Source organism: Brachyhypopomus gauderio, chromosome 13 (assembly GCF_052324685.1).
Source record: "Brachyhypopomus gauderio isolate BG-103 chromosome 13, BGAUD_0.2, whole genome shotgun sequence".
Classification (NCBI taxonomy): domain Eukaryota; kingdom Metazoa; phylum Chordata; class Actinopteri; order Gymnotiformes; family Hypopomidae; genus Brachyhypopomus; species Brachyhypopomus gauderio.
Window position 1 is genome coordinate 22,635,612 of NC_135223.1, and position 120,822 is coordinate 22,756,433.

The 120,822-nt window shown below is 40.0% G+C and overlaps 12 protein-coding genes, 2 long non-coding RNA genes and 1 other non-coding gene across 26 annotated transcripts; 9 read left to right on the forward strand and 6 right to left on the reverse strand.

Annotated features, from left to right (window-relative positions):
* The first annotated feature begins 4,196 nt into the window (after positions 1-4,196).
* Positions 4,197-10,206, forward strand: zc3h12aa (zinc finger CCCH-type containing 12Aa). 2 transcript variants are annotated; one of them, XM_076971791.1, is made up of 6 exons: positions 4,197-4,333; positions 4,937-5,356; positions 6,372-6,511; positions 8,205-8,439; positions 8,557-8,663; positions 8,847-10,206. In XM_076971791.1, the coding sequence occupies exons 2-6, from the start codon at positions 5,022-5,024 to the stop codon at positions 9,659-9,661; spliced, it is 1,632 nt and encodes a 543-aa protein (XP_076827906.1). In that variant the 5' UTR covers positions 4,197-4,333; positions 4,937-5,021; the 3' UTR covers positions 9,662-10,206. The 2 variants fall into 2 exon arrangements, with proteins under 2 accessions (XP_076827906.1, XP_076827907.1); XM_076971792.1 differs by having other exon boundaries at positions 4,942-5,356.
* Positions 10,207-11,427: 1,221 nt separating this feature from the next.
* Positions 11,428-15,095, reverse strand: LOC143474341 (uncharacterized). 3 transcript variants are annotated; one of them, XR_013120742.1, is made up of 4 exons: positions 15,007-15,094; positions 14,350-14,580; positions 12,693-12,832; positions 11,428-12,376 (listed from the first exon to the last, which is right to left on the reverse strand). It is a non-coding gene; the product is annotated as an uncharacterized LOC143474341 (long non-coding RNA). The 3 variants fall into 3 exon arrangements; XR_013120743.1 differs by having other exon boundaries at positions 11,428-12,832; positions 14,350-14,524; positions 15,007-15,095; XR_013120741.1 differs by having other exon boundaries at positions 11,428-12,832.
* A 10,197-nt stretch (positions 15,096-25,292) lies between these two features.
* Positions 25,293-39,792, forward strand: inpp5b (inositol polyphosphate-5-phosphatase B). Of its 4 annotated transcripts, XM_076971794.1 has the most exons (23): positions 25,293-25,581; positions 26,073-26,152; positions 26,682-26,779; positions 27,281-27,310; positions 27,418-27,528; positions 29,007-29,129; positions 31,487-31,571; positions 32,066-32,239; positions 32,967-33,068; positions 33,716-33,830; positions 34,107-34,223; positions 34,757-34,944; positions 35,251-35,362; positions 35,466-35,575; positions 35,725-35,860; positions 35,948-36,058; positions 36,258-36,423; positions 36,963-37,198; positions 37,687-37,797; positions 38,163-38,247; positions 38,361-38,488; positions 38,903-39,014; positions 39,417-39,792. In XM_076971794.1, exons 1-23 carry the CDS (start codon positions 25,525-25,527, stop codon positions 39,524-39,526), a joined length of 2,697 nt encoding a protein of 898 aa, XP_076827909.1. In that variant the 5' UTR covers positions 25,293-25,524; the 3' UTR covers positions 39,527-39,792. The 4 variants fall into 4 exon arrangements, with proteins under 4 accessions (XP_076827909.1, XP_076827910.1, XP_076827911.1 ...); XM_076971795.1 differs by lacking the exons at positions 25,293-25,581; positions 26,073-26,152 and having other exon boundaries at positions 27,418-27,523; positions 39,417-39,791; XM_076971796.1 differs by lacking the exons at positions 25,293-25,581; positions 26,073-26,152; positions 26,682-26,779; positions 27,281-27,310; positions 27,418-27,528 and adding an exon at positions 27,700-28,281 and having other exon boundaries at positions 39,417-39,791.
* Positions 39,793-39,990: 198 nt separating this feature from the next.
* On the forward strand, positions 39,991-56,843 carry mtf1 (metal-regulatory transcription factor 1). 3 transcript variants are annotated; one of them, XM_076971798.1, is made up of 11 exons: positions 39,991-40,142; positions 41,692-42,203; positions 45,548-45,786; positions 46,193-46,324; positions 50,127-50,200; positions 51,801-51,934; positions 52,530-52,607; positions 53,249-53,345; positions 53,436-54,004; positions 54,512-54,569; positions 54,730-56,843. In XM_076971798.1, the coding sequence occupies exons 2-11, from the start codon at positions 41,742-41,744 to the stop codon at positions 55,209-55,211; spliced, it is 2,325 nt and encodes a 774-aa protein (XP_076827913.1). In that variant the 5' UTR covers positions 39,991-40,142; positions 41,692-41,741; the 3' UTR covers positions 55,212-56,843. The 3 variants fall into 3 exon arrangements, with proteins under 3 accessions (XP_076827913.1, XP_076827915.1, XP_076827914.1); XM_076971800.1 differs by lacking the exon at positions 39,991-40,142 and adding an exon at positions 40,171-40,272; XM_076971799.1 differs by lacking the exon at positions 39,991-40,142 and adding an exon at positions 40,281-41,373.
* Positions 56,844-58,573: 1,730 nt separating this feature from the next.
* Positions 58,574-59,345, reverse strand: LOC143474348 (uncharacterized). 2 transcript variants are annotated; one of them, XR_013120744.1, is made up of 4 exons: positions 59,114-59,345; positions 58,994-59,049; positions 58,798-58,923; positions 58,574-58,717 (listed from the first exon to the last, which is right to left on the reverse strand). It is a non-coding gene; the product is annotated as an uncharacterized LOC143474348 (long non-coding RNA). The 2 variants fall into 2 exon arrangements; XR_013120745.1 differs by having other exon boundaries at positions 58,798-58,908; positions 59,114-59,159.
* Positions 59,227-61,825, forward strand: yrdc (yrdC N(6)-threonylcarbamoyltransferase domain containing). Its single transcript, XM_076971802.1, has 6 exons — positions 59,227-59,693; positions 60,071-60,266; positions 60,355-60,469; positions 60,563-60,682; positions 60,788-60,918; positions 61,096-61,825. Exons 1-6 carry the CDS (start codon positions 59,534-59,536, stop codon positions 61,160-61,162), a joined length of 789 nt encoding a protein of 262 aa, XP_076827917.1. The 5' UTR covers positions 59,227-59,533; the 3' UTR covers positions 61,163-61,825.
* A 599-nt stretch (positions 61,826-62,424) lies between these two features.
* On the reverse strand, positions 62,425-68,767 carry LOC143474346 (glycoprotein endo-alpha-1,2-mannosidase-like protein). Its single transcript, XM_076971801.1, has 4 exons — positions 67,603-68,767; positions 66,647-66,756; positions 63,482-63,558; positions 62,425-63,198 (listed from the first exon to the last, which is right to left on the reverse strand). The coding sequence occupies exons 1-4, from the start codon at positions 68,111-68,113 to the stop codon at positions 62,562-62,564; spliced, it is 1,335 nt and encodes a 444-aa protein (XP_076827916.1). The 5' UTR covers positions 68,114-68,767; the 3' UTR covers positions 62,425-62,561.
* Positions 68,768-75,003: 6,236 nt separating this feature from the next.
* lin28aa (lin-28 homolog Aa) lies at positions 75,004-85,183 on the forward strand. The gene is made up of 4 exons (XM_076970744.1): positions 75,004-75,177; positions 76,196-76,371; positions 81,019-81,203; positions 83,447-85,183. The coding sequence occupies exons 1-4, from the start codon at positions 75,168-75,170 to the stop codon at positions 83,664-83,666; spliced, it is 591 nt and encodes a 196-aa protein (XP_076826859.1). The 5' UTR covers positions 75,004-75,167; the 3' UTR covers positions 83,667-85,183.
* A 1,768-nt stretch (positions 85,184-86,951) lies between these two features.
* Positions 86,952-90,263, forward strand: mecr (mitochondrial trans-2-enoyl-CoA reductase). Of its 2 annotated transcripts, none has more exons than XM_076971805.1 (10): positions 86,952-87,256; positions 87,342-87,439; positions 88,218-88,349; positions 88,421-88,564; positions 88,683-88,785; positions 88,988-89,090; positions 89,288-89,361; positions 89,508-89,568; positions 89,660-89,732; positions 89,880-90,263. In XM_076971805.1, exons 1-10 carry the CDS (start codon positions 87,063-87,065, stop codon positions 90,041-90,043), a joined length of 1,146 nt encoding a protein of 381 aa, XP_076827920.1. In that variant the 5' UTR covers positions 86,952-87,062; the 3' UTR covers positions 90,044-90,263. The 2 variants fall into 2 exon arrangements, with proteins under 2 accessions (XP_076827920.1, XP_076827921.1); XM_076971806.1 differs by having other exon boundaries at positions 87,113-87,251.
* On the reverse strand, positions 90,202-94,341 carry smpdl3b (sphingomyelin phosphodiesterase acid like 3B). Its single transcript, XM_076971804.1, has 8 exons — positions 94,134-94,341; positions 93,338-93,554; positions 92,263-92,360; positions 92,021-92,164; positions 91,723-91,892; positions 91,405-91,585; positions 91,144-91,277; positions 90,202-90,998 (listed from the first exon to the last, which is right to left on the reverse strand). Exons 1-8 carry the CDS (start codon positions 94,201-94,203, stop codon positions 90,627-90,629), a joined length of 1,386 nt encoding a protein of 461 aa, XP_076827919.1. The 5' UTR covers positions 94,204-94,341; the 3' UTR covers positions 90,202-90,626.
* Positions 94,342-95,571: 1,230 nt separating this feature from the next.
* Positions 95,572-100,788, forward strand: rpa2 (replication protein A2). Its single transcript, XM_076971807.1, has 9 exons — positions 95,572-95,879; positions 96,718-96,812; positions 96,940-97,041; positions 97,269-97,382; positions 97,511-97,585; positions 98,698-98,814; positions 99,088-99,225; positions 99,417-99,511; positions 100,225-100,788. Exons 1-9 carry the CDS (start codon positions 95,867-95,869, stop codon positions 100,310-100,312), a joined length of 837 nt encoding a protein of 278 aa, XP_076827922.1. The 5' UTR covers positions 95,572-95,866; the 3' UTR covers positions 100,313-100,788.
* themis2 (thymocyte selection associated family member 2) lies at positions 100,222-104,329 on the reverse strand. The gene is made up of 6 exons (XM_076971803.1): positions 104,120-104,329; positions 103,278-103,418; positions 102,535-102,960; positions 101,237-102,429; positions 100,986-101,091; positions 100,222-100,854 (listed from the first exon to the last, which is right to left on the reverse strand). The coding sequence occupies exons 1-6, from the start codon at positions 104,223-104,225 to the stop codon at positions 100,769-100,771; spliced, it is 2,058 nt and encodes a 685-aa protein (XP_076827918.1). The 5' UTR covers positions 104,226-104,329; the 3' UTR covers positions 100,222-100,768.
* Positions 104,330-104,928: 599 nt separating this feature from the next.
* ppp1r8b (protein phosphatase 1, regulatory subunit 8b) lies at positions 104,929-108,221 on the forward strand. Its single transcript, XM_076971814.1, has 7 exons — positions 104,929-105,063; positions 105,483-105,543; positions 106,303-106,456; positions 106,568-106,782; positions 106,911-107,055; positions 107,167-107,231; positions 107,322-108,221. The coding sequence occupies exons 1-7, from the start codon at positions 104,981-104,983 to the stop codon at positions 107,667-107,669; spliced, it is 1,071 nt and encodes a 356-aa protein (XP_076827929.1). The 5' UTR covers positions 104,929-104,980; the 3' UTR covers positions 107,670-108,221.
* Positions 105,941-106,103, forward strand: LOC143474438 (small Cajal body-specific RNA 1). Its single transcript, XR_013120774.1, has one exon.
* Positions 108,212-115,988, reverse strand: LOC143474356 (cytochrome P450 4B1-like). 2 transcript variants are annotated; one of them, XM_076971812.1, is made up of 12 exons: positions 115,657-115,988; positions 114,254-114,398; positions 114,120-114,164; positions 113,913-114,040; positions 113,685-113,758; positions 113,453-113,607; positions 112,971-113,077; positions 110,404-110,594; positions 110,038-110,171; positions 109,399-109,463; positions 109,151-109,233; positions 108,212-108,766 (listed from the first exon to the last, which is right to left on the reverse strand). In XM_076971812.1, the coding sequence occupies exons 1-12, from the start codon at positions 115,855-115,857 to the stop codon at positions 108,589-108,591; spliced, it is 1,506 nt and encodes a 501-aa protein (XP_076827927.1). In that variant the 5' UTR covers positions 115,858-115,988; the 3' UTR covers positions 108,212-108,588. The 2 variants fall into 2 exon arrangements, with proteins under 2 accessions (XP_076827927.1, XP_076827926.1); XM_076971811.1 differs by having other exon boundaries at positions 113,685-113,809; positions 115,657-115,987.
* Between the last annotated feature and the right edge of the window lie 4,834 nt (positions 115,989-120,822).

Genomic DNA, 120,822 nt, shown 5'->3' on the forward strand with positions numbered 1-120,822 from the left:
GCAGTGCTCCCTGCCCCGTGCACATGCCGTGCCACATGCCAGCTGTGTCTTAGACAACAACTGTAAGGTATACACTTGGCCCAGGATACACACACAGAGTGAAGGCAACGCAGGGGCAGAGTGATGGCAATGTGTGTATCAGTGTTTGTGTGGATGCATGTGTATACAGTTTCTTTTCCATTTAATCTAGTTTGAATTTCACTTGTTATTTATATTTTTATTGACTGCATGCTTTTTCCCCTGCTTATGAATTACCTTGGAATATAAAATGTGTAAAATGTATAAAATGTGGTACCATCACAGGTGAGGAACATGCAGGAATAGAAAGAAACGTGTGGCTAGAAGTGAAGTCTATAATGACACAAACAAAAATTTAACTGAGCATAAAAGTGAACTAATTTTAACAAGAGGACGGCGGTGTAGCAACAAAGACCAGCAATGGTGATGGAAATTTAAAGGGCTTTAAAAGGATGATAATAACATAGCTCACGCCATTCATTACACGTCTCATTACTGAAGTGCTCTGTCTTTGCCCTTGATCTCTCCTTTGTACTGTACTCACTATTTGAAAGATAAGGTGGCATAATTGTGATGTGTTTTCTGTGCCTACTGTTTCTAAGATAAGATGGCATAATAATAGGCAATGAAGAGTTACAGTATAGGTGTGGAATGTCCAGTATCTCCTTTCGTGCTATAAAGTAAATATGCCGCACTGTAACAACATGAAATGAATAATTAATCTGAAAACATTAAAAACACAATACATGTTATGTAGGGGAATCCATCTGTTCTAAATATAGCCTCAGTCTCAACACGGTCAAACTTGAAATGTCACATTGATTTTCTTCCCGTTCAAATGTGGACTATTTTATTTTTTATCCACCCAAGTCAAAAAATCATTTTTAAAATTCACCAAACACAATATGTTGCTAAACACATGTTATCACAGATTAAAGTGCAAAAGAGCTGAGAAGATAACTGTACATTTAAAAACAGACTCATTTTGGTGGAATGATGGCATTCACCAACAGGTGGTGTCAGAAATGTCAGAATTCATTACTGTCACGTCCTTTTAGTGCAGTGCCAGTGATATTGTACTTTACCCACAAAACTAGTCAAAAGGGCAAGTGCAATATCTAAGTCTATATTTATTCTTTTTGAAATGGAGAGAGGAACTATTCTGTAAAATGGCTGAGCAGTAGAAGAATGGCTGTGGATTGTGAGGAAATAAATGGGAAATGACCAAGATTAATGTAGGCAACGTTTTCATTGAAAGTTATGTCAACATTTATTTGAATCATGTTGTAGTACAAAGAACAGACCTGATCTCTTCTAAATTTAAACTGCAGCTAAATTGGAAATCATGAATCACTCTGACAGTGGCAGCCAAAGACCAATAGCTTCAGCTAAATGGCTTTCATTCTTTCTTGCTTCCAGTGTTTTTTTTTATCACATGAAAATTAATTTTTGTGATACTTATGCAACCTTGACTACAAACAACATTTTATTAATGTGTCAAGCAAGGACATTACTGATCAAAAATTGTCTTTTATAAAACATATATCATATTCAGCAGTTGAGGTTCAATAGATTTATGGCAAGACAAGTCACAAAGAACGTGTGCTAAGGAAGTAATGGTTTCTACATGTCCTGTTGACCTTTAGATGGGTTACCATGGTAGCTTAACAGGGGAGGGGGATTTTGGGGAGTGGATTTTACTGAACGAACTCATCTCTGTTTGCTTTAGCTCATTGCCCAGCCATGATATGAGTTCAGGAGACACCTGAGACCACCAACACTAGACCTCAGAGGAGGTAGTGGGTTGACAACCTCCATTGATTAGTTTCTCCAGCATCCGGAACTTCTCAGTACACGCCATTAACCTGGGACCTCGAGAGCAGTGTACATTAGTAACCTCACACATATTCACATCTGCACAACACAACTCACACAACTACAGCAATTACTGAGTACACGCTGATCCCAGTGGACCCACTCAATAGCAACAAATGGACACATTGATTAGTCTAACCTACCAAACAGCTTCAGGTTTTAATAGGTTGGATACATGCCATATTCATATAGTGTTAAACCTTTAAATTCAACATAACTGTCGCTGAGTGTATTTTGTGAGACATAGAACGAATTAAAAAACGAATTAATTTAGAATTAATGCTTACAAAGACCATTTGTAATGTCTCAGACAAGAATTGCTGAATGTCATGTCTTCCACCACAGAGGACTACACCACCCACACTGGTACTAGGAGGCTCAATCGATCATCATCACCTGAATTCTTACACCTGACTCTAATTTCAGTGTGTGTATTTATACGCTGCGATGCTTCACTGACTTGTCGAAGTATTGCCAGCTTTCCTAAATCTGCATCCCGAGCGTTTATTCTTGTCTTGTTACACCATGAACTTACCTGGATTGTTTTTTTGGATATTGGCTGAATCCGAAATGCCATACTCAATGCGGTGTGTTCTGCTCGGCCGTTAAAGCAGTGTGTTCTTTCAGTAAGTGACTGGGCACTTTTCATAACCTCGGATATACTACCTGTTATCTCATACTGCTTTGGAGGTCTGAATAGGACGGAAGTGTGGCATTTGGGACGGAGCCATTATCTCTGACCCTCTGGTTTGTCTGCCTTGTCTTGCCTCCTCTCGTGTGCTCTAATCTTGGACTGCCTCTATGTTGTGGATTCTGGATTATCCTCTTACTTTTTTCATTACCATTATCTGCAAGTGTCTGCGACTCTCACACAATGTCACACTCAAATGCATCAGTGCAACTGGAATTTTTAACATTACAGAAATTGTACGATAAGCAAACATATTGGAATATATCAACATATATAGTTTATATATATCGGAATGTCGTTCGTACTTCATGTGGTCAGATGGTTACAAGGAGACAGAAAGGTAGTTAGGACTGAGGGGCCCTACCAGAAGGTGAAATAATTTATGTTGAGGGCAGCCACAAGCACCTTGGAATCCCACAGGCAAATGGGAATCATGACTACAGTCAAGTACCTACAAAACATGAGGCAAATCCAGAGAAGTCAGCTGAACACCTATCCTCTACCAGCCATCACCTTACCTGCTGTCATTTTTACCTGGCCAAACACTGAGATGGAAGCCACTGACATCAGGACAAGGGAACTCCTCACGATGCATGGTGGGTTTCATCCCAAATCCAGCACTCCGAGACTGTACACTAAGCAGAAGGCAGGGAGCCATGCATTAGTGAACATCAGAGCCACTATGCAGGAAGAAACATTAAAGATTTAGGAGTGTGCCAGGAAGATGGCCCCAAGATAGCATAGTATATAAAAACATCTGGGCTGAGTACAGGCTAGAGGTTTGTGAAAGTTTGTGAACCACCCATACATGGTCATTGTTTTCTAAAAGAATTTTAAATAATCTTATGAAATGAACATCCAAATCTCAATTTGTAAAGCAAACCTTCCATATATGGGGAACACAGAAAAAAAGACATATATTTATTATTTATTCAACAAAAGTTATTTCTCTTTCTAAAAACTGAAACTATGCTAAGTGCTAGCTGTGGGTTAGGGTCAGCCACTTCCTTTTGCAGCCATTACTTTTTTCCCCCAGATTAAAGTGGCATCTACAAGCAAAACTCAGTATTTAGTCTGCCCTCCCTTAGCACTACATACATCTTGTACTCTTTTTGGTTTTTGGGGACAGTGCTGAAGTTTTCTGAAGCGATCATTTGGTAACATTCAGTTTCCATTCCATTTAGGTTTAAGAGAGGCAAGTTCCTGCTATTGCTCAAGTGTAAGGAAAGGTCACACTATACCTGCCGCAGTAGCTTTTTATTATACTGCATTCATATGACCTGTATTTTCTGGTTGTATTCTAATAAAGAGAATGAATGGATAATAAAATGTATAAAAAAGTTGAAATAATTATATATGATCATTATACCAGATCATTATGCACTGTATATATAGAGAGTGCATATGCCGTCGTGTCAATGTCAATGCACTCAGATAAATAAAACAAAACCTCAGAAGAGGAAGCATGCGCTATGTTTGACTTTTAACTTCACAATGAGGTGTCAGGTAACGCAGGTAAATCCCAGCCTACACCTGCGTGCAGGCGAACAGGTTGGGCATGAAACATTTCTTAACCAGGAAGCGGATAAGAAGGAATTACAAACGGAGGAATAGTGTCCTCCCATTCTTTTTTTTTTTTTCTTTTTTTTTACATAAAGCCGACTTTGTTCGGGATTGTGATTGCATATGTTTTATGCGATCCACCAAGAAACAGACTGAAAATGGTGGGTCCGTCTGTTAAACGGCAAGGTAGGGTTTATGTTTTTATTCTTACTTTCGGACTCTGTAATGCCCGTATCTCTAGCGCAAAGCGTTTTTAGCTGCACTTGTATGTGTTTGGACATGTTACTTTACTGTATTCATACTTGGTCAGTTTACTAGTCAGCCTTATATTACGCTAACCCACAGGGGATTAGTCAGCTACTATTTTAGTTTTGGGTTTTTATTTTGTTTTTTAGTAATAGTACGTGGTTGTTATCTACATCCGCCTTTAGTCACAGGCCACTAAAGCAGCGGTTGGTGAACCTACAGTCAGTAAACCTGCTTACCTACAGTAGTTTTGGACTTACAATTTGGGCGAATATTCATTGTCATTTTCTATTAAACAATATGCCATGACGTTTTTTTTTTACTGGTTTAACGCATTACTTGACTTGCTGTGGCTAAGACATATAATCTAATTACCTTTAATTTAAAAAGAAAAACATACACTCACAATCCAGACTTCATTTTAGAGTGTTGCTTGCACAGTATAATTATCATGAAAAATATGTTTAGTTTTCCTAGTGTTGGCTTTTCTCTATTATAATGACATTATGGTGTTCATCTTATGTCCTACATTTTCTTGACCAGCACAGACGTTGATGAGATGTGGCAGTATACAGTATTGCTGAAGTCTTGATGTACCAGTGCACCCAACACGCCATCACACTACAGAATGCAGCCGGCTTGCCAACATCACACCTCTGAGCTCCAGCTGAGGGTGGACTTTTTCCGAAAGCTAGGCTACTCTCCACAACAGGTGCAGGCAGCCCTGCTGAAGCTGGGATTGGGAACGGACACAAACACAGTGTTGGGAGAGTTGGTTCGCACTGGGGCCAGGGCGTCTCCCACAGCCAGTCAGGAGGCCGACGAAGGTAGTTCTCTTGAGAACTGGGTGGGAAAATCTACCAGGAGCAAGGATGTTCACCGGCACTCTGCCCAGGAGGACATGGCTGAAACAGACACCGAACTAAAACCCATTGTGATTGATGGAAGCAACGTTGCCATGAGGTAATCACATAGTGAAAAATAGTTGATTAATGCAGTTGTTTATGAATCAGTCACGTCTCTGAAAATAACACCTCAAACTCAGCAATAATCATTCATCTTTGTGCAGAACTTTCAGACAGGTATCTACCTTAATCAGGGGCTAGACCAAGACTCCATCCCTTACATTGCTGTCCACTGTTCCTTCTTAGAAATGCGAGGGACCAGAGTGTCTGAACCTTAATATAGCAGAAACAGTTCTTCATACCATCAGTCTTACACTTTCAAAAGGGCAACTTTTCTCATTTTTTGACTGTCTGCATTGAAATCAAGGGTCAACGATGCACACAATCTACACACGATCTGTTCAGGTGTGGGCGTGTCCTGTGAGCAAGTGTCACAGGCATAAGCAGATGGCACACTACTGTCCATGATATCACAAAATTAATGGAGATTTGTCATTTTATCTTAAAATACTTCAGTGTAAAGGTTTCCAATAGTTACTTAAAATATGAAAAAACATAATTGAAAGTGGTGTTTGAATTATATTAATGAAAGTCTTTATTTATTTGTTGCTTATTTTTTTACTCATTTTCATTTGTGGCCAGGTCGAATTGCCCAGTCCAATACAAACAATACATTGTCTTTATTAGATACTAATAATGTGGTATTATAATTAATCATTCCTTTGTGGTAGACAATAGATAGCTTCATATCCCTTGTTCATGTTTCATTATGACGCCTTTATGTGTTCTTTGTTTAACATAAATCTCTGATAAGTTCTTTAATGCTGAATTTCCCATATTGTGTGTTTTGTAATATTTAGAAGTTATACAAATCGGGTCATGTATCAGATTGCTTTCCAAAAAAAAAGTCCTGTCTGAGAATTACATGGACAGGTGTTTGGCAATGCACTGAAATACTTAAATTAGCTTCATGCAAATGCTTATTTGAACATGTTTCCCCTCTTAAACCCTAACCCTCATCCATCTCTCCCTCTCTATCGCTTTCTCATTCTCTTTCTCTCTCTTTCATGAAGTCATGGGAACAAGGAAGTTTTCTCATGCCGAGGAATTGAGTTGGCAGTCAACTACTTCCTTGAGAGAGGACACAGGAAGATCACCGTGTTTGTGCCCTCGTGGCGAAAAGAACAGCCGCGGCCCGATGTCCCCATTTCAGGTAATGACACTCCCATATACCGTTAAGAAAAAACACAGGCAATAATCATCTACACATGCGGCAGAATAAGCACACATCAGATTTTACATTTCAAACTATATATCATGTTTTATTAAGCCAAATGATTATGTGATTAGTGATTAGCGTATTTTGTTGCTGGAACATATTTTGACACACTTGTTTACAATGACTTAGATTTCATGCAGCTCCTTATATAGTGTTAGATATATATTTTTTTGTTTTTCTTTCAAGAACATCCGCCAAAGACATAAATACTGACGTGAATACTTTGTGAGACCAAAGAATGTTTCTAGGTATATTTGGTCCTAAAGCAGTTGCTTTTATAATAGTCTTGTGAACATGCTCATTTAAATTCAAAATCAATCTGATTTATCAGGAAGAAACACTTCACTTGAGGCCACTGTGGGAATTCCCCACCAGGAAGTTCAAATGTATTTTTTTTCCCCTCCTCCCCAGCCAGTTTCATTGTGAATCTTTAATCTGCTTCCAGTCAAGACATAGGTGTGGCTGCTTCCAGTTGTAGAGAATGTACCACATGACCTACTGCTGTTTTCTTTTTTGCTTTGAGCATCTGTTTGTCAAGTAAACTGATTAGAAACGTATTGTTTTGTATTCTTGTGTAAGACTGAAAAAAGAGAACTGGCCCTTTCCATCATTTTCCAGATAAATGAAACAGAAACCTTGTTTTCAGTTTTTAGTCAATCTCTGACATGGGAGCCCTCAGAAATGCTTTATCTGTAATGTGTATGGATAGATCTTAGATCTTTCCATAACTGGTTTGCTTGTGTTCGTGTTGAATGTTTGTCTCAGCCTGCATTTGGGCAGACGGTCAAGTCAGATTTTTTTTCACATAACAGATCCCAATCTCATCTGTTCCTGCAAACCTAACATATGGAGTTCTTTCACTTTTTGTGTGTACTTCTCAAGAATAGCCACAACAAGGCGACTTGTGTAATTGGCCTGGCTTCTTCAAAGGAATTGTAAAATAGAGATAAAAAAAACAACATTTTTGACTGAAAGCATATAAATTCTAAACAGTAAAAAAAAAAAATGAAATGACAATGAAAATCTGACTGATCTGAAGTGATTATTATTAGTGATTATTCTGTGATATGTTATTAATAGTTCAGTTGAAATCCTTGCACGCTGCTACATTCATCTCCGACTAACCCACATGGCATTTGTCTGAAGATGCAGACTGCTTATATGAGCTTTCATTTTAACAAGAAGTAAAAGCAACAGACCTTGAGTGCTAATTTGGAATGACAGTGAAGCATGACCGTGCACATGAACCCAACCTGAGAAAGCCTTTCATGGCCACGTTGCATGACAAGCTGGGATGTCACAACCTTGTCTTTCATACCTGTTGTGTTTTTTTGGGATTTTTTTTCCCCCATAGGCATTTTTCCCCCCATGGCTATTGTATTAGCATTGCACACATCTGTTTTGAGTTTGTGTGTGGAACCCTTCTGTTTCTTCCCTATTGTGATTTTCTTGGGGTTCATGTCATATTAAAATGATTTCTGCGTTCATCCAACACACAGAGAAGAGATAAATATGAGGAGAACAGCTATATGTTGCCCCCTATTGTGAATGTGGAATATTGACGTGAACTTTGAACGTCGTATATAGCTTATTCAGAGTAGCTGACCGTGGCCACGTCTAATTCCAGATCAGCACATTCTTGGTGAGCTGGAGAGGAGGAAGATCGTCGTGTTCACGCCCTCGCGGCGGGTGGCAGGCAAGCGTGTGGTGTGCTATGACGATCGCTTCATCGTCAAACTCGCTCACGACCTGGACGGCATTATCGTGTCCAACGACACGTACCGCGATCTTCAGGGAGAGCGGCCCGAGTGGAAGCGCTTCATCGAAGAGGCACTGCTCATGTACTCCTTCGTCAATGACAAGTATGTTGTTATTAATGTTTTTGTTCATTTAAACATCATTTGTTGATGCTTGAAAACATTTCTAACACTAATCATGAAACATTTTCTGATTTCTCAATTTCTCATCTCCTTCCACAGGTTCATGCCACCAGAGGACCCTCTCGGACGCCATGGCCCGAACTTAGATAATTTCCTTAGAAAGAAACCTCTGCTACCAGACCAGAAACGCCAACTGTGTCCTTATGGTACATATTTTTCTTGGACATTTCAGATCTCCTGTTTTCTCCGTAATTATTTTGTTTACTGTGTCACAAATATTTGTACTGTAATTGTCAGAGAAGGTAATATTTGAACATTTATAGTTTAATTGTAAGGCATACTGTTAACTTCCAAATATGATCCTCAACAAGACATATTTCTCTCTTTAGGAAAAAAGTGTACATATGGAATCAAATGTAAGTACTATCACCCAGAGCGCACCAACCAGTCCCAACGCTCTCTAGCTGATCAGCTGAGAGACAACGCCCGGCTATCCAGCCCTGTTCACGTCTGTTCGGAGAACGGCCGAGGGGCAGGGGGGTCTCACAGAGGGCCCCGCTTCTATGAGCCTGGCTCCGCCCCTGGCTCCACCCCTACTTCCCTGGAGCTGGAGCTGGAGTATAAGCTGTCCTTGGATTCCGACAGCTCTCTCCCAAGGAGCCAGGTCAACGATGGCATGCTCAACCCCTGGGATGACCTTTACTCAAACCTTGCTACCCATAATGCCCCTGTGGATTGGCACAGTGTGTCCTCTTTGGTCTCCTCTAACTCTCGGGATAGCTCAGATTCTGGCTTGTTCTCCGTTGACAGTCAGTTGTCAGACGTACAAGCTGGCCTCCATCAGCCCAACAGCCCTCTCGCCCAGAGCAACTACTTTGGCTATAACATGCTACCTTATCCTAGGCCTGGTCCCATCCAGCATTACAGCCTGCCAACATTTGTCCATCCAGATAGGTTCCACCGGGGCCAGCCAAAGACATGGCCTGACCCGCTGTGGGTTCCACAATCTCGGACAGCTTATAGCTTACCAGAGCCTCTTCATGGTCCTGCCGTCTCCTTTGAGACGGAGCGAGAAGAAACCAGGAAGAAACTGTATGCCATTTTTAACCCATATCATGTGGACAAAGTCATGGAAATGTTCCCAAAGGTAAACAATGCCCAACAGCTTGCTGCAGAGATTGTCCATTTTAAAACTAATGGCTAATTGTGGTAAATGGTATTTAGTTGAGACAATACATTACTCCATGTACTATGGAGGCTAAAAGGATACTTTGATATGGACACAGCAGCCGTTTACTGCTGTAAGAATTAGCTCAAATGCAAATGTTCTCTGACTCTTAATCCTGGCAAATTATTGTTTTTATGCTGATGTTGTTTTTATTTGAAATCAGAAGCCCCTCTCTGGCTCAGTGTCACATCACATAGTAAATGTGAAAACTTTGTATGACAATGAAGTCAAGTTGAATAGTCTTGTATAGTCTCTTTAACAACCTGGTTTAGCAGTTGTAATATTGTTAAAAGCTTTTTGTTGATGCATATTGCATCTTTTAATATTTCTTATTTTGTTAGACTGAGTGTGCCTAACAATGTTCGATATATGTGTTACTACTGATGATTATATCAATGACGAAATTGAGCCCAATTCTGTTAGCATGCCTTTACAATGTTGCATCAAATTATATATTTATTTGTATGTACCAGTATTTGATTGGCCCCCTAATATAAACTTATTATGCTCTCAGGAGTCAATCTAGATTCCCTTTTACACCTGTGGTCAGCGACACCTCGGCTCATTACGATTTGGTGTACTTAATAATAATACTACATTTTATTTAGAATGCATTTTTCTATTATGAGGTTAATGATGACTTATGATTATTATATTAGTACATGGCTCCAAAAGTCTAAAAATGAATACGCTCAAATAATATTCTTATAACCCAGTGTATAAAAGCACTTTATTGGATCTTTGATTGTAAACTACGAAAATTTGTCCTTATGTTGGCTCTAGATTTTTCTTAAAATGGTAACTTTGGGAAATCATTTACATTGCACCTTACGTGTGTGTGTGTGTGTGTGTGTGTGTGTGTGTGTGTGTGTGTGTGTGTGTGTGTGTGTTCTGTGGTTTTAGCATCATGATTGAGATTAATGTGATCAATGGAGAAGAGTTCTCAGTTATGCAGTCCCAATTTGTTTTCTTTATTCATAAAAAAAAAACTTTAAAAGGAAATGCTGAATATGCTGAGTTTCTAATGACAAATTATACAATATACAAATGAATGATAACATGTCTTTCAGAAAGAAAAACAGCAGTATCACGCGCATGTTTAGTGCCCTTGGCCCGCTTGGTCAGAACCTGTTGGGCTATTACGCTATGATGTTTCTAAAAGCCTGTGATGCAGATGTCTAAATCTCCGCTTACTAATGTCACCTCACCCTACATGCACAAAATTATAGTTGCCGATTCATGTTTGCATGCGTGAGCACATGCAGAAAAAAATTTATTACATATCACAATATAGTAAACCAGTTTTGTGTTCTAACAACGCAGACGATGTAAATCATGTGTGACTGGGTCAAGACAGATGTGCTATTCTCTGTACTGTATGCAAATGCTGTACTTTACCCTTCAGGGTGGATGAGCTCATGCACAGACTTGCGCAGAATACTTTTTCCAGTGAGAGACATTTTTGTCAAAGTGCTTCACTTCTTAGCATAGAGAAGAAATTCTGACCGTTTTGTGGTTGTCACGAAGGCTGAGGGCAGAGTCCATTACACGGTCTCCAGCCCAGGTGATCAAACACGTGCCCCAACCAACAGACCAAACAGCCAACTTTCTGACCTAGCAGCCAGAGCACCATTTTCACCTTCCTGAGTGACAGTGTCCATCATACCCAATAGCTTCACAGTACCATCCCACTTCTGACACCGTTGGTGATCAAACCGTACCCCGGTCTTGTTCCCAGGTCCTCCAGGTGGTAAAGCCATGCCCGGCCATCAGACCAAAGACACACCATCACACCACACTCTCCTTCATGAGGTGGTCGTCTCAGTCATGGTGGCAACATCAAGAAAAGAAAAGGGTTCAGAACTCAAATCAAACTTGAAAGCACCTGCAGTTTGAAGATGGTTTAGATGTTTGAGATGCATTGTTTAGAGGCACCTAATTATATTCATCCTCCTTCATTCTGAAATGACACAGGAGGCAGTTAAAAGGAAATTTGCTGGTGGGGGGGAAATTGTGTGTCCAAGGAGGAAGTTTACATAGGTTTAAGTTGTCTGCTTCCAGTGAAAGGCATGCTCAGATAAATGTAAAAGCATCTGTATGTAAATCACCCTCCCACAATTTGTTTGCCTCATACTTCCTCACAGTAGCCCTTCTTTCCCAGGGCAGGTGGTACGATTACACGCACACGCACACGCACACGTACACGCACACGAGCACATGCTTAACAACAGTTCTCATGGCCACACCACAGAAAGTGAACGCTGACATGAACCACTTGTCATGTCAGATTTTGTTGTTGTTTGTTTGTTTGTTTGTGGTGTTGTTTACATTGTAGTAAATATTTTCTGGTTTTAAATAAGTATTTGGGTTAAGAATGTGTCTGACATAACTGAAATAATTCCCATATTTATAATGCTCCTGACCATGAATCAGATAATGGTGAAGGATATGACGTCAGTCAAAACTAACTTGGTAGTAGAATCTTCATTTTGGAATTAAATATACTTTAAATGTGAAAAAGAAGCTGTTGTTAACACTACACGGTTGTCTTCTGCTCAGTAGCAGGACACTGTTTTGTAACAAGTAGTGCTTGTGCACAGCAGGTTTTCAAGCACAAGTGAAGCTGTATTATGCTGTCAGTGGGGACTGTACTCAAAGTGATTTTTACTTTACAGCTTGGCTGAACTGCATCTGAAAAAAACAGAAACATGCTAGAACAAGTCTAAATGTTCTCATGTAGCTTTGTATAATTCACTCCAAAAAATACAATACACCAATGCAAATAAAAACCAAAAATAAGATGTCTAGGAGTTTCACATGAAATTGCTAAAAAGTTTTATTGTTCTTCATCAAACAAAGTCCTATTTTTGTAGGCCATGGTAAACCTTTACAGACTATGCTATACAGCTCACATTTCTGCAAACCCTAGCATTTCAACACCGGACAGATAAACACCCCCTGGAGGACTGAGAATTCAAAATATTTCTTGGTGCATTTTTCAACTTACCAACCAAAGGCAGTTCCAGTAAGTTAGGGCCAGTGTCTGCAGGTTGCATAGTAACACCCTTGTGCCTCCATGAGTCATAAAGCCAGTTCCCAGACCAGCACAGCTTGCTGAAGGCTGCAAATACACTGTATCCAGGCATGCTAAGGAGAGAGAGAGTAATTGAGACAGAGGTATATTTCCTTATAACCTTTGAATTTTATGTCATAATAAACTACACTGAGAGAAATCTTGTTATTGTCATTCTCTGTCTGAGGTTTCGTGCTCAGAACTATTAAAGTAGCTCCAAAGTTCAGCCTGGTTGCTGTTCATTCTTAGCCAGCTCCAACTCCAGCTCCAGCTCCATGATCCAGTTCCATGATCCGGCTCCATGATCCGGCTCCATGATCCAGCTCCATGATCCACCTCCATGATCCACCTCCATGATCCAGGTCTGTGTTCCACCTCCATGATCCGGCTCCGTGTTCCACCTCCATGATCCAACTCCATGATCCGGCTCCATGATCCAGGTCCATGATCCAGCTCCATGATCCAGCTCCATGATCCAGCTCCATGTTCCACCTCCATGATCCAACTCCATGATCCAGCTCCGTGTTCCACCTCCATGATCCAGCTCCATGATCCAGCTCTAGTTCTGAGTTTCAGCTCCAGCTCTGAGCTCCAGCTTCAGCTCCTGGTCCATGATCCAGCTCAGGTGGACATCAGGGAAGCCCTGCAGCTGGCCCTGACAACATCTCTTCCTCATGCTGCCTCAGCCTGAGGGCAGGAGGCCCTGCGGCCTTTGGCCAATCCACAGGTCCACTAGAGAATGTGGCACAAAGACCCTGTGGGGACCAGTCCATTTCTCCATGACACACACCCATAAGTGAACACATCACAGTAGAGAGAAAGAGAAAAGTATGAGAAAAAATCTGCTGTAACAGAAGATGAACTCTAAGATATGTCTGTTAGTTTGGGGAAGACAGACATAAGTGTTCATGTATGTAATGCTGACAGACATGACACAGGTGTATCTGGAGTCAGCAGCAGGAAGGGAGACATGTTTGAGTAAACATCATTTTTTTAGTAATCTCATATCCTGCATCTGGGTTGGAGAATTTGGCTCAGGCCACCTGATAGACACCAGGAAACAAATATAAGTCAAGTGCTTCCTTCTAAGCTTATAGGGACAAGTAGCTGTTATATAAAACCTACCAGGCAAATGCAATGGAAAAACCGGATGGTGGTTGATATACTGGAACCATCAGGTTCCTTTTCACCTTTTCCGTGTCTTTGCAGAAATCCCCTGACCTAACCGCAATCTCAGAGTGCAGCTATAAAGGACATTTATATGATAATATCTCATAGTTTTGCAAGTCTATTATGACTGCATAATCAGTAATGTTGGCTCTGTAAAAAAAAGGCATAGCAGTTGTATGACATCATCAGACAGCTTGTCCAGAACATGATCTCTTAGAACATGTCTCTGCAATTACATGAACCATATTTCCCATGATGCACTCTGACTGGTGATCTGAACCTTGTCTATCTATGCCAGGGGTGTCCAAAGTCCGGCTCCTGGGCCAATTGCGGTCTAAATAAATGAGTCTATTTGGATTTAATGATAATGTTTCACAAGACCAGGCTGAATGGTCCAGGCCCCGACGCATTTTCACCTCACCTGCAAAAAGTTTGGACAGTCCTGATTCTGCTTTCAGAAGTCTCCTCTGTGGGCTGTTGCTGTGCTCATGGTGATTAGTTTTCTCCTGCTGCTGCTGCTTCTCTGATTCTACATTCATTATTCTTTTGTAGCAGAAACAGTAAGAGGCCCAAGATACATTGCAGCGTCATGAGATCTGTTTGACAAGAGCATTTGAAGTAAAAGTAGTCTGAGGTGAGGCTGTCCTGCCACCTGTTGGACAGGTACAACACTGTTATGGCTCATGCTATTCTAACTATAAAATGCTGCATTTTTTTTTACAAAAGACATCAGTCCAGAAGTACAGGATAATCACACATTCACAGCATTGACTTCTATTATGTTAAATACTGCATGGAACAACAATGTTTAACTCTGAAAGTAAAACAACACTTTTACCAACAACAGTCACTAAGAATGCCATTTATAGTCACAAATATATATGTTGGATTCATGAGATATCCATGGTGTTGGTTTTATGGTATAGTATGAGCTCTTGTCCATGAGATAGTAAGTCACAAGACTTTGTGTGGTTCATTTCACACAAGTAATAAATGCCAATTAATAAAATAACAGAAAGACAAAATGACAATTAGAATTATTGGATAAATAATAAACAACAAAATAGGCTCTACTTACCTAGAAACCTCAAAGTGCACAGCAACCCAAAGAGCTCCTGACACAGGACACGCAACCATTTTGAACCATTTTACTTGCTCATAGTTGCCAGTTGGCTGTACTGTGTACAAAAACAGAGGTGTTATGGTTACCACATTAACAACTAAACTTGCAACAGCTTGTTTAATATTACTGTAAAGGAATCATTTCAGTGAGGAGAAAATGATACGTGAATTTACAATTATCCCCACAAGCATGCACGCCTTCTATTTGCAACATTTCTGAGTATCTCTTCGTTCAAGCATGCAAATACCATGACACACTGAATGAGGATTCACTGTGATGTATGTAGTGTTGTAAGCTGTTTAGTATTGCTACAGATAATAACATTCTTCAGAACAAATAACATTCTTCATTAGGCCTATAACCACTCACTGGTGTATGTGAGCTAACCTGTTACTATAAAGGAGGTTGCTACTAATGAGGCAAGCATGACAGTAACAGTAAAGCCTGTGTAGTCTGTAAAGTCATATATGAAACCCTGCTTCTCTGGAAACTGTGTGTATATTTATAAATGTGTGTGTGTGTGTGTGTGTGTGTGTGTGTGTGTGTGTGTGTGTGTGTGTGTGTGTGTGTGTGTGTGTGTGTGTGTTTTGCTTCGTTAGACGCAAAATACAGTAATGTCACTGAGCTTTTGGACTGAAAGTGTTCTTACCGTTAAGAAAGTTTTGCAGTTCTGCAAGATTGCCACAAGATGGCGAAAGAACACCATTCTGTATTTTCTAACTGAAGAAAGAACAGTATGGTTACGTCTGTCACCTAATCTTCCACTAGTGCACTCATGGGGTTACCACCTTGGTATCTGTTGCTACTTATGAAAGATCCCCTGCTAGGTTTGATTGATTTATTTATTTTTTCCACAGAATTGCACTCTCTGTTTCTCTGTGTACACCCACCCCTGCTCCCACATTATGTTAAATTTACATAATATCTTTATTGCATCTTTAATCCTTTTTGGAGGGACAGACTTGTGTAATTGCAACAATTACACAATTAATTCGTGTATTTCCAGTCACCCAGTACTGTAATACATATTGCAGAGAAGTCGATCGAAGAATGGGGACTCTTTGTCTGTGCTATGTCAATGTCAGTTTTAAATATTAATGCATTGGTTATTACCATGGTGTTTATCAGATATATGAGATGTAAGTCTACTATTTGGATGTATGAAACTTAGTTTAAAACTTTTGAATCCAAAATGTCAGGAATTTCAATACAAAAAGATTTTTACTCTTTTTGGCATGTTCAAACGTAACATGAGTCCTCAGGGAATATCACTGCGTTTAAATGACATTGTGCTGTTTGCCATCTAAATAATAATAATAATCATAATAATCTTTATTTGTATAGCACCTTTCATACATACATGCAGCTCAAAGTGCTTTACAGTATAAATAAATAGAAACATAAAAAGGAGATAAGACAAAAGAAAAATGTAAAAATAAATAAAAGATAAAATATTAAAATAACAAAAAATGGAAAAAGTAAAGTAAACAATATAATAAAAGTAAAGTAAATAAGATAATAATCGGGACCAAAAACCCATATGTAAAATCCCAAATCAATTAAACACGTCAAAAATGTCATGTAAATGTCATCCACAAGTTCATTGCAATTTTGCTATGATCTTGTAACAGCATTTCTCTTCTAATAATTACTTCTGTTATTGTTTCTTCTTGTATTACTGAGGTGTTCAGAATGGGCCCAATCTAACGTCATCTCCCAAGCAGGAGGGTAAACACACCGAGCTGAGGGCTCTTTCTCTGGGGCTTCATTAGCCTCTATGAGTCTTGCATAGCTAGACGCTGTCATCTTGTTGCCCAAGGCCTTCCAGTAGAAACCCCAGAGAACCCAAGAGCAGGTGCTTTTCCACCCATTCTGTAATGCTCGCCTACAGGGACAAAGAAAGTCATACACCAGTCAATGTATTAAAGTAACAGGATCATAGCAAACCAGTCATCAAACGCTGGCACATAGCTCACCCTGAAGTACTAGTCCTGCTTGATGATGTAGACCTGAAGACACATATTCGGTTTCCTGATCTTACCATATAAGCAGTAAACGACCAGTATTTTACATTTAAAAAAATTACATGTTGCAATAAGTTGGTAAGTCGCAAAAGTAAAAATATGCCAATTTTGCATTTTAATGGTAATGGTTTGATGGTAATGGTAATGATGGTTTGGACATGTCTTCAAAGTTTAAATATGATATAAAGACTTTTATTTACTCTTTTAATGACACTATATTCCAAAAACAAAGCAGTTCATATTTTAAAATGTGTTTCAGTATACTATTGAGATGTGTTCCTATATAACATTTTTTTTCCTGATTTTTAAGTGGCAGCAATTCCCAAGCCATTTCTTTCAGTTGTATTTTTGTATTTTGATGATTCTTATACAAAAATTATATTTAATGAGAGGAACTGGTCCTAATTGCACTGTTTTCACTGACTACTGGGCCCTTTTTAATTTGAGAATTTTGGAACCTTTGACTTGGCTTTATCAAATTGATTGTTTTTGTTGGTGGTGTCTAACTAAGCATAAGTATATGGAAAGGAGAGTCCTGCAGGCAGCACTGAGATTCTATTGCTAACAGCAAGGCCAAGCGTGTCCATACTGTGGGTAAGATCATAGCATGGCCTCATGTTCATCAGGGGGAAGCCCCTAATCATCAGTCACATGCATCTCATAGAACATCTGTAAAGAGCCTTCAGAAATTATTCTGATAATGAAGAGTGTTTGACCCTCCTCTTCTTCAACAACCTTACAGTCAGGGTGACAGGCCAGTGTTTCCATTAATTAACTACCTCTCCAGAGAGAGAGTGAGTGAGACAGAGAGACAGAGAAAGAGTGTGTGTCGTGTGTGTGTGTGTGTGAGAGAGAGAGAGAGAGAGAGAGAAAGAAAGAGAGAGAGAGAGAGAGAGAGACGGGAGGGAAAGCAATTGCAGTAGACACTCTTCACTTCATCCACTGCTGTCATCCTCAGGCAAAACATCACTTTCCTTCATCCTGTAAGTACAAATGTACTATATATATTTCACTCATAAGTCTTAAAACATTATAACTATACTGGGCTGGATGTGCGTCAGTACTTTGAGATTCCCTAAAGGGGGATGTTATTATAGTTCAAAACATGTGCTACAGTAGAGGCAAGAATATTGAATGTATTTTTCCCAAAACCTAGTTAGAAATATGTATATATATATATATATATATATATATATATATATATATATATATATATATATATATATATATATATATATATATGAAATTATTGCTTTTCTATGTTCCTTGACCTTTGTAAATACAATACAACTATTACTTATTGTTATTCGTAAAATTGATAGTTACATTATTACAATATCTTTCAAATAGACAATCCTCTTAAAGTCTGTGGTGCTTACAGGATAGTTTTGATTTGTTTCTATTATAAATCATCACAAATCTTGCCATAGGTACTAAAATGGTGTAATTGCATTACTGATTAAATATTACATGTTTTGACACTGTACTTTCTGTTTCTCATCTCAACAATGAGGCCAGATTATTATAAAATATATGTTCTAATAAACTGCTCCTATTAAGAGTTAGAGACAGGATCCTTTTTGGAGGACCTGTTGACAAAGCAAATGGTTTCCAGGGCAGTTTCCTGAAGGGGTTCATACTTCGTCCTCTAGGGACCTGTGGTAACAGGGCATGCTTTGCACTTACACTCATGGGATTCGCTGAGAACAAACAAGTTGTTAATTGTGCATGAGCAACGGATCCCACAGAAATTAAACGTGGTAGATGGACACGTGATTTGCTTTTTAGAATTTGTATTTTCTATATTAGTGTATTAGTATTAGTATTTTTTGCATTTTATGAGAAGTAATAATTATCTGCTGAAATTAGCATAGATTGGCAACTGATGTTACAAACAAATGTGTGTGCAGACTAAAAAGCGTTGATTATTCATGTTTACCCAGAACACCCTGTAGCTGCTCATTATTGCTTGACCAGCAAAAGATCTGTTCACTGGAACAAAGCACAATAAGCTATGTAATAAAATCCCTCTGTGCAGACTGAGGGGACCGACCAACATGTCTGCATAAATGGGTCTAGTATCAATATCAATACAATACCTGCTATAAAAATATTTATCTTACATGAAGATTGTATGATTAAACAAAAAGAAAAGTGAAGGAACTTTTCTGTTTTATGTAAAAACTGACAAATGTGTGTGTAGTCTGTGACAGTATATTTGGGAGTGAACATGAGTAGGTTATGAATGACTAGCTATGTGGTTTTGTGTTAACAGGTAGTGACAGAAGACAATTCAATCTGCTGACCCAGTGAAGAATGGGTTCAAGTCCCTGTTTAAAAGGTAACCTTTTATAATACTATTGATTTATACAAAACAGGCCATATATATATTTTTAATAGTAGGATACCTATATATATTTTTAATAGTAGGATACCTAAATCATACATGGCAATACAATTACAATTGTTTAATACAATTGTCTGAATATGAGAATGGTGGAGCTGTGAAATGCTAATAATGATCCATGTTCACCAGGGCTGTATTTGGTACTGTATTCTGTATTTTAATGGTTGTCATAGTTTTGATTCTGAAAATAAAGTATGTGCTAAAGGTCCATGGCAGCTCCACAGTAAAGATATAGGAAGTTAATACGTATATAATAGGTAATAGGCCTATGAAACATTGTCATTCTTCATTGCAAAAAAAACACTGTTGATTTACCTTTAAAAAAGTTATTTGAAGTTAATAAAACACAAAAATTGTGATAAACTCACAATTTTAGGACAACAAGGCTAAATAGTTATTATAATGATGTTGTTACAGAGATCGTACTGACAGAGAGCACATAGCAGCTTAATCTGAATGAGCTGGCGCAAAAATCAATATTCCCCTGTTGTTGTCTGACTGTGTCTTCCCTTCCAACAGGACTCTTTCTTTTTTTATTACTGCAAATAAGTTGGCTGATGTATGTCCAGGGGGGAAATTCTACCTCCACTTCAATGGATAATGCAATGAATGAAACCCTGTTTAACGACACTCTGAACATGCCAGACAATTCATCTCTAGAATATAACAGTACAGCAGGTAATCTGGTTATTTACCAGATCGTAACATGTTGTTTCAAATAATGGTAAAGATAGAATTACTGTATATAAAATGTTTTCACATTTTAATTAATAATGCATAACACAATTTCAATTATAGCTTTGGCCTGATAAAATAATGAATTGAAAAATTAAACATGAAGCATTATTATAAATTATAGGAGACAAAGTACTACTTTGTAGTACTAAATGTACTACTATGTATGTGTTACTAATTTACTATTTATTACAGTATCCATAGATTCAAACAGCACAAGCAGCCCAAAAAACACTACAATAGTGAGTAACATCAGTATACTGGCTTCAGACTCAATATATACATACATGTATTGTCAGACATGGATTTTCATATGGTTCTAATTTGATTTTTCCATAGTTATCCTGTCCAATTTTCACGTGTAACTCCTCATCGTGCTACAGTAGGTTCCTGAGTACAAATGACACCCTCTGCTCATCTACTGGTAGATACTGCGAGGTACGAATGCTCATCCCATTTTTTAAATACATGTTCAATTTTGCAATCTCATGATGATGGTCATGGCAGTTCGGTCCCACGTACCCAAGTCCACCCCATGCGTAGATAAATAACACACACTTTGTGCTTATCGAAGTGGATTATTTCACATGAAGCTGAATGAGATTTGAAATCTTGCTTGGTGTGTAAGTTAAGGAAGGAGGATGACGGGAGATACTCGGTGGGCTGCACCTCCAACTGCTCCGCCCCCTGCACCAACGTCACGCAGGCCAACTGCTCCGCCCTGTGCTGTAGCTCGGGGACCTGTCTCAACTCCACCCTCTACACCCTGGCCAACTCCTCCATCATGTCAAGTACTTCTCTCTCTTTATCCTTTCACTCCTTGAACATCTCCCAAATGTATGTGAAGCTCCAATGGTGTACTTTACACACTGTTTTGATGTGTGGGACAAGGGGGGGGGGGGGTGTACATGTTGTACCTATTTTTAATCCACCTTTTATTTTTAATCCCCTTTCTAATCAGTGACTCCTACAACAGTGTACACCCCTCCAACCACCAGACCCGCCACCGCAACAACCGTCACTGCTGCCAACAATGTAAGAACGAGCTTTAATACAAGGTTTAATAATACTTTAATACTGTGTAAGATCGGTTTTATAAAGAAAAAAGTGTTATCCTCAAGGAGTTAAGCTAAGCAGATTTAATAAAGAGAGAATAACAACCAAAATGCCCTCATCTCCGGATCTAATGATGCTTTTGTCTTCACTGTCAACAGGGAAAGAAGTGTCACAGAATTAGTTGTAACGGGGACACCTGTTACCAGGGCAATACAAACCTGATGCTGTGTGCACCTGCTCAACACTACTGTATGGTAAATGTATCTATATACTGTATATACAAGATATTATATATATAATATACATGGGAATATACATATGGTGATAAAGAGCGATAGTGCAGTATTGTCCCATGGTCTTACGTGTACAAGTACAATAACGTGTTTCACAGCTCATCGCTCACTGAATTCTCCTTCATCTCAGCTGAGGAAGACCACCACGGGGACAGTGGTGTCGTGGACGGGGGGCTGTATAGAAGACTGCAGCAAGGACACGGTCTGCACGGCGTCAGCGGCTAACTGCTGCTTAGAGTGTTGTAACGCTACCACCACCGCGTCCTGCTTAAAGCTGACGGGACAGGTGAACATGCCCAACTCCGCCAGCAGGGGGCCATCCTCCCCCATCATACTCCTGCTCTCTTCGCTTCTCCTCTGGTTACTAAGCACAGCTGCACTAGTATAATAGACTTTGGCATTTGGTAAATTCAGCTCAGCATCAGCGGTAGATCACTGCAGGAAGACACGCTCGGCTGTTCCTGGGAATATGGCTGCATCAGTGTGTGTGTGTAAGTGTGTGTGTGTGTGTGTGTGTGTGTGTGTGTGTGTGTGTGTGTGTGTGTGTGTGTGTGTGTGTGTGTGTGTGTGTGCTTGAGCAGATGTATGAAAGAACGTATGTTAGCTTTTTAACTACATGTCAAGATGGCGCTTGTTCATCTATGCATAGAATGCTATATATATAAAGAAATTCATTAAAAAAAAAACGTTTTGCACAGTTTGACACATAGAAGCAATAAGATATAACCAGCACAACATGAGTCCTGGCATAGTGTTGATAAATATCTTCTTGTTACATACTAATATATTTGCATGTTTTCAGTTAAAGCTTGGCATGTGACACAAAGACTTATTTGTGCAGCAAACTGTTTGGTTTCATTTCAACCTCTTTAATTGATTGCATTTGTATACAGATGTTTGGGTAATATGGACACATAGCTCAGCAAAATCAAGTCTATCCATGTATGTTAAACCATTCAAACCTAACACTGAGAATCCAAGTATAATCATAGAACTGTTTGTGAATCAGGTGCACCAGACAAGCTTTTATAATGTATATTTAACATGTCGTTGATTTCCAGAACTGACTTCAAAAGAAGTGAAACATGTATTCACTTTATACATATGATAGAACATATCAGACATTTGAAATCTGCACAAAATTTTAAATATGTAATGGCTGTGTCATAACAAAAATAGCCTTGAACCTAAATAGATATCAAAATAATAATATTTTTGCATACACATTTATGGCACTGTAAAACTGCACAAATATGTTTATAGTTTATGATAAAAATTAAATAATAAATGAGATTGGCATGTGTATGTTTTTCTTTCAGTGGAAATGTATCTGTTGCCTGAGGATTATGTTTGCCTATAGCCTATGGTGTTATCACACTTCTGTAAATGAAAGAGATTTTAAATGGATCATTTACACACTCTTAAATATACTTTCTTTCCGACATACATATAGTATATATGTATAGTATAGGTCTTTAGTCTACCATCACCTGTATACTATAACCAAAGGAAAAATTTCTAGAGACATTTCTTCAAATCGCAGATTTTGTATTGACCACTTTGCAAATATTTTTATAACAGACACCCCTGCAAACTGTCTTTAAAAACAGTACTAACAACATGCAGAAAAGTGTATTTGCGTAACCACTAATATATCATGTGCCCAATGGTTTTCTTTGCACTTCTGTGAAAAAGCCCAAAACATCTACTCAAAACATACAAGAGCCTGTGAAAAACTGTCCAGATAGATGAGTGTTAATGGTGTTGGGCTGATTAGGAGAGAACCGTGTGGGCTGACTGGGAGCGTGTGCAGGGGTGCGGTGGAGGCCCAGACAGGCTTCCACTCTCTTTAATGCCCTGAACATGCCAGCCTGAAATCAGCTGATGTAACCGGACTTAACTTCAGTGAAATACCGACAAACAGAGGAGCTTCACAAGCCCTGTGAAGAGGTTCTTAGTGAGTAGGTTAGAGTATATGGTGAGGTGGACTGGGTCTTATGTGAAACCCTAATGGACTGGTGCAGGATATTTAACATCTTATCCTGTGTACAAGGACATCTTATTGTTCAGAAACAATAAGACACACAGGTATTTCCATCTCCCATATTAATGTTTCTTCCTTCTAGCTTTTACTTATTTCTGTGCCTTTTCAATAATATGATACTAAGTCATATCTTTGCAAGTCTCAAGGTGGCAGTATAATGTATTCCACTAGGTGGCATAGTTTAGTTTATTCAATTGCCTACTGTTACACTGATAATGGTTCATATTTACAAGTATTGAACAGCAGAACTAATTCTCATGCTGGGCATATCAGAAAATGTCGTTAACAATATGTGACATCTCATAGAAAGAGCAAAGCATGAGTGCAGTTGGCAAAGAAGGCATTTATTAACTCCAGCGAGCGGATGAAGAAAAGGACAGCTTCAAATAAATGTGTCTCGCCTCAAGCTGGGCTCTCTGGTTCTAAAACAAATGGGAAGCTATCAGGCATATTCCTGCGGGTTTAAGTGATTACCAAGGGACAGTTATGTGTAGTTCAGTAAAGAAACAGGGGGACTGAGAGAGGGTGTGGCTGTGTGTGACTGAAGTGTGTTTGAGAAAGTGGGCGTGTTCTTCTGGTTGCATGCCAGCAAGACCAAGACACTATATTAAGACACTCACCATGTTGTAATGAATATCCAACACTAATCCAGGAAGGTATAATGTTAAGCTAAGATATCCCCATTAATGCCACCAGTGAACATATAATAGTCCATGTGTGAATGCACTCCACCCATAAAACTCACTTATCCTATCATTTATAGGAACACCTGTCATAGGTAACAAGGAGTTTAGTTTGCTGGTGTCATCACTGCTAACTACTTTGTGTGTATGTAGCTGGCTAATGTACTGATGAGAGCCCTTCTGTGTGCAGACCTTGAGTGAGTGAGAAAGGCTCTTCAAGTCTGACCCTCTAGGACATCAACAAAATGTCGTGGCCACTAAAATGGTTGATTTTTATGTTTTATTAGGGAAGGGGATTTCACATCTACTGAAGGAGGGGATCACATTTCACCTTTATTCACACAGCTGCTCTAGATTTTTGTGCTTTTGGGGATTGATTTTATGTTACATTTTAATAACCTTTCATGGTCCCATTGTACCTTAATGAATTGACTTTCTGCGAGAGCTCTTACATCAGCCAACGGTATTATGCTGGTCATAGCTACTACCCGAGTAAGAGTGGCTGGACATATTTAAGCTTTAAAGCTTTTTAAGGCTTTAAGCTTTGAAATCCCCTTTCTAGTGACCAGAGAGGTGTTGATAATAGACATTTAAGATGAGGGTAAATACCTATCAGTTCTGATTTAGTGTTTTATTAGCCTGTAATTAACCATTTATGTCACTGTTGCAGTTTTTGTAAGGCTCGTGTATTTTATTCTTTCTTTTTTATCTTTAAGTCTTTATCCAACTGTATTGCATTTCATACTATTTTCTAGTATACCGTTTTCTAAACCTTGCTTTACAATATATTATATATCTTCTATGTCAGTATGACACCACAAAACGTATAATGTGTTCGCAACATTCCGCAGCAGTTTTGTCTTATTGCAAATTAATGAATGAGTTAACGTTGAATACGGTCAATGGCAATTAAAAGAAACGCGTTTAGATGACATTAATAATGGCACATTTGGCGTTCCGTAGTTCCAGCTCTGAGCGCCTAGGGGGGCGTTCCGTGTGCGTGACGTCATCACAAACTTCTGAAGTCTCTGCGTGGCAATGAAATGAAGTGAAGTTAGTGAGCGGGATAAGGGGATTAATGGTGAGCCATCGGATGAAACCACATTAGCACGCTTTAAACGAGTCGTGCATGGTTGAAACAGCCGCATGTTTCGTGTCGTACCGTTAAGTGGGTTCCTTAGACTGTTTTGAGAAGCTGCTTTGCGACATCGGTGGTTGCCGGCTGCAGGAAATGGATCAGTCTGCAGCGATCCAAGAGACTCTGGATGACGGAGAAAACTGTATAATAGTATCCTACTTTAATTGTGGAAAAATAAGCATTTTATCCACTGTTTTCGCTTGACTGTGGTTAGCTGGTTAGCTAGATGCAACATTCATCAGTAAGGATATTACATTCGACCACATCATCAAAATGCAGGCCGAGGTTTTGACCTCAAGAATTTTAAATAAGAGTCCACACACGCGTAGACTTTAGCAGTGTAATGCATTAAATGCTGCGCACAATTTGTCGTTGAAATCTTTCTGTTTTCGTCCGAATAAGGTGCTCAACTTTCTTTAGGTTTCTGTATTCGGAGCACGCCCACGAGGATGCACTTAAGTTTAGTGTCAATCGTGAGCTGTGTTGCAGGACTCGTCCACAAGGGGTCGCTGTTGTACACCATTTCACGCCTTCCGTTAATTCCATTAACTATGTTACTAGAAGACATCAAGTAATAATCTTTTGTTGCGGGGGAGGGGGTTGTGAACGTAAATATATCCTTAACAAAGTACTGTAAACAGGCTGTCCAATGTCTTCTCCTGCTGGACAATATGACGGAAAGCAGGATTCTGGGTCTGGTGAAACATCTCAAGGAGCATGCGTAAGACTAGTCTTCTGAAATGAATGCACGTTCTGTTAAGTTAGGGAAAACTGATAATAACTGGTATGGTTGAACGCTAATACCAAGTAAAAATATTTAATTTTAGAAGTGTAGTATGATGTAATATTACTTAATACCAGAGACATTTGCAAATACACATAGTGAAAGGGTTTTGTGACTCTTCTGTGCAACATGTTTGATTTACTTCTTTACTTTTAGTGGGCTTTTTGCATGAGATTGCAGTTTCTGAGTACATTAGTACAACTACCAGCCCAGTAGTTTGACTGATATTGGTAATAGTTGTCTCTTCTTTAGGGTAGTTACTTGGTTTAATCCAAATGTTGAAATTTTAAATCAATATCCAAAGACTTTACAGCTTAAAAATTATCTTTAAAATTGTTGAAATGTAGGTGATGTCCGTGTTTTAATGGCTACTGTAGGAAGCTGCTTACCAGAGCTCACAAACACAGAGGACTTATTTATTTTTGTACTTGTGTAGAGTACATCACCTATTTCCTTTCTCCTTCAGGTTATTCTTATTTACTCACAGAAGAATGGCAATCACTGGTAATGATGTGACACTGCAGGAAATAATTCCCATTTCCTATGACTTTGCTGTTGTTGAAGGTAAGCCTGAACAGTTCTGTTTATATGACATGAACGTTCTGTTTAGCAAAAATCCAGAGTAAGGAAAGTACATTTATCATAACTAGCTGACTTGATAGTTCAAACTCTTTTTTTTTATATATATTCTGGCATGTTCTGGCACAACTTTGTGTTATGAAGACACACACACACTAGTGATTACTAGGGGGCTGTGGATCACACGTGCCCAGAGCGGTGGGCAGCCCTAGCCCGGCGCCCGGGGAGCAGATGGGGTTAGGTGCCTTGCTCAAGGGCACCTCAGTCATGGCCTGTCTGGGAATCGAACCCACGACCCTCCGGTCACAAGACCAGTTCCCTAACCGCCAGGCCATGACTGCCCCGACAGACAATAATACATGGGAAAAGTATAAAAAATTTGTTTTGGCATAACCATAAATAACTGAAATGCCCTGGATTTTCAGTCTGAACATTTTGGTCTAAAAGGATCACTCACTCTTATTTTGTCTCTCTCTTCCTTTCCAGTATCCTCTCCAGATGAGCTTGCTGTTGTTGGTGAGTGTGCCTTCCTTCCACCATTTGAAATCTGAATAAACCCCAAACTTGTTGGATTACCTTTAAAGAATATAATGAGACGTCTGTATGTCCATGTGCTATATTAGGTGCAGATACTCGAGTGCGGTTAACAATCCTTAATGAGGAGATGGAGTTCAAGTTACCGTTCGGCTCCCACACACGTCTCTTCCTTGGTGAAGTTAACAAAGCCTGGTGTGGTAAAAGTTCCCTCTCTTCTATTTCTCAAAGATCTTTATTGTTGTCCTTTATCTGTGTATGTATGTCCTTAAAACATTTTCAGAATGTTAAGAATGGAACTATGAGGTCAGTTCAACATTTACTAGATGATGGGATATATATTTTAAAGTTCTTTATATAAAAACATACCCAACCTAAAAGCCAACGATACAGCTGACTTGTATAGTATGATGGGTTGTTTGATTCATTGTTCTTTTATTATAAAAGTTGTTCTTTTCTTCTTTTAGCGAATAATGACTGAGTCTATTCAACTGAAACAAACAGTTGTAAAATCAAAAGGCTACTCTCGCTCTCAGTCAAATGGCCTCTCAGACAGAAGCCAAATGTGTCATTGACTTGCTAAGACCAAAATGAAGACCAAAAGAGTCAGACAGTGGGGGAAGGGTGAGAATATAGGGAGGGCGGAGTTTGTTTGTTTTGTTTTGTTTTTTGTATGTATGTGTGTGTCTTTGTCTTAGAGCTGAATGTGGAGTTGTCTGAACTGAAATCCTTTGTTTCCTGTAATAGGCATACAGATTTTGTGAGATTTATTTACACTGAATGCTAAATAGTTCATGAATGCTGAAACTAAAGCATATAGCAGAACATTTTTTTCCTGTTAGTACTTGACAAGATAAGGATATTGTTGTATAGCAACAAGCGCACGGTGATGGAGAGTGTGAGCAATCGAGCAAATGCTTTTATTTCCAGAAAGAATATGAAGAACTTGCAAGGTAAGCATCAGCAACGGTCTGTCGAAGGAACATGTGGTTGAACTGAAACACCAGTTAGACTCTTTGAAGAAAGGAAGTTCTTGTCTAAGTGTGAGAACAAAAAATTTAAAAGAGTGAGTAAGACAGTTTCTCTCTCAGTAATATGACGAGTTTGAACAATGATTTTTACAACAACGTTCTGCTGTCTTCCGTATTTTTTATTTTTTTGTCAAGTCTTAACCAGTTCTACATTTCCTTAACACTGTATTTAGAACCAGTTCTTCAATTGTAAGAGAACTCAAACTTTTTCCTTTCTATAATACTAAAGAGATAATAGGTGCTTTTGTTATATTAATAATAAGGTTGTTATAAACAGGTAGACATGTCACTGTTATTTTAAGGAATGTCTTAAATGCTGAAAAAGCTGATTTTATTAATAATAAAAACATGTTATTCAGTAGTTAGCTTTGAATGCTTACTAATAATTAAGGCCACACTTTCAGGGGAGAGGCAAGTTTGCAGGTAGGTTTGACAGGGCTCCTATAATTACCCAAAGGTCTGTACAACTGCAAACAACTGACAATATGTGCTGTAATGGGGGGCGAAGCTCTCCAGCAGTATGAGGTACTGAATGTTTTTGAAGGCTGGGCTAGATCTTGAAAGCAAATCCTGAATCCCCTCTGATCCCATGTCTCCTTTGATATAAACGTCCTTTGATTTTTTTTCCCCCATCTTTATTCTTTTAGATGTCTGTGAGCAGTACCCAGAGGCCCCGAAATTTGACTGGCTTACCAAGTACCAGAAAAATTCTAAAGGGCCTGGATTAGTACCACCCACTGCAGCGTCAGTTAGCAAGATAAACAAAAGAGGTAAGTGCTACCTTAAGTGTAATTTAGCACTAGTTATAATAATAAGGCTAAAAAATTTTTTTAATCTGCATCTGAAACTACAAGGCTGTTATACTAAATGTAAATGCTAATGCAAAAAACCATTGAATACTGCAGTATTACTCACTGCTTAAAGTAGGTTCTGTTTCTCATTGCATATAATTCTGTGTGACTCTTGGATTGATTAAGTTAAAAATGTTGTGGCTGTGTTAACTGGTCACACTAAGCCCTGCGAAATATTTGTTTTAAACTATACTTTAGTGAAAATATCAGGATTTCCTGTTGGTCACACCAAGTTGTTACTTCACTGGCTATCTTATGAAAGAGAATGCTATTTACGTCACTATTTGCCCAACCTCCCCCAAGGGAGCAGACCAGTAGATCTGCATACCACACTGTTCTGTTGCACCACATCTTTTAAACCTTACAATGAACACTGGCATCCACTTGGACCTAGCCTGAACTGAACGGCCTCGTTATAAATAAGTCAATACACAAACCATTGAACTTTGGCCAAAGCTGTTTCAAGCTTACATTCATAAAATGGATGTGAAGGCCATTGTGCTTACCATTTAGCTTATTTATTATCATCTGCTTTATTATTGTCTGAAATTTATTTTAACTGCTTGGAGTGTTTAATGTTTTAGGAACTTGAATGTTTAGCATGAACTTGTGGACTTGGTTGTACTTGAGATTTACTTTAATTCCTGGAGTGATTTTTATAAAAGTATAATTCAAGGGTTTGTAAGCAGTAGTAGTAGTAGTGCTGGCATAACAATATTATCAACAGTAATATTAAGAATATTGTTGTTATTAACAATAACAATGTAAAGTTTCGAGCCTGTATTTCAAACTTGATAGTTTTTTCACGTTATGATAAACGCTTTGCTTTTTTAAATCTGACGATCGATTACGCAGGTCTGCAGGTGCACTTTGCTCGCGCTCGAGCTACCGAGTCCTGACTGAAGTACTGACTCGAGTAGCTAGGTGGCCGTGTAGGTCACAGATAGCTCGGATCCGTCGCTGAGACGGGTCGTTAGCCAGCTAGCCTGCTAGATAGCGCTCTTCATCAATCTCTCCCAGCATGCCAGCGGGATCAGATGGAGATGTCTGATGGTGGCAGATTTATTGGTGAGGAGTCTGGTGTGTGTGCTAAATATAAGTTAATCATCTTAAAACGTCGTATACCTTACGGATTTGCTGTGGATTGCTGTAGGTTGGCGTTAATTTTGATGAGCTAGCCAAGCTAACTTGTTGGCTGACTGTGTTTAATGGCGCTGAGTGACATGGCGAGTGTGTGGAGGATGAAGACGGTGAGACACCGTGAATTCACAAACGTCCATTCAAATAAGATTTAATTTTTATTTCAGATACATTTAACCTATGTAAGATAACCAATTTGGCTGGCTAGCTGGGACATGGCCACTAATACCGGCGAGTACTCCCCATACTAATGAAGGTACTGCTGCCTGAACACATTAATACAGATGTGTGAGCAGATTTCAGGGGAAACTAGTGGGGATGTAGATTAGTTTAACTTTAGTTTAACTTGGGGAACCACGTCTAATTCATAGTTTCCCAGTATTGAGTGGTGAGACTGTGTCTTTCTATTCTGTTTAGTAACCTGTGCTATTTGTCGCTTCTAGTAGGTATATAATATATTTGTTTAAGTTTATATGTATATTATATATATGTATTTAAGTTTTAGTTGGTATTTGTGATTTGTTTGTAAAGGTGCCCTGCTGTGGGTTACTTTCTCAAGCATTCAGTGGGGAGTGTCTTGTGTTCCTGTAGTTTCCCATTTCCTGTGAGTTCTGAGTGTACAGCCACACGATAACTATCATGGTGCTTTGACCACGTCTGTGTCTCCTTGCAAACATGTAAACGTGAAGGTGGTGAAGGCGTTGAAAATGCAGAGCAGCAGACATGTAGTTCCTGAAATTGTTAAATACAAACTTGTCAGACATCAAGTTTTAAGTATTTTTGTCATTTGCATATCTCTATTGCATTTCCTGCATTAAAATTCTCAGGGTAGGTCTCATCATATACATATTATGAAGTAGTAAGAAGAAATTAATTTAGCAAAAAGCATTTAAATATAAATATGTATCTATATGTATGTGTTTTTTAAGACCTAAGATGTATATAAGAAAAAAGCTGCATACATAAAAGAAGAACTGTTGGTGTAATTTAGTGTCTTGAACTTCAGCTTGTGTGGTTTCCTGTTACCAGCTTCAAGCTTGTGCGCTGTGTAAGAGTTGATTTGTGAATAACTGCTGTCCGTCATGTCTGATCTGATATCAATGTTTGCTATTCACTGATTCCTCTCTTTACCACAGAGGGACGGCCAAGTGCTAACAATAGAGGACACAAGGAGGACAAACACCTGAATACCAGCACAGAAAGGTCCAGAGAAGATGGAAGGTGGGTCAAATTAAGTTTCACCTGAGCTCACCACTCTTATGCTCCACCTTTAAGCAAACGACAGAACTGTCTTGTCGTATTGGCTGGTGCTAGTTCAAATATCTGATGTTTGTTTCTAAAGTGTTTGCACCCAGAAGGCATTTAGAGTGTATCAAGACTTATCTTGTATCATCACTTTTTAGTGCTTTGAAGTCTACATAAAAAAAATAAGGCAATTCAGGCACATACGCTTAATCAGATAATGCAGTGTATGGGAGAAAGAAGGAGTGTCTTATCTGACCTACACCCTAAACTGATAACAGTAAATCTGTAGTTACCACTGACGTCTAAAAGTCATATACAGCCATGTACAGGTTTGCTTGTTATTGTTTTCTAACTGTATGAAACCAAAAGTATATTTTTCATACATTGTCCAAGGTGTATTTCGAGATTGGTTCGAGACTTTTTACTGATGAAATGCTACTCCCTGTTCTTTATGACTATTATCTTTACAGTGGCCAGGGGACAGTGAAGAGTGAGGGGAGAAATGAGCTGGTTCGTTCATCCAGACACACGGTTTCCAACAAAGCCCAGATGCTCACCATGCCGCAGTTTGGACTACGAGACAACCTAATCAAGTGTGAACTCCTCAAAAATGAGGAAGCGTACACGTATATTCAGAACTTCAAGTAAGATTTTTGTCTACTTTAGCAGTCAGTTGAGCAAGAGGTCTGACGTATTCGTTTAGTCCATGCCGATATTTCTAATTTCCTAGGACTGTTTTGAAGATAACCTCAGTGTGTGATTCATTAAAAGATCGAAATAACCACTAAGCTATAAAATGTTTGTCAATAGTCATTTATGTTCCTAGTAAAGCATATTTTTTGTATGTCTTTTTTATGCATTTGACCTACCAGACAAATTAGGCTACTGTTGTTGAATTGTCAGCATTTCCCCATATGGGATGAAATTGTTTTATGCTAAAATTGATTTGCATACAAAATGTATTAAAGGAAAGGTGAAAATGAAATTGCTGACTGTACACCTCATCAGCCCAAAGAGTACACATTAAAGCATGCTATCTCTTAGTAAAAGCTCACCACCACTGCTGGCCTTTTATTATTTAGGTGGTAATTAAACTATCATCAGCGCAGCAGTGACATGGTAGTAGCAAGGTAGTTGATGGTGAAATGGTACAAGTGTCAGCTTTAGCAGTGCAGCTGGGGTAATGGTGTGTTACTGTTACAGCTGTGTTGAGTATGGTCCATTAGCCAAGATACCCTACCAACATCGTGTTCAACAACTGACAAACTATTTGGCAACAGTTTACCTTTATGCTGTAACCAGATACCTGCAAATAGTTTCTAATGAAACATGACTGGTGAATGTGTGTGTTCAATTTCGCAATCCTCTCAGCTTTTTCCTGGGCACATACAACGTAAACGGGCAGTCACCAAAGGAGAGTCTACGACCATGGCTGAGCTCCCAACCCCAACCTCCTGACTTCTACTGCGTGGGGTAGGACCTGTCAATCAATCAATCAAAGTTTATTTGTATAGTGCTTTTAACAACTCAAGTTGTCGCAAAGCAGCTTTACAGGGTTTACAAGGTTAACAATACTATGGGTCCAGAACCCTAATGAGCAAGCCAAAGGCGACAGTGGCGAGGGCACCTGTCCGTGCATCCACCACACATCTCTGGTGTCTTTATGTCTGAACACTTAATCCAGCAACTGCATTAAGCTGGGAACGAGGCCGGAATAAGAGCGCAAACAGGAGTGAGGGCGAGGCGCCTCCCCACCCGCGGAGTCAGTCTGGAGGTGGTGGTGTCCATGTAGCCGTTTGTTTACGTTGTGCGTCTCGAATGTTTTGGTTTTGTGCCACGCCCCACACAGGTGGTGCAGTGTTGGGTCTCATTCGCCATGTCATCTGCGTGTCATTACGTGGAGCCTCTATAAGCCCATTGTGTTTGTATGGCCGGTTGTTGGTAATGAAAGTTAGTGACTTCTTTAGTTCCCTTTCGTCTATGCTTGTGTTCCATTTAGTTTCTTTAAATGCTTCAGTTATTTCTCATTTTGTTTATTCACGTTGGCTTCTTTCCTTTGGCGTGTTCTCCGCCCGTGACTCATGATAGTGATTATGTTCCTTGTTGGATATGATCCTTAGATTCCAGGAGCTGGACCTTAGCAAAGAGGCATTTTTCTTTGCTGACACACCGAAGGAGCAGGAGTGGATGAAGGCTGTGTCTGAGGGCCTCCACCCAGACGCCAAGTATGCTTTAGTAAGGACTTCTTTTTTTTTATTTAATTTTATTTTTTTTACCATAAACTTGAGTTATCATCACAGAGACGTTTAGTTTTCTTGAGTGCTCCACGAACATTACATTGCAGAACATTAATAGAATTGTGATTTTTCATGTAGTGGAGTAATGTCTGCATTAAGTACTTAACCAAGGCCATCGGTAGCTGTGTGAATGCTTAGCTGTTATTTTCGCTGGTGGACCATTTAATGGGAGCCTTGTGTTGGCAGCCATTGACCTCCATGCTGTGTGTGGTAGGTGAAGGTGGTGCGACTGGTAGGGATCATGCTGCTGTTCTACGTGAAGGAGAAGCACGCCAGCTACATCTCCGAGTTGGAGGCCGAGACCGTGGGTACAGGAATCATGGGTAGAATGGTGAGGTGACCGTCACGTTACCAACATGAAGTGACTTAATGTCTTGTTCAGGGCTCAGTGGCCGTTCAGATCTTGTCTTTTCAAATCGTGTTTTGAGTCGCCTACAAAAAACAAATTAGATAGATAGATATGATGTAAACGTATATAAATGGTTCATACTCCTGTTCTTTCAGAAGCACTTTGCTTGCACAGCAGATGAGACCTCTGTCTAAAACAAATCAGGATTACATTTTTTGCGGTATCACCTTGCCCTGTGGTCAAAATCCAATACAGGCAGAATTGATCGGTGCGGCTTGTACTGTGAATATCGTCTCACGAGTACAGGCTGTTTCACTCGGTTCTGTTACTGCTTTAATTTTGACAACTTTGTCAAGTGCAGCCCAAGAGCCCCGTGGCACCGCACAGTGTAATAATAAACTTCACCTCCACGAGTGGAAAAGAGGGACAACTTCACAGATTCTGCTCTTGCGCTGATTCAGTGAGAAGATTATAAATGTGGTCTCCACATCTGAATGTCATGATTCAACTCTCAGGGTAACAAAGGTGCCGTTGCGATTCGCTTCCAATTCCACAACTCTGACATCTGCGTGGTGAACTCCCACCTGGCTGCACATATAGAGGAGTTTGAACGACGCAACCAGGACTACAAGGACATCTGCAGCAGACTGGTGTTCAGACAGCACGACCCCACACTTCCACACCTCACCATCCTGAAGCACAGGTAACCTCACAGCACGACCCCACACTTCCACACCTCACCATCCTGAAGCACAGGTAACCTCACAGCACGACCCCACACTTCCACACCTCACCATCCTGAAGCACAGGTAACCTCACAGCACAACCCCACACTTCCACACCTCACCATCCTGAAGCACAGGTAACCTCACCATAAATACTTTCCGGCCTAAAGCAATGAGTACAAATGGTGGGATTTATGTTTTATGATTTCTTATGCCATGTTCATGTTGGCTGTGTGAGGTTTTGCCATTTATTTATTTCTTTAACCCTAACATTCTGTCTGCAGTGTTGTCCTGTGGCTAGGGGATTTGAATTACCGAATTAGTGAACTGGATGTTGAATATGTGAAGGACCTTATACTGAAAAATGATTTTGAAACTCTTCACAATTATGACCAGGTAGGACTAATTTTATTTATTTATTCTTTTCCCTTGGGGACACGATTAAGAGTGATGGGATGTTTTTGAACATGGTACACAATAATGTCTGTGTATGTTTCAGTTGAAGAGGCAAATGGATGAAGAAACTGTGTTTGTGGGATTTATGGAGGGAGAGATTGAATTTCAGCCAACATACAAGTATGACACTGGTTCAGACTCCTGGGACACCAGGTAAAAGTTTCAGTAAAGTAGAGCTTCAGTGGATGTCATGCCAGCTGTTTTTCTTTCTTTAGTTGCCATTAACTTTAAATGTGTCAGCTAATATTCTGTCTGTGTGTGTGTGTGTGGATGGGATGGCTGTTTGATATGCATATGTAAAGTGAGAAGTGTCGTGTCCCGGCCTGGTGCGATCGCATCCTATGGAGAGGGAAGAATGTCGTCCAGCATTATTACAAAAGTCACATGACCCTGAAAACCAGCGACCACAAGCCCGTCAGTTCTCTGCTGGAGATCGGGGTGGGAGACCCGGCCTCGCCTTGCACTCTCTGCTCAGAGCTCTTTCAGCTCAAGGCACTGCATAACATCACTCACTGTTTTTTATAGATCAAAGTGGTGAACGAGGAGGCTTATAAAAAGACGTTTGAGGATATAGTGCGCTCCCTGGACAAACTAGAGAATGAATGCATTCCATCCGTGTCTGTGTCTCAGACTGAGGTGAGAGTAAAACAGTGAAACAGAGTCTCCTGCAGATCTCACATGACTTTCATGAGTCCAGCATGTGAATGACTCGTTAGCTCTCAGACAAATACAGAACAGAAAATAAATGTTTTGATTTTTTTTTTTTTTTTTTGGGTCGTGTCTGTAATGACATTATTTTCTGGCAATTGCTCTTCTTCAAATGTGTTTCCTTCAGTTCTACTTCAAGGATGTCAAGTACATGCAGCATCGATCTGAGACTCTAAGGCTTCACAATGATGGTCAGGTGCCGTGTCAGTTTGAGTTCATCCAGAAGCTGGACGAGCCAGCCTACTGTAAGCCCTGGCTCACTGCCAACCCAGCCAAGAGCTTTCTTGCCCAAGGTCAGTACAGCGTCTCTGCAAATCCAGACGAATCACCGGTTAGTGGATGTTTACAGTTCTTGAAGAAAGCAAATATAGTGTAATTCGTTGTTCTGTTGGATCTTCTCATCAAAAGTGTTTACTACTATTTTTCAATCTTGCACTCGGTCCATGTCTGATCGGTACATCCGCTTAAAATATACATAAATTACTTAAGTGTCAGACATTTACCAACAATACACTGTAACCATCCTCATCAGCACAGGATTATGTGAACAGTCGTGGGTACCATCTGTTGTGCTGCTAAACCAAAACGCCATAGATACACTTCCAGGAGTACAAGTGTATCTTTCTTCCTGCACCATCGCAAGATCTCAGTCCAGTAGCGCACCTTTGAGATGTGGTCGAATGGTGGCGTCATGGATGTGCAGCTGACAAATCTGCAGCAACTGCCCCTAGAAGAAGGCAGAACGGAGCGCAACCCTGTACTGGTCATGTGTACATAATAGTGGTTTAGTGAGTGTATATATGCATAGTTAGAGTTCTTCCTGTGTCTGTAGGAGCCAGCATGGACATTGATCTGGAGGTGTTTGTCAACCGCTCCACGGCTCCAGAGCTGAACTCGGGTCAGCAGCAACTTGAGGACATTTTAGTGCTGCACCTGGACAGGGGCAAGGACTACTTCATCTCCGTCACGGGCTCCTACCTGCCCAGCTGCTTCGGCTCCTCCATTCACACCCTCTGCCAGATGAGGGAACCCATTCAGGAAATGCCCCTAGACACCATCCACAGACTGGTGAGTTACACCAGCCGTGATTCGTCAGTTTTTCCATCCTAAAGAACAGGTGGGTGGGTGGGATGGATTGATTTATGGTGTGGAACAGTAAGTCACACTTTCAGTTTGGATAGTGTTTCTCAAAAGCAGCTAGAAAAAGGTCACGGCTTATAAAGAAATAAAACTTGTGTTGCTAAGAGAATTTGCACAGACAAGCAAGTGTTTTTATTCTGGGTACTGTTCCAAGTAGGCTTTTAGAGGTGTGTTGGTAGGGACATTGTGCAGTGGCCTAGAACATTTTGTGATCAGGGTTATTAGCATTGCAAAACAGTGGGCCACCTTGTATTCACCAGAACTAGCTGGAGTACTTGCGTATTTTTGAGTAGGAATAACTATATTACTCCTGATTATACACTTGCTTCTTTTCATTAGAATAATTGTGCATCAAGCTTATAGTTCAATAAATGTGACCTTGTGGATCTAATGTCATCTTATATCTCGTTATAAAGAGTTTAGTATCACCCAGTGAGATGAGTATACCAGAGACTGAAAAGGCTTTAGACATTCCAAAAGAAATATGGATGATGGTGGACCATCTCTATCGCAATGCCAGCAAACAGGTGAGGAAACCACTCTGGCAATTTGCAGTATGTGTGGTTTTGTGTGGTACAAGAGCTGGTGGATACTTGAGCTGTTTGCATTTGTTTATTTTTATGTCCTTGAGTACAAAATGCAGTGCCAGTCCTAATATTCCCCTAGCTGTGTGTGTGTGTGTGTGTGTGTGTGTGTGTGTGTGTGTGTGTGTGTGTGTGTGTGTGTGTACTAGCAATTGAAATGAAGGAATCTGTGAAAGAGATTGTTGCTCTTTGATTCCAGTAAAATGTGCCGTGCTTTTACTTAAATATCTTAAACTTAAATATAGTACATTAGCTTCTGTTTCAGTCATGAATGAGGTGTTAAAAACAGCCCTGTGTTTTTACTATAGGAAGACCTCTTTCAGCAGCCCGGCCTACGAAGCGAGTTTGAGGAGATCAGGGATTGCTTAGATACCGGCACGCCGGACTCCCTCCGTATCCTTACACACGTTTCACTTTAAATAGTGGCGAATTCTGTCACACTTTTATGTACGGAGTTCTGTCTTAAAAGCAGTTTTGTATCCATCTTTGACCAAGTTGATTACCAGCTGGAAGTAACCACTCGGTGGCCGAGTCCCTGCTGCTCTTCCTCGATGCCCTCCCTGAACCAGTGGTCCCTTTCTCAGTATACCAGCAGTGCCTGGATTGCTGCTCCAATGTTGGCCAGTGTAAAAAGGTTTGTGCCTTTTGAAGTTAGAATATTTCACTGTAGCTGTACAGCAGACTGAATGTATTCAAGGAATCTTAGTGGTACACTACAATGTTTTGGTTTATTCAAGATGTATGTATGAGATTATATATTAAGATTGTAACAAAGTTTGGACTCTGTATTAAAATTTGAAACTCTATCGATACTTTCCTCAGCTTCTGTATCATGTTATACAAAGGTTTTTCTGTTGCTCATAGTCCAGTCTTACACATTAAGATTTTTTCAATTAAATATTGAATTACTATATATAAAATATTATATTTTATAAAAGATTTATAATTCTTTTTAAATAAATTCAAAATTTGGAAGGATGAGAATTGAGATGTCATGTATTGTTAACAATATTGTGATAACAACGATGATCTTTTTTCACATCCACAGATTATTTCCTTGCTACCTCAGTGCCATAAAAACGTTTTTAACTATTTAACGGCATTTCTTCGGGAATTGTTGAAGAATTCTGACTACAATCGCCTGGATGTCAATATCCTGGGTAAGTGGAGGACAAACTTTCACTTCTAGTTTCTTGTATATTGTTAGACACTTAGATTTTGTGGACATGGGTGTTTTTTACTGAAAGCAGAACTCGGAAAAGCTGACTAGAGCTTTGCTGTAAATACAGTGTTCTAAGAAAATCGTATGTAATACATTATATAATACGCTATATAATACGCAATACATTTTATTCATATTATTTTATGTACTTGTGGAAATTATTAAATATACAGGAATTAAATTAAAAATGACCTATGCTATCATCAGTGCTACCCATAGCCAATTTTGTATTTGTTGATATCTTATTTTAGTTTTGAAGGACACTGTAGGCTACTTATACATGTTCATGAACTTCATGAAGATGCATGAGCTATCCATTAAGTCATGTTTCTCTTTACAGCTACAATATTTGCAGCCTTGTTGATAAGGCCCCCCACAAAGCAAGACCTTATGGAGAAGAGGAAAACGCAAGAGTTTTTCCAGCATTTTCTTGTCCAAGAATCCCACTAATATACAGTAACATCATTGTTATTAATCAATTGAATCCAGAATAACTGCTTAAAGAATAGCTATAAATTATGTGCCAAAATTGCTCATTTTTTTATTCAGCACATTTGTCTTGAATTGCTTCAACACAATTCAGAGCTTTTTAACTAGAATATGAAACAGCAATTTTTTTAGGCAGCAAGAATGCTGATGTATCTATGTGGAAAGTAGACGTTATTTAAAAATGAACTATTAGTATTTTCATGTTTGTAAATACAAAGCAATCTTTATATATATATAAAAAAAAAGAATTTCACAAAGTGTCCTTGTTCTTTGACTTTAAACAGTGCTGCTGTATCTGGTCAGCCTTTATTCACCATTTGTCGACATCAATGGGAATTTTAGATTCCAGGACTATTATGTTATGTTACTTAAATAAGCAATGGAAAAAATATATATACATCAACAAAATAATCTAAGGCTGATTGCAATCGCTGAACAGTGTCAGGCATTTCCCGAGATGGTCCAGGAAGAGGAACTGGGATTTGACGTTGTTCAATCATGGTACCACTGGGGAGGCGAAGGGAAGAAAGTGCCAGTGACCAGAATAATATACGCGTTTTGCGTCTAGCAAATACAGGTAACTTAACTTGCGGTTTTAATGCTGAGATGCGGTTTTTGTGCTTTTCGCTGTTGTCTGTATCATGGAGCGGTATGTTTTCACCAGCGCTGATCAGTTGAAGCTAGCTTGAACCCAGTCACCCTGATGTGTGAGTCGCCTGGCTGGTTTCGTTTTGAACGTTTTCGTGCGTTATATTAATAATTCGACACGGCGTTTCGTGAACATTGGGTCACTCCGCGGAAATCTTACATTCGTGTTCAAATGTTGAGTGAAATCGTAATTGTGTAGCTGCCGGTTCGTAGACTACTTTCATTTTAGCTGGATGGCTAAAGCTCGGTACACACTTGTCAAAACAAGAGAGCTAAACCTCCTCGGCTAATTCCGCTTCAGAGTTAGCCTGCTAGCTAGTTAGCCAGCCGGCTACTTTGCTAAGTGTGCTATCGTTTAGCTTCTTGTGGAGGCACAATTTAAAAACGGCTAGCTGTGTAGCTTAGCTACTTGGTTGAGTTTTATTTGTTTTTTAACCGTATCGCTGACAGACTGTCATCGAGTTAATGTGGATGTGGCACAAATTTTAAAAATCAGGATTTTTGTTGGGAGTTTTTTTTGTACGTTGTAGAATGACGGCAATGTCAAACGTAACGCTCGCTAGCTATGCTAGGTCGCGAGCTATGCTAGGTCGCGAGCTACGCTAGTTTAGCTATGCGGTCTTGCTAGCAGATTGTTGTGCTAACCTTTTTGTTTTTACCCATTTAGTATTTGCTTAATAAAGTAACGTGCCACAATGTGCCAAGCAGCATCGTTTTAACTTCATCTTAAACAGTTGGCGACTGCTGCGGTTGCGTTTGTCGGTCCAGATGTGGTACAGATGGCTACAGCTAGTTACACGGACGGTCCGGTGGGTCCCGCGGTTGTCAAAACGAGCGTGGAAAGTTCTGGAAAGTGCTCGACTTGTCCCCGCTGGCGTGACAACTCTCCAGGATGTCTCATACTGACACAACCACTCAATTAAATGAAGTGTTCGTTGATTATTTAGGGAGAGAGTTTCCTTACCCAAAGTTCTGCTTAAAAATTAGCAGTTCAGTCCGTTAATTTTGTTATTAAATGGAGTATGAAACTCTCACATGTTTATAGTTGGACAGTGTTTAGTTGGCTGACCGGTGTAACAGTAACATGGCAGCAATATCCAAGGTGTCCCTGAACTGGTTTCCTATTTCGCTGACATCTTTTGCCATTTGTTTTGGAACAGGTAATTACTCATCAGTGTCGGTAGCCTAAAATGGCCTGTCTCCTTGTTCCAATATCTTGTAACTTTAATAAGTGCTTTATTCGTTTTCGTTCAAATTTCGTTCAAATTTTTTGAGTCTTTGAAAATAAGCGCAAATACTCAAGACAGTACAGGTTACAAGTATTGACTCTCCCTGACAAAATCATTGAAGTGTATTCTATCCATGTAGCTATATATCCATTCATCCAATTGTTTTGAAAGGAATGCCTGACACTTGCCAAAATAGCCATAAACAGCCATAAACTTTTTTTGTTTGTTTGTTTGTTTTGTTTTTTAAAGGAATTACAAGTACGTGGATAGACACATAGGACTGTGGCCTTGTCGAGATCATGGGTGAGAATGGCCCTCTCACAGACACAGCCATGTTCTTTGAGGATGATGAAGAGGAGGTTGACAGACTGGGCAGAGAGGAGGATGACGAAGACAAAATGGCTGATTCTGACAAGGAGGATGGCCTAATGCCCGAAACCTCTTCTTCCTCAGGAAGAGTATATGATCGCACCACGGTACTTATTGAACAGGACCCTATCCATCTGGATGAAGAGGAAGATGATGACGGCCACTGTGGGACAGATGATGATGGTGTGGCGTTCCTGGCTGATGGGGATGAGGAGGGGTCCCTGGCCTTTATGGCTGACCCGGACAGCATGTCCCAGGGCTATGTGCATCACACCATCTCACCTGACCAGATCCAGTTCATCATCAACCCAGGGTCCACCCCCATGCCTCGAAACATTGAAGGAGCCACTCTTACTCTACACTCGGAGTGCCCGGAGACCAAGCAGAGAGAGGTAAGGTCTTCATCTTTCCTCATTTGACTCTTGGTATGCTCACCGCAGCATTTGGAATTCTTTGGCGCTTTTCATTTAGGGATTCCCCCAATATTCTGTGATGGTCTGTTAGATAACATAAAGAGGAAGCTCAGGGTGAACATCATCCCCTCGAGGCCCCTGCTTCCACATGGTTGCATGTGACTATTATCCTGACATTTCTCACAGCTGGTGCTGCAACCATTGATTTTGAGTCAGCTATAATCCAAAGCACCAAGATCACCACTCTTTCTAGCCATTTTCTTATGATATCCAGGAGTATATCAACTTTGCAAAGATAGCAGTTTGGTGTGCTAAATCATTGTTCAACTTCATCTTACTTAATGTTGACACAGCCCTGTTCGTTACATGTTTAAATAGACCCATGTTTAAGGCATAGTGTAAAAAAACAAAACAAAATTCTTACATTATTAGTATACTTGATGTCTAGTCTACTTTGGTGTAAGGGATTTTGGTGGAGAACACAAGTTATACCCACCTGTTTGGGTAATAGGAGGGGCAAAGGAACACCCATCTTGTACCGTTTCATTTTAGCTTGTTCTGCCTAGTCAAGACATTTCTATAAAGTACTCGGGATTTTTGTTGAGGCAATGTAAGCCTTTTCCAACGGTTTGTTCTTTTTGTGGAAAGCAGGTATTTCTGTTGTCCCTAGAGTAATTTTTTGGGATAAACCTTTGTATTTATTTATGCACTACTATTCCTCTCTTACAATGTGTTTTAGTATAATACAGAACTGTTTTTGAATTAAAAATTGGTAGTGATGCCAAAAAGAGTTTTTAAAAAGCAAACTGAGGTTAATATTGTGTTATATAGGAGCAGTTAACAATCCTGAAGTGATCATGATATTTAAACAAAAGCCTTTAGGAATTTGTAGGGAAAACCTTTATCTACAGTGGTTATGAAGGGCAACACAAAGGTGCATTTTAGAAACTACCGAAACAAATGTACAAACTGCAAATCAGACAGAAAAGGTGGGCACAGTACACAAGAAGTGCTTGTTGCTGAACTTTGTGTAAATCAGACTAGTGGAGTTTGTGGCAGGCAGTAAAGCTAGACCATGTTTTGTCCATTTTAACTCCCAACAAGTGATTATTTCTGTAGTCTACTGGTAAAAGTGTTATACACTTTGTAAACTTGTTTGTTTGTAATTTTGTTTCCGAAAACGTAAATTTGTCTTGCCCTTCTCAGTCACTTTATTAATCTTGCTTAAAACAGTGAGATTGAGAAGAGAGTGGGCTTGGTATAAAATTTGCCCCAGTGGCAGGACACTGCCCCCTCCTCTCTGCTGTGCTCCAGCCTTCAAAGCGCCGACCCACACAGGAGGCTGCTGGACGCTCTGTAAAATGTCAACATTGCTACTCAACAAACAAGCATAAATAAATACTTAATAATTAAAATATATTAGCCATTAAAAATAATCTGCAGTGATATCTGTTTGGTAATAGAGATAGCACATTTATTTCAGTGCTCGGATGTTTGTCTCGATTAGTGAGAAATAAGCAGTATACTTATGTGAACATTTAGCTGTGAGAACACAGGTATGCCAAACTGATAGCCTTGGCATTGGATACTGGTAAAATGAGAAGTATGCTATGAAATCATACTGTACATGTGATTTACCTATTTAATTTGCTTATTTTGAAAATCAAACATGGCAGTTTGTAATCTTTTCAAGCAGTGGCTGACGCAATCAATAACCAGTTAAATACCATTTATATATAAATAGCATTGGCTTATTTAAATATTGGCATCAGCTTTGGCATCGGTATAATTAGCATCAGTGTTTAAAATCCAAATGGGTTGACTACTACTTCTGGGTCCCATAATTCTCCCCAGCAAGGAAAAGCCACTGTGGTGTTGGTCCTTGTTTTATCTTGGGTTCTAATTTCTTGTTTTTCATTTGCTCTTCTTCAGTTGTTGTGTTCTGTTTGACATTGCTTGTCTTTGCTGTGTAGGATGTTGTTAGCAAACATGGGTGAGACAGGACATTGTTTTATACAAGTGATCAGAGCAATGTTTGGGAGCAGATTAAAATCTAAAAATAACCCAGAGGCTGCACAAATGCATGGCATACTGTAGACTCCAGTCCACCATGGCTGTTTAAGGTTGTGTTGTTGTTGTTGTTGTTGTTGTTTTGCCCTTTTACCATTCCCATCTCTGGAACACCAGAATATTATATCATGTACATATATCATATAAAAAATTATTAAATATCATTTCCAAGTGCCGCTAAATCTGTTCTTGTAATGAATAATCCGCCTGCAAATTTATACATTGTGTAATAGAAAATTTATATTTTATCTTTCCAGTTTCATAGTTATTTTCTATTGTTAAAGATGGTAGTATTGATATAATGTAATTAGTATAAATATTTATTACCAAGAGTTTTCCATAAGGATAGTGATGCTGGAATGTTGCACCCCAAGAGCAAAAAAATGTATTGGCAACTTGTTTCCAGATCTAGTGGCCATACCAAAGTGCAGGGAAGCAGTTGTCTGTGCTGTCGGTCTGAAATTGTGTACACATAACTGTTAATAAACCCCATTTTCAGAATATTATGCTGTTATGTGTTTTCTGTGAATGATCGTTTGCTGACTGTACTGTGATTTTGTGTGTTTAGTCATGATGAATTTATTTCTGCAGATTTGTTTCCAAAGCATTGTGATGGTATTGATCCTTTTCCCATTTACTAATCCCACTTACAAGTTATATCATCAGAGAAAAAAAATATATATACACTTTAGATATTGATTCTTCTCTGTGCTGCATTTCTAATTCTGGAAAAGTAATATTTTTTTATATTAATGAAAAGATTATCTAAATAATAGATTCCCATTTCCTTTACTTTGATAGATTTTTTTTCTCTGTGTGCTCTATTTTCTAACCAAGAATTGTGATCATTACCTTTCTGTATCCAGTGGTATAGATATTGAAGTTGGTGTGAAAGATATATTGTTCATTTGTCGTCTGTGTTTATTGCAGTGAGAGATGGCAAGGGAGAGAGAAATGTCTATATTTCAAGCCTAAAAGCTTTTATTGGGAGTTCAGGCATTCAGACAGTTCAATAGTGAGCAGATTCACTACTCAGTGGAGGTCTACCTACTGACAGGTGGACATGCAACTATAGTCAGTTAACCTGCCATGCACATATCATACTTCAGAATTGACTGTTATAAACATAACTACTAATATAAATAGCAGACAGAACGTGACTGTATGGGGGGAAAGGACCGGCCACATCAGAAACTCATTCCTGGCTGCTTTGTCAATCGCAGTGTTCTTAATGGCATTCTCCTGTCGTGCAGGTGAAGAGGTACCAGTGTACGTTTGAGGGCTGCACGCGCACCTACAGCACAGCCGGAAACCTGCGGACACACCAGAAAACGCACCGTGGTGAATACACCTTCGTGTGCAACCAGCAGGGCTGTGGAAAGGCCTTCCTCACGTCCTACAGCCTGAAGATTCACGTTCGAGTGCACACGAAAGAGAAGCCCTTTGAGTGTGACGTGCAGGGCTGTGAGAAGGCCTTCAACACGCTCTACAGGTAAGACTCGCTTCAGTAGCGCTGCCTGAGGACTCGCACCGCACCTGGTACTCTGTACCTCTGACAGCTGGCCATGTCTCGAATCAGAGAAGTGTGTTTTAGTTCTACACTTCAAAACACTTCACTGTCTGGTTCACCTAAAACATTGGCCTTAATTTAGATCATAGTTAGACCAGTACAAAGCAAAGAAAACAGTGGAATATATACCTGAGACATTTTAGTTTCATATTTTAGTGAGTGCTGCATAAAGTGGTCATTTTTTCCAACAAAGAAATCCCATTTTATCTGTATTTTACTTACCTAAAATTGTGTTAAAGATTTTATTAATAAGTTTCATTAAGCCTGCTTGGATATGTGTCTCTTGAGAAGAATGCAGCTCCTGACTGTTGGAATGCTCTTTGCTCAGGCTTAAAGCACATCAGCGGCTGCACACAGGAAAGACGTTTAACTGTGAATCAGAAGGATGCACCAAGTATTTTACCACTCTCAGTGACCTGAGGAAGCACATTCGTACTCACACGGGGGAGAAGCCATTTCGGTGAGTTTACACACTTTAGTACTATTTGGACGGAATTGGTTTCATAAAGAAACTGTACTCCAGAACTCTGTAAAGTCTAAGAACAGATTGCTATGCAATCTTGGTACAAGAGATACGATAAGAGATGTCTACTCAGGTGTCTACTTAGTTTATGCCTTTTTCTATCACACAAAAATACATAGCTGTCGCTGGTCACAGCTACATATGTTATTGCTGCATGAAATATTAAATGTATTAAATCCTGAGATCGCGGCGAGACGTGAGATGACTTGGTTTGATTTGAAGGAGGAGGTGATGAAAAACAGTAGCACCTGTGAAGAAAACAGAGAGAAAGTGTAATCCACAAATGCCGTTGCAGGTAGCTGAGAGTTTGATAGGGTTAAGGGATGTCTTGGGTCAAGCGCAGTGTGGTAAAACAGGCCTTGGGTCAGGTGAGTCCTGGAAGGCATTTAATAAGGCCACATCTACAGAAAGAAGACGAATGGTGACTAGTTTCACACGCAGGCAGGAACAGTATACATGGTGCACAGCAGCATTGCAAGGCAAACAAGGCCAGCGGTTTCACTGGGAAAGTGGAGAAAAGGAAAATGACCTTGCCAGATCTGTAGGTAATGGATGCAGGTTACATCAGGGTTTTGCTTGGCCTGCGCCCTCCTGCCAACCCCACATCATCATGGACAGTGGGCAGGTTATGTGCAGGGGGCAGCAGGCTGAAGCATATTTGATCAGTGTAAGGATAGTTTGTGTATCAGTATATGTATTTGATGGTAAAGGTGTTGTGGTGTTCATAATAAAGCAATTAAGTTTCTTCAGGAGGGACAGTGCAGTGAAGACTCTAAATGTAGGAAGATGGAGTGAAGCGCCAGATCTGAGATTTATTTGTGAATGTAGGCAAAACTCTACAGGTCTCTGAGAGCATTGTGTTAACCGTGCTGAGTCCAGACATGATATTATAGAATTCCATTTGAAGATGAAGCGGATTAATATTTTGAAAGGAAAAAGCTGAAGTATGCAGAGAGGACACCGGAGATGGGAGAGATGGGGGGGGGGGGGGGGGGGGGGGGGGTGGATTTGTAGCAAAGTCTTTTTCACTGCTTGTTCAGTTCAGCCTTAGAGGCCGTAAATGTGAGGGCAGCTGTGAAGTGATGAGAAGTAATAGTAGTAGATATCAGACTGGTTGGGGTAAAGCACCATAAAGGTGGGGTGAGCGAGACTGTCCTTATGTAAAGTGGTAGATTCAGATGGAACTGGAGGTATTAACAGAGCTGGCTTTAGTCACTGGGGAGGCCAGGATGGATCTGTTGGACTACAATTGATAGAATTGTTTGAATCCGTGAGGAACTGGCAACACTGAGCATGCATTAACAGTGCCAGCAGGGTATGGTAGGGCCTTAGGCACCGACAGGGCCATCGTGGACTTTACAGTTTGCGTTTGCCGGTGGTGTGGTGCTTAAGAGCTGTGGCTGAGTTTAAAAGTGAGCCCGGAAGGAGGTGGGGGATGCCAGATCTCACGGTTTACCCTTCTGGAGCAGTCGCTGGCCTGATTCAGGGGAGCAGAGACGAAGGGAGGTGCCTACCTGATGAGCCCTGAAGAGCTCGCTGTGTTGTGTTTGCTGGAGTGATGAGTAAGCAGGGCCCTATGTGAAGCTCTAATGGAGATAATAGGATATTTTACATCTTCTCTGTGTTATCTTAGGCTATTATGAATTAGGAGACTTGGGCCTAGATTTGATCTAATTTCAGTGCTTGTCTGTCATCCTACACATGTCTTTTATGCACATTTTAATGTTCAGTTAATAATTGGTTTATGAGTTTTTAGTTTGACTTGAGTTTGAACATTAGCAGGCAATATACATGTAGTAGAATCTACATAAAGCTACCAGACGTGTCCCTCCTCTGAAAGGTATATAACACAAACGAATGCTTCCTTGAACACTTTTATGCTTGAAAGAAAGCACAAAAACGTTTTATTTTCTACAGGATATGATGAAGTATTTCCTGACATGGCGATTTGAAATGACCTGGGGTTATTTCTGCTGGTCATATCGTAGTAGGAGTGTGCAGTCTATAACAGTGACAATAACAATGCAGATTCTGACAGGACTAAATTAGCAGAGGCCTCTGGTAATAATTGCCTACCAAGAACATATTTTGTAATATATGTAAACCCCCCCCCCCCCTTGTAAAACTAATCTAGTTTAAACAGGCCTTTGTGCATATAATGAAAACTCTTTCCAGTGACACTGCACTACTCATAACAATGTTTACATCATACATCATGATTTGTTCTTCCCAGCGTATTTTTCAAACATGCTGTCAAGTCAGTTAGAACACAAATATGAGTGTTGCAATGAAGGCTCGTGTCTGCAGCCAAATCTCAACCATGATGTTATTTATGATGACACATGACCTCAGTTGTTAATATTTGGAATCTTTTGTACAATTTCCTTCACACTCTCTTTCAGATTCTGACCAAATGGGTTAGTTTGGAGACCTTGTACTGTGCGAGTGATGTGTAGGGTTAGAACACGGCATGTTTAAAACGCTTCACGAACAGATTGTGAGTTCGGAATTAAATGTAAACATGTGCACACTTGTAGTTTAAGGTCAAATATCTTCTTCCTAGGCCAAACATGATCATGATAAAATGTATGGAGATACCGATGATGACATTTTTACTCAAGGATAGATTTAACATCTTATAGTATACTATATACTATAACAGCCTGCAGAAATAAATGTGACATCAGCCAGTCAGTGAATTGGTTTTGACTTTCACGTCAAAGTACATGATTTCCTGTCTTTTCACAAAGCATTGTTTGGGCTACCAATGCTGAGGAAAACGGAAAACTAGGGAAAAGGAGTGGAACCACTGGAAAGCAAAAGTGAAAGTGAACTTGCGATATCCTCCAAAGCTGAGGAGATTGTTGATACGTACCATATCATCACTTATATGGAAGTGCTTTGCTTATCTGAAAAGTGATGAAGCACTGATTAAGATGATCTGCAAAATATGTTTTTTTTTAATGACTCAAATCAAAAGCGAATGAAAAGGAGCAAGGATCTAACAAGCACGGTTTCAATGATGTAACGTGCAGGTGTAGTATAATGAATAGTATAATGGTTCTCTGTGATTACATTTTGCTAATTTTACACAGGTTTCTTTCAAACATGCGAGATGTGAAACCAGTGCATAATTAATATTAAAAGTTTAACGATGTCTAGTTTCCTTAGGTGTCATTAGCAGGATACTCCATGCTGGATGCATTATGAAATTATATATCATGATAACAGTATTGATCAGTATGGGGTGAAACATACTCATGATCATGTCCCCAGCATTACTTCCTACTGAGCCTTTCTGTGGAACACCAAGTCACCAAGCAACAAACCCACAGGACCCATAATACCACGTGTTATATCCAGTGTTGTAATGTGGGTTGAATGGTTTCACCGCCCTGCATTTAGCTTTGGTTCCAAAACAAACCGGTTTTCTCTGTTCTCTACTTTCCACATTGTTCTATCTTCTTTCTTCTCTATTTATGTCCAAGCTTACTATGAAGACTTTTGTGTATCGGTTCATTGCTAATGCTTATTATAAAAAATGTGTGACACAACAATGGGAATAATTGTCGTAATTTGTGAGGTTTTGCAGAGTACACATCTTTACATGTTGTACAATTGTTTTGATAGAGACTTGTAGCGTGTAAACAATCTGAATGAGCAGTGGAAATATGGGAATGAATATGACCACACTTGTGCAGTGCACTTTGTCTAATTTGCACTGTCGATATCTCTCTAGATGTGATCATAACGGCTGTGGTAAAGCTTTTGCTGCTAGTCACCACCTGAAAACACACGTGCGGACACACACTGGTAAGATCATTCTGACTTTCACAGAAAGAGGAAAGGCATCGTCACTCACCAGACAAGTTGATATTTTCTGTGTTTCACTATCACACTAGTCTGTCAAAATAATACGATCTAGCTAGATCATCACTGGCTCCGTGTAAAAAATAAAACCACTACGTAAATGAAAATGCCTCTTTTTGCTGTATGAAGATTCATGCTGGTGTGTATACAGCATACAACAGAAGTGAGTACAGCCCTGTGCAGTATCACCTAAAGGTAAAATTAGTAAAAAGTTGATTTTATTGTTGTAATTGAATTAGTAGGATATTTATGTAAAATTAAAAACAGTTTAGTTTTACTGTATTATAATACATGCCCAAGAGAAGGAACTCCAATACAATAAAAGTCAGTACACCTTTCATTACTGAGATGTAAATCATATTTCCTCCCCTCATTGTTTATTTTTGATAACTGATTCAATTCTCAACCTTGAGGATACCGGGGTTGCACAAGCATTTGGGGAGATGTTTTGCCATTCTTCATTTTTTGCAGCTGGTCTTTGGTGGGGTACTTTGTTGCTATACCTTTCGTTTTTAAATAGCCCAAGGGGATTCTGTTGGGTTCAAGGCAGCATACTCTGGGAGGAGACAGGTTTTGCTTTATTCTTTTTTTCTTTTTTTAAGAAGTTGTTTTGGGCAGTGAGAATATGGATTTTATTGTCATACTGAAATATTCTCCTTCTGCCAATCATCTGGTGTCTCGGAGTCATCAGGGCAGCCAGTATTTTGGTATAGCCACAGACATTCGTGGAACCATCTATAAATGTCATCTCCCCAGCTCCTTTGCATTCGTGCAGCCGCATATCACCCTACTCATCTCTCTGTGCCTCGCTGTCAGGAATCGGGCTTCACTGTCGAAGTCCTGGCCATGTTTACACCAAAAATATGCTGGACCCAATCTGAGCCAAGCAAATTATCTTGGTCTCATCTGACCAAAGACTGTGCTCCCAGTATTCATCGTGCATCTTTGCCGTGTTCATGTTTCATCCAAAGCGTATGCTTGCAGATTTGTGCTAATGAGCAAGCAAGAGATGTTTTTCTTCTTGGACACCATCCATAGAGGCCGTGTCCTGAGTACTGTCTGAGCTGTCACAGAAACTCTGATTCTCAATCATGGCCCCTTTGGTTTCTTTTGTACGTCCTGATTAATGCTGCAGCTGTTTTGATTCCTGTATCTTTTTCTTTTTTTTGGTGAAGTTTTACAGTCAGATTTTTCAGTGCATCTAGTAGTGGGTTTCCATGTGGAACCGTGATGACTTGCACCTAGACAGAGACCAGAGGCCCAAAGTTAAGGACGTTCTGTTGTTCATGGTCATTTATTAGCCATATTTGTGATTTAGGCGACTTGGAAATCACAGGTGTAGTCAGATTTGTTTCAGTTATCACAGATTTTCTAACTTGAGTGTCAGGTATATTCACTTATGTTGCATTATGTTTCTACCTTGGGTTTGACATTTAAAGTGATCTTGCACACAGGTGTACTCAGTTCTGCGTGTGTGCATATTTGGTCCCATCCCCCCACCCCATACAAGCTTTATTTTTTTTCCTTCCTAACTCTTCTGCAGGAGAGAAGCCCTTTTTCTGCCCTAGTGACGGATGTGAAAAGACATTCAGTTCACAGTACAGTCTGAAGAGTCACATTCGCGGCCATGATAAGGGTCCACCATACACAGTTCATCTCAACCATCCTCTCTCAGAGGTGGGTTATTTATTTCATTTTGGAAGACAAAATGCACATCAATGAAAAGAGGGGAAAAAACAGTAATTAATTGATACTTTTGTGTGTTTGACCAGAGGTGCCTGAATCTAGTACTAGAGGGCTGGGATATATTGGTGCTGTCCCTTCAAAGACCCACAGTAGCGATGCTGAAATACATGTTTAAAACATTCATATTATGCTTAACTAACTGGCAGCAAGATACCCATACCTGACAGTTTAATCAAAAGCAGATTAGTTATGACTGAATTGAGTTGGAGCAATATGGAACTAAGGGCTCAGAGACCCTGCAGAGGCAACTCAGTAGTGTGTGGGCTTCAGCTGGCAACATTCTGGTTACCACTGGCCTACCACTGCCTGAACATATTTGCATGGATACTGTGAATAAGTGCAGAGTAGAGGTTAGTAGAGTAGAGGTTACTGTTTTTGTTTCTGAATAGATTACACATATATAGACATAGCAAGCATATAGATCAATTTTGTTTTTAACTATTAACTATTTAGTATGTGTTATGTACAGTGTTTGTATTTCTCACTATTATCATCTTAATAGATGTTCTTTTGTTGGTAACCACAGGATGCAAATCACTCGTTGTGCCTCAGTGATTTGAGCCTCATTTCTACAGACTCTGAGCTCCGGGAGAATGTCAGCAATGTGAGTGCTTTCATGTCTGGGAACATTTTCTTTATATCACCGAATACCTAAAATCAACATGGCAAACTAACATTATTTGGGAACACAGTTTCATCTTAATTTCCTTCTCATTTCCTCCCCACAAACAGCTGTATAAATACATGCTCTATTTTAGGTGTTTAGCTAGTCTCAGTATTTCTTTAATAGTGCCAGAGTTAATGTGAATAAATAATACCACAGGAAGTGGAGGGTGGAAGCATGTGGACTTCTTATTAAAACCTAAAGTTCGTTTATTCACTGGCTCTGTGCAAGGTCAGAGCGGATTGAGTGGTTCCTCCTCCAGAACACCTCGTTACCGTCACTGTTTTTGTCCAGTATTGTGAATTTGGAATAGACAAACAACACTGCAACAAGCTCTGATTCAAATATGAATTTTATCATCTTAAAATATGGTTGTTCACTGTTTAAAGAAACCACTGCAAGGTCACAAGGTGCCATTTGACTTTGATGCAGTAACAACTAGAGTAATTTTCTTGCCACAGCAGTATGTGAAGCAGAAACATGGACCCCAAAATTATTTTGTTATTGTGCTTTTTACATAATTCACCATTTGTCATCAGTTCTTCATGTGTGTTTCTCACCTCACAATGTTCATGTTTCAGTCTCAGAACTTGGATCTGAATAACGTCACTCCAGTGAGGATATTTGAATTAATGTTCCAGAGCCCAGAAAATAGTGTCAGTCAAGATGAATCGAGTCCTCCAGGTAAGAACCCCGCCGTGGTCCTTAGGCTCAGGTTTCCTGTATGTGCCACACACGACCTCGCAATCTCACTTCGCTTCCCTGCACCTCCAGATAACTATGTGGAGACGTACGGCTTGGAGACCCCGACGCAGCCGGCCGTGAGCGACGCATCTGTTCTTCTCTCCTTCTCCCAGCTGCCTTCCTCCTCCTCTCCATCTAGTTGTCTCTCCACACCGGTCCAGGAGGCCTCCGCTCAGCCCGGCACGTGCGGTTCTCAAGCGGCCTCGGTCGCGAGCAGCTCCACGCCCACCCCTCCACAACCCAACCCCTTCCCGCCCGGTCTCCATAACTCACTGCAGGCGGCGGAAGTGCCTGCCCCTGCGTCCAGCGCTCCCCAACACTACACGCCGGTGCTGCCCCCAGCCCTGGCCGGCTCCCTGCCAGCCTCCGCCCCAACCGTAGTCTCCAACCCTGCCTCGGCCACAGCCATCACCACGGGGGCGGCAGTAACGCACGCAGTGCCTTTAGCAGCCAGCGCCGGCCTAGCGCCCACACCCACCATCACTATCGCCCCCACGCCGGGCCTCCTACAGCCCAGCCTCGTCATGGCTGACCAGAACCTGCAGTGGATTCTTAGCAGTGCTGCCAATGCACAGCACAGCTCCGAACAGCAGGTCAGTGCTCTAGAGTGGACACAGGTGTCAGTCACACAGTTCCTATCAATTCATGGTCCTACTTTTTTGAATGCATGTTTGAAATGTACTAAATGTAGTGCATAACCAAATTGGGGCATCATCAATAATTAAAGTGTAGTGGGGCAGTCTACCACTGGGACCCAGACTCACCTTGAGGTTAGAGCTGAATGATTCAGGGGAAAATCTCCATTGTTGATTTTTCTGACCTGGGTATAGTGTTCTATAATTAAAATCAGGTTTCATGGACCACGTAATATCAAACACCTACCGGGCATAATTCAAAATGTATTTTGCTACCAAATAAATATGAAATTATGCCATTTATGTAAGTTATGCTATTCTAGAAAGTACACATCTAGCATAAAGCTCTTGAAACTGAAAAATCACATTACAGTTGCATCTCTGAGTTTATATAAAGTTGGTGAACCATTGAGCCCCAGGTGAGATTTTGTTCTGCCTTGTTCCATATTGCGCTTCCCTACTAAGGGCCCTAAGGTGGAGAAGGTCTTCTTTACAACAGCTATACCTGTAGGCGGACATTCAGGTATGATCAAATGTGCAACTGTTATTGATTCTTGTGTTATGTTTGATCTTTGCCTTTATGACTTTCACCATACTTTGGTTTTATCAGTAATATAAAGACAAAAGAATGCTTCAGTGAGAGTAATTGCTGCTGTTTTTGTGATGGGTCTCTTGTGCCTTAGGGAACCCTGTGCAGCAAATAGGCCTTAGTGTCCCCGTCATCATCATCAAGCAGGAGGAGGCCTGCCAGTGTCAGTGTGCATGCAGAGACTCGGCTAAAGAAAGGAGCTCCGGCCTCAGTGCTGCCTCCTCACAGCAGGAGCCAAAAGACACTTCGATGCCTACTGCCCCGCCCCCGCCTCCGCCCCCTCCACCACCTCCTCCTCCTCCTCCTCCGCCCCCACCCCTGCAAGCTGTCTCGCAGTGCTGCGCTTCCAAAGGGAGCTCCACTCTTCTCCAGACGCAGACGCAGCCTAGGAACGCCTCTGCCTCGACTCAGACGTTCCACAGCGAGCCCGTGACTTCCAGCCCTCCCACGGACACCCTGGCCAGCGTCGACGTGGTGGACCTCCTCAGCCCAGAGACCACGGCCAACATAGAGGCTCTGCTAATGGTTGCTGATGACTTTTCCATGGGTGAAGGCAGCAGTAACGACAACACCTAGAGGAAATTAAGAAAGTACCTCTCCACCCCTGCCAAGTCACTTATCTCACTTTTGGATATTAACTGGCCCGGACATCTCTATTTCGTGTGAAGTTTTGATCCAATGCATAAAAGTCACATTGATTATTGTAAGAATATCTAGGATCAATTTAAGCAACAATTATATGGATGGGGCAGCCAGTCCTAGAGGCCTACTTACAAGTGAGCTAGTATTTTAGTCACAGTGCATAGAGTTGTTTCAGTATGTGCTTCAGGCAGCCTTACAAACAAGGAATCTCCCCTCTGACAACACAATTTGTTGTTCTGACTACTCGTCGTTTGTCTGAAGTTACTTTACCTTTTGCACTGTATTACATTAGATTTCCCAAGCTACCTTATGGTGTGCTAACGGTCTGTTCAGACCAGTGTAACAATCATATAACTAGGCAGTTAATGACTAATAGCACATCGCAAAGAGATTATAAGGATGAAGCAAGTGTCGACTGTAAAACCTGAAGAACAGACAACGGGCATCTATTAGCTTTTAAGAGAAAAGCAATATTGTTTATCTTAGATGAATAAAAACACTTTGAGCGAATCAAACTACTTGGTCTAGTTTGGAGTAGCACGGGCAGGTTTTAAAAGGTACAGGACAGGTACAGGACAGTGACCAGAGTCAAGAAATCAAAGCACTGAGGAGTACTGAACTAAACAAGATGATGTAAACCTTCAACAAACATAAGATTATTTTTTAGACCAACTACACTGAAATTCACAACTTGAAGTCTTCATATGTGAATGAATGTACTGCATGTCAGTGTAATTGGCATGTCCAGCACTTTGAGAGGAAAGCAAAGCCCTTTCAGTTATTGCAGTCATTTTTAGCCCACCACATACCATGAAATAGGGATGGTTTTTTTTTATATGTAATTTATTAGGAGAACTACAGTACCCAAAAAATGTGATTCTAAGGTAATCTTGAAGCAGTTTCTGTCAGCAGATGATGACAAATTGCTTGCCATTTAAAACATGTCTCATAGTTATGTTTGGTTTGTTGCCTGAAACTTTAGTATTTAATTTTTAAATGTTAATTTATTAAAATACTTCATTTGTCAGTAGATCAGTGCGGTGCATATTGTTCAAAAAGTAGCTCTTCATTTTCACACAACCTTTATGGACCAGAATATTTCTTTTGTCTTTACCTGCCTAATGTGTATTGCTTGTTTTGTTTCTTCTTCTTGCCTTTGGGTTGGTGGTCAGGCATGTTAATGGAGCTGGAGTTACCGATCCCTGTTCCCGCTTTGTTACGGAGTTGATTTCAGACGTTGTTTAGCCCGCCTTCCTTTATGTAAACCCATCTGACTATTATAGCCTGCTCAGGGATATAAGAAAATAATAGTAGGAACATGTCTCTGCTGTCCCTGACACTACATCAGAATGAACATCAGAACTGTAAGAGCTTGATCTGTTGTGTGTTATTTGTGCGCACATTAACAAGCCCAGGTTTAGGTGATCCAGAAAACAATTAGTTAACTTGCCTGCACCCATATGCCTCCCTGTTCACACACCACTGCTGTAAGGAGAGGTTGTAAGCAGCTGATTTTAATGTAAATATAATGTAGTACATTTGAAATTATAAATGTTTAAGCCTTTAGATTGTATTTGTATTTTTGTATAGAACTGGGGTGGGAGGGGCGTCACACTTTGGGTGTAAAATGGAGGATGTAAAAATGCACTGCCTTTTTTTTTTTTTTTTTCGACAACCCAACTGATCATCTATTTGCCATCCATTAATAGTATTTGGTTTGGATCAAGTTTTTCCCCATACTCAGATATGGTGTGCACTATGGTATTAAATATCTTCTCATATTCCCCACATCTTCACTTGAGAACACTGCCTTACAATTTTGATACAGAGCATATACTGAGCTGCACATAATTTAATGCTTTTTGCCTCAAACCTGCCATAAAAGAATCCTAGTAAAACACCTCTCATTAAAGCATGGCATTCAGGAAATGAAAACTGGCTAAACATCAGTTTGTTTCTGGGAAATATCTAGCCAGTGCCATCAAAATGTTTCTCAGTTGTAATAGTTACTGACCATAAACTTCATTCTTAAGTGTATGCAGTTATTTCAAAATACACGTGGAGACAAGCAGTTTGTTGGTTTAACATGTTGATTCTTTTTGGTATCCCAGTTCAAATTTTCCCAGGATTTTGAAACAGACTAAACATTTCTGCTTGTGAATGACCATGACAGTTACGACATCCTTTAGACTTCTTAGTATACACAGTGTACAAATTATCAATTTTTACATGCCCAGTACAAGTAGTAGTAGTAATGGTGGAAATTCACTGTACTGTCTATATGGGGTTAAATCCTGGGACAATTTGTTTCCACATTCCCACACTGATCCAAACGGAGTTCAGAAATACATGAAATTCTATGGGCTCATGTATGTTACATGCATGCTACTTTCTCTTCTCATTTCATTGTAGAATGATCTATGCAAAATGTATATTTCCCCCTACATCATTAGCCCAAAAAACTCATCCAAGGTTCAGCTCTCTTTGTAAATACCAAATTAAGAACCTTTTGCTCCAATGTTGGTCATTGTTATGCAAGTTTCCACTAGTTCAGAAGCGACCAATTGCGAGTCAAATTGCAATTAATATTCAGCATAGATTACAAAAGGCATGCAACTATGCAGGATGTGAAATATCCAGTCTCTCAAAGTGGCTTAAGGTAGTCAGCAGCCAGCTGTTCATGGTCATCACTTTTAACCTTCTGTTGGATACGACTGATGTACGTGTTGCATTCTGTTTTGGATATGGGCATTTTATTGTTTTGAAAAGTTGTAGTTTCACAAGTTTTGTGGTACCCTAAACATTAATAGTATGTTATCCAGTAGGCAATCTCCACATAAGTCAGTGTAGTTCTGTTCTAAGAATTGTCACTTACATTTCAGGTTGACTGTGTGTGTTTGTAGTTTGTACATGACCTCTTCCACACAATCTAAACAAATCCTTTATAAGACTCAATGCCACTGGTTCTTTCGTTTTAATTCGGCTTTCATTTATTAATATTTCCTCGTGTTTCATTTATCCAAAAGTTATGGATTCACCTGAAAAAGAAAATGGTAGCATGGATTGTAAAGTTAGAGGAAAGTGCAAGGGTTAATCAGATGGGGAAACCAACACTTCCACCAGACCGCCTTCGATACCCAAAGTGTGAGGACAATGTAATGGATCTGTATTTTTAAGGAATGTATAATGTAAAAAAAAAAAAAAAAAAAAAAAAAAATTCTCATATGCTTGTTTTGTATAAAGTATTATGTATTATGGCAAAGTAATAACTTTTCAAATTGAATTAAGCAATATATGAGTAAAATCTTAACAGACTTGTCTTCATTATTTTGCAAGACGTTTTTATTGAAAAGTACAGCAGCGTTTAAGAATCTTTTAAAATACTAATTGTAGAATTAATTGCTCTGCTCATAAGATGAGGCATCACAAAGTCCTTTTTCCTGAAAATGTTTAAACACAAATTAAATAAAATTGTCCATATTTGTGTGGCAGATAGTCAACAAGGTACAGTGATATTTACCTCTACAATTCTCTGAATGGCTAGGAGATCTTTAAAGACCACATCACATAATGTAATCTTCTCTTTCATCACAGCCATAGATGCATCAAGAACTTCAAGATCATCTTGGAACTGAAAGATGCAGATCTAACATAGTATAATTGCAATTTTATCACATATCATCTACAAATTAATTAGGTCTTTAAAAATTACTCACCTGAATTTGAGAGGAGAGTGTCTGTTCAGTGCAGTCATCACTGCCTTTCTGTTTATCTGTAATAGTGATAAATTAGTGCAACTCCAGTCTTTTATTTATTTCTTTAGTCGTGTTCCTCACCTGCATGCGTCGCCATTAGGAGTTTAGAGTACAAAAAATGCCCACGTACTTATCTACTCCAGCTGATGGCGATAAGTGGCTACACATGGTGATTGCATTGATTGAGTTTTACTGAAGTCAGTTTTGCATTATGGCTAATATGAAGTGCACAGTTTCTGGTGTGGCGGTTATGCCTGCAGTTTTTATGGAAAATGTTCTGCTGTCAATGGAAAATAATCCGCAAGACGGTTCTCTCTTTCTTTGAAAGTTGTGTTGCTGGTCACTATATTAAAACTTTCAGCATAAGGGTGTGTGAAGTCAGATACTATACACGCAGAATTTTCCGACTTTTATTTTGGAAATTTTACCGATTACTATATCTGGCTTCACGAAAGCTCCACGAAGGACCACGATGCGGTAAAATAGTGAATATCGTTGCCTATGAGCTTGTATACTTTGGTTCGTGGTTTTTCGTTATCGCACGCATGCCCTCATAAACTACATAGGGTAGAAGCTATGTGTAAGGAACTTAAGACAACCGTGCTACGTTTGTTACCTCAAATTTCAAATGGGCCACTGTCACAAACCGTGAGTCTACAAGGTGAGTCTAATGGTGCATGTATAGTATGAAATAGAACAGATAGGCCAGTATAGTGTGATGCAACACAACTAGTGCATTTCAGCCAGCTGCTAATGAAATAAACCCTTTTCCCGGATTCAGTCACGTAGGTTAAAGGGCTTCATTTATAGCTGGTGAGATTCATAGCTTTGTGTAGTTCATAGATGGATAGCTAAGCAACTGGGCTTGTCAAGTTGTGACAACTCGTGTTTGAGAGAAGAATCATTTGTCTGCTATTCCCTTTTTTATATAGAGTTGACGTTATTCAGTTTTGTGTAACTGTTAAGTACATTTCTGATCAGTCTGGTCAGTTTTAATATCATGCACACTTGTTCTGAATGTCTGTTTCCTTCCTACAGATAGAGTACAGATCCTGAAGTCAACAGCACAGGCGTTAAAAGATGGACAGGTTGTGGCTGTTCCTACAGACACCATTTATGGCTTGGCTTGCTTGGCTCAGAACTCAAAAGCTATTGAGAAGTTGTACAATATCAAAGGGAGAAATGTCAGTAAACCTTTAGCCATTTGTGTTGGAGAAGTACAAGACATATATAAGTAAGTTCTCCACTTTCTTATTTAACTACCTTGTCATGCTTTTGAGTTATTGCATCCTGATCATGTTCATCCTGTATTTTGTTTTCAGGTATTGTAAAGTGGTTGTTAAAGAAGAGCTCCTTAATGAACTGCTTCCGGGACCAGTAACATTGGTCCTTGAGCGCTCTGCCACACTGAACTCTGACCTTAATCCATTTACTAAGGTGAAGCCTCGTTTAAATTAGATTTACAATATCTGACGAGCATATTATCTATAGCACTGAAGTGTCACGTTGTTGTGTTTGACTGACCCACAGCTTGTAGGAGTCCGTATACCAGACCACCTGTTTATAAGACGCTTATGTCAGATGTGCAATGAGCCACTTGCTCTAACAAGTGCTAATGTTAGTGATCAGACCAGCAGTATTGCTATTCATGTGAGTAAAGAACTTCATGAAGATTATACCTTTCTCTTCTGCACAGGTGATCAAATATGGATATGCTTTTATTGATTTCACGTTCTCTATATGCTGCTAAATTAGGAGTTTGATGAACTGTGGCCAAGCCTAGCTGTTGTAGTAGATGATGGGCCCATTGCAGACCAGAGTCGTCTGGGCTCAACAGTGGTAGACCTCTCCGTTCCTGACAAATATCGTATCATAAGACCTGGCTGGTGAGTTTCCTCCCCTAAACAAAAATGTCAGCACAGATTGTTAAAATCTATGATTACGGCTAGTAAACTGTATGCACTACCCCCCCTGCTAATCCAGGTGCTACAGATTATTTGTCCTTCCACTCTTAAATGTAATAATTGTGGGTTTTCCTTTTTGTCTGCTTTTTCCCCCTATAGTGCCTGTTCAGCAACAGTTGATGTACTTGAGAACAAATTTGGATTATCGGCAGATAATTTCAGTTAATACATTTTAAAATCTCCGCTGTCTATCTGAAGGATTTGGAAGGAAAACCAAATGGGGCGGGGGAGCCAGAAAATCTCAGGAAATGAGATGGCATTATGATATGGGATTATCATCAATGAGAATATTTGCCTACTGGATTTAAAATTTTGTTTCTGCCCATGGCTGGGTTGCTAATTACACTGAGTAAATAGTAAAAAATATTTTGGAAGTCAGAAACTTGAGTTTATTCCCTATGAGTATGAGGTTCTAAAATCAATTTGGTGGTAACTTTATTTTTGGCCTGTGTCCCCCTGCATATTCAGAGTTTGGGGTTTAATATTATTATGAGCGGATAAAGATGGAATCAGTCTTTTCTCATAGGAATATTGGACTATTAAATTTGCTACAACTAGTGGGGAAGTTTAACTTTTTGTACACAGTGGGGGCGTGGAGTGCTTGAGTCTTTATTTATTGGTCTTGTTTTATATACTGTACTCTCTGGAAGAGTTATGGTTGGTGTTTCAGGATTTTTTAAATGCAATTATAGTTTGATGTTCATCATTGAGCTTTAACCAGATTTTTACATCATTTTTGCTGCTCATTCATTGAACCACCTGGATGATCTGATCCCCTTATTGTTTGTCATTATTTGAAAAAATAAATTTCATAAATTTGTCATAGTAATGTTGCTCCAAATATATCTTGTGTAAAACACAGGAACGATTGGCCTAAAGTGAGATGTTCTAAGTGTAATTGTCTTGAATTGCATGGTGAAATTGCAGAAAATATGTGTGTTAAGTAAGCCTGCTCAGAAAAAGATTCCTTTTGTTTTGTTTAATGTTTATGCATCACAATCCAGAGTATATCTCAATTTACTTAGTGCCTTGAAATCTTGCAGAAAACATCCATGTTATTACTAATAGAAGATTAGGAAGAGTATATTTTGCATCTGAAGTGCTAATTGGCTTCAAATATGATGTTTTGTAAAGCCATGTCAGAATAGTTTGTCAAAATCTTTATTCATTCATTTTCAGAAAAAAAATATTGTAGCATCCAGGAAAGGTCTGTTTCATTGACATCTCCAGCCATTAGTAGATTTTGTTTGTTTATAATATCGTAAAAATGTTTTAATAAACCTGACCCAACTTGCAGGAGGACAAATTTCTTCAGGATAAGGAGAGTGAGTCTGTGTCCATACATGTTGAGTATCTTCTGTGATCATTTCTAAAGGACTGGTCACTAAATAGAAATTCTTGGTGATTGCCATCTCTTACAGCACATATCCCATTTACAACATCCTAACCTTTGGAGTGTAAATATGATTCTGGTGGCCTAATCCTCACAGATTACCTTCATGTACCCCAGATTACGCGGCCCATAGTTCTGCATTAATTCTAAGCCAATTTGCCTCAAGTTCTGTTTACATGAGCCACTGCTCTTTCTCTTTGCTGAACTGCTCTGCCCATTTCCTGGTCAGGTCCAGGTACAGATCGGGCCTGTATGGCTGATAGTCCAGATACAAGCGGGCGACTGTCTTTTTGGGCACTGCTCTCTCGATCTGTGTGCCCTCGTGCCACTCGTTGAAGGAGGTAACCGTGATGATCTCCGGCCGCGCGTTCAGCGCTGCTTGCAGTGCGGTCTCGTAGTACCTGCCGTTCACCCGGTTGCGAGTGTTGTGGTTGTTCCACGGCCGTACGCTGGTGTCGACGTAGCCGGGCCCCACGCTCGGCACGAACAGCAGGTTATTGCTGTCGCAAAACGCCTTGATGCCCTTCCAGTTCTGATGTGAGGAGCCGTAAGAGAACCCATTGGAAGCGAAATAAGTATACATCCCATCAAAGCCCCCGGCAAGGATGTCGTGCTTGTGCCGTTCCTCCACGATGAGCCCGATGAAGACCCCGTCGTACACGGTCCCACGCAGACTGTGTGTGCCAGTGGGGGTCAGCAATTCTGCCCAGGCCTCTGGAGGGGTCAGGTATGAGTCATAGATGTAGAACAGAGGCACGGCTTTCCCACTGCTGGTGGTGAAGCGATAGAAAGCCCTGTGATCTCCATACCTGAATGAATGAAAAAAAAGCCTTTGGTTTTCTACAGCATTGTTTTCCACTAGAAGCAAAAAGCTGTTATTTGCAGCTCTGGGTGAGAGCTTATGCTGTGTGATGGCTTAATTATTAATAGAATTCCCACAAATGCTTTACAGCATCTAATCTGACACAAGCTGGATTTACCGCAATGCTTTCAGCAAGGTATCAAAGCAAGGACTGATGATGAACTGTAGCGTATGTCACATGTGGTAAGGTAAGCGAGGGGAATGAGTGCTTTGGTGACTCAGCTTCATACCTGTCAATGATGTATTTGACATTGTCATGTACACTGTGGTCTGTCCGTCCTTTGTAGGGTTGGATATGAAATGCCACCTGGAGAGGAATAAAAACATTGAAAACAAGATCTTTTGATATGAACATATTTTCATTATCTTGACATGGGCTGTAATATTACATAACATTATTATAACTACCATTAGTTATTGGTCCTCACTTCCATGTTTTTTAAGGTCATAACTGACCTTAATCTCTTTCTAACTTGAATTGCAAAAAGAGAACAAGCTAAATTCGGATGTTTCCTATTAGTCAACATTTTGCCTTGGGTGCTTTGTGTGAACTATATACTGGATTTAAAATTGCTTTATACCAGGGTGTGAACAGTATAAACAGAAGAATACCCCAGAATTTTATTTTAACTGTCATAGATTCAGTAGGCCAAGGCAAACTAACAGACTTAAACACCTCACACACTGACATTATTGTGTATAGTCAGTGCAGGAGGTATGTTCCTTCTGATGTCCTGCCTGAGTGCCAGTCTGGGCATTTTCAGAAATGTCCTGGCTGCTCTTTTTCCACTGTCTGCCAAAAACTATTCTGTCTAGACCTCAGAAAGCAGACTAGCCTACAGCACGTTTGTCTTCCGGTGCTGTGTAACCAAGTACAAACAATGCGTGTTGTTTCACAAACGTGTGGATGACTGGGGAGTTGGGTTGTACTGCATCTGAGGGTAGTGCAGTAGTAGCTGTATTGGACCAGTACTGATCTCAGACCTCAGACAGTCGCTATAGCAGGACAGCTCTCATCTCACCCACCCCCTGATGTCATGGTGACGATAAGGCACAAGGGCGCTAATGGATTAAAGTGGAACAAGGTCACTTTGTAGGGTGCAAACATTTTCAGATCGAGACAGCAAATGAGTGTGAGGCGGAGAGCTTTGTGGATCACTCGTGATGAATGACAGATAAGTACATGGTAATGGGTTATAATGTAAAACCCATCGTATTCAAATTCAGATTTGTTTCTGGCTCCTATGTAGTTGCCACATCCTTGCTTTAGATAAAGGCTGATTGAGCTCTGTTGGAACCAAGAAGTAGAACATATTTTTGAAAGCAGTTCAAATGTATGTTAAAAACTGCATATTGCCCACCACTTTCTAAAATGTCAATTATGTGGGTGTACAGTTACATGTTTTAATGAGGGCAGCATTTGAGAAGGTCAGTGTAGTGTACAAAGTGTGTCAAATGATCAAATGACTGAAGGCATCTTATGTTCCTAATGAATTTGAATTTCTAATGGTAGTGAATGTTAGACAGTTTGATTGGGCTGTTTAAATACAATATCCAATATCCTGCTGTTATACAAAGGCAGGGAGATGCAGTAACACTCAATCAATGTGCAAATAATGGCAGTGGAACGCCTGTAGTTATAGAACTTTCCTCGTTTGTTTTCAATGGTAATAATAATCTTTATTTTTATAGCACCTTTCATGCATACATGCAACATAAAATTATAGTTTATCAAAGGATAGTGAGTGACCTCCAGTGAGACAGCCTTGTTCCTTCAACTGTTCTTTCGAAGGGAATATCACCAGATCATAAACCAAACGTGGCATTTCTGTGACATGTATTTATTGGGTGAAGTTATTCAAACCCTTCAGGACTGAAATGTTATGGCAAAGTTAACTGAAGCATGCACACAGACACAAAAACATACTTTGAACCTTTTCACTGGCCTCTGTGGGGAGCTGTGTACTGTCACAAATCCAACCTCGTTTAGGAGAGGTGTGGTTGCTCTGCCCCACTCTCACTCATTGGCTGTTCTCTTGTTCTGCTGCATAACGACAACATTCCATTGGTCTTTTATCTTTTAAAAATATGCACCCCTTGATGCCACTTTTTTTGCCTATGAACTTCTCTCGATCCAAGATGGAGTATGTAGGTCTGGACAGAATTCTGGAGGGACTCAATAATTCTAGATGAGATAACTAAAGCCTGTCTGTTTTTATAACTGAATTTAAATTTCAGTTTCTGCTAACAGTAGGGTAGAGTTGACTCTGCGCTCTGATTACCACCTGTGTAAAATGTCTCAGGTTCTCCACGTGTCCGTGTTCTTTCCATTCTGATAGCGTGAGTAGCTGTTGTTGTTCCTATAGAGTGATTGTGGATGTGTGATGTGTCATCCTGAAGGTCCAGTAGAGGATTCACATTCTCCATCCACAATAAATGAGATTTTGTTGCATAGCAAAATCACTAATATTTAGTGTCAACAATAATGAACCCTCACTTCCACTTCCAGTGATGTGCATGACAGCTGCTCCAGTGACAGTAGCAGTGATGTGGTGATTCTAGACATGCTGGCTCCACAATGAAAGAGTTGCATTGGGTGATCACAGGTATTGCACTGCACTATAACATAACTGGGAATGATAAGATGCTGCATACATTATTAATGGGACTCAACAGGGCTAATGTGCCCATCTCTCATTGCTCAGTAATTCACACAGACACGACCCTCATATTGCCCAATGGCTCATCAGCGTGGTATTGGCAATAGTGGGCAGGTGTGTAAACACACTAACAACCACCCTGAGGTGTAGGTATGTAATGGGCTCATTCACCCGAATCTCAACAACTTAAGTACTGCTACATTAAAGGAAGAGAGCTGACATCATCATTGTGGATGTCAGAAAGGCTCAGATAATGATTTCAGATGTGAACATTTCAATGTGCAAAGGTCATATAACATGTCTTTCCAAGATCCTCTCAGTCATCTGCTCAGCATGTTAATGAGGAGTTCTGATGTTACATGGGTTGGATTACGAAGAGGTGTAATCTAACCCATAGATTACAGAGGCTAAATGTTTGATGAGGGCTATTGGACAATAGCAGAAGGTAAAGGAGAACCAGAGCCCACTGGATTACACTCAGATGGCATGTTCATCCTAATTAGATTTTATACAAGTGCTTCCCATTGTGTTTTTTTCAGTAATTTTCACTGAAGGTGTTAGTTATACTTAACAACCTCACTTCTCTTTTCATACGTACCCAGTGGTCACGTGACACTAATGACAATGTACCAGCTTGTACTATAACAAACCACAGACTATAATTCAAAACCCTTACACTTGATTGAACCTAAACAAGTCAGCCATACCTGCTGATGCGGGATGACCCATGTTTACCTTTAAACTGTGCCTGAGGGCTGTGTCGAGGATCGAGGGTACCAGGTCCTCAGTGGGTTCCCCGTTGTCATCAGCCAAACCCGGAGGAAACCATGAGAGCACCAGAACACCTGAACTCACATAGAAGACCAGATTTACAGGCCTGGACACCACATATGAGTATATACTGAACTGAATCTCTTTACCACAAGACATTTTTTGTTTTAACCTATATGGGTATTAGTTTTCAAGAATTCAGGTCTAGTCAATATCTGTTTAAGACTTTCTGTTTGTTTGTAAGTGCAGGAAATTACCCAGTGTTGGCATGAAACTGTTTGGACGGTTCACACTCAAATAAATCACATAAACAACGTAATACATTTTTCCAATTATTAGGCCAATTATTTAACATTGCTACTACAGCTTACTGGCGTGTTGTCCAACATACCCTAATATGATTTTTAAGACCAATCCATTTATTAAACTGGCCTCTTTTTTCTTGTCTTGGCATATTCCATCCAATGCTTGCTCCATTAGTAATGCCATACACTTTTGGCAGGCACTGACACATTAGCCATGCACTCAATTAATTAAAGACTACAGACCTAATAACACTCATAGCCAGACAGACTGCTCGTGTTCTCACTGAGAAACTAGACTTCACTGGTGTCATTGGCATTGTTCTGAAGGGGCCGGCATTTGAATAAGCTCCCCTGATTTTTGTAAACTGAATGATTTGAATGAAATCATTTACATAAGTTAAAGTTGTAATGGTTTCTTGGTGCTTAAAATATTTTAGACTAGGTGCACACAGACGTTCCACCGATCCGTCGCCGTCTGTAATGTAAAGCCAGAAGTGTGGAGCTGTCCACTGTCTCGGTGCTGAAAGTCTTGCTACTCTAACGCGCTATTGTGCTCCAGCTGACACAAACCATCATCTGAACATGGATTTATGGTGACCGCGCTATACACTGTACCTGCCGCTGCCTCTCCAATTTGCTCCATGTGTGACTCCAACACTTTTGGGTCCCTCGAGCTGTACGGGCCCAGTTCAGGGTAGAAACTAGAGCCGATGTCCTCCGGTGGTGAGTGTTTTCCTTTTGGATAGCTGGCAGCGATTTTGGGGTCCCAGTGAGGTACCAGGATGTGGTCCCAATGAAGGTATCTCTTATCCATCTGTGGGTTCCCATACCACATGTAGTAAAATATATGAACATCATAGAATATACCTTTCTCCGGACTAGAGTTTGAGCCCGTTAGTTTTGTGTTGCTTGCTGCAACGCGTGCTTGACCAGGCGAGGGTACAGCATCGTTTACGACGGAGCGCCTGTTAACTTTATCGCCTATTATCGGCAACACGTCAAGCCCCGGAGACAGATCCGAGAATCCATCACTTGGTTTTAGAGTTCTCAAGCCCATCATAGTTCCAAGCACAAAGAGAGTGAACAGAAACAGAGCCACGCAAGCCCTTCTTCGCATTCGAGCCATCGCTGAAGTCTTGTGTAGTTGTGAGGATAATTAAGAAAACGAGAAGAGAATTCGTAACCTAAACGCTAACTGTACAGATAACATTCACAAATTAATAAACGTTTGAAAACTAGTTAGTTCGGACTATACGCTCAATTCCATAGAGACATTCTGTAATGAATATTGTAGGCTAACACATTATTGCAAATGACAGTGTAACGATTGCGTTATCAATGATCATACTGCACATTAAAGTGCAATGTTTATTTAAATTTAGACAAGCTTAGAGACGCATCGACTCTGTCCCGTTAGGCTAATAAACTCTACACGTATTTATTACCCTTGGATTTAGCAGACTACTTTTCTAGAATGAAATCAAAACAAGAGAAGGGGGAACACATGAACACGAAGTCTCTCATGAGTATTTCGAGCATGATATCCGAGGTAGTCGTCCCGCTACGTTTAATCTCTAAATCCGTTGAATGTATCAATCCAAGGTCTGTTCGTTTTGCCAGCAACAGAGAGAACCTCCGTTTTCTTAATCGCTCGCCTAGTTGGTAAACGCAGCGCTCTTTGAAGTACTCGCAATGGTTGCGTTAAACCGCAGCACTGAAGCATAACGTTTGAGAATCTAGCGTTTCCCAGTCGCAACACAATACGTACGCGCGCCGCGCTTGGTGTCCACTGCTGTCTCTGCGCTTGTCCTCGACACAGGGGCGGAGTCTTCTCTGATTTGTCATATAATTGTTCCGCGCTAAGAAATGAAGGAACGACTTGCGCGGCTGTCTTGACTGCCGTAGAAGGGCTGTGTTTCTAATCCCGGTGTCTAGACGAGCCCTGTAACGCTCCTACGTGTCCCCCGTTGTAGTTTCGCTGTTCATGAATTCAACATGTGTGTGGCACATCAGGAAAAACACTACAATTTACACTGCAGAAGTATTCTATGTACCACACACACACACACACACACAGTGTAACTAGGAATACAAATGATGGCCACAACTGTAAATACCTTAAGCCACATGACTACATTAGGCCTAAATGTCATTTGTCAGTCAACTTTCGTCTATTCCTTATTTTGTTGATATGGCACAAGGACTTCCCCACGATTAGGCTACTGATAATAAAATAGTTTCACACAACTATTACCTAATTTCTATATATTTATGAAATGAGAAAAGAGGCAGAAAGCAATGATAATTACTAATGTGTAGTTGATATAATTGTTAAACATAGTGGAAAGTATTCAATAAATTACAATTTACATATTTGCAGTTCATTAGCAGGTAGGCTACATTAAATTAAACTCAAATAGCCTAAGTAAAACGCTCAGAAATAGTGGTAATGTATAAAACTTACAATAAATGTGTTTATATTTTGTAGGAATGTATACCATTTACAGGTATTATCAAACAGTAATAATCTTTAGAAAGGAAATTAGGCTTCTGGCATTACACCCAAGAGTTAGGAGCGAGGACCTTTAAATAGCGTAGACTCGATTCAGTGCGCACGAGGACAAGGTGCACGAGGACCTTGAAAAGCTGGATTGTCAAAGTCTCTAACTGGTGGACATTGGGACCAGAGAAGTGAACTTGTGGTTGATGTGGTCTGTGAAGGCTGTCTGAGTACGGGCCGGGGGATGGCATTACATTTTCTTTTGTTACTTTATGATAATTGTTTTGACACCTAAAAATTTAAAAGGACAAGACAGTATATACTGCAGTTTATGATCTTTTCACTTTTCACATTTATCTACTGTATAAATATACAAAAATAAAGGTTGCTTGGCAAATACCAGACGTTTGGCTTGCAGTAACTGAACTAAACAATGATTTTAACGATATGGCCACTAGAGTGCAGTGCAGGGTGAATAAATGTGCACTCACACTCTTCCTGTTTTTTCGATTTCAATGTTTAGATTTTTCAAAAGATTTCTAAATTGTTCTAATTACTGAATAAACTATCAGTGGATGTATCACTTTCGGTGCTTTATTGCACACAATCATTATATAAACCACTTAAATGTGACATAGGATGTGTGTGTGTGTGCACGGACGTAGTTTTGGGGGGGGACGGGGGGGACATGTCCCCCCCACTTTTTCAAAAGCCGGTTTTGGTCCCCCCCAGTTTTTACAGTTAAAACCAAATATTTAAGTAGTGACAGTCATGTCCCCCCCACTTTTTAACGGTAAAAAAACCAATATCCAAATAGCGACAAATCTAGCACTAGGATCATGCAGCACCCCCCCCCCCCCCCCCCGCTTAACAGTTCGCCACCCCAGGTTGTGTCCCCCCCACTTGTGAAATCAAAACTACGTCCATGTGTGTGTGTGTGTGTGTGTGTGTGTGTGTGTGTGTGTGTGTGTGTGTGTGTGTGTGTGTGTGTGTGTGTGTGTGTGTGTGTGTGAGTGTGTGTGCACTGAAGGTTTATTGACTGGATGTTGCCTTATTGCATCACCTTGGAAACAATGGCTTGATCAGCTGGCATGCAGACGCAGCCTAATATTGATTGTTTGGGTAAGTTTGGAAGAGCAGTGATTGTTTTCCTCCTTTACCTGGTGTCTGTTCTCTGTTCACATGGGGTAATAACAGTACGTCTTTTGTCCAAAGACCTCTCTTTAAATGCCTCCTCTCTCTCAAATAAATATGTAGTTTGAAAGTGCAAAAAAGCTGTTTGACTCTGGTATGTTGTAAATTTTATATAGCGACTGTTCACCATTAAAAAGAAAAGACAATTTATTTACTTATGAATGTAATTACTCTGAGGCTTTAATGAAACATATGCATTCATCATTAGATAATTTGAGCTATAAAAGTATCATTATTATTCCATGCAGATCAGTATACCAGTTTAAAATGCTTAAACGGATTCAATAAAAGCCAGTCTAGTATATTCACACCTTATCAGTTGGATCAAACTGGCTTCATTATTTATCAACGTGTCTATGACCAACACCTTGCAATAATATATTTTAGTTCACATGGTTGAGTAGCTACAATTCTAATAACACCAAGATCAATCATTTAGTTCCCAGGGAGGACGGGTACAGCCATACAGATAAAGATGTGTGTTGCGACTGCACTGTCTGCAAAGTGTTCTGTCATAGAGTCTTATAGATCTATCATTCTTCAGTTAAAAAGTCAAAAAGTCAAAATATTTTAATATTATTCTGTAAATGATGTGTGTGAATTATTAGCATACCTTAAATCACTGCGACCTCTCAATAATGCAAGACTTGGGAGAACAGAATGAAATCTATGAATTCTGAATGGGTTCCTCAATCCTTCTGTTATACAGATGCAGACAAAATCGCCTCTAACATTTCCTGGATCCACCATGCTAATATCTGAACAGGGTTCCCAGGACCACTGGAAGCAAAATATTCCACAACATCAGCTAGTGTATCCAATGAAGGGTCTTTGTTGAATGTTTGTTCTGCTTTTTAGCTTGTCAAGCACACTTGTAATATTTATCAACAAAAAGGTTTATGTCTCTGGGTCCCTCTAGAATCCATGTCACGTCATAGTTGAAATAATGTTTTAGAAGTCTTCACATTCGTGGTTTGATAATGGGAGAACCTTTACAAGTCTTCCACATGTATGTGCTAGTATGATGGATTCAGTGGCCAAATGATGATAACTGCATCTGCACATCAACTGTTATCCATGGAGAGTCCTTCATTGTGCTTGGGAAATTAACACATCTACCATTGTTTTAATATATTGCCACAAAGGTGGAGATTTAGGAACAACCTTTTTATTTCAAGTGCTTGGCCTTCTGTATATTGGTAAATTAATATGTCTCCTATTTAAATTCATGAGAAATGGGAAACCATTGATGACTTCTGAAGAGTTCATACAAAACTCTTCAGAATATATATAATGCAATAAAATATAATGAATTATTCTATTTTAATGTTCTTCTTCGAATTACTTTTAATTCATGTATTTTTTAGAATTACTACATAATCTATATGTGTATAGAATATTCGGCATTGATTTTTAAGCTATTCTTAGTCATGATATTTCTAACATCTCTATAATCACTTTAAATAACGTAATTTTTCCTTACGACAACTATCATTTGTTCATTAGTAGTTTTTATTTTTAAGTCAGCATAAATGCTAACATTTAACAATATTATTTACCAACGTATGCATTGAGGCCTATATGTACAGAACTGGGTAGGTTACTACCCAGAACAAATAGGCTTAAATCCAATGTAGTCCTATTAAATGTAAAATCTCAATAATCAACAACAGCCAATGTAACTGTAAACTTTTACACGTAAGGAAACTCATAACTAACGTCTATTCCATTATCTTCGTGGCAAAGCGACACAGACATTAGAACTTCCTGTCATCTAACTTAGATCATCATCATAAGTAATAAGTATCTCTCACGCCCATTGTGCATTTAAAAACAAGACGGCAGTATTTCCGCACGGAATGCTGTCTTAGCCAAGGAAGGAAGGGACCTCGTGTTAATGATTCGGTTCAATGGACCTGCACGCTCTAATCCTACCTTTTATTTTAATCAATGCATTTTATTTTATCAATGCATTTTTATTGGTTGAACGCTGTGCTGAAATCTCGCGCCTCTGAATTTCAAAGCCCAGTGTTTTTACTATTTATCCAGTATTTTCACTATTTAGCCCAGTGTTTTCACTATTTATCCAGTATTTTCACTATTTAGCCCAGTGTTTTCACTATTTAGCCCAGTGTTTTCGAATGTCAGAATTGTCGTACTTCCAAAACTGTGTTATTTGGCTGATCTATAAGCCACAAATCTGATGTCCGGCAGCTAAATAACGTGTATCATTCTGGAGTAATAGCAGAAGACACCTAACTTCAGGGAAGGTGAAGATTTAGTCCTGAATGAAATAACCGTATTCAATTGTATTGCTTGAAATATGGTCGAATTCATTTAAGGTCAATTGTGCTCTAGAAATAGACACACTGAACACCATCTCCGCAGGAAAAGAACCATTACTTCTGTTCATGTATACTTTTTTCGTGTTTATAATAAGAAAATTAATGAGAAAATACGCTTTAGACACATATATACATGATGCCATAAGACATCTTATTTCACTCGACAGTACGTGCACCGACAAGCATGCACAGTAACGGCACTGACGAAGTCCTTGGAATGGAAAAATAGCCTACTGTACTTTATGAGGAAAGGCGTATGGGGCCTAATAGCGCAAATTAAACTTGTTTTTCTTTACTCGGCAGTTGGCTTGCAAAAAGTCGAATCAATCTGTGTGTGTGTGTGTGTGTGTGTGTGTGTGTGTGTGTGTGTGTGTGTGTGTGTGTGTGTGTGTGTGTGTGTGTGTGTGTGTGTGTGTGTGTGTGTGTGTGTATTGACGTGTCTATAGGCTACATTCAGCTAATAGCCTACAGTAAAACCATCCAACTGAGATACATTATGTTCATCTGGATAATCTTCTGATAGTCGATCTTCTGATAACATTAACATAATTGGTTAGCATTTCTTGTACATTTGCCTATTTACCGTGATTTTATACTTTGGTTTGGATAGGCTTCGATTAACCCACTAACAAATGTTTAAAAGTAATGCGTTCATGCGTTCTCTATTTTAGATTAAGCTATCTCTTATCTTATCTATTCAGTGGATATTTTTAAACACCTTGGTGTTTGGCAATTGTAATTATCCAAACAAGTAAAAACACAAATGTTTAGAAAATATGCCTGAGTAGCGCGTTGCTTATGCAGTTGCAATCTTTAATTGAGTGGTCAACGCAGACTAGAACTTCCACGCTGCAAAGTATCATCACGGTCACACAGATATTCCTTCTCTCACGAACTGGTCTATCCGTGATGGAGTTTCGTTTATCTTAAAAATGACGCCTACAAATTATAGAATAAAAAATAAAACTGTTACAAATAAATTTATTCCCATTATGTTCTTTGTGTTAAAGGAATGGCGACGCAAAATCACATCATTTTTAACAAGGTTAAAATGTTTAAAAACTTGCACTTCTACAATCATGCTCAATATTTGGGAATTTGACTTTGAACTTTCTGTTTTATAAAATAAAAAGCTACCGAACACGCCCACAAGAGGGCGGGATCATATACCTTTGACAGCTGTGACCAGACATCAGTTCGGGCCCCGACCTCCATGAAAATATTCCAGACACGGAGGAAGCTCAGATTTGCGAATGTATAGCCTATATTACATTTTGCCACATTATCGTTCATTTTTAATTTATTCAGCTACAGTAGTACTGGGTGTGTTAAATTAAGACCATATCAGCTTTTAAAAGCTACTTATATTCGTTCATCTTCTGCTGAATAATGTGCCTCTCCTCCCTAGCTCCGTAATTCTTGCGAAACTAATCCAATAACCTAGTTCACCGTTATTGCCAAATTTAAGCTAAGGCTATGTTCATAACCGTGTTCATGAATATATTTACAAATAAGCTGTGCATATGGAGAAACAATATGTCATCATGAAATAATGTGTCCAGTGGCATATATAAGTAATAGAACCTTTAATTATTTTTGATCTTATGATTTATTTAATACGAAAAGTTTCAATTGCATTTCGAATTTATAGTGACTAGACAACTATTACAGTATTTTGCACAGCAAAATAAAAACTTGCATAACGTGAATTAGTCACAGTAAATGACAAGTCAATTTCACACGATTGGTTAATCTTTTGACTGAATTATTAAAAGTTTACACTGACGTGATAGGACTGTAATATGTTAAGGTACGCAGACGTGAGACGAGAACACGCAGTGGGGGCTGGTCATGTTCACGCTCCTGCCTTATTGCAGTGGTCCCCACTTGTGATTGGTCACTCTGTGAGTGAGGGGCCACTCACTGTGGAATGTGTTGTTTACCGGGGAGCAGAGAGTAATTGGGAATCACGTGGACTTGACCGAAACAGAGATGGGGGGTCGTAGATGCGAAATATCAGTATAGAGTGACAACAGTGGAATCACCTGGACGAAATCCCAAAACGAGGTTTACGCAGCGACCCCACATCTGGTATTCTGAGCCTGAAAAGGAGCAACCTCTGGCACGAGCGCGGAAAAGCCATGGCAGAAGGTATGTGCGGCAGTTATGAATTATTTCATATAGGTAGCCTATATCAAGGTGTTCATTCACAGACAGGGTCGATGGGGGTTGCGTTTTCTTGCACCGTGTCAGGTTTAAGGGTTTCTTCTTCCCGTCTTTCGCTCCGAATCAGCCACTTTTTACTGCTGGGGCGAGTAGATCGCCAAGTGTCCTTTTGTGTTCTTCACCTCCTTGGTCGAGATCAGGGGTTGCGCGAGCGTGTTAAAAGGTCAAGACAAAAGCTTACAAGCAGCGCAGGGTTTTATACCACTGAAGATGGGTTCCAATTCCCACCAGGATTTTCAAGGTGAAGTAGTGAAACAAAATGCATGTCGTACACCAACCTATAAGTAATCGTATCAATTGCTTTTTTGGTCTGAATAAGGTACCAGGGCCCAAAACCGATACTTTAAACTTTATGGTTATACGAGACAGTGTTTGGTCATCAGCCCGGTGTACAAAGCGTAAAATTTGTGATATCGAAAATTGTGATAAAGAAATTCATTATTTCCCTGAATGTCAAGCTCAAATAAGTTACCAGGTTTGTAGGTCACAAACGTCTGACTTGTGGTCACTAGAAATCTCAACTTGATTTCGCGTTAAAGAAACATGCTTACTGGTTTGTGCAGACTCTAGTTCGTCCTCAGCATTTAGTCATATCAGATTGCAATGGGAAAAGATTGAAGGCCTTTTCATAATGTTACTAAACTTGGAAAAAAAAACATACATAGAAATGTAAACATTGGGCTGTTATAATCTTAACTTAGGTGACTTGTATTAAACATATTGCATATCATTGTGTAAATCTACAGTAGCTATGACATCCTACATTTTCAGGGAGAAGTGTATGATAGCAGTATGATGCTCAGTGTTATGCTGGCATCACTCATAGGCTTCTCCAGTTACCTCAGGTTCTAGCCCTCTCGGACCTTAGCAAACCTCTAATCAACCTGAAATGGATCTGTACCCTATGCTCTAGTCTTCTTACTGACTCCTGCCTGTATTACAGGAGCCTGTGCAAAAACGGAAGAGGAAGAGGGACAGAACACTGAGGAAGATTCGCAGTCGTACCATGGGGTTGGTGTATGCAAGTGGTTTAACGTACGCATGGGTTTTGGCTTCTTGTCCATGAGCACACGGGAGGGCAAGTGTCTAGAAGCTCCCGTCGATGTGTTTGTACATCAGGTATGTTCTGCTCTAAAACACCACTCATGTCTCAGCCCCGGTCCTCAGATCTGGGCTTCAGATTTTCTGATCTATTCTGAAAAAGATTCCTTTTGTGACATGGATTTTAATAATGGATCTTAACATTTATTTGGGGACCCATATAAAACAGAAAGCGTGGACAGTACTGGAAACTGGCAAAGCTTTTGTAATTGCTCTGAGGGTCAAAATGATCAGGAAACAATGTAATTTACGAGACACAATGAAGCTTAGCACCCAGGTTGACCAGGGAGGGTACAGGAATGTTAATGTAGATGGGTGGCTACCTTTGCTCTACTGTTTCCCTTGTGGGGGTTAACTTACACTGTCTTCAACCCTGAGAAAATACAAAGGCTTGGTTTTGCATTTATTCTGCCTTTTCATCTAGTACTCCTCAGTCTGGGTTCCTGCTGTAAAGTCATTGAGGACTATCTGTGGACTTTGAGCCCATCCCCCTGCTCCTGAAGCCACTATGCTAATAGCTAATAAACACACTAGAAGACTGTGTGCTTTGGTTTTTCCCAAACCCTCAAGGCACCCTCTTTGAAGCTATTTATTTCTCTGGGAGCCAAATTTCACTGATTACACCATTCATTCAGATATTTTCTATATTTATTTATTTTTTCTCAAAATATTTTGATCAAATCTATTTTTGTACTGTATATGCTCTGGAAATGTAAAAAAAAAATCAAGTGAGATATTCTGATGGTAAATCTTATGAATTTAGTAGATAAATAGTGGTGTGTTTGAGATGTAAAAAATAGGCTAATATTTTATGATTATTTTTTGTCATTTAACAAATAATTTTTATACTATTTTACTGTTTTATTTGTATTAATGTTGTATTATTGCATAAACCTTAGTAAAGGTAAAATATTATTAATAATGAATAATTATTGATAACATTATCAGTATTGTTATTTAAATATTGATGTACAATGCTGAACATTTTCTTTCCAAAACTTTGAAGCTGTGGTATTGAATAATTATTTTGAAAATGAGTATTTAAAAAAGTGAATTTCAGAGGTGCAGTGCAAAGTGATGAGCCATGGTGAGAAATAGATGCCCACATAAATTTATGTGCTGCCTAAAAAACTGGCAAAATAACCACGTATAATATTTGCATAATTAATTACCTTCCATGGTTCGGGCTGCAAAGCCAATATTTGGTCATGGTGGCAGAAGCGTGGTACACATGATGGAGTGGACCTCCACCCTAAATTAGAAGGCACATGTCAGTAACCATTAACTGTTGGGTTCCCCTGGCCTTCACGCGAGCAGACCAAAGCAGCCGCATCCTGATAAAGTGATCTCGTCAGCCGTGACTGACCCCCGCTTTATCTGAGCAGCCATACCAGCCATTGTCCTCTAAGCCTCTCATCTTCTGATGTCTTCCTCTACCTCTCCTCCTGTTCCTCAGTCTGTCGGGGCACACAAGCTACACCGACCAGACACTCTGCAGCATCTTATAACCTCACATGTATTTGGACAGGCAAGCTTTCCTCATATTCTCTGTTACTTCAGAACATTTTATCAACTCAAAACATATTTTCTCAAAGTTGTTTGTGGCTTTTACCTTGCAGCCATACAGACCGTACAGACATTCGTATTATTACAGACTAGGAAAAAGAAAAAAAACAATTATACATTCAGTATTTGGATTGGTATGATCTGTGTGGTTAGTCAGTATGGTTATTAAAGAACTGTAAAGAGTAGCAATAGATCTGAAAATCAACATTTGTGAGAATTGCAGACCTATTTAGAAGCGTGCAAATTCTTGGTGATCAAGGGCAGAAGCCATTGTGTTGTTGTCTGCACTAATTATTAACATTATTATTATTTATAAATATGACCAAATCCCCCAGAGTTATCCTGTGGTAGCATATTTTTCTGAATGGTGCTTTGAACCATTTTTAATGAATTGGACTTTTAGATTTTGTCCTAGAGAATTTCCAGTGTGAAACACAGAGTGAAAATGGTAACATTTTGTAGTTTGATTGTCTGACCCAGTGAAATTAGGCAACCATATTTTGATGGTTTTATTCAGATATTTTATGAAACTCAGCTGAAGCACCCTGATGTTTTATCTGTGCTTTATCTTCTTCTAATACTACTACTATTATTTGTACCACTACTATTACTTCTGCTAGTACTACTTCTTTAGAACATAGAGAAGTGTTGTTACTCATGGAGTGAGTCACAGCAAGAGGGGGAAGTAGATTTTAGGGTTGGGGGTTGGGGTCACATATGTTGGAGAAAAGGGTTAACGGTCACTGTGACTGACACACAATGGACACACTTGAAAGGGGCACATTGCATCAAATGCCCAAATACAGTTGGAAAAAGCAACAAAAACCAAATATCTTTCTTGAAGTGGCTTAACATTCACTAAAACAAAACTGTTATTTACTGTGTTAGGCATTCTCACTCTTCCCATGAAGACTATATGTTGATATGAACCTGTCGGATTCAGGTTCATCTAGGTTCATAGGTCCATCTACATTCATCTAGATTTGTGTAATTGAATTTCTGTTTTGACTTGGAACTGAATTATGCTCTATTATTAATCTTATGCTATATTAGAAATCTTATTAATTTGACACAGGTAACCAGTTTGAAACTAATATAGATAATTGCCCGTTCTAACCCATATACCATCAAAAATGTTTGTACTCTGTGAAAACCCTTAATGAGTGCCTTGATGGGCCATTTATACAGTAACTTGATTGAGACAATGAAAACATAATAATAATTGAGTACTTAACATTTAGAAAATAAGGCTTTATATCTGAATATGAGACTGTATGTTAATGAAGGGAGTTCTTTCCTTATTCAAAGTATTGACTTAACACATGGAAACTATAAACCATTTCACTATCCCCAGCAACCCAGAGTGAACATTGTCATTGCGTTAAAATTGCCACTCTTAGCACTGATCTGGGACCTCAAAGATATACCGTATACTGATGTTCTCCAATAATACTATATTTATCAAAGCATATTATATTTATCATTGCATTTATTTTCTTAGATAAAGAGATCTAATTTACACATACTTAAACATCTTCTTTCCTTTTTCTTCCATACATTTACATATTATTCTTTATTCTGTTTTTTGTTTGTATCAGAATTTTGATATCTTAGCTACGTTGTTACCTGAAGCCCATGATGACACTTACTATGAAGAAAGGGTAGCCATTGTCTTAGTGCCATGTTATTCATGTAATATGCCAACGAGATAAAGGTTTAATTTCCCACTGTTCTTGCAAAAAAAAAAAAAAGATGGTTTGTAGAAGATGGAGAGATAGTTTGTAGTTAAAACCCAATTAAATCTTATGGGGCATGATTCCTCCTCTACTTCAGCAACCCTGCAGGCTTTCATACTGAACAACCATTTAAGGAATGTCTGTGGACCCCCAGCCTGGGCTTGGTGTCCAAGCTAGTGGTCAGTGTTTCAGTGAGACAGGAATTAAGGGATGGGTGTGTGGTTTTGGGGGAGGGTGTATGCTTGAGATAGAGGAAGAGAAAGAGAGAAAAAAAGACTGACTGTGTGCTGTGTGGAATGTTGTACCTGAGGCTGTGGGAGAGGAGGAACTTGGGTTTAAGTATAGTCTACCCCATCTACCCTACCCCATCTACTCTACCCTATCTACCCCACCCCATCTATCCTACCCCATCTACTCTACCCCATCTACCCTACCCAGGGGTGCAATTACTTACTTTCTGAGGTGTATGCAAACATACTATCAGCGCACCCCGAACGAAAGTTCGCGAACGTAAGATGGACACAAATTCAGTATTATATCTCATCGATTTGGTGCCCCCTCTAGTGCAGCGCCCCTATGCGTCGCATACGCTGCATGCCCCCTTTTTGCGCCACTGACCCTACCCCATCTACCCCACCCCATCTACCCTACCCCATCTACTCTACCCCATCTACACTAACCCATCTACTCTACCCCATCTACACTACCCCATCTACCCTACCCCATCTACACTACCCCATCTACTCTATCCCATCTACCCCACCCCATCTACACTACACCATCTACCCTACCCCATCTACACTACCCCATCTACTCTACACCATCTACCCCACCCCATCTACTCTACCCCATCTACACTACCCCATCTACTCTACCCCATCTACCCTACCCCATCTACACTACCCCATCTACTCTACCCCATCTACTCTACCCCATGTACCCTACCCCATGTACCCTACCCAATCTACCCTACCCCATCTACCCTACCCCATCTACACTACCCCATCTACCCCACCCCATCTACTCTACCCCATGTACCCTACCCAATCTACCCTACCCCATCTACCCTGTGTTTCTCAGGATTCTCTCATTTGGAGACTTCAAAATGTTCTAAGAGGTATCAATAACAGTGCACTATTAAAGTGATGGTACATTCAAGAAAGGAGGCTAGATTATTCCTTTAAGTTGTAGAGAAGCCACAGCATGTGCTTTATTATTTTAAGGTTCAGCCGAGGACCAAAATAAAATCTCTCAGTGTTGTAGTGTTGTATGTTCTCGAAGCCATTGAAACTTAGACTAGGTCTTAGACTAAAATGTACAGTCTAAGTGAATGAATGTTGATGAATATTGTTTCTTTCCTCAGAGTAAACTGCACATGGAGGGGTTTCGGAGTCTGAAGGAGGGCGAGGCTGTGGAGTTCATCTTCAAGAAGTCCTCCAAGGGTCTGGAGTGTGTGTGGGTGACGGGGCCTGGAGGGGCCCACTGTGTGGGCAGTGAGAGGAGACCCAAAGGGAAAAGCACCCAGAAGCGTCGCTCCAAAGGTGACAGGTGAGCAGCTGTTTCTTGGTGACCAGAGGATTTTGTCATAGCAACAGAGCTCTGCAGCTCGGTCAATGTTTTAATTATTAGTTTTCTCCGCTACTTATTCTCTGTTGTTATCCTGAGGAATTATTTCTTCAATCTCGGAATGTAAAACCTTATTTACTACACTATAAATGGAGATCGCAGCCTCTCGCTATAATTTCACGAGTAATGTGTTTTGACCCCATCCCCCCATATCCTCTGTGTTTTTACATACCCCTTCTCCACCTCTGCTCATACTTAGGGTCACACACACTGGCTTGACATGTGACCTGGATCAATAACTGTTTAAAATTGCTGTCCACCAGTGCATTTATACTCAATAGATAGGCCCCAGTATCCATCCCCCATCTTTGTGCCAGTGTGGTAGAGATTATGTCAGAAGAACTGCTTTGTATCACACAACACAGATCATTATTATATGCAAATAGTTCAGACATCTCCTAGTATCTCGTGTTATATCTACGGGTGTGGCCATATTTTGGTTAACTGTACCGATAGATTTTAGAGGCAAATTGGATGTGAGCTTTGAAGTTTATGTTACCAAGTTTGAATGGCAACAGTGTCACAGTCATCCATGGTGGACTCCGGGAGAGCAGTGCTGACTGTTCTTTTATTGGGGCTGGATAGTTTAGTTCCTCTCCCCGTGTATAAAAGATGCATTTAACAGCCTACATGTGTCACACTGGCAGCGTTGCCCTTACCCTCACCCTCCCACGATGGTTGCTTAGACACCACTTTGAAAAATGACTAGCGCTGGGCAGGAAATTAGGTAAAAACCAAAAAAAACAAAAAAAGGTTTATCGGGTTTCCTCCTGGTTAGTCAGTTTTGGTTAGGGTGAAGGACAAAGTGCTGACAGAGCCTGAATGGGGATCGTTACAACCTCAAAGAGTCCCAGGAGGCCTGTGTTCGATATGACTGCCTGATCGCACTGGCCCTTTAAGAGGTGCCGCAGCTGTCCAACATGATTAATCATCCTCCACAATAGCAAATGCCCCGTTTTACCTAACTGCCCTGGTAGGGCAAAAACTGATCATAGGTGGGGCAGAACTCCTACAGTTTCAGCAGTTTAGAAATAAGCTCTACAGAGACGGCTAGAAGGGTTTGTCCATTGAGGACTCTGCCAAGTGAGTTTACAAAATGACAAACAAATGCTTGGTGGCAAAACAAATATAGGAAATGGAGGCTTTTGCAAATATTGGCACAATACAGAGAGTCTTCACAGCCTTTCTTCTCAAACTCTTCTCAGTCTCTGTGTCTCTCTTCATCTCGTTCTCTGTGTCATGGGCTACTGTTCAGGTTTAAGGATGTAGAAGGGAAAAAATACTGCGGCTCATGTAATTGATAACAGATGTAGGTGCCGGAGAGGGGTCAGGGGTCAGTGTTGCCATGGAAACTGCATACATTTAGGGTTTAGGGGCTCAGTGTTGAAGGAGCAAAAGGTTATAGTTCATAGGTCAACACTACAGCTTTTCCTGACAAAGGGCTCCATAACCTTTCTGCACACGCTTTCTGTGATCGATCCACAGCCCAAGCTGCCACGATGGTGAATGCATGTGGACACTAGCCCATTTCAGCATCTATAACGCCCCAGCAGAATGATCGTCCTCCCTCAGTGTCCCCACGCCGTGTCATTTGCATACACATCAATACAGCAGTGACAGGCTCTGCACACCACCCATCTGTCATTCACACGTGGCCATGATTGAAAACAGTGTTCAACGGTTTCTCCCTGTGACACTTATGGCATGGCTACACACTGCTAAAATTCGTCAAGAGAAATAAGGATGTCATAAGATTTGGGTTTTGGTGTAACTTTCTGGGAGATGTCTAAGTGCGAGAGACAAAGGGAGAAAAAATAATTCAAGAAGGTAAATGCTAGGTCCAGGCTTTTAATATTGAAAAGTGTTGCCAGGCTTGCTATGCCAACAATAAATAAGGACAGATTTATGTGGAAATTCAATGTCATTATACAGTTTCTTGCTCTTGGCAAATGCATTTTTGATCACTCAGTTCAAATTAAGTCGACATTATATAATTAATAATTAAGCCATATTTGTAGATTTCTATCATGCCAGTGGTGAAGCTATAGACTAGGCTTGTAGGTTACATATTGCCCTCTTGTGGACATAAGTTGATAATGCGGGACTCCTTTACCTCTGTGGTCTTTATCTTACTTACACTATGCATTGCCATCTCTGTTTCTCAGGTGCTATAACTGTGGAGGTTTGGACCACCACGCAAAGGAGTGCAAGTTGCCCCCTCAGCCAAAGAAGTGCCATTTTTGCCAGAGTGTCACGCACATGGTGGCCAGCTGCCCAATCAAAGCACAGCAGTCTTCATCAGGTTCTCAGGTAAAGTCTTCCTCTCTGAGGGGAGAGGATGAAGAGCAGAACCATCCTCCGCCCCCTCCTGAGACAACCAATTGAGACAGCACTGCACACAGAGGAGGGCGGGAAGTAGCACACAAGCCAATCATACCACTATGATGGAGAGTTGAACACATTTATCTACCAATGCTGCTCGTGGATTTACCTCAGGTATAAAAGAGAAAAAATGAATGTAATTTTTTTGTCTTTGGTGTAACACCCAGGAATAAAATGGCATTGTACTCAGGAATTTTTTCAATGCAATGATTGCAAGCCAGTTCCCAAGCAGAACTGGGTCTGATTATACACTACCCGACTTCATTTGCTGACATGACCTCATGACATTCATAATGTGAAGGTAATTCCTGTTTGTTACATCTGATTGTTCGACAACAGCAGAGGCACTCCTCTGTGAAGAATGTGTTTTTTCAAAGAATTTTAGTGTGAGGGGCTTTAGAATAAAGTTAAGGTGGAGTTTGGCAGCTGCCAGTTTTGCAATTGATAAATCTGATCACCTGGGGCCAAATGAATGTTTAGCCATGGTTCTGGTTCAGCCAGTTATCCCAATCATCCTGTGGATCGTGTTCTTCCATTTAGGGGACTGTAGTAATGTAATTGTTTTAAAAAGAGATGCAGTCTCAAACTGAGATTTATTTTGTTTAATACAGTTTCACTTCAAAATTATTGATTTCAGCTACTGCTAAACAGCGACAGTTTATCCTTCTTTGCCTTTTATTTTTTTTAGAAAGATTTTTTAGAACGATGTGGTTTATTTTTTCTGATTATGTTCATCTATGGTGAATAAGACAGTGCCTCTGTTGCCCAGGTGACAGGCTTCTGTAGGAAGATGAGGTGTAGTATTCCTAGTGAACTTGACATCCCTTTACTCCAGTTTTACAGGAGAAGCTGGCAGACTCTCTTACACGTTTAATGTATGCTGTATATGTAGACCTATTAGCCTTTTAAAAAATCACTAGTATTTATTTGTAGCCTTTACTGCAGCATCTCAATGGAGACCCTTATCTTTGTGTTATCTTAATTAAACACATTATTTATGATTTGATAATAAACTACTACTTCATTCAAAATTAGTTTTTCATGATATAATCAGTATATAGGCTATGATATTTCTACTATGCACACATTTATTTCCCTGGATAGGTTATCATGGGTAATCATTATACCACTGCAATATTAAGTCTGCACTAATCATATTGGAGATACATTTTGTTTTGTTATTATCGTTTTACATCTATTATTTTTTTACTGATTATGTTGTTCAGAGCAATTTGTAAAACCTTTATAGTCATAATCAACAGTGAGGTTTATTCTCACTAAACCAAAATCTCAGGGAATATTCAGTTTAACAGATACTTATTATTATACCTTTACTTAAATGTTTTCAGGGAGTAATATATGTACATGCTATACATTTAATATATATTTAAAAATTGCAGTACCACAATAGTATTACTAATTTGTATTTTTAACAAGTATATTAATTTTCTACGATTTTGTTATTTTGTGAACTGTTTATGTTTCTCCTATTTTCTGCAAATAATAGTTATATTTGAGATTCTGATATAGAAAACAAACAACTAGGCTATTAAAATACAATGTATTTAATCAAATAATATTTATATACAACTTATAGAGCAAATTTTATTTTACAAGCATGGTGTTTTTATTTTAGGTTTTGTTTATGTATACAAATATACAAATTCCCAGATGTAAAAGAGGAAATATGTGAAATGTATTTGTACAAAGGTCTGAACATAATTTTGAGCACATTGTTTTCACAGATCTTTTGTCACTTACATTAAAATGAGTCATACTTGTATTTCTATTTACCATCCATTTAAATGGGCTGCCAGCAATAACTTTGCTTTATATACCATTTATTGTTAAATTATTTTCAAATATGCCAAATCTTCAAACTTACTTCCACCTTAAACAGACATTTTTTGTTTACCTTTTTCCTCACACAACTTCCTTAATTTAAAATATTTCACATATTTTCCTGCTATTTAAACATTTCTTCAAACTAAAATAACAACAAATAGTTTAACTAATAGGCTAGCACACAAAAATTATACAATAATAGTCACTTAGGTTAAACACGCCTGATAATTCATGTGATATACCTGATACAACTGATACCTACTTCATGTGTTTTTCTTGCTTTTGACAGTAAAAATTTTGTATAAACTTTTTTTTGTATAAACAAAAAAGTTTCATTTTGTATAAACATTTTTTGTATAAACTAAAGCCTTTTATTTCTATTAATCAAAGTGTTTGCTGCCTTATTCAATCCTGCAGTGTGGTTTTTGTGGTTCTTGGCTATTGACATTGATGTCTTTTTTTTCTTTTTTAAAATCAAGTCATTTTATATTGTTCTGAGACATTTCTATGTTAAACGTCTTAGAATTCTCAGGTAAAATAATGCACACATGCAGACTGGCTTTGGTGTAGACCATCAACTTTGTCTCTATGGACGCTGATAGCATGTCAAGTAAATCTTTGTATTATAAGAGTCGACAACAGCAATGTCACATTCCAGTGTGTTTGTGTCTTCGGTTTAAGCCTTAGGAGCCTCCATACTTCTGCTGTCTTTAAAAACTAGTCTGTTATTTAAGTGTAATTAAAAATATAAAACCTTTCATGTGTTTTCAACTATTTTGATGTAGTGATATAAGGTATGTATTGTGGGAAATATGGATCTAGAGTTCTTGGGAAACCTAGTTGTATCTCTACTTGCTCAATAAATTCTACTCCATAAAAACCTTGAATAATGCTGTCCCTGCTTGTAAAGGCAGAATGAAGAAATGCCTTTACCACCTAGAGTATGTTTTGTCTGCTCTATGGCCATATATATGAAATTTATATGGTAAAAGAGTAAGCCTATATAAAATTAAATAATAAATACTAAATACAATTTAGATAAGTCATCTTATCACACACGTTTCAGCATTTGCTATTTTAGTGATGTATAGAATATTCTATGTTTGATGTTAAAATATATCTATGCTGAATATCCTAAGTATTATGATAATCAATTAATTGCGTCAACCACATACTAGTGTATGCAGATATACTGCCTATAGATAATCTGTGTGAAGTTTCCTTCTGAGCAAAATTATAATTCCTTTCTAAAATCGAATAATCCGATGAACAATGTTGTCCTGCAGTTATCTGTCCCTGCTAGTTCAAAATTAAATGAAAAGAAGATGCGATTTTCTCCACAACAGAACACATTTTTTGTTATTTACTGAACGGTGGACTGGACTCTTAGTGACAGTACGGCCAACACTCGGTAGGTTGAATTTATTCGAGACATTACGGTAATACACGGCCAACATGGCTGCTTACTGACTGTTGTGTTATTGGTTAAAGGTCCCAGGTGTTCTGTGTAAAGTAATAACTTAAGAAATTACAGTCACACAACCGTGCCTAAAAATGGAAATTATGCGTTTTGCGCATAAAGCCACAGGAGCATGGAGTCGGTCGGTCAGTCGATGCAGGTTAGCGCGTCTGAAAGCTCCGCTCCAGTTAGACGGGAACATTTCTCGTAGGTTTTCTACGTGGCCGTTAATCAGAGAGAGCACAGCGCTGGTACACAGAAGTCATGGAGATCCTTCACAAGTAGTTACGTAAGCATATGTTTTAAAAACGTTTAGTTAGTCAACTCAAAGCAGGATCTTAGGACTAAATGATGGTGCCTTTTGTGGTTAACAGACTGGAGACATTGAAGCTTCCTGCTCTGGAAGCTACCAGTGTCCTTGTGAAAATGATTGCAGCTCCCATCAACCCTTCAGATATAAACATGATACAAGGCAAGAGAAATTCTGGATTTATGTTGTGCTGTTTTATTTAATGCTCTTGAACATTCCAACTAAAAACATTAGGCCTACACCTAAAAATGTAGATACATTTATCAGATGAGAAACCCTTTCTCCTCAATTTTGTAGACCCTTTTTTTATTATACAATCAAATAAAGTAGGGAAAGCATTTGTGCAACTGAACTAGACGATTTTTTAAATTAAACATTACAATTAATCAATTATTTTTACACAATCTGTTACACTTGTACTGGTTTCTGAGATGGTTTCTCCTGTTGCTCAGAAATTAGTAGTCCGACTGCCTAAGATGATGGGCAGCCATGATCTAGTGAGATAGGGAGCCAGTCTTGAGGGTCGTGGGTTCAATTCCCAGCTAGGCAAGACCACTTCAGACTGTAGTGCACTTGAGCAAGACACTTAGCCCCAACTGCTCCCTGGGCACCGGAGCTTTGGCTGGCTCTGTGTTTTCAAAGCCCCATAGTGTTCGTGTGTGTGTGTGTGTGTGTGTGTGTGTGCGTGCGCGCGCGCGTGTGCAGAGGGTCCAGAAGAGGCCCACTCTCATGTGCACACCAAGGAACTGAACTTTTCACTATGTGCACAGAGACAGTCAAAATAGCAATGGACTGAGCACATAGTCCTGGGGGACTGACATACTGTCAGGAAATTCAGCATCCTATTACAAATGGAATAGTTTAGGCCAAGCAGGCCTGAATACTCCCTGTTCTGTTATTTTCCAGGCCAGTTAATTACACCCTCTGCCCACTTAAACAGGCACCTACGCAATACTACCTGATCTCCCAGCAGTGGGTGGCAATGAAGGACTGGGTCAGGTCATAGAAGTGGGCAGTGACGTCAGAACAATCAAAGTGGGTGACTGGGTCATTCCTAGGGATGCTGGTCTAGGTGAGTTTTTCTTCCTTTACTGTAGCTTCATGTCCAATGTGCTGTTTTATTCATTCTCAACATTTTCTCAGGTACATGGCGAACAGCGATGGTCTTAAGTGCTGATGATTTGGTGACAGTACCCAGTGACATCCCTGTGCTGTCAGCTGCCACTCTGGGAGTCAATCCTTGTACTGCACTACGAATGCTGTCTGACTTTGAGGATCTAAAGCCAGGTGATTGCAACCTATATGTTGGTAAATGGTATTTGCCCAGTACTAACGTCTGAATTTCATAATTCCACTGATCTGAGTTATGTTTATACTTCACATACTTCATCACGTGTGATTTCAGGAGACACAGTCATCCAAAATGCAGCTAATAGTGGAGTTGGACAGGCTGTGATCCAGATAGCTGCAGCAAAGGGTCTTCAGACTGTCAATGTTATCAGAGATAGGTCAAACTCTTTAAATGCTTGTCATAATCTTCTTTAATTCATATGTGCTGCATTGAACTATCCTAACAGTTCCTCTTCGGCAAATCTTAATTTCATTCTCATCAAAGTGTAAAATTCAGTTTACAGGTAGAAGTCAGTAAAGTTATTATTATTAGTAATGTTAATATGTGTAAATAGTTTGGCATGTGGTTTACTCTTCTAGGACAGACCTTCACAAGCTGACTGACCGACTCAAAGCCATGGGAGCCACATGTGTGATCACGGAGGAGATGCTCAGAAGGCCAGAAATGAAGGAGATCTTTAAGGTTCATTATCTAAAAGAATAACGCAACTTGGGTTTAACACAACTTGGGTTTTTTTTTTCTTTTTTGTTGAAATACCACAGTTACAGCTCAGGAATGCTTACCTGTCTTCATGAAACATTTTGGGGGGAAAAAATTAAGGTCCAGTATGAAAATGGTGAGGACTGTACATCATGATGATGGGTGGTTGTCTTGTGCAGTCTTATCCTCGCCCTAAGCTGGCCCTGAATGGAGTGGGAGGGAAAAGTGCCACAGAACTGCTGCGTCATTTACAGTGGGTGTAGATGTCGGTGTCTGTCTGTCTGTGTCTGTTGTCCGTCCATCCATAATGGTGATGTGTGTGTAGATAGATTTTATATTTTCTATACACAAGTAAAAATGCCTGGTTTTGCTGAAGCGCTCTGTTTGGTCCGTTGACAGGAGTGGGGGCACCATGGTGACGTATGGAGGGATGGCCAAGCAGCCAATCACTGTGCCTATAGTGAGTTTGGAAAGGTTCATCTGAATGTTCATCCTTATACACCATGTTTCTGTGCTGTGGTTTACTTGTTTGTTTGTTTGTTTATGTACAGAGTGCCCTCATTTTCAAAGATGTGAAAATACGAGGGTTTTGGGTGACTCGGTGGAAACGAGAACACAAGCATGGTGAGCATATCAACCCAAATATATTTTGTGCCACGTTGTGGTGGTATTTGTAAATACCTGTCGCTCTCCCCTAGATTTAGGACACACGTGGTTAATAAACGATGTGACACGGCAGCGTGTTTGTTTCTGGTGTCTCCATTGTTACAGATGATGGGGCCTTGCAAGGCATGCTGGGAGAGCTGTGCACCCTTATCCGTGCTGGACAGCTGTCATCTCCCGCCTGCACCCAGGTGGCCATACAGGACTTCCACAAAGCTTTGGGCAGTGCTATGGAGCCATACATCTCTATGAAACAGGTCTTAGTTATGTGATCCTGTAGTCAGTTTTGCTGCGTTTAGTATGAGGCCACCATGTGTTTTGTTGCAGCAGTGTAATTTCAGGTGTCTTAAATACATTTGACATAATTGTGCTTCTGACATTGAAGTCCAGTAAGTGTTATCAGCCTCTGTAATTAGCATAAATAATTACATAAAGTTCTATGAACATCCAGCAATGTATTATTAAATGTTTTATGCAAACTGTTTGACAGAATTACTGTTTTTGTGTCAGCTATGTATAGATAAGTGGTAACTGGGGGGGAAAAGCTAGTTATTATATATTAGCAGTGGGTGTACTACAGGGTAGATACTACAGGTTTTGATTTAACAGCAACATTTAAGATTACAGGAGTATTTGTAATGTCACAAAAATGGTAAGTGATGTACTTGAAATGTCTTGCAGTATTGTAAATCACAGCAGAAATATGTATAGTGTGAAGTGTTTTCTACATGTAGTATGGTACAAGCTTAAGATACAAAAACAATTTCAGCCTTAAGTAAGAGTTATGGTAGGAAGATGAAATTAGATAAATGTTGCAGAAGTACGTCCTTTGTTGCTGGAACAGTGGGCGGAGCCTCAGAAGTGTTTGTAGCTGGCCCACGTGCCCAGTACTGCTGCTAGAGCCACTGTGAGTGGTGCTGGGGCCGTAGACGATGCCCCCTCCTTCTCTACACAACGCTCATAGGCCTGAAAATCCACCTCTCGCATGGAACACACATGGTCAATACGACAGTCCGCGTCACACACCGATAGGTCATAGTTCACCGAGTTGAAGCCATAATACTTCTGCAGATAGCAGTTGTCATTTGCTATGCGTTCTAAGACGCGGTGCATGGAGGCCGGGGAGCCGTCTGGCACTCGGAAAGCTTCGGTCAGTCGATACTCCTTCTCCCAGCGTGGCCCTGCAATGTTCGCATGGGTCAGGTTCAGGTAGTAGGTCACCATATCCTGAATGATTGAGAAAAAAAGAAATGTGTTATTCTTTCTTTCAAACAGGAGACAAATTCTTAAAGTTTGAACGTTATCAAATTTTGGTGATATTATTATTTAGCAAATGTGCCTCTAGCTGAATGTTGTCCTCGCGCAATTATACCTTAACTAAAAGAGTTTTGGCATCATACTCAAACACTCGAATGCCAGGGTTATTTGCGCCATCTACTACACCAGGCAGTGTTGTTTTCCAAGGTGTGACCCCTGGAGTCAGGAACATGACACTGATCGGAGAACCTGTGGGAACAGTGATGTTATTTTTGTCATGCATTTGTTATAGAAAATCCAGAACTTAAGTTGGTATTGGGTCAGTTCTAATGCCTCGTTGAATTAATGCCTTTACTGAATAGACAATGGGAAGCACCTGATGTACTGTAAAACATTCGAAAACTGTCAGTATGGTGATGACCAAAGAACTGGCCAGTTATGATATCATGATGCTTCTGAATAAGGTCCACATAGTGCTTATTAAATTCAGGTTGGAACCATGGCTTATGTCGTTTCTTCTCAAAAAAGCCTGGTGGAACATGGCCAATGATGTATACCTAGTGAAGAAAGATCAAATCCTATGAGTAAGATCATTATACTTTGGAAACCAAAATGACTGAACACGTGATGTCCAGCTTGGCTTCTTTGCTGCTGTGATCTTTGTTAAATTTCAGTGCCGATTCATACAAATGACCTTTTCATTGGCTTTGGCGGCTTCAGTGAGAACTCGATCTGCCCATCTAAACTGGTCTGCTGGATCACTGAGATTTTCTGTGACTTTGTTCTGGTTGTAATACAGATTAGTGTTCAAAACCAGCACTCTGAAACCAGTTTGGTTTAACAGCTTCTCTGTATAGTATCCACCTAGAAACACAAGACAAATTTCATAATGTGGGGATGTTCTGTTCGGAAGTGATGTCTTGAATAAAGAGCTCCAATCAGCTCCATAGTGCATTTGCTACTATGCTCAGTGAAATTATATTTTGTTTTACCTCTCTTATAAGTATCTCTTGATGGAGGGTCCAGCCAACGTTCCCACATCTTTTGTGTTTGCTCATAAATTAAGTTTTGTTCAGGTGGCAGTTGGTTCTTTGGATGGTAGTCATGATTCCCCAGAGCTGAGTAGACCTTGGTATCTAAAAAAAAAAAGCAAAAGCCCATAGTAAACATTTATTGCTCATATATTCACATAGATAAAACATATATATGATGCTTTTTGTTTAGCAGCATATACAAGGAAAGAGCTCCTTTAAGGTGTGGGTGAGATTGCCAATTATGTTGAGGACTGCCTCTTCTCCGAGATCCTCGTTAGGCACATGTGGAGTGTCATCTCTGTGGTAAAGATGTAAAATAATATACTTTATGCATGAAACATTTAGTATGACAGTGCTGAGGGAAATAAGTAATTTAGAGTATATTAACAAATATTGACCAGCTAAAGGAAATATAAAATAAATATTAATATAAAATCAAGATCTTGCTTCTTAAATGTTTTTGACACACTCTCAACCACTTGCACTTGCAATTTTCTCCTTGGGGTGAATCTCCCGTGTCTTTCTAAGGGCTTTTATATTACATTATCAGCACAAGCATGGACGTAATTTTGATTTCAAAAGTGGGGGGGACATGGATTCGTCGCTATTTAAATATTTGGTTTTAACCGTAAAAACTGGGGGGGACCAAAACCGGCTTTTGAAAAAGTGGGGGGGACATGTCCCCCACCCCCCCCCCCCCCCCCCAAATTACGTCCGTGAGCACAAGTGAAGTTCATTAGATGACCCATTAGGATACCCAGCTGTCAAGACAAGTGTTTAAATATTGAAAAATCAACACGCTCCGATACTCTGTCCTACAAATGACAATTCAAGTGGCACAGATAATATGCCTTTCATGTTGTGGAGCTGACAAGGGCATGTTAAAGAAACAAGACAAATGTTTTCTTCAAAGAAGGAATGAGTAAATATTTGGGAAATTAAAATTAGCCTTAACAAATGTGACATATGAGACAAGACAAGAAATCAACTTTTCCGATTTGTGATTTTGCACAGATTGAAATTTGTCCTCCGCTTTTAATCCATCTGTGCAGTGAGAACACACACACTAGTGAACACTAGGGGGCTGTGAGAACACACACACTAGTGAACACTAGGGGGCAGTGAGAACACACTAGTGAACACTAGGGGGCTGTGAGAAGACACACACACTTGTGAACACTAGGGAGCTGTAAAACACACATGCCCATCTTGAGATTGTAGTTATACAAAATATGATTTGGTGATAAGATGTCTGTCAAAAAAGACAATAAATACCCAGTCCAAATGATAAAATCTGGATCAGGCAGAATATCCCTCATAGCACTCAGAGAGGAATTTATAAGGTTCCATGGTGAATCACAGAGATAGTCTCCAAACTTTCCAGCATGTGGTGTAGGACGATTGCCACTTGAAGTGCAAACTGATTGTGAGTTTCCATTGGCTAGACTGTAGGTTGGGTCCCAGTGGAGGTCAGTGATATGCCAAAAGTGACCTAAAATGAACAAATTTAAATATGTAGATGCAACTTAGAGAAGACATACTTTTTCATCTTAAGTGTTTTTTTAATAGACTGTTTGAATTTATAAAATAGCTAACATGGGGCAAAAAATAGTTGGTAAGTTGTGGATAAATTGCATAAATCTAAAAAGAGGAAGCTCTAGATGCCTCAGGGCCAGTAAAACAATCACAATGTAAGTGTGAGGGTGAGGGCAGGAATACAGGATAGGAGGACATGACCTCTCTTCCTGAGAACCATGTGAGCTTGTGTCATGAAGAACTTTTATTTTGCTTAAACAACATGTTTGAAGAAGCAAGGTTTTGTGTACATGCATGACTGTGCATTTTATAATCCTAATGTATATAAGGGCAAATACTAATTTTGATAGCTACTGGAGCTCATATCTCCATGTGTTAATAATACTGGCTTGCGATAGGACACCTAAAACTTTACAAGACTGTCCTTTGCTTCAAATGTACAACCTTTTATGGATTTATACATTCAACACAGTTAATAGTCTAAATGTCTAAATGACCTATATCTTTGCAGCATATAAGAAAAACTCAGACTCACCTGTCAGTACCTCTCCTTGCCTATCGAAAGTTAAAAGGCTGAAAAAAAGAATTTTCCAGATGCAGTCCATAGTGCTACTCAGCAAATAACCAAGACAACCAGTGAGAGTTTAAGCATTAGCCAACAGCAAAGACATGTGGTCATTAATGGCAGTAAAATGAATGATAAGACAGGTTAGCTAGAGCTGACAGGATTATTGAGATGCATATCTCACACCACCATTGTCAGAATGGATTCTAATCAGTGGCAAACCTCTTCTGAAACTTGCATGTAGATAACAAATAAATAAAAGATCAAAGGTCCAAACTCAGATACATTTTTTATTACTGTTCCCAAAAAATAATATAGCTGTTATACCACTGATCAGCAGCAACAGTTGCTCCATTCGTCTATCCAGCAGTTTAAGTTCAAGTTAGCTTGAAATGCATTATTACCAGTGAACTTCTGTTATAATATACAATTAATTAAATCTTAGATGAAATCTGTTTGTCTGGAGTGCGTAACAATAAACTTTCAAAATACAAACTAAATAAATAAATGGAGAACTTAATGTACATTTTTTAATGCAGAACTGTAGGGACTCTCTTTAAACAATGGGGACATTTTTACTTAGAGGAAAAAGGCAGAAACACACACAAAAACAAAACACTTATCTGCTGGTTCTATAAGAAAAAGGGAGTGCCTCTTCACACTTACGTCTGTACTTTTGCAAACGTTTTTGATTTTGAGGATGTTGTATCGGGTGTAGTGGACATTTTTTAAAGGCGCGTGGGCTGTGTGACAGAGACTTGTATTGGACATTTTTGGAAATACAGAACAAATGGATACGGGACGCAATATTTAATTGCCAAATAAAGGACAATTTCATTTTTACAGGATGTGTGGCAACCTAGCAACTGGATCTGGTGCTCTGGCCATATAGCATGGCAACTGTCTCTGGTGCCCATTGGTGTTCTCATATCTTCCTTACATTTATACTACACCGAATGTGGGATTAGTCTCTGTAAAAGCGAAAACGACTTTTTATATCTTTGCATTCTAAAATATTTTTAGAGGTAGCACTACAAATTAGTTTCCATTCTTTCATTCACAAAGGTTGTGAATTTGAAAACGTTTTAATTTGACGAATACTTGGGACCCAAGGGGAACATAACCACAACGAATTTCAGGACATAACCTGTAAAAACAAACCAGTTATCACTGCTAAAAGTGTGAGGATTAACATGTGATTCACACGCGTCCTCGCATCTTTCAGCACTGCAGAGCCATATAACAGCGTGGCAGGAACGCGCCTAGACAAGCGTCCACATTATCAACCAGGGACCAACAAAACTGTCTCTCTCCCGGTACCTGTTGGGCCTCCATTACAAAAAAAGTGTGTTTCTGGGTTTATTAGTCAATTGAGGGCTTGTGCGCGCCCTCTGGCGTTTGGTAGGCGTGTTAACATGTAGAATAGGAGGACTCATCATAAAGCGGCGTGTTGTGACTTTCTGTGAACCGTCCGTATGGACGACGTTTTTTTTAACCCTCCGTTTCGCGGCAATTGTGGTAGCGCATGCGCGCAAGCGGCGATTTCCTGCGCGCGGGATTCAGACGTCGCGCGCTGCGTGCTGTAAGCGCGTTCTGATTAGCATCCGTAGCTAGCCGTGATTGCCGTTATCTACACGGGATCTGGACCCCGCTCTCCCTCTACTCGCTAAACTGAGGACTAATCGGCCACATACACTGCTACAATGTGGAACCAAGGTACGCTGCTCCATTATCCATATGAGTTTGACAGCAGTGAGCTGTGTTATTCTTGTTAGCCAGGCTAAGCTAACGTAGGACATTGCCTAGCGTTCACGTAGCCCTCAGGACGCTGAAGCTAACCGGCTAACTCACTAGCACGGCTGTCCTAACTGGTCAGCAGTTTGTTTATGTTTATAAAGATGATACAGGTTTATAAAGTTGATACAGGTTTATAACGGACACCTATTTGATTGCCACAGGAAAAAAACGACTGCGTTTTCATCTCAGGCAAGACAGCTGAAAACAATTGATTTCAGTATCTAAACACTGTGGTCGTGGGTAGTGGACATATGATGATGAAAGAACAATAAAACATAAATATTTGATTTCTCTTTATACGAGTCAGTAACGTAGCTGCTACGTTTTGGTCCAGCTGAACGAGAAAGGGCTAACTAGACCCAGATTAAAGGGAATAATTAATATGTGAAGAAACTGAAGCCATACATGAACACAAAACACCTTTAAGCAAGAGAAAAGGTGAATGCAGCTAATAACAAGGCTGTCATTCTTTTTGAAAGCTTGTTACTTTGCCCATTGCATCTGTGTTCCTCATTAGATATCTTATAATGGAACTTGCTCAGAAATAAGATGACTAATGTCATCTAGCTACTGTTGCTGAAAGTTTTTATCCTTTTTAATGCACTTTTAATGCATTGGTGTCCATATTCCTTGCCAGGCTTGCACAAGCTTGCACTAGAGTGATGGTGTTTCTCACAGTATCCATGTTGTTGATCGATTGCTTTAGGAGCTTGATGGTACAGGTAATTTTTTATTTTCTTTTATTTTTTTCTTGCAGGATCTTATGGAGAGGCCAGTATGGGTGGAGGTTACACACAGTCACCAGGGGGCTTTGGCTCACCCGCTGCATCCCAGGGAGGAGACAAAAAAGGGGTCAGTCTTTCTTTTTTTGAAGTGTGAAACATGGGCAGCCTACTCTGCCCACAGCAACTGAACATTTGCACAACGTGCATGTTGTTTTACTAAATGCACCTTCTTCCATCATGTCTGAATTGTATAGAGAACCCGGGCCCAGCAGATAGTTCCATGCACTGTGTCTCAGCTGATGTCTGCAGCCCAGGCAGAGGATGTGTTCCGTGCAGGCGAGGTCGAGGTTGCTCAAGTAGGTTTCATTTCTCATTTCTGTACTTGTTGTTAAAAATATCTTGTAGTTTGTTTCCCACATGCTTTCATTGCTATCGGACGTCATGCAGTTATTTTTTAATCTATAGAACATCTATGAATGCTCTAATGAAAACTTCCTCCGTGCACTTTTTAACTTGTCGTTAATCTTATGAGTTTTGCGATTATTCTCACTGGGGTGTGTCTGACCGTGTTTCCGTTACCAAGGTCACCATTGTGGGGATCATCAGAAGCACAGATAAATCCATGACCAACATACAGTACAAAGTGGATGACATGACGTGGGCTCCTATGGATGTGAAGCAGTGGGTTGACACGGAGGTAGAGGCAAAGTTCTGCAAAATCAGCCATTGTGAAACTCCCTGTACAATAGATAACTTAAATGAAGTCAGTTATATGTACTGTAAGCTGTGGTTTTTATACCTTACAGTGAAACCTCTTTCTCCCAGGATCCCAACGTGGACAGTTCAGTCATCCCTCCGAACACGTACGTCAAGGTTTCTGGCAACCTGCGATCTTTTCAGGTCAGGACCACCAGGGAACGCAGAAATGACACCACGGGGGTCGATACGTTGTAGCACCGTTGTGTGGCTGGAAGCGTCTGCTGTTGCTGTACCAGCTTCGTTTGCCTGTTGTTGGAACATTGTCTTTGCATGTGTTTAAAATAGTTTTCAAATTTTATACAGTTATGTAATGCTATTCAATGTGTTGTAGTGTACTTTAATTCTAACAGGTATAATGTGGTTATTTGGTATAATTTGGGTATTATTTCTGGTAATTGTGTTGCTATTTTTGGCCATAGTCTGACAGGAAGACTGAGTGGTATGCAAATTATAATGATCTGAGTAGCTGAGTATAGTATATTACAGTTACTTTGATATGCAAGACTTGTGTTATTACACCTTATGCAATTTGATTGTGTGATCAATAAGGAGACTTTCTTAACTGCACTACTGTCAGTATGCAAATTCTGTTGTGCAGATCTGGAAGGTTTGCAAACATGCTCAATATAAAAACTTGCTTTTCAGAAGTGTGGAAGTTCTATAAACCTTAAGGAACAAGTGGACATTACGTTGTCAAAGTAATAAACTAAAATAGCCAAGATTCAAAATCTGCAAGAACAAACATTTTCCCTCTTTTTCTATTTTCTTATTCTTTCAGCTTCCCTTTTGCATGGTACAATAACCTTTACAAATGATGAACTTGTATGGTCTGGAAAGATTGTTAAAAAGTCTGTAAAGCAGGGGTGGCCAACCCGTCATAGACCAAGAGCCACTTTTCTTATTGCGTTACGGCAAACATAGCCACATCATACATGGGCGAGTGTAGATTATTAGCTGTGAAGACAGTCAAATGCGTGTTTTCCACTACGCCGGTTTTAAAAGTATTAGTGGCTCGCTAAGCTTGTAAACAAACCGCGCACCACGAAGATGTAGCAGTGTGTTGCCCCGTTCGTGCAAGTGAGCCCACGGACCGGCTGGGGAGCAGCATTAAACCATGGCAAAGAGCCGCATGCGGCTCGCGAGCCGCGGGTTGGCCACTCCTGCTGTAAAGGGTCTTCTTAAAATTGCAAGAATTGCAATTGTAGGTTCTGCCAAGAAACTTTGGTACTGAAACATTTTTGTTTGTTTCCTAGAATAATAGGTCTTTGGTAGCGTTCAGTGTCCGGCCATTAGAAGACATGAATGAGATAACGTCACACATGTTGGAGGTTGTGCAAGCTCATATGCTGCTCAGCAAGCCACAGACCACGGTGAGAGAAACCACCCCTGTCTACAAAACTATACTCCTTCCTGTACATACATGTGTTCGTACTTTTGTACTTTTACATGTTTGAAAATGTGGATGTAGAACTGTAGTAAACTGGATGAATAATCTATGAGATTATCAGGTGAAGTAAGGATACCAGTGCATAAAATAAATCTGTTTTGTGCACCGGTACACTTATTTAACCAAATTTTGGTGCCCTTATGTAGTGGCTTGGACAAAACTTATGGCCTTTGTGTGCGCTTTGGTATTTTGCCAGATGGGTGGAGGGGCAGTAGGACTGAACAGCAGTATGGGACCTGTGTCACGCCCTGGGATGAGTGGCATGGGCATGAGTGGGAGTTACTCTGGTGCCGCTGCCTTGGCCAATAATGGGTTGAGTCCTAATCAAAATCAGGTAAAATATGGCACGATAAATAGCTGAATGGAAAAGTCTTTAATTAAATTTCTTTGGTCAATGTCATGATATGGAGGTTTCAAAAACACTGCATGCATGTTGTATCTTGCATGTATACTGATGTCTTGGCAGAAATGGAATTTATATTATTGCACCCAGGATGTGATTGTATTCTGGTGTCTGTTGTGTAGGTTTTATCTCTGATAAAGAGCTGCCCAGAGCCTCAGGGCATCAGCATACAGGAGCTGAAGCAGAGACTAAGTGGTATGAACATCACTGTTATCAGGTACCAATCAACTTTTTTTTCTTTACACCTTTTCATCATTTTAGCAAGATTGTATTTGGGATTATACCCGGTTGGTTGGGCTCAAGCCAAACACCATTTGGAATGATGTTTTTGTGCTGGTGTCATCTGGTGCTTTCGTTTGATTATCTTTTAAGGTTTGGGGTTACAACTTTGAGCTGAAGTTGTTGGGTTCCCCTTAAGACTTCCTCTTTTATCTCTTAGGATTTTATAGTCTTACACATAGAATTAAAGTATTCTCACTATTCTGCATTTGAGCTGAATTTGTGCTGAACATAATCAATTACTTAGTACACACATCTATTTGTACATACATGACTTAAATGTGTATTTAATTGAAAAAGATTTCTAAAAAATTAAAACTATTACTAATTTTTGAGTACCTTCCCCTTGACATTATACAAAAGTCAATACTTGGTGGTGTCAGGGCAACAGCGAACCTTTTTTTTTTGTTTAAAATTCTGATGGTCAAATTGTGGCTTTTAAGAACTCAAGAGACTCACATACTTTGTCACCAGAAACCTCTTTCAACTGTGCTAATATCCTGTTCCTCTTTCATATGAAATGTAGAAGGCATTTGTATTAAACACACAATAATAATGGCTTTCCTCCTGGGTGCTACGCCACAGCACTCTTATGGTGCTCTTGAGCACTCACTTATAGAGCTGTTGTCTCACTAATCATTGTATTTGCAGACAGGTTGTGGACTTTCTTAGCAACGAAGGACATATTTTTTCTACCATCGATGAGGACCACTTCAGATCAACGGATCAAGATGGTTGAAAGACCTTTCGTTTAAGAATGAAGAGACGTGAAAGCTTTACCATCTCAATCTGCTCCTCAGTTACTCAACCATGTCATTCATCTGTTCTAGCACATTATCATCAGTAATATAATGTTACTACACCTTTGCCAAGAAAAAGCAGGGCCGAAGAGCTAAGAAATAACCACCCAGTTCAGTTTTAATAGAGCATTCGGGCTGACAGTGTGTTTATATAGGCAAATTAACCGATATTGGGGTTAATTAGACAATATATGACACAGTAACAACATTTTTCATGTATATACACATACTTTAAACTCAGACGTTTTCTGTTTCTTATGATTGTGTCGTAAGAGATTACAGTGATTTAGTTTTGCTGCCTACTAAATCAAACTTGATTTTTCAGAGTACATTTAAATAGCATTTCACTGTTTCAGCTTGGCTTCCATCTTCAATTTCCATTTAATTATGTTTGTCTAATAAAACATGATACTGTCATGAGCATCTCTGATCAGTTCTTCCAAAGTTTCATAGTCATGTTCGCTGTCTGAAGATGTGTTTTCTGTTTGAAGAAGAATGGGGGTGGGACTTTTAGACGGAGTACATATTTTAAAATGTGTAGAATTGTAAGGTTTCAGTTTTAAAATTAAGGTGTGCAATAGGCATGACGCCCTTCCTGTAAGATTTACAGACCTTTTTGTTCCTGTTTCTGCTTCCGTGGGGTTGTCACATATGTATTGGGTGAACTCGTACTCAAAGAGAGAGACTTTCTAGGAACCACTGGAGGAGGAGTTTTGCTCTGATTGGCATAAAGAAAGGAAAATGAAGTGTTTTGTTTAATTTTTTTTAAAGATCAAAATCCCTATTTAACCTTGCTCAAGAAAAAAATATATGATTTCAACTCAGTTCTGATATGTTGAGAGGAAGAATGAGAAAAGGCTTACTCTGTCTGGTTTTGTAGGTGGTGGAGGAGGACTCCGCCTTCTGAAGGTGGCTTTTGTGTGCTCGAGAGACAGCGTGGTCAGATGTTTTGTGAGATTGCCAGGTTCTGTGACCGACCTAGAAGCTTTAGGCTCAACCTCTGATTTTGAGATTAATGATTTACGCTTAGGAGGGCGTGGTGGAGGTGCCTCGTCTGTCCAAATAAATTTATGATATTCATGGTACAAGTGATCTGTAATTTCAGTAATGCCCTCTGTGTAAAACGCAGGGGTCTGACTCGTATGCCAGGGCAGGGGGTCAGAGGTCAGTGAGAAAGACATTTGTAGCCAGCGGATAGGCAGTTCAAAGCGTTGCTCTGGATGTTCAGGCAGACTGGCTAGTACTGTGGCCTCCTCAATTGTATGTTCCAGTTGCAGTGCTGATAACCCCACCAGTGGATCCTTTTCCAGCACTTTATCACGACTCACCACTTTAACTTCCAGTGGTAACTGGAAATGCTGGACCAGCTCTGTTAGGCTATACTTCCTCTTGTCTGGGAGTTTCTCTGCAAAGTTGGCTGGCGTGAACAGAGGCATGCAGATCTCCCTGTCCTCCGCTTGACCCTCAATATCATCATCATCATCATCATCATCTGTGATTCTTCTGCAGATCAAGCTCTCCACTTTTGACACAGCACTTAATTTGCCTGCTAGTACTTCCACATCCTGTAGCTTCAGGACTTCTAGCTGTTCCCCAACACTGAGAGCAGGCACTCCTTCCTCCTCAATTCCCTCACAGTTTTTTGTCACACTCACTGTCAAACTTGGAGTGCGCATGGATGCCAAGTAAAGCTCGAACACTGAGCTAAACTCTCTTGCTTTTCTCCGCATTTGGCCGCCGTAGACGTGTGATAGTAGGAAGTACTGCTGGGCTTTTCTCCCCTTTGGGGTGCATGCTATCGTCATTGCAGTTTTGCCCCACCCATGCAACACTATGTTTCTGCCTTTTAGCAGCTCTTTGAACCAGTGGCAGCAAAATAACTGACTATTCTCAGGAGCCTCAAAGATTTCGGCCATGGTAGGAAAGCCTTCTTTCGGCTGATTAGGCACCTCAGCTATTGATATTGGAATTACAAATTTTAAATCTGTATTTTGCTCGGTCACATCAATCACATCCACCTCCAGACTGGATGGAAACTTCACTATATCCTTTCTCACTGTGAAAACAGCAATAACAACCATTTGTTAAACACCGAAGCTGTTTCCACAAACAGAGCGCCAATGAATAATACTATTATACGAGCCAGACAGACAGTACTCACTGTGCATGATGCCTTTAATTTGATAGACAGGGGTAAAAAACAAGGGGCTGCCACATGTGTTTGACTTTGTCTTGCGGAAGCGTCGCCGCCGCAGTCTGGATGAGAGCATGATCTCGTGAAGAGAGTATCCACGATCGCTCTCACACTCGTAGAACTCACCGTGACACGAGAGGGGGATGTGTACCTCTACTGAGACCCCCTGATTTCCTCTCAGCTGACAGCGACTGTAGCTCTCCTTACCCTCAGAGTGCTCCACTGTCAGAAGGGTTAGCTCACTTCCAGATGGTACTGTGAAGTCATTTATAATCAGCTCACTTCCACTGATGAAGGTGAAGGAACCACAGGTGTCCACAGCAAAAGGCTGAAGGCCTACCATCTCCTCCATTGAACTGTATGGCAAATCTTCAGGAACTACTTTGAACAGACCTAATAATGTCCACGACAGAGTGAATAGTTCAGAAACGAATAAAAATGATTAGTTTCAGACTGACTTAATAGAGATCACGTATTGTTAGAGGTACCACCAGGGGTCTGTTTAAATATTAAACGTGCACATTGCTGTAATTCACCTGAAGTTCATCACATCAAAACAATAAATATGACATTTCTATATTTAATCACAGAATTCTACCAAAAACGTTGGGTACATTTTGATCCTATGCACCAATTTTGGCTTTCATTTGTGCTAATTCATTTTCTCATGGATTGAACAATGTAATGGTTTTCTCTATTTACAGACTCACCTGAGTGGTTTAATGGTAGTTCAAATGTGGCATTAGCACCAATGTCATCACAACAGACGGACAGGAGTTCTAAACCAATGACCTTCACAAAGTCTCCAGTAGACAGGCACACCTCACTCCCTGACACTTCATACACCGAGCCTACAAACATATAGTCAATTCATACACATTAAATACATCTTATAAACCGAAGCTGTCCGAAGTGGCCCATGCACCAACTTTGGGTTGGCAAAAACCTAGGGGTATAATGATATATCCGTAATGTTCGTAAATGATCTCTGTTTCAATAAACACATGGGTTTTAAAACAGAACTGTAACCCATCTGCAGTGAAAACGGACACAAATTTTAATGTTAGTTTGCCACACTATTTTCTATTCTAAGGAAATAACATAGTTTTTGAAAAAGCTGATTAACTTCTCAGTTTTCTTTTATGCAAATAGAACCGAGGTCGCGTTTGCATAACTTGCTATCTTGTTATCGTTGGACAAAATAAGTAATTAAGGCCACAAAACATCTAGATAAATTAGAGGTTTTAGCAAAGTGGCGGCCAATTATTACGAATTCTCAATAAATAAATAAACAAATAAACAAGGTCAGCAAATCTACAGGTGCATGTTGATTAATGAGCACTATTAACACTATTAATAAAGTGCAGCATAGTTCTCACGTAGCCTATTTGTTTTCTAGTTTCGTTCAACAGCAAGAGCTGATCCTTCCAGATACACACGGTTCTGTGGGACCTGGTGTATAATAACGAAGGTTTGCTGAATCTACACGCAGATCCTTAGACGGGAGCCACTGGCTGGGCTTGGACCGGAGGTCCGGTTGAATCGTACCTACCTTGGAAATAAACACCCGAGCAGATTTGCAGGATTCGGGGTAATAATGAGACGTCCAAATTGGTTATGTATTCCTGCAGGGATAAAACTCCTCTAATGTCATCCATGCCCGAAAATGATCTGATTGCACGTTTTATCAGAAGAGAATTGAAAAGATCAAATTGTATTTCCGCTTCTGCATAAGTAGCCTAGACTTGTGTGAAAAACTATGAACTTCCTCATGACACACTGTGGTTTCATCTTAACGTTGTCTACCGTTTCGTTTCTATATCAGAAAATCGGCAAATCAGATTACCATCAATTATTTAAAATAATCTCAGATTTGAGATTTAAATTCGAAAATACCACAGTAATGCAAATCATGTGCCCACAACATGCTTTAAGTGGCACATAAAAATGTTATATATAGATACGACATAATTACTCGGTGCATTATTTAGTGCAAATTACTACCACCACCACCAGCAAAATACAACAACAACAACGATAACGATACTACTACCTCAGCTATTGATACTGGAATTACAAATTTAAAATCTATATGTATCTCTACTACTAATAATAATAATAATCTTATTATTATTACTACTACTACTACTACTACTACTACTACTACTACTATTATTATTATTATTATTATTATTATTATTATTATTATTATTATTATTATTATAGCAGTAGTATATTATAGCATAGTATAGTAGTAGTATTTTGCTGCTCTTGGTGGTGCAGTAGTAGTATTTCTCTTGTAATGTGTCATACCTGCTCTGGACGGTAGGTGGCAGTACGCGCGTTTGAAGGTGCGACGCGCCAGCGAATCTAACAGGAGAGGACGAGATTACCCAGAGTTCCGCGCGCTCTTATGAATGAAGAATGTAGCTGGCGTGCTAGCAAGATGGCCAAAAGTGCTCCTGCAGACATCCCAAATTTCGATTGTCCCTCGTGGTAAGGGATTTCTAAAGCGCTCCTGTGATTTCATTCGATAAATTGCACGTTTAGGTGAATATGTGATAGTTTCGCCGAAATGCTTCGCTAGATAACGTGTTTGCCGAGAGGTTTGTGTAGCATCTAGCCTCATTTGCTAGTTAGCCTGCTAGTCACTCACTCATGAACTTACAGACTCAGATGAATCTTCACTGCTGCTGCTCTGGAAGATCTCCACCCCCCCCCCCCCCCCACCAGTTCCCACCGCCAGCCAATACGGCAATAATCTTTATTTCTTAAAACCTGAGTAGTGTTCATTAGATGTAAGAAGTCTAATTACAAAGGTCTTGTAAGGTGTGTGGACAAGAATGTTATTGGTGGTGGTGTACTTGTTTACAATGGTGTATGTGTTTGTTTACAATGTGGTTGTGTTATTTCAGGGCAGGCAAACCTCCACCCGGACTACATTTGGACGTAGTGAAAGGAGAAAAGCTGATTGAGGTAGTGTAATACCGTTGGGATCATCTCCAGATGGGCTAAGGCCTTAAGGCTATACACACCTGCCAGCCAGGTTCTGGATGTTGCTTGTCTGATACCTTATAAAAGTCTATTTACATTTTAGTATAGACCATCTGTTGCTATTCACAAAATCATCAATTTGTTGTTGGCCGTTAGCAGTCAGTGTTCCTATGTTCAGAAACTAACCACATATGACCAGAATGGATGGTGGTTGATGGATTGTGACAAACTGCACTCTTAAAAGTAAATGTGTACTTAATAAATGTGCTGTTTACAGCAGATGTTCCTGATTTTGAGTGAGTGGTTTCATGAAAGATTTTAGTACAGTTATCATACAGCTTATGAACATTGTTACACTCCCTCAGGGGCTGAAACAGCGATGCACTAGATACTACCTGACTGTCTGCTGCCCAGTTGGTTTTTGTACTGGTGCACTTCAGTGGCTGTCAGGTCCAGAGTGGTGCTATAGGAGACATAAGCCCCTGAGATTTAAGCTCTGAGTGCAAAGTCATTCACTCAGGTGTTATGACTCAGGGACACATCAGATGTGCAAGTACTTATTCTTTACTGCAGTCAGCAATACCAAGGATGCATCAAACTGGTATTTGTGTGCACATTATTGTCATCAAAGTCATGATGTATTCTGTTAGTATTAATGCTTATTACTAATGTCTTAGTCAAAAAGGGGGTGAGGTATGGAGTTCTCCAAAACAAATCCCTACTACCTGGTGTTTTTGGCAGAAACTGATTATTGATGAAAAGAAGTTTTACTTATTTGGGCGGAACCCGGACATCTGTGATTTCACCATCGATCACCAGTCCTGCTCACGAGTGCACGCAGCCCTTGTTTACCACAAACACTTAAAGAGGGTGTTCCTTATTGACCTCAATAGTAGTAAGTCAACCCATGCTGCATTAAAAAATCGCACCACTAACTGTAAACTATAGGCTCCAATAGTGGGCAGCACTGAGTGTGTGTGTGTGTGTGCGCGTGTGTGTACTTTAGCCCATGGCACATTCCTTGGACACATTCGCCTAGAGCCCCACAAGCCTCAGCAGGTTCCCATCGACTCCACCATGTCTTTTGGGGCCTCCACACGTGCCTACACCATCCGCGAGAAACCTCAGAGCCAGGCTAACGTGGGCACGGGGGACAAAGCAGGGGAAGACGAGGAGCTGAAGGGTCTGCTGGGTTTGCCTGAGGAAGAGACGGAGCTTGAGGTGTGTGTGAAGTCTTTATTTCAAATCGTATTTAAACATGGTCAGTCATGTTGCTTCTGGGTGATCATAATATTGTTCCTGCTTTCATGTTGTCATGTAATTGTGTGTTTCTTTCTGGATCATGGAAGAATCTGACCGAGTTCAACACCGCACACAATAAGCGCATCTCCATTCTCACCATTGAAGAGGGTAATCTGGATATCCAAAGGCCAAAGAGAAAAAGGAAAAGCTCTAGGGTGAGCTTCAATGAAGATGAAGTGATCATCAATCCAGGTGAGCACAGTGTGTCTGCAAATGTACAGAATTATTGTCATTTGTTTACTTAAAATGTTCCACTTTGTGCGGTATTACCCTTTTTGACACCGTGACCTTTAACCCATACAGAGGATGTTGACCCCTCCGTTGGACGCTTCAGGAACATGGTACAGACGGCTGTTGTTCCAATGAAGGTACATGGTGGTATCATATACATGTGTGTGCTAAATTGTCAACATCCCGGTGTCCACGTATTTACATTTTTCTCTTTCTCCCAATGACAGAAAAAGAAAATGGAAGGTGGTAGCATTTTGGGAATAGATGACGGTGCCATGCGCCATGTGCATAATTTCCCCTTGAGAGGCGGGCTGTATGGGGACCTCCCTCCCAGCAGCCATGACAGTCGCCCCACGGGGGCCCCGGGCGGAGCCGCCATCTTGGGAGGACTGCCATTACCCAACCCAGCCCCAGAAGTGGACTTGGCCCCAGAGCCTCCTCAGCCTCCCGTCACCCTCAACCCCACCCCTATGTTGGGCCCCTTTGCACCTGAGGGCCTCAGTGAGCCTCGTAAGAAGAAGTACGCCAAAGAGGCGTGGCCTGGCAAAAAGCCCACACCATCTTTACTTCTCTAGTGGCCACTGCTTCTGGACAGTGACTGGCTCTTTTGAGTGCGAGACTAATTAATGAACTTCATGGATAGATCGAGTGTTTGTGTGTGTGTGTGTGTGTGTGTGTATGTTTTTTTTTTGTTTGTTTTTTTTTTAAATAAACATTTTTACTGTTCATCTCCGGCTTAAAATACGTTTCTTCAAGGATTACCTTAAAACTCTGGGAAAATGTTATGCTTAAATATTTCCTAATTTGGTTTAAGTTGGATGCACCCAAGCAAGACAACATATTAAGGGTTATTACACATGCAGGTATATAGCAGAGCGTCATCTGAAATCGTTATTCAACTTTTAATGATGCATGACTTCAGCCACTAGATGGCAGCAAGTTCAAAAGAAGGTACATCATAATTCTTAATAACTGGTTTCCTCTCCTGTAGAACATGATGTTTCTTCTTTTTTTTTACATGAACATTGCAGAAAGTCCCTTTGTTGTGTACGGTTTTTGTTTCTTTTGATATGTTTGCTTTTGTATCACAAAATGCACTGACAATAAACCTCAATGTTCATTTTTAAGTGTGGCCTTTCGTGTCAACTGGCACATTTTCAATTATTACAACCTTTATTACAATTATTAAAAGCATTACAACTTCTTATAATAGCTCTTGTTCTATTAATAAACAATCTGAAAAATAAAATTAATGTAAAAAGTGTTGTCAGTATGCAGTGTAGCACATTTAATCTATAATTTCCCCCTAAATTAAAAAAGTTAGCCACACCATTTATTAAATGTTACATGAGTGAGTCCTAGTCAGGAGTCACTGCAGCTTGAGGGCCAGTTTTCATTACTGAAACCACAAAAGTCCAACAAGCTGCACCAAGCTCACTACACTTAAAGCTAATGCCACAACATGTTTCAGAAAATACTGATTGAGACATCATCTCAAGGTTCATTCTTCACAAATCTGATCTTGATGTGTATTCCATTGAGGGATCTGAGGACCAGTTCAGGGATCATCTTTGGAGTATGCTCTGTGTCCTTGATGAGAATATACTTCTTCAGTGTCATTGCTACCACCACTTTCATCTCGTTCATAGCAAAGTTCTGCCCAATGCAATTCCTGTGTCAAATGCAGGTAATGAATAAGTAAAGAATTGGTAATAGATCCTATCAACAGTAAGCACTTTAAAATTAATAACTATTTTATATAAATTGGAACAAGCTTACATTTTAGAGCAGGTTTCCTAGATTTGGATTAAACAAGACTAAATTAGTTTTGATGAAATTTATTTTAGTGAAGGTTTATTCTGTTTATGCAGGATTGGCTGTGGTACAAAATGTTGCATCACTTTCAAACTCCTTTGGTATTAGGGATAGAATAAGGTCATAAAGGCATAACATTTCCAAATTCTGTTCAGGTAAGCACCACTTTCTCTGGGTGAGGTTTTATAACCCCAGAGTGCATTTTATTATAGAGCCACACCTGCATTTATTGTGCATTTACCTTGGTCCAGCTGAGAAAGGCACAAAAGCGTGGGGCGGCCTCTTAGCAGTGTTTTCAGGCAGAAATCGTAGTGGATCAAACACCTATGGAAATAAATGATTGTTGTAGTGGCACACACATGAATAATTTAAAACCAGGACTTAGTTGTAGTTTCAGGCAGTGTGCTTTAGTTCTTCTTCCAGGATCTCACTGAAATGTCTAATAAAAACAGCTCTATGAGATGCATAAGGTAATCGGTGAATTCATACATGGGGGTTCTCCCAAACTGAGGCGTTTCGGTGGACTCCATAAATGCTGATACCAACGAGACAACCTGTAAAAAGATGGAGGAAACCACATTAGTGGTTCGGATAAAACCGTCTCAAAGATGACACCTATGACACGTTTCTACAATATTTAGATGATGCATACAGAAAAGCAAAAAATATTGGTTAATATTTTTACTTCTTCTGGGATAAAGACTTGTGTCTCATGGGTTTATATCTTCTATAAAATGAGTTTTCATGTGATTCAGTATTGCTTTAGGGTCTCTATAAAGAGTTTATAAATTGCTAATTGGTCAACTGAGTCACAGACTAACAAGACAAACTATGATTCAGCACAATGAAATATATATTAAGTAATTAAGGACCTCTTTATGTATAGGTACTTATGTGTATGAACTACTAAACTACAGATATTTGATCAAACCACTCAAGTTTCTTCTATGAATTACAAACAAATAGAAACCGAGATATCATTAGTACACAGATGGGGGATAAAACAATTTGATAGATGGCAGTAAGACTACATTGCTTTCAGGAATCCCTTCCCTTGAAATTGTATACTTTTAGAACTAGTTTAAGTTTAGGGAACCCTACAGAGTTGCTTATGTGGACAGGCCTTACCTTCAGGGACCGTTCTTCCATCAAAAAAGGTCTTGGGTTTGGTCAACTTCCGTGCCATTCCTGGCACAGGAGGGTACAAGCGCAAAGATTCCTTAATGCACATCGTCGTGTATGGTATTTTATTCAGGTCCTCCCTATAAGACACAGACAGGAAAATAGGAAAACCAGCTTCCAAAAGCATTTTAAAGCCCTCACTTCCCAACACACTGCTTTGAGGTAGTCATATAACAAACAAACAAATGCAGACCAGGTGGGAGTAAGGCAGGAACCATTGATCTAGCTAACTGTGGTATAAGCGCCTTCATCTTCTAGTACAATAGTATGTAATGCGTTAATTTCTCTAAGTGATATAAATAGTGACAGTACAGCTCCATAGTGTCCTTCCCCTTCAGGGCTTCGAGGATCTCGTCTCTGCACTTCTGTTGGTGCTCAGGGTTGCAGGCCATGTTATAGAGGATCCAGGAGATGCCGCTGGCTGTGGTGTCATGTCCCTCAAACATAAACGTGTCCACTTCTGCTCGGATGGCTTCGTCTGACAATCCCTGCTGCTGCTCATCCTGTAGATTTTAAGTATAATATATAGTATATACTGTATATATAGTATAACTGTGTGTCTTGCCAAAGCTGACTTTAGGACTCCAGGTCAAATACCACAATAAAGTAAATAGATTTTATTAATTAAACACATATAAAACTATGTGTGTTATATGTGTGCTGTGCTGAGCCAACAGTTTAGTTGAAAACATATGTATGACAACAATATACGACACGAAGACCCGAAGGAATCAGATTAACAGACTACCCACTTTAAACATTAAAAAAATATTTTTAAATGATAATTTATACAACTTTAAGTCTTAACTTGAAGGTAACTGAGGGAGCACATCTTATATTCAATGGAAGGCTGTTCCACAACATCTGCACCACATCTGCAAATCAATTTGTGCTGTTCAGCTGTCATACCACAAAGTCAAACAGAGAAAAGTTCTAGTGCTTCTGCAGAAGTTTGCCACTATCTGGGTGGAGATTCCTCTTCTTGATCCTCCTCAGGAAGAAGATAATTTGCTAGGCCTTCTTCATCAGGTTGGAGGTGCAGTCAGCTATAATGTCCTCATCATGATCCCAGTGCCTTTCCCCATATTGTGGGGGGTTGTGATAAGTTAACTGTTCCTCTATGCATCACCTGTACCTGTGATTTGCCCCTTGCCCTGCTATACTCCAGCGTGTCACATGTCTGATCTGGTTATACAGGTTGTTACTAATTAGATGATCTTGATGCTGTGAGGCCCAAAACTTTTTCCAATACCTTGGCTAAGAAAGGAAAATTTGAGAGGGTTCTGTAATTAGAAAGTGAAGAAGTGTCAAGACCAGGTTTTTTCAAGTATGGGTGTAATTGCTGCTATTTTGAGAGAGGCTGGAACAGAGCCTAGGGAAAAACACTGATAAATCAAATGAGAAACAGATGAATAAATGGCAGAGAGGCAGGATTTGTGAAGAAGAGTAAGAGCAGGGTCAAACTGGACGATTGAAGTGGAAGACTTACAAATGATCTCAGAAATGATAGATGAGTCAGTAGGGATGAAACAGGACAGATAGATTGTCCATATTGTGTGGGTGAGTTAGAAGGACAATGGACTGAAGGGAAATTCTAGGAGATTTAATTCATCTCATCCTGAAAGCCATCCAGAAACACTCGGCACTGAGCAAGCGTGTTGGACATAGACGACAGGTTGTGGGCGGAGCTAAACAGTGTCCTGGGTGTGGAACTGCCACTATATGAAATAGATGAGTATCAGCCCGAGGGTGCAGTGTTTGGGCCAACCGTGTACCAAGTGATGATTTCAGTTAAACGGATGTGGTAAGCATTGAGATCAGTTTCCTTGTAGAGGTACTCAAGACACGTAACAGTTACTTTCAAAACTCTTAAGTTCAGAGGTAAACAAAAGAGAAAAAAACAGGGGCAGGGGCCAACTTGGTTTTAAGAAGAGCATAATTTTGAAAGCCAAAGATATATTGTGATTGCAGAATGAAGCCATAACATGTAAGATTCAGGTTAGTCAGATATATATGTTGACAGAAGCAGTTCAGAAAACATGAGAATCAAGTTAGTTAAGACTACGGAAGGAAATTGTGGTTTTCTTGACAGGTTTCACAGTGAGGGTCCTGAGATGACATACAATAAACTTGTGGTCAGTAAAACCATCATCGGAACTGGTAACAGGAATATTATTGAATCCTGTGAAGTAAAGCAAATCCAGTGTATATCCATGATTATGTGTTGGAAAATCCACATGTTAGGTTAATCCAAAACATTCAAAAATAGAATGTAGTGGTCAGTGGTGAATGTTAACATGAATGTTAAAGTCAATGGGTGATATAATAACAGGCCAGACCAGAGCCGGAGTGGCTAATCGGGAGATTCGGGAGGATTCCCGATGGGCCGGCTCATGTCAATCTCTAGTTTGGGCCGATTGGGAGGGGAAAATAATTTTGGGCCGGATTTGGCCATGAAACTCCCGGGCTGAAAAAGTGGCCCACTCCGGCCCTGGGCCAGACAGATTAAACTAATATACAAAGTTCTCTCAGTAATTAATAATGCCTACATAAAAGAAAGATTTAGATTCATAGGGAAAATTAGGACTTTTCTTTGGACCATCATATCTACTCATCTTGAGGTAAATCATTTTAGTATCATCAGAAACTCTCAAACTCACTAGTCTACAATTAGTTCTAGAGTCCAAGGTTTCTTAAACTCTTAACAATGCAAACAACGGCATAATGAATTATGAATGATGCACTCTGCATGCTGCTTAATCCTGAAATGAACAGGATATGTGGGTCTACCCAAGATCTCTGCAGAAATTACATGCATGTAGCCCAAAGCTCACCGAGTAGTGATCAAAGTGTGTTAAGGGAGTGATGGAGTGACATACTCGAGTACAGAGAAGAATATCCAAAAAGTCCAAATTCCTCTTCTTCTGAAGACTGTTGTGATCCTTCTCCTTACTTAAAGCTTCTTTCCTCTTTCTTATGACTTCCTCTACAAAAACAAGAACATTATGATCCTGTAAGATTCATGTTATAATTACACAATTACATATAATTACATAATTAATGTAAAAAGCTCTGTAAACCCAAATGTTATAAAATGCATCAACAATAGTACTGCAAGAGTATGCACAAAGGTTGAAATGTATTCCTAAGCAATTTCCTAAGCTTAAAATATTAATAAACTATAAATTTGTTAAATTACATTTTTATATAAAAGAGTTTACAAAATTAAACATTCAAATTATTTAAAAATAAGACAATGCCAAAATAGCCTCTTCCTTAAAGGGTGATTAGGTAAACAACTGTCGAACTGTCTCAACTAGAAAGCTTTCATATATATATATTTCATGTAAAACTTATATACCTGTATGACTATGTGCAGTTTGGCATGCCTTCCTGTATCTGTAGCCATGTGGACTAAGCTGAAAGATAGTCTCATTGTGATATGGAAAGCAGCGAAACCGGAGATTCACCAGGGAACACAGCTCATACACTGCCTTTATGTACGGGTTGGATCCACTGCAATGAGAGTGGCAAGATTACAATAGTACTGCCTTATATTTTAATGGTACCATATGGACCAAGTTGTACTCCACCTCTCTGTCTGACAGTTGCTGTTGCAGCTGAAAGCACACTTCATTATACTGTCCAGTGTCATCAGGCTAACGTGCTGAAAAAGTTCAAAGGATTCCTCTGTTTTTGCATAAGTTTCCCACTTGTCCTTTTAGAGAAAGATTACAAAATAGGGCAATGCAAATATGCAGGTGAAGGATTATAAAAATACATTTACCATGCATGACAAAATCTCTGCGCTATTAACTCACCAGCATAACTTTAGCTGAATCTGCCATTAGTTTCACATAAGGCTTTAAGATATCGTAATGGAAGCCAGGAGTGAGTAGTCTTCTGTGGCGAAACCACCGCTGACCAGCAGAAACAAGTAACCCTTCTCCTGCAGAGACATAGCAGCAAACAGCTGTATTAGGTCCAGAAACTATAGTATAATATTTTATATTGGGAGTCATCTTTACCTATCCAAGAGGTGAGGAATGAATATATAATGCCATCCTTTGGATCTGTGAAATAAGAAAGCATTCAGCATCCTAAATCCTGAGTTCATCCTATTTTAAACTACCATTTGACTGATGATCAAACACACTTGTACCTGCTGATGCCAGAAGGGTCTTCACATATGATGGATGGTGGACACATAGATAGATGCTGGTAGGGCCAAACTGTAGTGGAAAGGCGTAAGGATACTGTTCTCCCAATCTTGTGATCACCTCCAAATCTGTTCCATCTTGCCGAAACTGTAACACAAAAAACATGTAAATTCATGCACAAGTATTCCAATTAAAACCTCTATAAATCCCTAGTGCGTTCATAAAGGCTATACCATGCAGTCCAAGAATTCCAAAGATATTCACTCTTAGCCCTTACAATGTGGTTCTATGGTAGCCTAGTAATTTAAATGCTAGCCTTAACTCGATAAACAATCAAGAACAAATAGTGCCTGTACTGAAGCATTGACGTAGCATACATGGTGCTCTGCCAGGTTTCACTCAAACCTCGCTTAAGGACAAGCATTTTTTCCATGGAAGCTTTTTCCCCTGAAATTGAACCCTTTGCCCACTATTGCAAATCATCAGCAAGAAAGATCTGGCTGTTATCCAAACCAAAGTCCAACTATTACAACTATATTGAGGTAAACCCCTTGGCTAACATTTCGTAGCACTAAGGTGGTTCTTGTCTAAACACTAACTAGACAAAAGGTTAGGAAGTGCCCTCAAAACTTTTAAACCTGAAGCTTATTTTACAGTTTTTCTCAATTGCTAAAACCCTAAAACCCATTGGCTGAACAAAGTTCTCAAAGTTGCCTGAGCTCATTTAACTAATTGTTCAGTCTGTTGTCAATACCTTAAACCATTTCACATGGTAAAACACAGTTTACAGATCTCACACTTTTCAGCAAAACATTCTCATTCTCAAAACGCATTCTGCACTCTAATTCACATGTCATCCTTACTGGTGGCAAGTGTGACAATACAAAAAAACACATCAACACAATCACTCAAAATTGATTTCACTTCTTTCAAATGATGTGACATAATCATGCCATGGATTGAGCCTGTGCTGATATAGGTGAGGAATCATGTCAGGGCTGGACACGGCACACAAGAGTTCCCCCGTTGCCTCAGGAGGGAAAATATTGCTTGTGATATCAATGAAGTGCTCGGGCCTGACCCAGCCCAAAGACAGGAAGAAGCATTTTGATCACAGGATTAGACCTTTTATTTTTGTCTGGTTGCAGGTTCATATAAAAAAGAACAAGAATCACAGTATCACAGAGACAAAGGACAAGTTTGTGAGATGCAGGTATAATACTAGTATTATAATAAAATATATTATATTATATATAATGCAGTATATAATATATATATATATATGCTCAAAATATATATATATACAAATATACAAACAGCCCGTTTATAAACAATCGGTAAACAGCTATTTAAACCCGTGCATGTCAGTTTATTCTGATTTTAACCAAGCCAAGTTTATTCCTACCTGTTTGACATGTCCAAGCAGCCAGTTGCCAGGTGGCCCTGGGAACTGCTCAAATGCCCGCATCCCTTTATTTCTGGTTATCATCAAGTTATATAGTACCACTGAAATGTAGATGACACACACGACTACCAACACGTGATATAAACGAATCTGTTGAACAAAAAACTCCGTGGTCCTGCTTAAATATTCATAGATCTCCATTGTTCGCAATTTCTATGCCTAGTTCGCCCGGACTCGAGGATCAGCTCTCCAGTCGCTATATGTGGACTGTTCTACCCGCCGGTCCGCTCGCCGATCACTCACAGAGTCCGTCAAATAGCAGCATGCTGCCTATCTGGACCTGTCGGCTAGCTCAAACCATGTAGTTTGACAATAGGGATGGGCGGATCAATACCAAAATATCGATACGTCCGATCCTTGCTTTTACCTAAAATAATCAATTCTAGATCAAAAGTATTGATATAATTTGAATATCCTAGCTGACTATTACTTTTTAAAGTATTATAATAAAATGCTGACATAAAATGAAAAATGTTTCCTCTGCTCCCATATACACACATGCACGTTGAAAAAGCAGCAAAAATAGCGTTTGAGATTGGTGTCCAGACAATCCAGGTAGTGTGTAAATCATAAGGACATGTTAATTCAAATAGTTTTAAACATTACTATTAAATATGATTATTATGAATTAAGGAAATACACTAGCTATAAAATCAGGCCTTTTGGACTATTCTAAAACATACTGGACATCTGTTCTGACAAACATCTGATAAATAAGCTCATTCCAAATCGTGATTAATTTATTTAATTATTTCATAAACATTTTAATTTCAGTTTTTTTTTTTAATATAGAGCATTCCATTCAGCAAGCCAAATTAACACATGAGGTATTCTGTTGTAAGTGATTTTGGAGAGACTGCTTACATTTATAAGATTTGGCAACCCCCGAAAGCCTCAATTGGATTGTGCTGTATTGTTTGTAGATTGCACAGAAAATCACAAGTTTCCCGGGTGAGATGATTTCCAAAGACCTCCAGCCTGTGTCCATAGAGGAAGATGAGGGTCTCCATGTGTTAGTGAGGACCCCTGATCCGTGTATAATGAGTGCAAATGTAAATGTAGTGTTGTTTAGTGTTGCAAATGTTGTGCACCACTGATATGTGGACTTCAGTGTCCTCAGAAGCATATTGACGTCATATGACTCAGGACTGGCAGGATTTTGATTTGGAAACCTTTCCTAGACAGCATACAGCTGATAATATCAATGTAGTGCGTAAATGAATTACAGCTGAATAGAACTTAACAGAGAAGGTAGTGGCAGAAAATGGAGCAATTATGGTAGTTGCAGTTCAAAAAGCAGGGTGGAGACAAAATCTTTGTTTTGCACATATGCTCAATTTAGTGGTAAAGGATAGTCTGAAATCTGTCCCTGAGGTGGTACAGATACGTGGATGTGATGCAGTTGTATCCTTTGTGCTCCATAACACAAAGGCCACTGAGGACCTGAGAGATGTTCAGGTACTGATAAAAATGTCAGAATACAAATGTGTTCAGTCAGTGGAGACTTAAGGGAACTCTCCGTGCTCCACATGGTTGTGTCTCTCTGGGCAGAATGAAGCTGTATCCACAGTCCTGTGGAGGAGTGAACTGTGTTTGACCATGGGGGAATTAAGCCTGATATATAAAACAGCAGATACACAAAATGCCATTTGAAGAAGTTACTTGAGGTAAGTTACTTGAGGTAAAGAGGTGTCTTAAAAAAAACATGTTGTTTGTCTAAAGCAAATCCACTTGTGTCAATCATTCACAGAGCTGTAGCTGTGAACATCTCCCTTGCCACACAGTTGACACAGCAATGCCAGCGGAGACTCGTGTGCACTCAGTAGCCCCCAGTACACTTCAGGACGCCAGGTTCAAACATCTAGGATTACACGATAAAGAATGCTAAGGCAATCAAGAGACAACTTCTCATTGAGATGATGGAGATCTGCCAGATAGTACAGTTAGCTCACTCTCATAGCAATGCAGTGGCACTCTTAGTTCTGGTTCAACTTGCCTCTGGTGTCCTTGCAATAAAAAGAGGGGGTTAAAAAGAAAGATACACTTTTTGAAGGTACTACACAAGTTGTGGTTTATAGGTGAGGTGGGGTTGGATTTGTAACTGATTCTGTACAAATAAAGAAAATAGTTTAATGATTTAGTCATGTAAGTACAATTTTAAAGGTGTATATTTAAAATATTACCTGCCTTAAAAGCGGAGAGATGCTAAAATTCATGAATAAGAAGGAGGAAGGAGGAGTTAGTTACTGTTAGTAAAGCACTACTTGCACAGCTGATGAAGGACCTCTGTCCAAAACGTCCTGTTTCTCTGGAAAGTTTGTGTATTTCACTACAAATTTGAAGAGTCTTTGAAAGTGTAGTGTGCCCGTCGAGCATGTTGACTCAAACTGTGTCAGAGAAAGATATAACGAAGAGGTTATATCAATGAAAAAAGACGTAAAGGCTGTCTGCAACAAGCAGACTTTAACGGAAAACGCGTTTTGTACCTAACTCTTACATGGCTGCAATACCAGTTTAGTCAGATTTAAAAAACGGATCAAATTTCCTGGCCACCAGAACAGGACATATCGCACTGCATAGTTAATTATGCCGTGCGAAGTTGAATGTTTAATTCAGTTTTGTTTATTCCTTCCCTGTGGACAGCAATTTCAAAGTTTTGTCACAAAGACTAAACGGTGCAATGTTAACACATACATTATCGTAGAATAGGGAAAGTGGTGTCTGTACAATACATTTTATTTACGAGTCATCGTAGATTACCACTTAGCTATTTCAAACGCGTTAATTAACAAATAACATGCTGCAAACGCATTTTACAAATACACACTAAGTCTACATAAGCAATTTAATAAAAATAACATGTACATGTATGTGAAAACCATATGCGCAACAGTCCTGTTCAGAAGGAAGACAAATCGTGCTCCAAAATCGTTTCAGCATTATGACAGTATATGTGCACTCTGAATCAAACCCATGGCCTATTACTTAATATGACTTCGATAAACACCGAGTTGTACAACTTGTAGCAATATGACACGTGTCTGCAGTACGTGACGGTGGAGGCTGCAGATTCCCAAACAGGTTCTGAAGGCTAGGCGTGTCTTTAGCCTTGTAATGCTTAAATATAATAAGAGCGGATAGTTCATTATTCCTGTTGCACCGATACTTTAAGGGTTCCGGCGGAGGATCACAGATCGAAGCAGTGACCCCGAGTTAGACGACCTGTTATTGCACCTGAATAAATCGGTGGTGAGTGCAAAACGACTGGTGTTTGAGTAACTGTGCAAACTGGGATGGTGGTGGTGGTGGTGGGGGGGGGGGGGGGGGGGGGCTTTATCGCCATTCACAAAAATAATGTGTCTCAGGCCAGGCCACATCTCATCTCATTGAGGGGTGGAGGTGGGGTTCTAGGGGGAGCCGGGGGAGCACCCTCTCCTCCACCCCTAGAACCGCCACTGGGTGGAGGCAGACATAATTGCGAGGAGTGGCGAGTTTTATTAAGTTAATTAATAGAATAACGGTCGGGAGAACAGGCTAGGGATAATAGACAGAAATACGGGATGCTGACTTGCAAGAATGTCCTGGCACGGTAACAGACAAAAGGAACAGGGTAAATGAAAACAAAAGAAAGGAAACAAATAGATTAAAGCAGAACAACTGATAAAGAACACAAAGAACTGAACTAAGAAGACTGGGACATAACAGAGGCAATATACACCTTTGACAACCAGAACTAGTTTACCGGACAGGCCATCGCCGTTATTTTAGGATGTATGCGGGTTGGCTGCTGTGGTTTTATTCACAGGTCCAGAAGGTGGCGTAATGACGGACGAGCACTTGGATCGGGGGTCACGTGACTACCCCCTCAAGGCTGTAATTGATGAAGGCTGATGAAGGCTGAGGGCTCGCAACGGGTTTAAAAGTTCGCAGACAGCGCACGTAGAACATGAAACACATAACGTGAATGACTCTAACAAAGACGAGCATGGGACGCTGTGCGAACGCGCATTAAGTAGACAAACCACATAAGCCCCGAGTGATCACGAGACGAGCCACAGGTGAGACTAATGAACACGTTCAGACACAACCACACCCACGGAGATACATAGACGGACATAACTAGACATAGACAACATGAACACGCCCAAAGGGGAGGGGTCCAGGGCTGTAGTGTGACAGAGCCCCCCACCAAGGGCACTACCAGCATAGTTGCCAGCACAGATGAACGCCCCGGACCCACGCAGATGGGCGGGTCTGGAGCCATCTGGAGAATCCGCCACGAACACCCACCTTGGACACAGACAGGAATATTAATGAACAAAGACACAAAATGGAAAAGGGGATTCGGGAGAAACATAGGGACAGGCACAAACACTGGAACAGACACACACAAAAACAGAACCAGGCTTCGCGCCTGGAGGAGGGTTGCCAGAGCTGCAGGCGCTGCAGTGGGCTGGGTGCGGCGTGGCTGGCGGATGCCCCTGCAGCCCTCTCAGTGGGCCTGCGACCAGTCCCTTCGGAAGCCTTCGTGGGGCGCGCCACCGGGTACACCTGCCGATGTTCGCTCTCCTCCCTCCAAGAACCCCACGGGGGAATCTGACCTCCTCCTGGTGGTCCCTCCCCCGGCCTGGCTGTGTGTGCGGGTTTCTCCGTCTCCATCTCCTCCTCCAAACCAACTGAACTCCACATCATGGACTCTTCTGGGGTATCGCACCAGGAGCAGTCCATCGTGCTCCCCTCAGAGGAGGAAGGAGAAACGCCCTCTGTTGGGCCTCTCCTCCCCCTCACGGTTTCCCCAGAGTACTCCGATGGAGGCAGGCTCATTTCCTCCCCTTCAGTGTACGATTCACCCTCCGAGTACTCAGCCGTACTCCGTGAGGTCTGAGTACTCGGACGGAGGGGGGCTCACCTCTTCCTCACTGAATTCCGAGGGGTCAGAGTACTTGGGTGGAGGGGGGGGGTCGCTTCTTCACCGTATTGCTCTGTCGGAGCCGAGTACAGGGATGGAGGAGGGCTTTCCTCCTCTTCTTCACCCTCGCCGTAATACTCGGTGGGGGCCGAGTACACCAACAACAGTTTTACGGTAAAATTTTTTTTTGTTTTAAT

Coding starts and splice junctions, on each gene's coding strand:
- zc3h12aa (XM_076971791.1), top strand. CDS start 5,022: ATGCAGCCGGCTTGCCAACATCACACCTCTGAGCTCCAGCTGAGGGTG. Junction 5,357..6,371: donor GGAAGCAACGTTGCCATGAG/GTAATCACATAG, acceptor TCTTTCATGAAG/TCATGGGAACAAGGAAGTTT. Junction 8,440..8,556: donor TACTCCTTCGTCAATGACAA/GTATGTTGTTAT, acceptor CTCCTTCCACAG/GTTCATGCCACCAGAGGACC.
- inpp5b (XM_076971794.1), top strand. CDS start 25,525: ATGGATCAGTCTGCAGCGATCCAAGAGACTCTGGATGACGGAGAAAAC. Junction 37,798..38,162: donor ATCGCAATGCCAGCAAACAG/GTGAGGAAACCA, acceptor TTTTTACTATAG/GAAGACCTCTTTCAGCAGCC. Junction 39,015..39,416: donor CCTGGATGTCAATATCCTGG/GTAAGTGGAGGA, acceptor TTCTCTTTACAG/CTACAATATTTGCAGCCTTG.
- mtf1 (XM_076971798.1), top strand. CDS start 41,742: ATGGGTGAGAATGGCCCTCTCACAGACACAGCCATGTTCTTTGAGGAT. Junction 42,204..45,547: donor CGGAGACCAAGCAGAGAGAG/GTAAGGTCTTCA, acceptor CCTGTCGTGCAG/GTGAAGAGGTACCAGTGTAC. Junction 46,325..50,126: donor ACGGGGGAGAAGCCATTTCG/GTGAGTTTACAC, acceptor ATATCTCTCTAG/ATGTGATCATAACGGCTGTG.
- yrdc (XM_076971802.1), top strand. CDS start 59,534: ATGAGCTTGTATACTTTGGTTCGTGGTTTTTCGTTATCGCACGCATGC. Junction 60,267..60,354: donor GAAGTACAAGACATATATAA/GTAAGTTCTCCA, acceptor TTTTGTTTTCAG/GTATTGTAAAGTGGTTGTTA. Junction 60,919..61,095: donor CGTATCATAAGACCTGGCTG/GTGAGTTTCCTC, acceptor TTCCCCCTATAG/TGCCTGTTCAGCAACAGTTG.
- LOC143474346 (XM_076971801.1), bottom strand. CDS start 68,113: ATGGCTCGAATGCGAAGAAGGGCTTGCGTGGCTCTGTTTCTGTTCACT. Junction 66,757..67,602: donor AATTGGAGAGGCAGCGGCAG/GTACAGTGTATA, acceptor ATGTGAGTTCAG/GTGTTCTGGTGCTCTCATGG. Junction 63,559..66,646: donor CCCTCAGGCACAGTTTAAAG/GTAAACATGGGT, acceptor ATTCCTCTCCAG/GTGGCATTTCATATCCAACC.
- lin28aa (XM_076970744.1), top strand. Junction 76,372..81,018: donor TCGATGTGTTTGTACATCAG/GTATGTTCTGCT, acceptor TTCTTTCCTCAG/AGTAAACTGCACATGGAGGG. Junction 81,204..83,446: donor CGTCGCTCCAAAGGTGACAG/GTGAGCAGCTGT, acceptor TCTGTTTCTCAG/GTGCTATAACTGTGGAGGTT.
- mecr (XM_076971805.1), top strand. CDS start 87,063: ATGGAAATTATGCGTTTTGCGCATAAAGCCACAGGAGCATGGAGTCGG. Junction 87,257..87,341: donor GATCCTTCACAAGTAGTTAC/GTAAGCATATGT, acceptor TGTGGTTAACAG/ACTGGAGACATTGAAGCTTC. Junction 89,569..89,659: donor AGCCAATCACTGTGCCTATA/GTGAGTTTGGAA, acceptor GTTTATGTACAG/AGTGCCCTCATTTTCAAAGA.
- smpdl3b (XM_076971804.1), bottom strand. CDS start 94,203: ATGGACTGCATCTGGAAAATTCTTTTTTTCAGCCTTTTAACTTTCGAT. Junction 92,361..93,337: donor GATTTTATCATTTGGACTGG/GTATTTATTGTC, acceptor TCTTTACCACAG/AGATGACACTCCACATGTGC. Junction 91,586..91,722: donor CCGCCAAAGCCAATGAAAAG/GTCATTTGTATG, acceptor TTTCTTCACTAG/GTATACATCATTGGCCATGT.
- rpa2 (XM_076971807.1), top strand. Junction 96,813..96,939: donor AGGGAGGAGACAAAAAAGGG/GTCAGTCTTTCT, acceptor TGAATTGTATAG/AGAACCCGGGCCCAGCAGAT. Junction 97,586..98,697: donor GCAACCTGCGATCTTTTCAG/GTCAGGACCACC, acceptor TTTGTTTCCTAG/AATAATAGGTCTTTGGTAGC.
- themis2 (XM_076971803.1), bottom strand. CDS start 104,225: ATGGATGACATTAGAGGAGTTTTATCCCTGCAGGAATACATAACCAAT. Junction 103,419..104,119: donor CTCGGGTGTTTATTTCCAAG/GTAGGTACGATT, acceptor ATATGTTTGTAG/GCTCGGTGTATGAAGTGTCA. Junction 102,430..102,534: donor AATTAAAGGCATCATGCACA/GTGAGTACTGTC, acceptor CTGTTTTCACAG/TGAGAAAGGATATAGTGAAG.
- ppp1r8b (XM_076971814.1), top strand. CDS start 104,981: ATGAATGAAGAATGTAGCTGGCGTGCTAGCAAGATGGCCAAAAGTGCT. Junction 105,064..105,482: donor AATTTCGATTGTCCCTCGTG/GTAAGGGATTTC, acceptor GTGTTATTTCAG/GGCAGGCAAACCTCCACCCG. Junction 105,544..106,302: donor AAGGAGAAAAGCTGATTGAG/GTAGTGTAATAC, acceptor TGTTTTTGGCAG/AAACTGATTATTGATGAAAA.
- LOC143474356 (XM_076971811.1), bottom strand. CDS start 115,857: ATGGAGATCTATGAATATTTAAGCAGGACCACGGAGTTTTTTGTTCAA. Junction 109,234..109,398: donor CAGTTTGGGAGAACCCCCAT/GTATGAATTCAC, acceptor TTATTTCCATAG/GTGTTTGATCCACTACGATT. Junction 108,767..109,150: donor CCTTTCTCAGCTGGACCAAG/GTAAATGCACAA, acceptor CATTTGACACAG/GAATTGCATTGGGCAGAACT.